At 49.9% G+C, this 142,256-nt stretch overlaps 2 protein-coding genes and 2 long non-coding RNA genes across 11 annotated transcripts in view; 2 read left to right on the forward strand and 2 right to left on the reverse strand.

The window, feature by feature from the left end:
• Positions 1-10,570: 10,570 nt before the first annotated feature.
• ETS1 (ETS proto-oncogene 1, transcription factor) lies at positions 10,571-88,154 on the reverse strand. 2 transcript variants are annotated; one of them, XM_084495891.1, is made up of 10 exons: positions 88,027-88,154; positions 81,299-81,381; positions 78,883-79,027; positions 35,355-35,474; positions 34,501-34,701; positions 30,945-31,022; positions 29,749-29,994; positions 25,880-26,140; positions 15,815-15,933; positions 10,571-15,374 (listed from the first exon to the last, which is right to left on the reverse strand). In XM_084495891.1, exons 2-10 carry the CDS (start codon positions 81,368-81,370, stop codon positions 15,159-15,161), a joined length of 1,458 nt encoding a protein of 485 aa, XP_084352017.1. In that variant the 5' UTR covers positions 81,371-81,381; positions 88,027-88,154; the 3' UTR covers positions 10,571-15,158. The 2 variants fall into 2 exon arrangements, with proteins under 2 accessions (XP_084352017.1, XP_084352018.1); XM_084495892.1 differs by lacking the exons at positions 78,883-79,027; positions 81,299-81,381; positions 88,027-88,154 and adding an exon at positions 58,870-59,104.
• LOC311422587 lies at positions 48,970-50,200 on the forward strand. Its single transcript, XR_014685423.1, has 2 exons — positions 48,970-49,161; positions 49,438-50,200. It is a non-coding gene; the product is annotated as an uncharacterized lncRNA (long non-coding RNA).
• Positions 88,155-126,689: 38,535 nt separating the features above from the next.
• FLI1 (Fli-1 proto-oncogene, ETS transcription factor) overlaps positions 126,690-142,256 on the forward strand; it is an 89,991-nt gene continuing 74,424 nt past the window's right edge. The window contains exons 1-2 of one of the 7 annotated variants that reach the window (XM_084495953.1): positions 126,690-126,706; positions 129,172-129,253. In XM_084495953.1, the coding sequence (XP_084352079.1) occupies positions 129,215-129,253 (39 nt within the window). In that variant the 5' untranslated portion in view covers positions 126,690-126,706; positions 129,172-129,214. Of the gene's footprint in view, positions 126,707-126,921; positions 127,293-129,171; positions 129,281-138,735; positions 139,910-142,256 lie in introns of those variants that run through there. The other 6 variants (XM_084495951.1, XM_084495952.1, XM_084495955.1 and 3 more) reach the window with 6 other exon arrangements.
• Positions 130,480-140,702, reverse strand: LOC311422668. Its single transcript, XR_014685475.1, has 4 exons — positions 140,420-140,702; positions 134,271-134,384; positions 133,525-133,636; positions 130,480-132,190 (listed from the first exon to the last, which is right to left on the reverse strand). It is a non-coding gene; the product is annotated as an uncharacterized lncRNA (long non-coding RNA).

The following is a 142,256-nucleotide window of genomic DNA, read 5'->3' on the forward strand; positions in this document are numbered from 1 at the left end:
CTGAAAGCACTTTCCTTCCTTCGGATCTGGACCATCTTTAGACTCAGAGATTTCTGCTGCCTAGGACATCAGCATTGCTTACAGACACAGGGGAAACACCAGTGACCAAATTATATCTGATTTTCACAGCTAACACTTAACCGACCTGCTTTTCCCACTGCCTACCGGTGATGGACAACTTCTCTCTCACTTCAATCTTATCTGCATTTTTTTATCAGCTCCATCTCAGAAGACACAGCTCTTTGTACCCACTTGCGGCCATCTGTTTCTGAGCTTTCAAAGTCATCTTGTTGCAGGTTTGCTATTCTCAATGCAAGGCCCAAGCTTACTTTTTGCAAGCAGAAAGGACTACAAGATGTGGGAAGGGTGGACAAGAGAGCTCCTCTGCCATGCTGGGAGAGCTGCTGGGGGTACGGCCTCTGATACTGGGAAGTCCTTTGGAGACAAAGATGCTGGGATTTTTTGGAGAGCTGGTCAAAACATGTTCTGATTTTTATTTGGTTCCTCTCCACCCCCAGAAAATAGATATTTTTCAGCTAAAAGTCAAACTCTACCCAGTTTACTCCCACACAATATTTCTGTGTAAGTCTGTGTTGATTCCTTCCACTCTTTTGTAATGTCAATCCTATAATTTCTATGGAAAGCAGACATCTTAAAAACAAACAAACAAACAAACAAACAAACAAAAAACCTACTAATTTATCACAAATCCTATACTTCACCTAGAAATTTGTCTTGAGGGATTGTTGCCTTTTTCGGGAATGCTGATACTGCCCCTTTCAGGTTTTTCTTTCATTCAGCAGTCGCAATGACCAAGGAGTTGGCAGAGCAGTGGGCTGCAGGGTGTCCCGTGCCTCCAAGCATGCTGTGTTGGAGAAAAGAGCACACACATACTGAACTACTTCCCTCTGCCCGAGGTCATGGTCCTTATCACCCTCCATCCCTGGAAAGCAGTTGGATATTGTCTTCTCCATCCAGATTTTCACACCAGGCTTCTCGCTTTCTGGCCCACCCCACGCACTCCTGCAGGTCCGAGCAACCAACTCGACCCTGCTTGTTTTGGGGATGAAGTGCCAGCACTGCCTCCTGCCAGCCGTGCTCCTAAATAGTAACACACACACACACAAGCGAGCACTTCCCGCTGACTTCGGCGAGACCTCTTGTCTGCTCCCCCCCGTGTCCTTCATGGGGAGAGAGAAAGTGGTGGGAAAGTTGTTTCCCAGGGCACCCAGCTGGCTGCAGCAGCGTCTTCAGGCTTGGAACAATGCTTGGAAGGGAAGATGAGGAAAAAATAGACTGGGATGACGGTGTACAGACTTATCCAAGCAGCAGCAGTGCATAGTTTGCGGTGGAAATGTCCTGGAGTTATTTCCTACAGAAATCTGGTTTGGGTTAGTCAGCCCTGCTAACAGGCTGAGATCTTCACAGCTCCAAGTTCCTCTACTGGACTTTCATGTATTTACCACCAGCTTTTCTGCTACAGGCTTTGCTTTTCCCAAAGGAAATCTGTTGGCCTTCTTCTTGGATGGTTTTCCAAGGAATGCTCCCAAAACCACAGCTGCTGGTGGATCTCATCCACTGGAGAACATCACCCTCCACCTGGAGATACAGGGCTACAGAACCCAAGCCTCCAACCTCACTCATAGCATCCATCTAGGCCCTGTGTTGGGGCTTCAAGGATGAGTCAGGGACCATGCCAGCCACTATGATGGCTGCAGTTGGGTGAGATGAACCTCACAATATGGGTTTGTCCAGCAGAGTTAGGGACATGTGTGGTTTGGACCTCTTTGTGTCATCTGAGCATGACAAGAAAAGAAAATGGAAATCTGAGTCTGGGTACTGCAATGAGTCTCAGAATTCAGGGTGAAAACAGGGAAGGCAAGACCTAAAGACCTGTCAGCACTTCTAATACCAACCAGGATGCAAAACACATCTACTAGGTGTTTTCTGAACAAATCAACACTTGAAGACCAACTTCATGATTCATAAGAATTGCACATGGAAAGTCACCAGCATGTTCTTGCGTTGCATCTTCATGCATATCACTAAGCTGAGAGCCCTCTGCGTAGCTTCAGCAGCACCTCCTCAGTTTTAGGATCCCACTTTGAATGGCTTAAACAGCCTTGCCTTTCCCAGAACACATCGGCAGTGCTCTCCCAAAAGCCATCCTCTTCTGGAAGTTGGTTGGCCAAAAAAACACAAGTTATTTATCCACTACCAGAAACTCCTGTGTTTATTTCTGTAGTTACAGCAACCTAAAATGAAGATGTCTCAAAATGACTGTTTGAGAAAATCATTAACAAGTTTGAAAGACCAGCCAGGTACAAGAGGGCTGAGCTCAGCAAAAGGGATCTGAGCCCTCACACAGCACAGGGCTGGAGGACCATCACCCACCCTCTGCTGCTTCTCCTCCTGCACCATCTCCTTTTGGTCATTGTCAAGGCAATATTTGGGCCTAAATCCTTCAAATCCTGCTTGTACCCACTTTCCCAATCTCATCCAGCCCTTATCTGCTGGCGGGCTGTGTCCATGCATGCACAGAAGGAGCACGCACCGGCTTGCAGATTCGTGCAAACCCATCCGGCGCGCGCATACCAGCTTACGACTGATTTGTATCAGTTTTGCTTGTGTGGTTAAGCGAGCTTGAATCATAAACCAAATTGTTTATTAAACTAATTTAGCTAAAATGTGCAACTTCTGGAAGCAGCCTGCACTCGATTTTTTTCTCCTCTCCTACAAGTCAAATACTCATGGTGGGGGAATCGAATGCTCCAGCTGCTGAGATTTCTAAATCCAGCCATAAAATTTTATTTGTTCTGTTTCTGTTTATCATTTCCATAAGCAATCCCGGTAGGGATTGCACATTCCTCGTTGCTAATTTTAATGGAGAAGGACTGCACAGATCCCCAGGCTGCAGCCAGGAATGCTCCTATGGAAATCACATCGCTGTCCCTGCCAGCATGCTGTGTCCACCAAGTGACTCTTCCCACCTGGCCCCTGGAGAAGGCTTGCAAATGCCTTTTTGATAACTTTTTGGGCTCACCTTGTTTGTTTGTTTCTTTTGTTACTTTGCTGGTGGGTGAGCAAGCAATTGGCACAGACTCACCAGTCTTGTTGCTGATGATTCACCACCAACAGGCAACAGCAGCCTCGTCACTCTGGCTTTTCCCTGCATGTGTGGCTGCCACCACCATTTTGGGTTTGGGCTGAGAGGTTTTGGGGACTGGGACCAGCTTGATGCTGGGTTTGTGCAACCCAGGGCAGTCAGGAAAGAAAACGTGCAAAATCACCTCTTGTTACTACTGCAACACTGTAATATTGGTGTTTGCAAGGAATGGGCTTCCCATTGGCACTGAGATAAGTTTCCAGCCCAGAATAAGATTCAGCTGAAAAAAAAGAAAAAAGAAAAAAAAAAAAAAAAAGCTCACAAAATTCATGAGAAAAGCCCTGTTGGTTTCTTCTATTTATTTTATTTTATTATTATTATTATTATTTTTTATTGTCAGCACCTCTGCCTTCACAGCCTGGTGGTGCCACCACAAGAACTGTTACACATGCTGCTATGCCCACTGCTATGACGCATGACCTCATTTGGTTGAACTAGAAGGCTAGAAAAGCAAACTAAAAGCCACACAGGGTCTGTTCGAGCCATGAAAACCCCCAACAAGTCCCTCCAGTGGCTGATGGACCTCACTGGTGCACACGTGCTCCTTGCTTCCACTTGTAAAGCCCTCACCATGCAGCTTTGCTGCTGCATCCCTCATCTCTCCTCTGCCAAATGTCTCATCCCCATGGAGGAAGGGAGCCTGGGGTATGGATGAGACCCTCTCTGCCCATGAGGAGTAGGATGGAGCTCCCACCACCTCATTCCAAGCCTTTCCAAATTTCCTGTCTCCCTGACTCCAGCTGTAAATAGCGGTGCTGTAGGAGCCCAAAAGCTGTTGTGCCACGGCCAGGCAGCGCGGGGATGTGCCTGACTGCTCCTCACTAATATTCCCAATTTCTCACCCCAACTCCAGGCTCATGCATGCCAGAGCAGTAAGCCTGGATGGCCATCAGACACATGGACGCCAGAACTGAGGACAGATCTCACCTGCCCACCAAAACACAGCAAACCCCACGGCAGCACAGAGCAAAACACCATAGGGCAAAACTACAAGCAAAATCTTGCAGAACCGGAGAACTCATCTGCAGAACTCCAAAATGAATTCAGTTCTTTGAATTTCTAGAGAGTCTGAGACCTATCTGCTGGGCTTTAACCCATTTGCTCAATTTTCAGGTTTAGGATTATCCTGAAATAGGGACCAATCCCTTGACCAGCCATATTGCCTTGTCTGGGGGTTTAATTCAGTCTCCAGACAAGTTCATGCCATGACATGGGTATTTTTCCCTGGAGTTTACCAATATAATAAATTTTTACCATTTAAGACAAATTCTGTCTGCTACTGACATGTTTACAGGGCAACATTTACATAAAAGCAACTTCTAAATGAAGCTGGAGTTTCAGATCAAATTTTTCTTAAATTTGCAGCACATTTTGAAAACCACCCTTTAGCTGCAATGCCAATATATTTGGGGAAAATGTTTACATAGGTCAAAATATGCCACTTCTATTGAAAAGCCAGAATTAGGAAGAAATAACATGTGGTTATCAGTGTCGGAAGTGCTTGTGGACATCACAAGCTGCCTTAAAACTTGCAAATTGCTTTCATACCCTTGCGTGACAGTGGTAACAGAAACCCATGCTGACCCAGAAACACACCCATGTATAGGTAGGTATTAAGAAAAAAAAAAAAAAAAAAAAAGTACTTCTTGATGTCAGTGTTGTCATGATCTGCACTCAAAATGAGAGCATTGTCTCTCCCTTACATCTGCACCATGTAAAGCCAAAGGGGGCGTTTACACTTGTAATGGTGGACAGATGTGCTTGTTTTGGAGCCTGGCACCGTGATACACACAGCAGTGACCAGCAAACCTGTGTGTGCTGGCCCAGGATCACAATAAATTGTCTGAAAACCTGGAAAGGGTCTCTGTTTGGTGGCAGATTGCTGATAAGCAACTCGAGAGCTCTTTAGAAAGAAAAAAGGGAAAGCAAAAATCACTGCTGATCTGCTATCCCCTCCCAGTGCTTCAGTGTTTTATCCAGCCATTTCTGGGGTAAATATTTCTGTTATAAAAAGATCGGTTCTCTCCTGGCAGGGCTATTGCTGGAAAGCCCCAGAGGCTCTGACAGCTTCGCCGTGGGACCCTGGCACGGGGCAGGCACCTTCAGTGGGGCTGGTGGGGAGCAGCCGGGACAGAGTTGTGCCAGCATGTGTCCCTGCTGTGAGCTGCAGGGTAATGGCTTCAAACTAAAAGGGGGCAGATTTGGGTTGGACGTCAGGGAAAATTCTTCACTCAGAGGGCAGCAAGGCCCTGACCAAGGCACCCAGAGGAGCTGTGGTGGCCCCATCCCCGGCCATGGCCAAGGCCTTGGATGGGATTTGGGCAGCCTGGGCTGGTGGGAGGGGTCCCTGCCCATGGCAGGGGGTGGCACCAGGTGGGCTTTGAGGTCCTTCCCACCTAACCCCTTCCATGGTTTTATTGGAACAAGTTGAAGGGACCAAGGGCTGTGCCCCAGCCAAAAGCTCGGCGCTGCCTCTGGCCAGGCCAGCAGTGGCAAAGGTTTCCAGACTGCAGTGGGCTTTAGGGTTTACATTTAGCAGAAGAAAAAAAAAAAAATCACTTTTTGCCCCAAACAGCCCAACTAATCTTCACCAGCAAAGGGTTCTTTCACCCCCTCCACCCAAGGACAGTAACAAAATCCCACAATTTGAGACCTTCCCCTGAATTAATAGCCATGGCAGTGCAGTGAGTGTGAGGCCACTTGCTTCCCTTTCTGGGTTTATGTTGCATCCCCCCTGCCCTTCTCCTCTCTTCTTAGCTGGCACAAAGAGCTCAGTGATGATTTTTGTTGGTGGGGATTGGATCTGACATGAAAGAGGCCGCATCGGATCTCAGACAAGCAACACCATGACCCCAAAAGGGAGAAAAGCAACAACTAGCTAACTAAATAAATAAGTAAAAAACGCACATATTGCCCACCCCAGCCTCCTGGACCAGGGTTTCAGAAGGAAAGGGGAAAGGTGACATGGAACTGGGGCTGTGCTTTGCCATTTCGTTCCCTTTCCATGCTGCCCTCCACTCGCTTTTTTCTTTTGCATTCGCGATGAAAAACGAGCTTGCGGTGATAGAGAGCCCGGCAGCTCTGCCGGTGATTTACGGGGAGCTCTGCTCCGACAAGGGCCTTCCGCTGGCCCAGACGGGGGGCGCGGGGGAGAGGGGCTCTGGGGGGGCCGGGGGCGGCGCGCAGGCTGGCAGGCGGATTGGAAACAGATGCTCATGGTGCTTGCTCCAAGGGATGCAAAACGCCTGGGAGAGGAAGGGCCACCTTGGCAGGGGGACATAGTGCCTCCATCTGCCTTTGCTCCTGGCGAGGTGCAGCCACTGATAATATTTCGAGTGTGCCCGAGCCCCCCATAGCAGATGGGTCAAAGCAGGATGGAGCGATGCTCTTTGGGGATGGGTTTGCTTTTTGCACATCATTGAGGTGCCAGAGGCTGTGAGCACTGGCGCCTTGGCAGCACCTACTTTGTTCTTGTGGGATGCAATGAGTAATTGAGGAAAGGATTTGGTGAAAAGATGTGGGAGTCTCAGGGCTGGCAGGAGCAGCAGCACCCAGCTGGCTCCCAAACAGGGAGAAGTGTTTGTGTTTGTATGGTGCTTTTAAGCCGAGCGGAGGAAGTGGGGTTGCAGCTGGGGAAACTGAGGCACAGAAGTGGAAGAAGCTAAACTTGGTGACAACCCTGCAAGACACAGCTGCTGCCTCCAAATCCATGCTAAATCCATGATACGACCCCTGTGCTGATGCCTCTGGAGAGCAGCCAGCCCCTTGTGCCCTTTCAGACCAGCAGCAACCCCCTTGCTGCTGCCAAATCCCCCGCCTGGCTCCTGGAGCTCACTTAGCAAAAGCTCCCCTGGCTTGAGCAGGGCACGTACTGCCATCACCAGCACAAAGGTTTCTGCAGGAGCAGCTGGGATGGGGAAAAACATAGAAACGTTGAAGAAAAGAAGAAGAAGGAAAAAAAAAAAAAAAAAATTGCTCATTGTGGGGGCTTTTATATTTTCTTGGCATGCTTACCCCCATAATGATGGTGTGTCCACCCAGAGAAACCCGCTCCTCTGCACCTCTGTGTCTGCGGGGAACCGATGGGGTTTGCAGAGCACTTCTCTCTGCTGTTCCCCCTGCACCCAGCTCCCCGCCCCCCCGGGGCTGTTTGGTTTTGGGCTCGTGGCCGCGGGCTCGCCGGTGGTCTGCGGTGGGCACGCTGGTGGTCTGCGCTGAGCCGGCGGCTTGCATGGCGCTGGCTTCGCCTCGCGGTTTCCAGCTGGTAAATGTCATTAATAGAAGCTGAAAATACATGGCACCATTCCTGAGACGACGCCTTTTCCATGGTGCCGGTGCTGCAGCGGCAGGGGATGGGAGGGAGGGGGCGGGGGGGGCTGCCCCAGGCTGTGCCCCGAGCAGGCAGCGCGGTGGGGACAGAGGGTTTGGGGAATCTGGGGGGACAAGAGAGGGAAGGGGAAGGGGACGGGAAGAAGGGAGGGCAGGGAGGCAGTTAAGGAGCAGCACAGGGCTGGGGGGGTTGGGGGGAGGCGGTGGGTCACGGTGCCCACCGAGGGTAATTCAGGGGTGGATCAGGGCATCGCAGCATCACCCGTGCGAGGACAGCGCTGCCTCGAGGAAGAAATAAGCTCACAGCAGCTTAATCCACCCACCCCGGTCCCCCAAAAGGATGCTGCAGGAAAGAGGGCGATGCAGCATCTCAGGGAGCATCCCCACCCCGGGATGCAGCATTTTGGGGACCATCCACGAGCCCCAGGACCCCAGCAAGGCGGCTGGGTGCTGGTGGGCGTGTGCCCTGCCTCCCCCCTCTCCCCCCCCACCGGCAGCCGCGTTTTGGCCCCGGCCGCTGCCTCCCCCCCGAGCAGCCTGGCACAATAGCGCATTGTGGGGCCGGCTTTCAAGCGGGGCCAGGGAATGGCAGCGCGGGGGAAAGGCCGCTGGAGGAGCCGGAAAGTTGCTGTTGGACGGCGTTCAGAGGCCTCGGCGCGGCGGGAGGGAGCCGGCCGCGGAAAGCAAACAGCGCGAGGGGAGGAAAGTGCTGATGCCGAGAGGTGGCCCTGGCACCCCCGGCACCACCTGAGGCAGCGCCCAGGCACGGCGAGCCCCGGCGGTGTAAGTGAGGCCCCAGTGCCTTGCACCAGCCCTACAGCCCCAGATATTCTGGTGGAAGGCTCTTGCTGTCCCCAGCAAGCACTTGGCCATCCATGCACTGCATGTGCAGAGGGATGTGCAGGCGTGTGCGTTCACATGCAAGTGTGTGCATATGTGTGCACGCATGTGCAAGGCCCAAGGCATGGAGCAAAGCTCATTGCCACAGGGCTCAGCTGAGCAAACAGTGCAGCAAAGGGGTGCCTGTCCTAGCAGGCTCCCCTAGGACACCCAGCCCAGTCTTTGCACCCTTCCCTCTCCATCCCTCTCCACGTCATTCCCTATATTCCCATTTCTCCCCTTTAAGAGCCTCCTTAGTCCTCTCTTTTTCTCTCTCAGAGATTTCTAGAGAGCCCTTCCCTTAGTTTAGTCTTCAGTAATTTCGGTTCCTGTTTCAATCTCTCTTATTTCCCTCAAGCGCCAGTTCAGATGTCTCATTTCAAGACACCAACCTGAAAAAGGCCGGTTTGCCCCTGGCCTCTATTTAAAGCAGGCATTCTTGGTGCTTTGTGTGTCCATCTTTTAGAGTGCAAAACCAGCTCCCCAGGGTCATGCTGCTGGCTGTGCACGTCCCCGTGCTGTCACCTGGAAAAGAAAACCTGTGTGCTGCTCCAGCCACGTATGTCTGAGCACCGGGGGCCAATAAGCCATGCAAAATCCTCGTAAAAGTGCCATTCTCCATGCAGGCTTGTTTCTCCTCCTGAGGAAACAAAGCTGAACGCGGGTGCATTTTTATTAACTCCTGGCTTGCAGCCAGCTGGGTGCATCACTGCCACGAGCAATGAGCCCAGACGGCTTTTGGCAGTGGTGGTGATGCTTCGCCTGCAGCGTGAGCCCCTTCCCAAACCCTGCTTCCTCCTCCCAAAACTCCTAAGCAGGTCTTGCAGCACCCCATGCTGATGCAGAGCACCAGAAGAGGGGAGAGCATTTGCTTCATTCACCACCCCCCAATGCTTCCTCTGGGGGAGCCGTGGACGTTAACTGCTCGTCGTGATTTCCATAGCAAGCGTCGCAGGTGCACGGGGGCTTCCCCCAGCAGGCCACCCGCGTGTATTTTTAGTGCAAGCATTAAAGCAGTTGTCTCCAGGCTGTGCGTGCTGTCGGGGGGTGGGGGGGGGAACAAGGTGGCCCTGAGGGGGTGGCTGAGTGTCCGCAGGCTCAGCTTCCCATTCTTTTTGAATTTCTATAATCCCATCCTTCCCTCTTCATCGCAGCCTAGCACCACCCTCACGTCCTGCAGTGGTCTACAGAGCTTTGCAGGCACTCCCCTTGCACACCCGTCTGCAAAGGGGGCAAAACGCCCTCAAAGAGCTGGGGCACCCTCTCCCCTTTTGCTTTTCACTGCCTCCACCATAGATGGAGCAATCTGGGGGTCACCTGCCATGGGTGCGTCCCTGTTCTGGGGTCTCACCTGTCAGAGAAGCCTCTCTGCCAGGCTCTCCTGTAATTAAACCCAGGGGTTATCCAAGTTTTGGAGCAGCCTGGGGCCACACTGCTGCTGCAAGTGGTATGGTGGTTCTTGCCCATCCACATCTCAGCCTTCAGTCCCTCCCTGGGACTTCTTGCTTCCCGCACGCCTGCAAGCTGGGCGTTGCTGTAAATGTTGTTATAAATATTCCTTATCCTGGATTCATCTGTTGCATCCTGATGCAACGCACACCGATGACTCGTCCGCTCTTCTCAGTATTCACCAAGTCTGATTCGTGCATTAGTGACCGCATTCAGTGATGATTCAGGCGAACGAGCGTCAGTGACATTGTTCATGAGGAACATGGACATTCCCTATCACAAGCTCACCAGCCCTATGAATAAGTATCGTGTCCTGGGCTGCAAGAACCTCTGCAAGACCCTGACCCTGTTAATGAGGCCTCCACGCCAATGGGCTCTGCTCAGCCCTGTGCCACAGCACAGATTTCCTCCTGGCTCGAGGACAAGGTGATACCTGAGCTGCCATAAATCTCAATGGGAAAATACATAAGGCATTAAAAAATGCATTTTTTACAGATTGTGCGGTGGTTCAAGATGCAAGGATGTACTGAAATGCTGGATTTGCCCCTGGGCCAACAGTGCTGAACGGTGACAGTCTCTGAGGAGCTGGAGAGGACAACCTGCACATCCTCCTGCTGCAGCAGGAGAGGCTGGAAAAGCTCCTGCCACGTCTAGGTCCGCCTTGTCTCCACTGTCACCTGAACAGGAAAAACAGAGGCAGCACCCAGAGCAAGAACAAAGGCTCAATAAGCACACGGAGACCGAGCGTTATGAATTATTCTTCTTTTAATTTCACATGGTTTAAAATACGATATGAAATAAGGCTACAGTATATAAAAAACTCTCCAGCAAAATGATGTGCCAGCATCAGCAATTAAAACAAAACCAATCCCCTCCTTCTTTAAGTATTCAATGTAGGAGGGACTTTTTTTGTATCCTTTAAAAACAAAACAAAACAAAACAAAACAAAACAAAAAACACAACACACGGACACACACACACATCGCTACATCTCTAAGCTACCTCAGCTCAGTTTTTTTAAAAAGCACCTGCTTTTTCCTTTTTTTTTTTTTAATCTTGCTTTTAAAATTTTTTTCCACTTTTAAAAAATATAAATTATATGAAAATACAAGTTGGAAAATAGTCAAACAGCACAATATAACAATCTCTTTTTTTCTTCTTCTATGTTTATCAGCTTAAAAAAAATTCCATGTGTAAAAACAAAACAGAACAAAAAAAACTTTTTTTTTTTTTTTTAACTGAGGCAGTTAATTCCTGGAGATATTCCATTATAACATATACGTATACATAGATTTATCATTTATTTAAACCTCTTTGGAATGTAGACAACAGCTCACGGATGTTATATAGACCCTACCAGAGAGCAGAGCACGCCAAGGAATCTGAAATTTGCGACATTTATGACAAAGAAGCAACTAAGCCCCAAAGCCTCGCAGAAAACCCCTCCAGAAGAGAAATAGGCAGGAGGTGGAGACGCTTTCTGCAGCATCTGAATTTTTTGGTGCTTACTGGGACCGTTTTTTGGAGTAGGTGGTGCTTTGGGAATAGGTGTGGAGGGTAAATCTTAAAATATCTTTATTCTTGCCCTGTTGGGCATTTCTCCAGAGCGACCTCACGCTGAATGATCGCCCCTGGAGCTGGGTGGTCGTAGTGTGTAAATAATCTACACGTGCACACTCACCGGGTTCTGCTCATTGTACATGGGGATGGAATGGAGAGGCACAGGCAGCAGCAGATAGATCTGCTTGCTTTTTTTCATCTTTTTTTTGTTGTTGTTGTTTGTTTTCCACCTTTTACTGAGGTCCTTTTCCCCTCATGTTCGAAATGACCCGTTCTCTGGGAAATGCACCTTAAAAAGCCAATGGGGAAAGGAAGGTCCCAGCAGGGCCGGGTGCTGCCTGCCAAACCCCAGGGACGCTGCTCGTAAGCGCTGCGCCCCCACGGCTGGGCTCAGGCTCTGCCAGGGGACGAAGTGGACAGAGGGGGACAGAGGGAGACGTGCCCTGCGGGGGTCAGACACCAAGAACAGCAGGTCACGAGCAGGACACAGGAAATACCCAAAGCCACCAAATGCACTGGAGAGGTTCCACACCAGGACACAATTACCGGCTGCCAAGTGCCACAGGTATCTGCTGAGGGTGAAGCTCAGCTCTGCACAGAGAAACCAGCACAGGAGTGAGCCCCGTCCCTGGCAGATCTCTTGTCCCTCTCAAACCCATCCTTCTGGTTCAGCATGTGCATGGGTTAACCAAATTTTCGTGGCCTCGAAGAAGAGGAGGTCAGAGGGTTTGGGTTCCAGCACATCTGGTTCACACATCCCTCTCCACCAGTCAACATGCAATTAAAAAGCGGGAGAAAATAAAAAGAAACAAAAACAAAAACAAACAAATCTGCGAATTTCCAGTGTATAAAAACAGCACACAGCCCTCTCTGGGATGGTCTCTACAACGGGAACAAAAAGTAGAGGAAAATAGTGAATTATGAACCTGGCTAAAGAATGTCCCTAGGACTGCACTGCCCCTTTGCTGCTGTATTCACACACAGGCTGTGATCCAGGGTGGCAAACAGCCATAAGAAATGGTGAGGAAGCTCTGGCTAGGGGCTACTTCCAGAAAACAGAGCCACTCTCCATGACCTGCCCTTTCTAACCTTTAACCAGTCTTCCCGAGATCCTTGGGCATGAACTCTTGTGGTCGGTGAAACAGGTTCATTTTGGAAACCTTCAAAAAATCAGCAGAGCAGAGCAGATGAGGGATTTTGCCTGGCAGAATGATGGGAAACTCTGTTTCCTTCCATTCGAGTGAAATGTCATCCCTGTTTTCTGCTCAAAGAAGGCACTTCAGCTACAGCTGAGCACCTGATGGGCCAGGCATGGCAGGAGGCACTGTCCAGGGCACAGCACAGTGCCACAAACAGGACTTCCAAGGGCAGAAGGAGCAACTTTCAAAGCCATGCTGGAAGCAGCCCTTGAAGGAAAAGCTAAGGACACTTGGCAGCTGCATGCAAGACAGCAACCAAAAGCCTACAGAAACTGCTGGCTGCTGAAAACCCCACCCAGATGGTGTGTCCCATTGGGGTGCCCTTGTGCTCCTCGCCCGCTGCACATTTCCGTGCTGTTGCACCGTGCCTGTTCCTTGGCAAGCTGGTCCCTGCCAGGTAAAGCCGTGGCGCCTTGCTGCGGTTCCCCCCCAGTCTACATTTTCCTCTCTCCAGCTCCAAGCTGCTCCCTTCCAGCTAAGGAGACCACCTAAGTTTTACCTCCCAGCAGGCAGCGTCTCATTCCTCCTTTGGTGCTCCTTTCACCTTCCTCCCATCCCCTTTTCCTTCCTTTCCATCCACCCCACTACTTTTCCGTACGCTCAGTGGGACAGTGTGCAGCCCCAGCCCCATGAGCATACCCCACAGCCTCCCTCACCTAAGCCCCTGGCTGCTTTCCCCCTGCACCATCCTGCCTGCCCTCGCCTGCCAAGCATCTCTGGAAGGCCTCTCCCTGCCTTGCCCCCGCGCCGCTGTCTCACAGTGCCTCTGTGTTAACGCAGCTACCTAAAACACACAGATGGACAGACAAACAACACACAAACAAGGTACTTTTGGTTCAAATGCATAATACTGTCTTTAAAAATAAAATGCCCAACAGCTCTCCAGGGCAAAAGCCCTGATTCTGCAGCTGGATCCGCATGGGTCCGGCTTTGGGGTCCTATCTAGGAATTTTAACTTGCTCTTTTTTTTTTCCCTGTCCTCTTTGTCGCATTGAGCCCAGCCCTGGCATCAGCCTCGGTTTGCTCAGAGCATCCCAGGGACTGCTCGATGAAGGCAAACCAGCTGCAGAAGGCTCAGAGGACAGGAGGAGCAGCTCCCCCCAGGACTGATACTGCATCGGTCTTGTGCATGGGCAGGCACACAAGGCCTCTCATTTACCCCAGAGACAACAGTCATATGCTTCATGTTAATCACACCCTGACACGGTTTGCAGGATCAGCCTTACAAAGGGCAGTAAAGAGCCCATTTGCAAGGCCAATTTCCTTTCTGCATGTGCCCGGCTGGTTAAGACATACAGCAATAAAGGTAAAGCTGGTCAAAACAGGAAGGAAGAAACACTTCCTTTTGGTTTTTCAATGTTTTCTGGATTTTTTCCCCTCATCAATTTGTATGTTTTTCAGTTACCACATTCAAAATATGGGAATTTCACCCCTACGACCCCCCAAAAAAGAAAAAGATCTTGAAAGCACCAGAGTGTTCCTTGAGCGAAAACGCGCTCTGGAAAACGAGAAAGCCATTTTCACTGCAAGTCTCAGTACATTTTGGAAAGCCACTTTGTGCACAAAATGCAGCTGTAAGAAAAAAAGGCCTATTTTTAACAGCAACAACAACAAAAAAGCGCTGTTTCAACCAGCTTTATCAGCAAATGGCGGAGCAAAGCGTGTGGGACTCGAAGCAAGAGCGGCACACCCAGCCAGCATCACCAGGAGCCAGTTTGGAGTTAATTTTCCTTCACATACGATTCAGAGATCACGAGTCGTAGCGCTACACTTCTCCAGTGGGGTCTACATAAACTTTGTGTTTTGTTTTTTTTCCTCACTGTGATAAAACTCTCTGCTGGCATAACAGAAACAAACACACACAATATTGCAATACTGAGACCATCTTAGAGCTTAAGACTATTTAAAAAAAATACTGGCACAAAATTTAATAAAATAAAACTTTAACAAATTTAAAAAAAAAAGTCTTGATCCCTCCTAGCAAAAATTCTGCCTTTTGTATAAAAGAAGACAACCGACAGAAAGGCGATGTTACAAGAACAACAAACAGTTCTTGTTTTTTTCCTATATTGCCCCTCCCCAAAGCAGGAAGTTTCACCCACTTTTGTTTTCCCTCCCCCCCGAAAAAGTTTAAAATCTTCAAATCCTTAGGAATACTGTCATTTCCTGAACTGTCAGTTTGTTGTGCCAACAGCACAATAACCGAAGGGATCCGTTTGTTAATAGTTTTCTAAACAGCAAGGGATGGGGAGGATTTTTTTTTCTTTTTTCTTTTTTTTAAAGTGAGCTACATTTTTCTGGCTTTCTTAAAACTCAGAATTTCACCCCAAAAAAGCCTGTCTTGGAGCTTTCAGAAAAAAAAAGGCCCATCCTTCTCCAAAACAAACTTTTTAGGTTTCGACGAAAAGTTTGACTCTTCCACCACCCTCTCTCCCAACATCCTCAAAGCATTAGATCTGAGTTGCTCTTAACAACAAAAAAAATAACAAAAAAAAAAAAAAGGAAAAAAAAAAAGATAAAGTCCCATCAACTCTCCAGAATGACACGAGGCCATCGGCCACCCCAGCCGGCTGCCTTCACTCATCGGCATCCGGCTTGACGTCCAGCATGGCATGGAGCTCCTCCGGCGTGTAGCCCAGCAGGCTCTGCAGGTCGCAGACGAAGCGGTAGACGTAGCGCTTCCCAGCCGTCTTGTGGATGATGTTCTTGTCATAGTAGTAGCGCAGGCCACGGCTCAGCTTCTCGTAGTTCATCTTGGGCTTGTTTTTCCTCTTGCCCCATCGCCTGGCCACCTGGGAGAGGGGTGGGGAGAGTTAGAGAGGGGAAGGACCGCATGGGGATGGACAGGGAGGGGCTTTCTGGCTTGCTTGGGCATCCTTTGGGTACAGAAGCCAAGGAAGGGAATGAACAGCCCACCCGTTTCCCAAAATCAATGGGAAGACCCAAGTCCCACCTGCACATCTTATTTGAAAAGTTCTGTCACCATGCCTTTCTTTACTGTTTCAGCTACTTCCCACCAAATGTGGGTGTGTATTACTGCTTCCTACATATATATTACTGCAGCCCAATTTTTAACAAGTTTCCAGCTGGGCTCTAATTCATTGTTTTTCCCTACATAAGACCAGAACAACATGACTGCCCCAAACTCAGCCATGAAGGGTGGAGAGAAGAATTATCCTAGCAAATATTTTAGTGGTGTTTGGGCTGAGCACTGAATTCCTGGGTACTCTACCTCATCTGGATCGGAAAGTTTGAACTCCCAGCCATCACCCGTCCAGCTGATGAAGGACTGACAGGACTTGTCAGTGAGCAGTTCCAGCAGGAATTGCCACAGTTGGATGGGTCCGCTGCCTAGAAAGACAAAGGAAACATGAGACATCAATGCCAGGAAAGCACAGCCCCTTCTATCCTAGCCCAAGGGGGAAAAAAATCACATGCAATTGGTGCTCACTGGAAAAGAAAATAAAACCTACCAATGAGAAAAGAAAAGTCAGTGGCTGCAGGGCAAGATATGGGCTGGGATGACAACTTGAGAGTTAAATCCTGCAGGTAAAAGAGCTTCCTATTTGCAGTAAGAGCTGAATATTCATGCACTGGAATGCTTCACTTCGAGTTACATAAATAGGATTATTTTTCTGGCACCCAAACAGCGAGCAGTCGTTGTCTTGGCACAAGAGCACCACCGCTTCCTACGTGCCAAAAACCTCCTGGCCATTGAATGAACTCCGGCAGACTCCTGCTTCCCGACCTTGACTCTTTGCTCCGTGGCTGTTTACTGAGATAAAGGGGACCCAGGTATGAAAATTATTTGGCCCCTTTCCAGGGCATGTTGCTGCAGGCACAGACTGCGCTGGCTCACTGAGATGGGCAGGGGCTGGCGGCTCTGGCAGGCAGGGCTCAGCCCCACGCTCCCCAGGGCTGCTGGTTCTCCTTACCCAGCAAGGCAAGAGCATCCCTCGCCACGGTTGTTCAGCCTCTCTTTACAGCTCCATGGTCTCCCTGTTTCACATGGATGCTGATTTTGGCCAAGAGCAATTTGTCTCGGGGTCCTGGGCCCAACACACCTAATGTGCAGTAGCTGGTGCACCGCATTGAGAGACTAAGGCTTCACAGCCTGGTTTTGTCTGGATTAATGGTGTATGTGGAGTGATTTAAACAAAAAACAAAAACACTTATCTTTTCTGTGCACTTGCATCCCAATCAAAGGTAGAGGAGAAGCCCTCAAGCCAAAAGCTCTTTGATGAGCAACTTTCAAATGTGGCCACAGCCGAAATATTGTGCTTAGCTCTAGGAAATGTGTTCTGGGAAAAATTCTGCAATGTTTTAAATGGAGCTTAGACAATCTCAGTAATAATAATGACAATAATAATAATAAACAGAGCCAGAGGTTAGAGGAAATGATTTATCACCAAAAAAATTGTGCTGGATTAGGATGGCAGGCAGGATGGGGTAAAGCCGCCTGCTGACACCAATGAGAACAAGCTTCAAGCAAGGAAAGAAGTCATTTAGTCAGAAAAAGGGATGGAGAACAGCCTATTTCCATGGATGACAATGGAGATGTCAGTGCTGTGGCTGCGGGATAACCCGCTGAGGGAGGAGAGGGGTGTTCCCCCTTTTCCACAATGTTTCAAATGACTCAAAAAGCAGACAGGCTGGTAGCGAGCAGGAAATGACAGCTCCAGGACAGGCGCATGGGGACTGGGGAATCACTGCGCCCCGTCCAGCCCACCCCGAAGGGCATAGCTCTGGTTTCCCCTACGAAATCCCTCCAGGTTTTGTGGCCTCTGGGTCCTCCACCAAGCCACGGGGAACAAATGAGCCCTGGCCGGCCAGCAGCATCTCATCCCTGGTACCCTGGCCCAGGCTGTGGGCAGGACAAAGCAGAGGGCTCAGCATCTCTGGCTGTAAATGAGGAGACACTTGGCAGGGAGAAGCTCCTGCCTGCTGTCCTCAGCTGCAGCTTGCCGAGAGGCTGACTCCGAGACCTCCGGCAGGGTGGAGGCAGAGCCACCTCGCACCACCCGCAGCAGAGCAAGGGAGGAAATGCAGCTCACTCCTTCGCCTTGTGTCCCAAATGGAAGAGGCGAAAGCCCGGCCCAAAATGTCATCACATCTCAAAGACTTGGCCTATGTACAGCACCAAGCTCTACGTACAGGGAAGCTATTGGGCAACAGGGTATTTCAGCCTCCTGAGGCCCTCCACGGGGAATTGCAGGTGAATTCATGCAGGGACAATTTCTCATCCCATCTCACTTTACACCAATCCCCTACACACGTAAGGAGAGCAGCCAGTGCCAAAACCAGGTCAACAGAAACACTCCTAGGGCACAGGACTGAAGCACAACCAGGTTTGTCACCCTGATTTCTCTCTTGCCTAGAAAAAACAAATACTCCTCCTCTAATATATAACAGATGGAAACCCACCGCTTGGGCACCAGCTTCCTGGAGAGCGAATCCCTTCGAAATCCCCCTGGGCCACCCTGGAGGCTTTCGAGGTGTCGGGGACTCGATGCGAGAGGTGCCGCTATGCCCCAGCCAAGCGGCCGGTGTGGTTTATGCGCAGTGCTGGCGGCTCGGCTGCCAGCTGGCGTGGGGAGGTGTTGGGAAACCCAGTAATTCCTCGCCCTCTCTCCAGCGAGCAAGGTAGGCTCCTGCCGCTGTGCCGGGTGCTGCTCTGGTGGGTATTTTGGGATTTTGAAGGAAGCGGTGTAATGCAGCGGCTTGTGCCTTGGAAGAGGGATTCCCAAGGTCTATTCCTAGCCGCCTGTGGGACTAGTGTAAAACCCCAAATTCCTCCGTGTTGGACAGGCAATTATGTCAAGAATGTGTTTACTGCACAGCTCGCAGGCATGTCTCAGCTCCTATAAACACACACCCTGCCAGAGGGGAAGGCAGCGGAGGCCCCGCAGATGTGTTGCCGCTGGGGTACGATGCTGAGATGTCAGCAGGGCTGACACGAGGTGGCAGGAACCAAGCCCCAGCACATGCCCAAGCCTGCGTGCCCGAGAACAGTGCTGGGGAGACCACGGGAGCGGTGGTGTCAGTGGAGGAAGGAAAAATGATCAGGGCAGGGGTGCTGGGCGGTCCGTGCATGGGCTGGTTGGGCAGAATAGCTGCAATTAGTGCTGAGAAGGCTCTCTTCAGAGCTTAGTTTCTTTTGCCTGCTCTGCAGCAAAGCAAGGCACAGGGAAGTGTTTCTCCCACCACCTAGGAGAGGATTTCCCCGTGGCACTTAGCTCGCACAGAGACATCCACCCACCCACAGCGCGTCCCCAGCGTGATGCTGCCGGGCTCATCTCCGCTCCCTGAACCTCCCCCCCAGCAGCTGGGAGCAGCGCCCATTTTCCATCCCTTCTGCTTACACTCATCCTCCCACCCCTGGCTGAGGCTTCAACTCCCCACCCAGATGCCCGGTCCAGCTCCCTGTGCTGCAGAGATGTGCCAACACCACCGCTGACATAGCTCAGTGACTTCACCCCACCAGGAGACCCTGTTGCATTGCTCACCCCCCCAAACACCAATTTTACACCAATCCCCACTGGAGCACTCCTGCAGCCTTTTCTTGGATGCAGCCCCAAGCGTGGGGTGCAGGGACACAAGCCACCCTTTATGGTGCCAGTTTCTCCGTGCACACCCAGGGACTTCCCAGACCAAGCCGCCCGCCCCGCCGCGACCCCTGGCACCCGCGGAGGCTGCTAAGAATAGTGCCCGCCCGGGGGGCTCACCGCCCAGCAGGGCCACAATGGGGACCCTGTCTCGCCTCGGTGGCACTGAAGAGGGTCCTTCAGCAGGGCCTGCTGGGGAGTGTCACACCGCAGGAATTCTCCCACGTCAGGGGGAAAATATGCCTCTCATGCTGGATGACAACCGGCCTCTGCTCAGGCCTCCTTGGCTGGTGCTGCACCAGTCCTCCAAAGTCCTCACAGCATCCTCGGACAGGGCTGGAGGTCCCCTTCTGCCTTCTTACCCCTGGCTCTGGAGGTTAAAACTAAAGTGCACCATCTCCAAAATCCTTCCAGCCCTTCTGCAAGAAGTGCTTTGCTAGCTCCAGCCTTTAACCCAAACTGCAGGCTGGGCACACCAACCAGCTCTGCCACCCTAAGAGTCCCCCACGGCATCAAATAAATGTGGTTGTGACTCTGAATCCTAAAATTCAGACCTGGAGAAGCCTGCCCATGTCAGAAGTGACTCCTAAACCTTCCGAGAGCTGGAAGTGTTGGCCCCATTGGACAGCCATTTGTGGCAGCGCCTGGTTTTTATACGGATTTTAGGAGCCTCTGCAGTGTAATGCAACTGCTTGCATCTCAAAGGCCCTCTCCCAGAGAGGGAGGGGACAACCAAGACAAAAATTTGGGCAGGTCTGAGCTGGTTTTGTATTTGTGCCTGCAGCAAGTGAGTCTGGGGCAGGCGATGCCCCAGGCCCTCGTCCCAGCCCAGCACACCCCTGCCAGCCACTTTCCCCGTCGCCGGCACAGACAGGCGTGTGCACCATGCACGGGAGGGCCCAGCCCAAAACGCACCATCCTCACCGTCTCTCGAGCCGGTTTCACACCCCCACCCCTCTCAACGGCCTCTGTTTGAAAGAAGGAAAACAAAACAAAACAAAAAAAAAACTTAAAAAAAAAAAAACACAGCACACCTATGCTTTTTGCTCTGTGGTTTGTGGTTCCAACCAAACAGAGCGACTGGGCACAGCAACATCTCCAAAACAGCCTTCGCCTCCATCTTGTGCCCACCTTGCCCAAGCCCCCTGTGGTGCCGATGCAGTGCCGGGGTCCCGAGCCCCCCCTTGCCGTGCCAGGATTGCAGAGCTCGGCCCCATCGCTGCCGTGTCAGCCCCAGCCCTTGCCCAGCCGGGTCACACCACTGCACAGGGCAGGTTTTGTGCAGGTCAGAGGACACCGGGGTGCAAATCAAAGCATCTCCGAGGAGCAGGTGTGAATGAGGTGGGGAAGGACCCAAAAAGCTCCTTCCCTCCACGTGCTTACGGAGCATCCAGATGGGCCACTCCGTGCTCTTTTGGCTTTCCTGACCCATCTCCTCCATCTCAAGGAGAACCATGAGTATCAGGGCAAAGCATGAGGGGCTCAGTAAGCTTCATATCTCCCTCCTGACGGTGGTCCTGCCGCCACAAGCTGCCATGTGATGCCCCGAAGGGGGCACTGAGCAGCAGCTGCTGCTTTGGTCTCACCTCCGGGCTGCTGCGAAGCTGCTGAGGGGGCTGCAGCAGCGCTGGGGAGAGCTGAGCTGCTGTCACGGTCGGGCAGCAGTGCGTGGGGCTGATTTCACTGTCATTTGCACATGTCTGGCAGGTGGAGCAGGAGCCACTGAACCAGCCCCGCGTCCCACCCTGCAGCTCGGGAAGGGCTGCGGGGCCCAGACAGGCGCTGTGGGGGAGGCAGAAAAGCAGCAGGAGCTGCTGCTGGCCACACTTCAAGTCCACCTACAAGGGCAGGTAAAGCACAGGACACAAAACGAGTGAGCTAGCACCATCACACCTGCATCTCCAGGGCTGGAGGGGCTGTTGTGTTTCTTCTGCCTGCCAGGGCCAGCTGGCTGCACCTCTGGGTTGCCCTAAGCAGAGCTACAAGCACCTGGGATGCTCATGGAGGCACGCTTCTCCAGCAGTGCGGGGCGCAGGAAGGAAGGATGCTGATGTTTCTAGGAAAGCAACTGCACAGGCTCTGGATGCCAAGGACACCCGGATCTCCGGAGCACAGCAGGAGAGGGGCCAGGAAAGCAGCTGCTAGTGGATTTTTGGATGCCCACAAGCGCAGCACATCTGGGGAGCTCGCTGGCTGGAAGCTGCAGGCCAGCAGCGTAAGCAACAAGAAGGGAAGAAGCAGCACACAAGCTCTCTTGAAAGAGACCCACTTTCTTTGGCATCAGCTCGACTTTCTTGCAAAACAGCAGCTGCGTGCTTTCACTTCTGTGTCACAGATAAGCATCGCTCAGAAACGGAGGCTTGTCGAAGGCACAGCTTCGGGCTCTACACCACAGACACTTGGGACAGGGCAGACGGGTTTACCCAGCACATTTGGGCCATATCGACACGGTGCCATGAGTGCTGATAGCAAGGCTTGGGGCTGGACCCAGCCCAGGCAAAACCGTTAGCTGTGCAGACACGCTCCTGGGTGCTCGGGCCAGATAGCATCTCAGAGGGGTCGGCTATTCCCAGCACTACTTTCTGTCTTCTCTAAGGGCAGCACGATAACGAAGATAGCATCAATCTGTCGCTAAGAGAGACGGGTCAGGTCCTGCGTGATATTAGCTGGGAAGGAGGCATTAACTCTCTAGGTGCTGAGATTGTCTGTAAAGGCTTCAGCAACTCCCTAGCCAGGCCTGTAGTAAAGGGCTGCAGTACACATGCAACACTGGCCTTGCTGACAAGGGATCGAGCTCTGCTTTGCAGTCACCTCACCCGGCTCATCCCTCTTTCCTCCCTTCCCCTCCCAAATCCAAGGGGAATTGCTGTGCTCCGCTGGTTTGGCTATTTGGAGCAGCACATCGCAGCTCAGCAGCAGGGCTCGGGCGTTGCAGCAACACAGGCAGCGCTGCGAGATGGAAAGCCCCAGCCTGCACAGCCCTGCATGCCACAAAGCCAACACGCACATCTCAGCTCCAAACCCACGCAGGTGCTCAAGAAAAGCCGAAAGCAACTCAGCCCAGGGCGGCGATAGCCAACCACCACAGGAGCACAGGGTCTGAACCTCCGCTGGACCTGCACCACCGAGGACAGCAGCACAAGTAGGTCAGAGGAGTGGAAAAATAAACACAGGGCAGAAAGGCTGAAGACCAGTGCGGTCAGACCCACACCACAGGCAGCACTGTTCTCTGCTATGGCCTATTGGTGTTCATCCACCAGGTCTCACAAGGGATCAGGGTGGCTTGTTGGAGCCAGCAGCTTGCAGGATCCGGCTACAGCGCAGCCCCAGGCAGGGTGCAGGTGGCAGGGAGGCGAAGCTGAGCTCGCTTTAACCCAGCTGAGCTCGGGTATGGAGGGATCTGTGTGCCAGCGTGCACCTAGCACGAGCCACCCGCCCACGCTAAACGCTGTGCGGCTGCACAGACCCGCTCAGATAAGTCAACGTGAGACCTAGCACATCTGCCTGCAGAGCAGATGCGTCCTGATGCACCCCGGATGCATTCTCTCTCCGTTTCCTAGGTCATTTCACAAAAAAAAAAAAAAAAACTGGCTCATTGTAAGTCTCAAGTTGGCCAAGCCCAAGAGAGGCTGCCCCAAAACCCAAGGTGTCCAGAGTTGGCCCTCCCTGCAGCTATGGAAACTGAAGTTCACCAACTCCGGAGCAGTTACATCTCTCCTTCAAAAAAAGATAAGAAAATTGCATCAACCTCTATCTGAGCAACCATGGCAACTTGTTAAATTAGGTCAAGATGTGGGGGCAGATAACACAGCTTTGAAAAGCTGCTTGCGAGCAGGGTGAAGAACACATCAAACGCAAATGGCGCTTCCGCCAAAATGCACCTTCTCACCAAAGCATGCGCCTCCTAGGGCAGATACCATCAGCGATCTGCCGCGGCTGCGATAAAGCACTGTGCCACCTCCCAGGGCCACGGGCAAAACAGGCACGGTGACAAAACCCAAACGATATTGTCAGGTTCCTAAAGTGAACCCAGAGACCCTGGAGATGAAGGACGCTGTCTGCCAGGCTTTGCCCTCCCGTTTTCACTCTGCGAGTCCTAAAAGGCTCACGCTGAGCCACCGTGGTGTGTCTGCTGGGTGCTCCAAAAGGCTGGCGACGGGATGCCCAGCACTGGACACATGCTCAAGGCATCACCCGAGTCAGAAATGGGAAGCAGGGGTCTCAGGCACTTTGGGGTGACACTGGGCTGGTAACCCCCTGCTCTGCTCGTTTGGAGGCTCCACTGCCTCACCAAGCTGCATAGAGCCCAGAATTCAAGTTCCTCTGCTCTAGCCACTAGACAGCACTTCCTCCCCTGAGTAAACGGCAAGTAAAGCAAATCAAAAAAAAAATAGTAATAAATAAAAAGAAGAAGAAGCCAGGAGTTCTGCCTGAGAGTCCCCACTGTCCTTGCTCAGCTGGCCCAGGAGAGGTCCAGCACTTCTCCACGGCCAGCCTCAATTTTTTTTTTAATTTTTTTTGCAGAAATATGCTACTGCAAAGCAGTTTCAAGAGGGCCCAGTCCTCCTATGGTCTGTAAGGCAACATGTTCTCACTTGCTCTCGCTGTGACCTGCTTTCACAGCAGCCTGGCTTTGCCTTGCACCCATGCTGGGCTCCCTCTGCACAGAAAATATAAGGTGCTGACAGGTCAGTAGGCTTTAAAAAGGGACAGAGGACTTCCCTGGAGTCACACATCTGCAAAACTCATCTGTCCAAAGGTATTTCCCAATGGTGAATGCAGGCTGTAGTGGTTTCAGCACTGAATCACTGCTTAGCAGCCTCCAGGGCAAGTGCTGCAACCAAGAATTTGGAAGTGGCCGATGTTTCTGGAAACCTCCAAATTTCCTTTCCCCCATTTAAAGTTTCTCAAGTGAAGCAATGAAAAAAACTTATTGATCATGTCAAAATGCTTGGGCTGAGGGATTATCGTCCCAGCTCAAAACGGGGATTGAAATGAGGCAAGGGAAAAAGTTACGTGGCGCAAAGCCTTTGGAAGTGTGCTCTGGCACTGCGTTAACTGAGGTCTCGCTTTCCTGGCGGCAAGAGTCCAAGGACACTCTTTGGGGTGCTAATACCCCCTGGCAAAACAGCGGCTCCAGCTTCAGCTCTTTGCTGGCAGATCGGGGTGGGAATGCCGCCTCTCCACAGGGGCAGCGCTTCTCTTCCAGGAGCCAGAGCAAACAGGGAGGGAAGCAGCTTGGAGCAGCTAGGAGCTTGGGCAGCACAGCTCCTAGCTTTGCCAGTGCTCCTGTGCCTCAGTTTCCCCAGCTGTTAAAAAGCAACCAGTGCTGCTGGCCAGGCACTGAGCACCCAAAACACTTCCACAGCCCTGGTGAAAGGCGTTATCAGGAGAGAAGAGGAATAAAGAAGTGCATGGAGTGCTCACCAGTCTCTTTTCTTATGAACATCAACTTCTGTGGCAGGGCAGAGGATGGTGTCTGGGGGCATAGCCCCTCCTACTGCTCGTGCTTCTCCCTTCCACATCCCCCAGCCAAAAACCATTCAGGAATGGCAGAGCACACTTTTATTTTGCATAGACCTGGTTGAAACTGGCTCATTCAGCAGGCCAGGCTAAGCGTTCTTTCTAACTAAAGCTATAGCAACAAACCACTTCCTTTTTTACACATAGCTCCTAAAATTATCTCTCCACCTCTCCTCCCCTCTGCATTTACCCCCAACAAAAACTAGATATCAGCCCTAAGACGAGCTGTGCGTGGGAGGAGATTTCAGGGACAGTCGCACCTCAGGATCTGCTCTAAACCTTTTGATGATCTTTATCTGCACAAACTATTTCCACTGCTTGGCTCCTCTGGGCCACAGCTGCTACCAGCTGGGGCAGGAGGGCTCAGTATGAACAAGGGAGAGGAACAGGCAGGAGTCTGTCCTACAAATTCTACCTGCAATTCAGGGAAGAGATACGGCACGGAAGGACTGGAAAGGATTATCCCAACATTAGCATGAAGCCCTATCCCACTAGGTTTCTCTCTTCTGGGGAGAAGAGATGGCCAGATTGCTGGAGGGCTGTCACATAAAAAGCCAGAGTTTCTGTGGTCTATCACCTTCTCATCTCTCCCAGAGCAGGGAATGGAAAATATTTGGGTCTGCTTTGGCACTGTCCCATTCCTGCCTCTCACCAACACAAAGAGCAGAGCACAGTCCGTCCTCGCTGCTGAAAGGGGATAAGATCATTCTGCATCACGCACAGCAGTGCTGAAACACAGTCACTCCTGCCTGAGGTGGGAAACCACAAGCACGTGGCCAGCACGTTGCATAAAAGTGGCGGATGGGGAAACAAAGGCTCTCTAGTACTTTGTGTTCTCAACAATACACACCAGACACCAGCTCCTACGCCAAACTCAACCAGGAGGCATCCAGGTGTAAACGAAAACACAAAGCATCAATTGCCCCGTGCTCAGCTGTGTCCTCGATCCTCCGTGAGGGCTGGAGTACCCACACTCAAAGGACCTGCAGCTTTGGGGGGTGCTCTCAGGTGTGCACACATGCATGTGGTTGGGACATCTCAAAAACCCTCACTCACAATGATGCAAAATTGGGCAAACCAAGACCCTGGAAGCTCTGACCTCTGCCAAAGTAGAGGTTCTACCTGAGGTGCCCAGCAGAGAGGTGTTTTCCCGAGGACCGTGACCCTACCTGTGTAGCCAGCGAGGGCAGCAGCAGGAATGACAGGCTTGTCCTTGTTCATATCGGCCCGATCTCGAACATAGTCCTTGAAGGTGCCCTTGGGCTTGTGGTTGGGCAGGGCGGCGGGGTAGTCCTCCGAGTCAAAGCTGTCGTAGGAGGGGACGCGCTGCAGGCTCTGGAAGGAGGACTGGCTGCTCCAGGACTGCGTCAGGCGGTCGCAGCTGTCGTAGCTCTCTATGCTCTCAAAGGAGTCCTGGCCACCCAGTTTACCTGGGTAGAAGGAAGGGCATGTGAGAGGTGCTTGGCCAGCACAGGGATGCTCCACCTGGCTGTGGCTATGAGCGGGATGCTTCATTTGCCCACAGCACAGGCAGAAGGCGGCCAGGCAAACACTGCTGTCACACCGCACCTCACATCCAACCAAACTCAAAAGTAAGCCCTGTAACTGGGATACCTTTGGTATCTTCACAACTCAAAAGCAGGGCCATCTGAGCCCTGGAAAAGTTCAGGCAGCAGAGCAAGGCAGGCGGAATTTGGGGAAAAGCTCAGTCCCGACTCTATCAGAGAGAGATGTTGGGGGCTAACTGGAAATTGCACTCCCTTTCAAAAGGCAATGGCAGAGAAACAAACTGCTTTAGACAGATATTTGGGGCTTGGTTCAGGTGCCTAAACATGGGAACTGCACGGCCTCTTGCTCTTATTGCAGACCTGTATCTTTCTGCAGCAAGTCCTATACTGGAACTGCCAGCCCTGTGCAAGTGCTCCTCAGGCATGTTCAAGGGCACCGGACACCTGGCTTCTTGACTTTTCACATTTCCTGCAAAACTCTACAGCAGCCTTTTATTGCCATATGTTACAACCGACTTCCACCTTCAAATCCCCAAACAGCAGCAGATTTGATGGAGGAGGAGAGCAAAAGGCTGAGAGCTCAAACAGCTATTTTTCCAGTTCTGGTAAGGTGAGCACAGCTGGCTTGTATCAAGGCTACTCTCCAGGGTATTTTTAGTAAAGAGCAGAACATGAGAGGCCAGATCCTCAGCAATGCTATGCTGATTTACACCCTCTAGAAAACAGCACAAGTATACCCTCTGTACTTAAAACAGAGAGCTAAAAAAGGATCTGAAGAACAAACTGAAATTGCTCTCTCTGATCTCCCTTACACTGACGATTGCTCAACATCTTTACTGACAAACTAAGTGCAACAGGATCATTCAAGTTCACTAATTTCCCAAACTGGGCTAAAAACAGCTGCTGGGATTGTGCAAGAGCTCCTGGAGAAATTTCCATTGGCAGAACTACCCACAGCTTGGGCCCAGATATTAAATCACAGGGGAACAGGAACGTGGAAGGACACTGGCACGTTCCCCCAAATATTTGTTGTGCTGTAGTTTGAAGAGCACTTGCTGCAAAAAGGCTTAACTACTGTGGGTGCAGAGCTGTGCCAAAAAGTCAGCTCTGCCCTGATTGCTGGCCTCAGCTACAGGCATCTTCCCCTTCATCCTAAAAAGATGCTCTCTCTTCAACCAAATCAAGTAGTGTTGTAAGCCTGGGATTCCAGCTTACGTTCACCTTCCCCTTAGCATGATTTCACTAGACTCAACATAGTCTTACATCCAACATTTCCCCTTAAAGGCCTTCCTGGTAGTTACTTCTAGCGAGTCCACGCTTCAAAATGATTCTCCTGATAATATCCACGCTAAATTCATTTATTTATTTATTTGTTTCTTTGTTTAAGGACTTCACAAAATATACTTGAATTCTGTAAGGGGAAAATAACACCGTTTTGTGCACGTTCATTGGCATAACCACTTCCCTGAGAAGTCCTGGGGTACGATCCCTTTTAGAAAAGGAAATAAAAGTCTGCCAGATGAACAGCTTCAGTGCTGGGGACGTGACTTTTGCTGTTTCACTGAAAATTCACCCAAATTTGACCTAGCTGTGAGCTTTTGCAAATCACGCCTTGCACCTACTCAGGAGAAGTTTGTTAAGAGTTTGGCAGCTACACTTTCTAACCAGACGCCTTCACTGATAAGGCAGAGTGAAAAAACTCCCAGGGAATCACAAAATTAGCTCTTGCTGCCCACACAAAGAAAGGCGAAAGGCGACTGTCTGGAAAACCTTCACCCTGACTCTTGCTTAAGTGTTTGACTTTGCGACTGATTAACCTTATAAAAGAGTGGAAGGTAAATGTGAATGTAAACATAAATAAGCTGGACTCTGGTTTATATTAAGGCTTCTTTATACCACTCTGGGAGTATTTATGCCACCCAAAGGCCCTTCTGGGTGGCTAAAATTCAGTGTTAGTGTAAGCATGGCCAGGGCCTGTTGCATTTCTTCGACCACAATCAGTAAGTTAAAGTGTCTGCTAAAACCAGGGGCACTTGGTCCCCAATGCCAGGTTAAGGTCTCTTTCTTCCTTCCCTTAGAACCATGTTAGGCTTTCCAGTAGGAACATAACTGCAAAAGCATTCCTGAATCATTGCATTTCAATGAGTATTATTAAAAAATCACAAATGTTAAAGAATACAAGAAAAGGGAAAGACAGAGATGAAAGATAGCCAGAAAAGTAATCCCAGAAAGAGAAGCTTACCTAGAATTATAACACCACTACCCTTTTGATTCACTATATCATCCAAGTCACCTCTCTCATATTAACACTCAACCAGCAGAAGCAGAGGTAATAATACAAATAATAACTTTCCTGTCATTAGCTCTCCCAGACTTGAAAAAGAATGAGCAACAAAAAATGAGCGCCACTGTGCAAGGCATATGCGATGCAGGCCTGCAAAGGGGCTCCAGCTTTCACAGGGAACCAGCACATCTTCAGCTCTCGGTGCTGGATGAATGAATGGGTTTAAATATTCAACATCAAACCCGGCTCACAGCAACACGTTAGTATAATGAATTTTAGGCATAGAGACATCTGGATTCTATTCAGGGCGCAATCGCAGGCAGGTCAGATCTCTTCCCCATGCCTCAGGTTCCCTACCTGGAATCTGGAGATAATGATACCCCTTTGTAAGTGACTTTGAGCTCTATGGATTAAACTCTTTCTTTGAATATATACTGTGAGCCAGATCCTCAGCCTCGTTTTAAGCAATGTAATTACAAAATAGTTGGGCATCTGGGCCCCATGTGTTCAGAATTTAATATTAATTGAAAAGGCACTTGGCCTCAGATCCTCAAACGTGTTTAGGTGTTTAAAGCCCATCGACTCAAACAGGAATCATGTACTTATAATTATAACTCTTTGGAGATGTGGGGTTGTAGCACAAGGATTCAGGGGGTTCTTCAGCTCTGTCATTGACCCAACTCATGACATCCGAGTCTCCTAACAAAGCATAAGGCTTGGGTTCACTGGAACAGATTATCGGTTCAAGCAAACAGCCATCAAACTCAACGGAGATAATGCATAAAGACTGGATCATCAAGTGTAAAACCTTTCATAGCCTCAGACAGTAATTCCTGATGAGAACTTGTGAAGGATTTGTGGGTTTTTGCCTGGTCTCCTAGGAAAATGAGATTTATACAACCACGCAGCAGTCTGTCCTCCCTAATAACCTTAAAGCCTATTTCAGCGTCACTCAAGTTTGACATCAAAGTACAGAGCCAGAAATGCTACATTTTCACAGATGTAAAAACAGGCAGCAGAGTAGAGACAAGGAACACCTTGTCTCCCCCGGAGGGAATTATCTGGGAGTTCAACCCCATACGAGATATATGTAGGGAAACAGCTTCGCTACTGGCATCGCACGGCTGCCTGTTGGCTTTGGGCCCCGTCAAGGACTATCTCTACAGAGGGGAAGGCAGCACTTGTAGGTTCATATAAGTAGAGAAAGCAAGAACCCAGGCAAGCCCTGGGAGACGCCCAACTGTACCTCGACTGGCACGCCCCATGCACATGTTATCTGGCGTTACTACTTCTTGCTTGATCGTGAAGTAGTCTGTCTGCAGGGAGTCCGTCTGGACGGGGTCACGCAGGATGACTGAGTAGTCGTTCTCGTACTTGAGGGACAGAAGCTCTTCCGAGCTGATGGGATGGAGGGTCTGGTAGGACTCTGTGATGAAGCTGGGCTCGGAGAACTCGGAGGGAGGCACGCACTGTGCATGCTCTATGCCATAACCTGTTGGCAGGATAGGAGTGTCAGAAAGCAACGCAAACACGATCAGCTTGAAGAAACCAGAGCACTGCTCACTGCCTCTTCAATCTTCCACAGCACAGTAAGACTCAGGGTCTGTGACGCAGGAGAAGACTGTCTTTGGATATAAAACACCTGGCACAATTGGGGAATACTTTTGACTGAGGTTTCTAAAAGCTACTTACAGATGGTGCCTTATAATTGCAGTGATTTAAAAGAATAAGACATCATTAATTACACTGAAGTCCTCTCAAGCAAGCTGGTAGTGGGAGAAGCTGAAAAACCATGAAGAGCATACTCTCAGCAAAGAGCTATAGGTAAGAGAAATTTCACGGATGACTGCAATACATGAGTAACTTCCAAAGTCACCTTCCAGAACCTGGAATCCCAATTCAAGTGATTTTTTTGTTGTTGTTGTTGTTTAGTTGGTTGGGGTTCTTTTGCTGGTTCATGAAATACATTACAAATCTCAAATACTTTTCTCTTAAAGAACATCTCCAAATCAATGGCAATGGGCAGTGCAGGAGTTTGGACTGACGACTCAACTCTTTCTTTGCCAGGTTTGTACCTAGAAATCCAGAATTAAGCCTTCTTGCCCCATTCCTCCCCTAACCCCGCACCTTTCTTGTTAAGTTTTAAAAAATTCTCCACGTTCTGGAGGACCTGGCTTTCCAGGTCTGCTGAAATATGCTGTCAAACTAACAGTGCTTGCAAAGTCACATTACAGCATATCAAGGCAGCTACCAATAAATAAAGATGGCTTCTACATAAGTCAACCCAAAGCAGCAAGGAAGACTGAGTTACACATTTTGCACACTCTGCCATGAAGGGGAAGTAACTGCACGGTGCAGTCCTCATGTGATGCAGACAAACCTCTAATAGGGGGCACTTTTACACCTGGAAGCACCACAATGATAACAGTAAGTGAGACTTACTAATGAAGTAGTCTGAAGTATAGCGGGATTCTGGATATGCTGCATTCACTCCGTTTGCGGGATACGGTTTTATCTCTTCTGCAAAGAAGAAAAGGAAGCAAATGTCACATGTCCATAGACATACCGTGCCTTGCAAAACTTGTAGGTCGAAACTTCCTAAAATGCCCCTGCCAGGGTTAAACTGGGACGTTCAAAGAACAGAAGTGCACAGTTAGGTGCTGAAATCCCACTGAAACATGTACTCGATGCATTTGGGCTCCTTCAGGAATTCTTGTTGCAGGCATGCACAAATTTAAACAAAACAGTAGAAACAACAACCGTCTCAATCAGTGGCTCCAGGTGGTTCTGAAAAGCTAGTTAAAAATTAAAGAAAGCACGGAAATTATTTATTGTTTCTTTTTGTTTTCTTTTAAGGATTGTTGATTACAGTTACATGTATGAGCTCATAAAAAACAAAAACAACAACAAAAAAACCACCATACAAGGACACCCGCTTTCCTGACAAAGCCCCTATTTTAGACCAGCAGTAGGTGTGAGCAATTGAGCGGGTTAACGCATACCAAACCAGCTCCTACAACCCTAAATTAATGCTAATTCCCAGCCTACATGGCACCTTTACCTTACACCTGATGAAAGCGGAGGATCCCATGCTCAGAGCAGTTTTGCCACCCTGCCCATTAACCAGCTCCTGATGCACACTCCATAGGGAATACACAGGCAGCACCGCAAATTTTAACCTTTCTATAGGCGTGATTCACTGAGAATGAGCAAATATCACATCAAAGCACAGATTCTCTGCTTTCCACTGCTTTTTCCAAGAACTTTGGTACTCCTGGGCTTGGCGCTGAATTTGCTTTCCCATGTAAAAGCCGCACTGTTCCTCCCCTCACCAGTTTTTCCATTAACACCTTACTCATTCCAGCACGGCATGCGGGCAGAGATACCAGCATGGGAGATTTTATTTTCTTTGCAGAGGGTAACAAAAATAAAAATAAAATAAAAAATAAATAAAAAACCACAGACAACTCTGGGTTATGTTTATTTCTGCTGAAGCTAAAGAGAAGTGAACCGAAGATAACGCACGTTTGCTTGCAAGGAGCCTAATTTTGGCCCTCTCCTGGGGATTGCAGGGTGGAAAATATTCTCTAACAAAAGGAGGTTTTGTGCAAACAGAGAGACCTAATGAGAAATTCTCTTTTCCTCTCCCCACGGAGTCTGCCAAGGGGCAGGGTGGGTGACCACAGAGAAAGAGAGCAACCTTCAGCTATGCTTACAGTCAAGTGGAGGGCACTGCTGACTGCTGGTAACTGAGGAGCTTATTTTAGGAAGAAATTTGGAAAAATAGGCCTGAAAATACCCAAATCCATGCAGGGAAAAGTCGCCCATCTGCTGCCGTTTTTAAACCCTGAGCCGGCTGTGGTACATGAGTCACTCTCTCGGAAAGAGCTCACAAGGGAGGCATGTTAGCAGGAGGGACAACAAGGTCACAGCCTGTCCCAGCATGACCCCACTCCAGCAGTCATACCACCACAGGTAATGCCAGCCATCGAGGGGTTAACCACCACTCTCAGCATCAACACCCCTGAGCAAGGATGGTGGGCAACTGGGGAAGGCAGGAGAGATGGGAACTGGCCAGTTGGCTGCTGTGGGCTCACCAGCACTGTGACGCTATAGGTGAGCCTGGGGAAACGTTGATCTCTTCATGTTTCACATCCCCAGCTGCAAAACGGAGAGGCACATCTTGTCTCACATGGAGAGCGATGTGGCAGAGGCCATTTTGCAGTCTGTTTGTGGAACACCAGCACAACAGACCTTGTCTGGCATTTGGAGATGTAACACAAGTAAGACAGTCCCATGACTTACAGGCAACAGGAATTAGTCCTTGGGGTGAAGTTGGTTATTTCCTGGAAGCCCTTCTCAGTTACTCTCCAAATACTTCATAGATATTGCCCCTCTGGGAAATGTGTTAAGAACCCACCATAGAAGCTAAGGCTCAGATAACTTACGCAAGAAGTGACAAAGTCACCAGTAAAACAACATTGAACGGAGGTTTCTCGGTTCCCAGGGCTACACCAACAGTGTTGACACAAACAAATTGTCTTACTCTTTTTCATCCTTCTGGAGGAAAAGCTGCAATAGGTGGAAAGATTTCCAGCATCTTTGTAAAAGCCCTTATCTACCTCACACCTTTTGCACCCTCATAACTGCAGCATCTGAGCACCCGCATGTGTCAGTGCGATCAGGAAACATGATTCCTACTTTACAGTTAGCAAATCTGCATCGCCAAGTTCATCTGCGTGCCTTGGGGGATCTGCAGGAAGAGCAGGGCTGGGAGCAAACCCAGCCCTGATGCCTCAGTTGGTACCTGCAGCACATCGCGCTGCTGTGGGTTACAGCACAGACAAATGAAGGAGGGTTGCAGGAAGGCAGAGCTGTGTTACAAGCACTGGCTTACAGCAAGTAGAAACTGGACTGACCACAACGCTTTGCTTTGTTTGGTTATTCTGATTGCTGTTGATATAAGCACTCATTAAAAATCATGCAAAACGAGAAGAACTGAACAGATATGGAGTCAAACAAAGAGCAGAAAAACAGCCTGTCATACACAGAGCCTGGGAATAGCCATGTTTACCTTTTGCAAACCACAGGTAGCAGTAAAATTAGTAATCAGCAATTAACATCCATCTGTCAATGGTTTCCTGGAAGGCATAACTTTGTTTCCCCTCCCCTTCCTGTCACCAATACAAGCCCACTGACAAGCACGCAGGGTCAGCAAGGCAGCACAAGGGATATTCCAGGAAGGCAATTAGCTCTGCACAGGAACACACTAGAGAAGGACCCAGATCTGCTGCTGCTGCTCCTGCTCCTGACTTGGTTAAAGGTCTTAAAATCTTCACCTACTCTGTAGGAACCATCCTAGATGGGAAAAGCGTTGCTTCTGCATCCTTCAGCCACACGCCATCCAAATCAACACCTAAAATCAATGCATATCTCCCCTACCCAACTAAAATAAATAATTTAATGCCTTCAAATGCTTGCAGGTGGCTTCTGCCATTCCTTCCTGTGTGGGACACAGCCACTCAAACTCATTGCCATTACACTCATGAGACATAAAACAAAGAAAAGCCGCTTCCAATTGCAACTGGGAAATTAGGGTGGGATTTCGGTGATATTGTTGTACTTAGTTGCACTGGAGGAAATAGTAAAATTCACAGCAGGAGCTGAACGATCTGATGAAGAATGCTTTGGAAAATCCCAACGTCGTTTCCAGGCAGGCAGAGTGTCCCTGCCTGCTGTGGATCCCGGCCAAGCGGCTGGCGTAAACACCCTTCCTCTTTCAACGAGTGCCAGGATTTGCACTGCCCATAGCTGGTTGGGATGCCCATTTGAAACCCTACTGGAAAGCTAGGCTTTCAAAGACGCTTTTATTGGGATTGCAGCCCAAGCTGAACACCTCATTGCACAGCCAGATTGTAAACCAAGCTCTTTGGAAAGGCCCAAAGTCAGAGTAGCCAGGACCGCATGAGCTATTCACCTTGGAGACCCCAGGACTCACCTTTCTGCAAGATCTCCAGATGTTCCCAAAGGATATCTCCCACAAAGTCAGGCGCTAGCTCCAGGAAGCACTCCTTGCCTAGGGCGCAGAGGGCAGCACCATTCATGCAAAACTTCTGGAAATCCACTCCCTTCAGGCTGAACTCATTCACTGCCCACATCACCCAGTCCCGCACGTGCGTCTCCGTCCACTGCTGGGGATCTGCACCAAAGGGTTGTAGAAAAGATCCATTAACGAGCAAGCACAAGCCATTTCTCCAGGAAAACAGGACACTAATGGTGCTACAAGTGGATAAGCACCTGCACAGCCTCATCCTGTAGAGACCGAAAATCAATTGGAAAAGGGCAATATGCAGTGGGGGAACACTACATCTACAGCCAGTTTGGATCAGCCCTATTTGAAGACTTATTTCATACAAGGAATGAGCTTTGGATTTGTTTGGGACTTCTAATAATCCTAACGCTTCTCTGACTCCTTTTTCCACCCACATCTTACTTTGTTTCCCTGTTATCAGCCTCTTGTAAAGGGTCCCAGCTGCTTTTCCATAGTGGACATGACTTGTAAATAGAAATCTCAGTCTCAACAAAGTGGCAGGAGCAGTCTCGCAGCAGAGGTTATCTCACTCTGTTAGCAGGACAGACAGGCACAGTCTGTCAGAGGGGTACTGCTTGCAAGCAGTACTGAAAGGTTTTGCCTCTATGTCTGGATTTTTCCAGCTGATGCTGCCTATAAACGAGGCAATGCTGCATGGAGGGAACCAGTCAAAGGGATGGCAGATGTGGGGCAGGGCATCCTGGCAGGCGGACACGATCTCTGTGCCTACCACAGCTGCTCATCAGGAAGCTGTGTCTTACCTTTGGGGATTCCCAGCCGCTGCTGCTCTTTTGCAAAGCCGCTGAAGGTGGCTTTCAATGCCTGAGACATCATTTCTTTGCTGCTGGGAGTTAACAAAGGCACATCTGCACATTCCATATCTGAAAAAAGCAGGAGAGAAAAACGTTCATAAGGATTGGGAAAGACAACAGAAGTCCTCTCATTACACTGTCCTTTGGATTGTTAAAAAATGAGCAATCCATTCATTTTTTGCTTTTGAAGTTTTTCACACCCTCCAGCACAAAATCTAAGCCCTGAGAGTCCATAACCAGACTTCTTACACACAGAAGAAAAAAGAATCGTGTGCTTAAAGGGCACAGACGAGCCCTGTCTGGTAAGCTGGGTTACACGGTGCATGTGGTCTCCCTGCAAGCCAACCACAAATGCGCTACTGGAAATTTGACGGTGGTATCAAAGACCAGCACAGACAACAGCTTACCCAGCATCATCACCCAGGTGGCTTCTGAAGCCTGGGAGATAGCTGAGAGGTGCCAGACACCAACGAGGGTAAAGGGTCCCACACCAGAGTGAACAAAACAGCATGGATAAAAACATCCCCCAATTACCGCACCACTTCTGGGCATCCCGGCCCATAGAAAAGCAAAAGGAAAAAAGTAATTTTGAAGAATCAACAGGCAATCCTGGAAGAAGTAAGTTCACAGCAGGATGAGGCATGATGAAGAACCGGCAGAAAACCCATTCAAGGAGGGAGGGAAAACAAAAGAGCTGGAAAATCCCACATTAGCACAGAGTTACATCATGCAAGGCCGTAGCACGGCGGATTCGGAGTGAGTCACCGAGCAGCGCGCAGCCGCCCCCATAGGAGACGCGGGGCCAAGCCAAGAGCCGGGCCTTGGAGTCAGTCCTGATGAGAAGCAAAGGTCTTCCTCTCTTTCTTTCCTTTCTCTAATTTACTTGGAAGGAGGTGGATATTCGTAGCCAAAGAGTTTCACAAACAAAAGCAACTGTTTTTTTTCTTTAAAAAAAAAAAACAACTCCTCATTCTGAATAAAAGGTTTGGCTCTTTTTCATATATTTTAGGCATTCCTGAAAACCATCATTTGCGGAGAAGGAAAGCCTCTTACATTCACCATCTCAAACAACTGGACTTTATCAGCCCCATTGTAATCCTTCCGCCTGAGGCTGGTTTAACTCTGTAGCCTACTGGAAATTTTTCAATGAAAACTGTTCTCAGTGGAAAAATGACAATACGCACAAGCTTTTTTGGTGTTTTCATCAACATCTGGACATGAACATCAAAACTCATAGTACTCTCTGGTTTGTGGAAACCGTAGCCACTGTCGCCCCGCGTCAACTGAAGCTCTGGTTTAGCAACCCCGTACACCCGCACAGCAGTGCTGGCTGCAAGTGGTGGCCCTGATGCGGGGAGAATTGGGGTGCAGCCGCCCAGCAGAGGGGTCCTGCTGTGCTCACAGGCAGCCAAACCTGCAGGTATCACCGAAACTCCACACAGCTGGGTTTTTTCCCCAAATGATGACCTGGGGCTGTGTCAATAAGCGCCCGTGTTTGGCCCCACAGCCCAGGGCTGACCACACTGAAGAGCCACCCTAAATCTACCCAGCCCTACAGAGCTGCTTCCCTGCCTCCATCTCCGCACCTTCCACCTACTGTCCCCAAGTAAAAGATTTGCAAAATCAGCTCCCCTGTTTCCAGCTGCCCCTAACCTTACTCATCCCCTCACCTAATGATTCTTTGTTCAGGTAGCGCCAGTGAAATGCCCGACACTGAGCCTCTGGGGGCCTGAATCCTCCCCCCAACCCCACCACATAAATCAAGGATCGCCTGCCATGGTGGAAGTATGAGGACCTTCAAAAGCAAATAATACATTCAAAGGCTATTTGGCAAATTACACTTCATTATTTACTGGATTTGGCTGGAGAGGGCACGGAAAAATGAGCAGGCACCCTCCCTATCTCTGTTCTCCATCTGCTGCTTTGAGATAACACTGGGAGAAAGTGGTTCAGTGCCCCTTTCCCTTCATCCTCATGTTACATTTTAATGCTTTGCTTTCTGTGCTCTGTGGTTACAGGGACCACCCAGGAATCCGCTCCCCTCCGCGGCTGGTTAAACGGCAGTTCGCTGCTCCCAGTCGCTATGGGAAGATGAGTCAGAGTTAGGCTACGAAAACGTTTCTAACCCCATTTTACACTGAATCACCCACGAAGACCTGTGCAAAGATGACCTCCTTAGGCACACCATGAAGGCAAGGGGGGTGACAAGGCTTTCGGCCATGCAAAAGTATTGCTCCATCTCTGCAACACGAGCACCGACCGCTCATCGCTCCTGCCTTCTCCTGCAGGATCCACGCGCTGGGGTTTGCACAGAGCCAGCGGACTCAGTTTTTCAGTAGCGGGGGATAGGGTTTCGGTTTAGTTAGGTGAACGCTGAGCTCTGCACAAACAAAATGTCAAAACAGGGAACACTTAAAAGCGATTCCCAGAGAGAGGTCACCAGAGAAGCAAACGCCCTATTTTCAAATTCAAAAAAAAGGCCAAGTGCCAAAGGAGGTTTTCTATTTAAACACCAAAACAAACCAAAATGTGCATTTCGAGGCTTCTCCTTCAAAACAAGTTGCGTTGGGAAAATTCAGAATTGAAACATCATCTGCATTTTTTCCTGTTAGACCGCTAGTTGAAATTTCTTCAGAACACAAAACAGCCAAAAAGCCCCAAGCCTGCAAACGCTTGCAGAAGCCTAATTTTAGTCAGCAGTGTCCCACATCTATAGAAGAGCTCACATGTGTAAAATTAAATGGGTTTGTAAAGCTCTGCATACGTGTTTGTGGACAAGTCCTGGCTGCGTGATCGCGGCTGGGGGGGGAGGAGGGACTGGGGGGATGGACAGTTTTTATCTCAGTTCTGCCTTCACTGGTTTTGAGATAATGAATTTACCTCGGTGGCATTTTCTTTGCTGATTCCTGTGTGTGCCAAGATTACAAAGGGCTTTATCCTGCTCTGCCCGGTGTGACTTTGCTGGGCACAGGGACCTGGCAGCAGGATCGAGCCCTGGTGCTGTCCTCCAGCGCCCACAGAGGAGCCGCTCGCCTGCAGCCTGGGCTGTGCAAAGGTCAGAGCCAAGCAGAACTTCGGTAACAAAAGCAAGGCCAGGCTTAGCTCCCCTGGTTTCAGCTTTCACTGTCATCTGAAACCCGTTTCCAAGATTTTAATCAAATCTTACATAAATAAAATGTCCCCTTTCGTGTACCTCCCACTGCCCACAAAGCACACGCACGCACACACGCGTGCATGCACACGGGCTGCTCACAAGGAACGCACGGGCACAGAGCATCGGCCAGCGCTGAGCACAGCTGCTGCACCCAAGCCTGGCTGGGAAATGTCGAGTTTCAATCCGAAAAGCAAGCACAGCAGCGGGGGCCAGCTTTGCATCCCGGGCTGGGGTTGCTGCCTCGTTTTTACGACGCCCATTAAAGCCTCATCTACACGGCTCGCGCGTGCAGCATGCTGCCTCGATGCCACGTCTCCTGCTGCTGCCGTTGTACCAACAGGGAACTGCATTTGATTTTCCTCCTGGGAGACCAGGCAGGGTATTATGGTTTGAGTTTTAAATACTAACAGGAGTTGCAGGCACTCTGGAAAATTATGTCACATCATCTCCAGCATGTGTAGAGCAGAGATAAGTAATTTGCCTTACACGGTGGGAAAGCAGGGAGGGACATCTATGCAAGTGGCTGCAGCTTTGCAAAGCAAGGAGGGGTCTGGGGGCTCAATTTAAGACCATGGAAGCTTCTCAAAACCAGATCCCTGCTCTTCCTCCAGCTCCCTGACATCCTTGGGGACCAAACTTCAGAAGGGCAAAAGGATGCTAACAATCCTGCCATGGCCAAGAGCACTGCATCCCTACATGGCTTTTAAGCTAAAGGGGAGCTACCCCAAACCTACCACCCCGCTGTGCTGTCTGTTGGGCAGATGGACGTGGAGCCTGTGAGAAAACCAGACGGCAAACGGACCAAGAGGCCAAGATCACCGAGTTCATCTCCCAGCCAAATTCCTATCCTGCTCTCACCAGGCTCCGCATGTATAAACTATTTCTACACTTCTGATCTTTTTAAAGGGCTACGATTTACAAACTTTAGGGATTTTGACCTTAAAACACAAGCGACTCCGCTGCACGTCAAAACATTAGCATCTGATTGCATAAGCAAAATAAATGGCAGTAAAGAAAAAAAGTGGGAGGATGGGAGCAAAGTCATTTTTCTCCCAAATTTCCACTCGGAGTCAATGCCCCCTTTAAGCTCCCTTCAGCCACTCACTTTGTTTCCCATCAAAAGCCCCAGTGTGGCCTTGTCCAGTCCCCGCAATTTTACACAGTAGCCTGCGTGTAAATGGATGCCCAGCGGGTCAGAGCGGGGGCAGCTGACCCGGCAGCCCCCTCCTGCCCTTGCTCTGATGGATGGACACCCGGGTCAGGAACCCAGCACGCTGCTGTCGCAGGTAAAAGCCCACTCCCTGCCCAGCCTCCTCTCCTGGGGTGGAGGCAAATCCCACAGCCTGCTGGCATTGCCAGGATTTGGGGCACCTTGAAGGCCTGAAGGAGGCATGGGGTAAGTTTTGGGGAAGGTGTGTGATGGCGTCGAACCAGGTCAAGTCAAGAAAATCAGCTCTCCAGGACCATGCATCCAACGGCTGCTGATTTACTCCTGAATTCCTCGTAAGAGCTCAGTCCTCGAGCCCCAGCGTGTGTCCTGAGCTAGCCAAGATGCTCCTGTGAGCACCCAGAGCTCTGGGATGCTCCTACAAGCACCATTTGGCTCTGCTGGAGGGCAACCAAAGGCCTCGGGGCAGCAAAGAGGCCGTGTCCCCCAGAAGCCTCACTCACAGCATCGTCCTCCTCAGCTAAAGGCTTCTGCCACCCCTGGGTTGTCCCAGTGCTGCCCACCTCGAGGTGCCCACGGTCCTGCACAAGTCTCCACTTCTGGATGCCTGTGATGGAGTGAAATGAGTTTCTCAGAGGCCCAGCAAGGGATTTTCTCTCCTACCTTAGCCTGTGAGCACCCAGCTCCAGCCCTCTCCATCTCCATCTCCAGCTCACCCAAACCCACCACCCTGGGGCTCCTCTACCACAGGCACCAGGAGCAAAACTAGGGTAGAGCTAGTAATGGGGGAGGCTGAAACAAGGACAATTCCCAAAGTCTCCCAGCTGGCAGGGTTCAGCAGCTGAGAAACCTTTCTCAGGAAGAGAGGAGGCTGGAGAGAGGGGGGCCGGGAGCTGAGACCCTTCCCACGCCCCCCGATGGAGCAGAGGCAGCCGGGGCACGGCAGCACCATCTCCCATCACCTCCCACCACCTCCCACCACCTCCCATCTCAGGTTTTCCCCCCCAGGGCAAGGTTTGCCTTTCCCAGGTACCCGGCTCAGCAGCAGGGCAGGAGCGCCTTGGCGCATAACCCCAGCTGAGCCCCAGTTATTTAGGCAGGATTAGGCAAAAATTTGTCTGCACTTTTGAACTGTTTTCACAAGCGTAGCCTCTCACTCCCACGCAGGAAGCAGGAGCGGAGCCGGCCTGTTCCAATTAGGGCTCCTTGGACCGAAAGGGCAGTGAAACTCAGGGGGAAGAAAGGAAAAATCGGGACAGAAAGCTGGAAAAAGGAATAGAGGGAAAATTGGGGAACAAGGAGGACTGAGGAGGAAGGACAAGCACAGGGAGATGTCAGGGACATAGGGCAGGGAGAGGAGAGAGACTTGGTACCCCTTCCTGCAGCACCCTGCCAGAGACCGGCCCTCGTTCTCTCTCCAAGGCATGGCACAAAAGGGACTGAGAGTTGCTATTTTAATTTAAAATAAATATATTTTTTTAAAAAAAAGAAAAATAAAGTTTTTTTTTCCCCTTCAAGCAGTGAAAAATAAATACTCTGAGATGAAAGCTGGGCTTGAAGAGAAAAACAAGAGAGGAAACCGAAAGCCCGCACTGCTTAGCGCTGCAAAAAGAACAACAAAGCCAGCTTTCTTCCGGCATTCAGCAGCTTTCTTATGGAGATGCCGTGTGTCATGGGGGCCAGTTCTCCCACTAAATAAAGGGCCTGGAAACTTGTCTTTCCTAAAGGCAGATGAAAGCATTTCTTCCAAGTTTGCACTTGGAGCATCACAGCGAGTGGGGAATGGGAAAGGTTAAGAGGCGGGTGGGACTGGCTGTCGGGGTGGGATGCTCTGGGATGGGATGCTCTCGCTGTTCAGCCTCAGGCTTTGGGATAAATTGTGTCACCCCTCTGCGACAGGCAGCCGGGCTCACAGGGCTTAGAGCATCTTCTGAGAGGGTACTCGATGCAGCCGTGTGCCCACTGCAGCACGGTGGGGCAGGAGGGCTTTAGCAGCTGCTGCCACGTCCTGCACTCAGAGAAAAGCTGCCCGGCACTGGATTTCCAAACCTGCTGGATTTCCACCTCCCTGCCCTGCTCACCAAAGCCCCCAGGAAACACAAGAACAGCCCTGCCATCCCAGGCTCTGCCCCGCAGGCAGAAGGGCTTGGGGAAGAAGTCCCTCTCACCCGCAGGGTGATGGCCCCCCAGACCATCTCACCACCAGGGTGTTTCAGCTCAAAAATGCTCATTCTGAAGAGGACTAGCTTTAAAGCAAGGATAGAGAGGAAAATGGGACACGGAGCAACCTAAAAGGGAAGGAGGGGGTGTCAGGATTTTTCTGGCTCTGGTTTTGTGCGGCTGCCAAGGAAGCAGGCAGCAGCACCGGCTGGTGAAAGGATGCTTCACCCGCCATTCAAGTGCCATCACGCTCACCGGCAGACCCTGCTTCGCCCTCCAAGCCTGCCTGCTGCCCTTGTTAATGTTTTTTTTTTTTTTTTTTTTTCCATTCCCTCAATCACAGCTTTATAATGTGGGTGTTGGACAGAGATCCTGGGAAAGTGGCATCCCCTGCAGTCACAGGGGCTCGCTCCTCCCCGGCTTTCATGGGGGAGAAGCACAAGAGAAACCCCTGGATTGAAGCAAAGCAAAACCACAGGGTTTGAGTCAACGTTCACTGCAATTATGGGAAAGTTTCCCCCGCCTCAGCAGGCAGCACAGGACCTATGGATTGTCCTCCTGCAGCAACTGGGAGCTGGGCTTCCCTTGGTGCAGGGTGTCGCTCCATCCTCCCTGTCCCGGCTGCTGGAAGGAGTGCAGATGGCTAAGAGCAAGCACTGAGAAGATGCAGCCAACTCTGGGGTTAGCAAACGCGGCCAAGGTTTAACGACACCCGTCAAAACTATGCAAAGCAGTCAGCGAAGGCAAGCAGAAAGATTTTTCCACCAAGATGAAGCAATGGCAGAGGTTAGGCCACGCTATGAGGCAGGCTGGTCGCAGCGGTTTAGCTGCAGCAGCATCACTGTCAACCCAGCGAGAGCCCCCCACAAACAAACACTCGTGAAGCAGCTTCGAAACAACTCCTCTGGCTTTACGTCTCAGAGCATCATGATTCAAAACTTGTGCAAGCCTTTCCCGAACACGCTGGCTGGCCTGACCGCAAAGCCCGGGTTTCATTCAACCCGTGCAAAGCCCACGCGTGTGCAGGCTGAACCCGCGGGTCAGCACCTCGCAGGTGGCCACGGCGGGAGGCTAAGAAGAGGTGCAGCCAAGAGAGCCAGCAAAAATCCTCTCCATGTGCCCCAGCCACTCCTGCCCAGGTGTGCGAGCCTCTTCATTTGGTGGTCAGGCCCTTATCACCCTACACACTCCTAATTTTCCTTGCAAACATCGCATGAGCCAGGGCATCCCTCTGATTATGGGATTAGCATCTCACTTGTGGGCTGCTTTGCCTTCAAGCCCCCCATAGCAGGGCCGGGAGGACGTTCCTTGCCTCTCCCAAAGCTAAGGCTCTCCTGCGAGACGTGCTTCCCCTGTGCTAATTCACTCTAATCCCCACTAACCGCTTTGCTAAATAGCTCTAATCCTCATGCACAGGCACACACACACTAATGGGAGCGCGGGGTGGGCTCAGCAAAGCCTGTAATGGACACCCAGCCCCGGCTGGAAGGAGGTCAAGTGTGAATAGCGAGCCCAGGTCACGCCTGTGTCAGCCGCCCCGCATCAGCGCCCCGGCTCGGGGAGATGCTCCCCCACAAACCAGCAGCGAAAACCCAGCTTCTCACACCCCGTGTCCCTGCAGCAAAGCTCAAATTGCTCAACAGCAATGAGGGGGGGGGAAGGGAAAAAAAAAAAAAAAACACTCCCCAAAGCCAGTGATTCTGACTGAGCAAACAACCAGATATGCGTTCGCTGCTTGGATTGGTGCCCGAGGTATTCAAATGGCTCACCCCTGGGCCCAGAAGCCTCTTGAAATTCCCTGCTCACTGCTGGTTCGGCTGGAAGCCCTGCGAGGTTTAATGGCCCTTGAGGTTTGCGCACCCACAGGAGCATGGCCTGAGCCCATCCCAAGACAAACCCACGTCTGGGCTCTGGCGCTGCAAGGAGGAGACAGCGGTCCAGGTCTGTGCTCAGCACTTCCCACCGTCCACCAGAGCCTCCTTTCTTCCCAACCAGGTGAAAAACAGGCCTCGTGCTGTTCTCACCTTGGGCCTCAGGCTGGCAATGCCACCTTGGGCACCCCTGATGAAGTGACATGACCGGAGGGTTCATCCCTGGTGCACGAGGCACCCCAGCACCGTGGCACAGATTTGTTGGGGACTGCACGAGCACGCACAGGTGCTATCAAGGCACTGCTGTAATTGCACCCAAGCAGTTCAGAACGCACATCTCCGTCCAAACGAGCCTTGCGTCTCTCCTCCAGATACCAATCTCTCTCCTCCGCCTCCTGGACACGCAGGCAGGTCAGACGTGCAGTGGGCATTCGGCTACATCGCCTCCAGCTTCTCGCTCCGATCTGCCCCGAGGAGGCATCATGCTGCCAAACCGCACGTGACAGCCTCCCGAAAAGGGAGAGCAGCGATGTCGCAAGCCAGGGCTGAGGTTAATCGGCACTACGTTGTGTGAGGAAGATGCTGTCAGGATAGGAAGTGTGAAAAGGGAAGGCTGAGATCTCTTGGCAGGGCTGTCCTCTCGCAGCAGGGATACGGGCCAAGGGACTTTCGGTCATGTTTAGGCCTTCCACCACCCCACAAACAGATCCCAACCCCCAAGTCTGCTCCGACACACCTGAACAACGTGTGTGCCAACACGTTTTGTTAGCAGCTACACACAATCTCACAACCCGAGATGGTTTCACTGCATATCCGTGGTCACAAGCAATGACTCTGTGCCCAGAATGAAAAATGGAGCGGCCGTTTGTGCCATCCAGCACCAGGACACGACACCCCCACAGTGCAGACGGACTCCAAGACGGACTCTGCTACTGGGAGTCCACTGCCAGACTGGTCCTGTAAGGGATCGCGAATTCTCCTGGCCTCAGAACGGGATTAGACATGAAAGGAGGGGCTTGGCTGCGTGTCTGCTTTTCCTTCCCCTCCAATCTGTCCCAAGGAATTCCCCAACCTTCACTTGATTTCCAGCCCAAGTCCTGCGTAAACGGATCTCTGTGTCTCAGCATCAGCCCTTGCCCCGGGCTGCGTCGGTGCCACGTCACACCCGACACGTGGGTCCCACATGGCATGGCACAGGCTGAAGTGCCCTCGGGCCAGGATAAGGTTTGAGCCCTGGAATATCTCCCTCCACATCAAAGCTGCTCTCCTCCACTCGCCAGCTCTCCTCCACACACCACGGCGTGTCCGAGCTGAAGGGCAGGACCTGCCGCAGACAGCTCGGTGCTGGTGTCCGCGCAAGCAAAACACAGACAGACCTCGAGGGGAAGGTGCCTACGGATACTCCTACGGCATTCCTCGCGCCCAGGACACGTCCACGTGATGCAGGAAGCATGAAGCCAGCCAGCCAGAAGCGACCAAGCCTCTGGCGAGGAAGGAAGGCTCGGCAGCTCTGGGTCACCTCCCGAGCACGCACGCTGCCCCGGGGCAGCAGGGTACGGGGGCGAAGCTTGCCACATCGCTCTGCAGCTGCAGATTCCTGCCGCCCAGCCCACCCCACCTCCGCAACCTCCCCGGCCAACCCTTTGCTCCGGGGCAGCGCCAGGCAGACGCAGAGCCAAGCCTGTGATAAACCGCTGCCGATTGCTCAACGGGACAGCGCAAGTCGCAGCGTATCACATCCCCGTGGATTGCACAGGGACCGCCGCTGCCTTACCCGGAGAAAGCCCTTCGTCCATTATTAAGCATGTGATAGCATCTTTTTCTCCCCATGTAGCAGGGTTTTGGCTCAGCCCAGGAAGCACGGGCAGCACCCACGGAGGAGGACAAGGAGCCCGGTCACACCGCGACCACCAGGTCCCCGTCCAGCTGCGTCACCTCGACCCTCTCTGCCCAGGGACCTGTCACGGGGCACGAGGACTCCAGGTCTGCCCTCCCGTATCAGGCCGAGCCGTCCGGCTATGCAGTTACAAAAGGAGAAGAGGAGAGATTAGAGTATTTAGCTTTGAAATCAAATAATTGCACAGGCTTTGGCAAACAGATTGGGGTTGGGAGGTCAGAGCGCGGCTGGTAAATCTCAGCACTGTTTGCTCTGACTAAATAATATTAGACCAAGGATAATCAATCATTTTAATCTACAAAATTATTTATAACTCTTTAGAACAAACAGTCAACTCTGCTGGCTGCTGCCAAGAGATCGCAGGTAGCGTAACGATCTGTATACCTCCAACTCCCCTGCTCTGTACGTGAACTTACTTCTTTGCATCACTGGATTTACTGCCAATGAAGGCTTGCATTGGCTAGTACCCTGAGCTCTCCACTCTGGAGGTATCCTCCCTCCCTTTCAGTGACTCACAAATACACACAACAGCCCCCTGCAACTGAAATCAAAACCAAAGTAGCTTGCAATGTTCATTGCACGGCCCACGCATCTCCCCTGAGCTAGCTGCATCCCTCGGAGCAGCATCATTTAACAGGAGGGGAGAAAACACAACCCAACAGAAGGGGCTGGAGATCCTCAAAGCAAAGGAGCTCTTCTCTTGCTTGGTGCCTGGACAAAAAAAAAAAAAATCATCTCCTGGGCTCCCCCAGCACCACAAGCATCAGGAATCAGGAACCCCTCAGGGCCGTGACTCCACTACTGCCACCCCACAGCTGCGAGAGGTCCTGAGCCCCAAAGGACACCTCCATGAGCACTACGAGCACCACAGCAGCAGCCAGCTCCATGCTGTCCCGTCCCATCCCACAAACAAGAATCACATGTGCCCTACACCCGCTGCAGCTAAAACATTTCCATGTAGCAGCCGGGAGACAGGCAGGCTCCAACAGACCATCTCAGCAGCCAAAAAAACGGGGAGGATTTTTCTGGCTGGGCTAAAAGCCGGACAAGTGAAAGTATTGCTGCGGAAAGGTGCACGGGGATCGGCTGCAGTTGGCCTTGGGGCAGCGAGGGGACAAGGGACAAGGCCACGCTGGGACACTGCCTGCCAGCCGGGCACTGTTTCACCTCCCTGTCCCCGCTGCTGGGGTACATGGCGCCTCTGCGGGGCCAAGGGCAGCACCAGGCCGGCTGGCACACAGCCCGCTCCCATCCCCAGCTGTGCAGAGCTCCCTGAAGTCCACAGAAAGAGCCTGACTTCTCTTCTCCATCCACCTCAGAGAGCTGATGCATCCGCTGGAGGGGACCCTGCGCTGGTGTCAGGCACGGAGGAGACCAAGTGTGCAGGAAATCACCTTGGTTTAAGACGGGAAGCATGAATCCGGCCCCACTTTCTTTTCTCCACACTACAGGTTTTCCATCTGGGGTAAGAGGAGAGTGAACCAAGCTCAGCTCCTGCAGTGGTGGAGGCCAGAAACAGCCCTGGGAGAAACCTAGGCTGCAGAGCTCTCCAGCCCGCGCTGGACAGTCCTCGGGAACACTGGTGCCAGACAGAGCTCATTTCACAATGTCCCAGAACAGTTCTAGTTCTCCTTCTGGTTTTATTGTTTTGAAGCAGACAAGGAAACAAAGACAAAGAACAAGGGGATTTTCCCAAGCACAAAGGCGGCTGAAGAGCCCTGGAAATAAACCTCCTCCATCGCTCCCCCCAGCTGTGTTTCAGACACCAGGTAGGCAGGAGCACAGCCCTCCCAAAACACAGAGCTTTGCCCCATTCAGGCTGCCCCATGCAGACTCTCAAGCAGCCCCACGAAGGAGAGCAGGGGTTTTCCCAAATGACCCCAGGAAGGTCTCCTCTTCCAGCTCCGACTTCTAGGAAACTTCCCACCGGGACAGGGACCAGAGCAGCGACTGGGCCAGACGAGGGAGGTGGGAGTGAGCGGGGGAAGGCAGCCAAAGGCAGGCTGGGCTGCCCCATCGGCTTCAGTCATCCCCATCCCGGCGCCAAGGGCTGTCCAGGACGGGGATTATGTCACCTACTGGCCTCAGCCTGGACAGCTGAAGGCTGGCAGGGGCAAGCTGGGGGGCTGGAGGTGCTCTGACCTGCCCAGAGGAAGCCCCAAGTTTGGAAACCTCAGCACGGGCTGCGGAGAAGAGGGGGGAGAGGCTGAGATGCTCGCAGCCTCACATCCACCCTGCGCGCAGCATCCGGAAGCTATTAAGGAATTACAGCCTCGCTGGCCCCGAGCCTTCCCCGGCAGAAGTGCCTGGGAGCAGATGGTGAAAGGGCTGATTGAATTCGGCTGCTCGGGCCAAGAGGCTATTAGGAGGAGCCGCAAATGGAGAAGGGGGTGGGGGTGTCATTCGGCTACTCAGGAGCCGGGAGCTGGTGTCAGGAACTCCGGGAATCCTCCGAAACAAGCCCTGGGGTGCTGCAGCAGGGACCGGGCTGGGTGGCTCGGGGCAGCGAACATCCCCGCTGCCCTCAGCCCCAGGATGCTCAGGGGCTGGGGTGAAACCAGTAAGGGTACAGGGAGCAGGAGCCACGGGCTGGTTCCTGCCTGCAGGCATCTCCAAAGGCAGCAGGGACGCCGGCACAGTCCCTGAGGTTGCAGCCTCCCGAGCCTCGAGGCAGGGAGAGGAGGACGAGGCACCCAGAGCTGTCAGCTCAGCAGCCCTGCCCTCCCACGGGGCCAGCAAAATGCAGGTTTGCAAAGGTCTTTGCTTACCGACCTGGTCTCATCCTAGCCCGTCCCCAGAGGCAGTGGGAAAGCACTGGGCAGACCTCCCAAAGTGCCTTTCAGAAGAGGATGGGACTCAAGGGACACTCGATGGGGAGGAGGTGGGGGGAAATGGCCAGGGTGAGAGAGACATGCAGTATCAAAAGAAAAAAAGAAAAAAAAAAAAAAAAAAGGCTAAAAAGCATAAATATGGTTCATAAGTTGCCCACGGTGCCTAAGGCTGGTGCCCGACAGGCAGCTAGCAAACACTGATGGAAGAAACAAAATTGCCTGGAGGCAAAGGAAGGGTTTTAAAAACCCTGGGAAGTGGGGGAAGTAAAAGTTTGAATGACCCAAAAAGCAACACAAAGCCCAGCTCTGGGCTCCCTGCCCTGGCAAGCCAGCTCTACATCCCCACACCCCCATGCCCCGGGGGTGGGGGGGGGACAGGCACCGGCTGCAGGGCCCCGTTGTCTCCAAGCCCCCCTCTCCTTTCCGAGGAGCAACTCCCACCAAGTGCCCCAGGCTGCCTTGGCTCGCTCCCCAAGGTTGGGAAATCACAATCCTCGTCAGGGCTCTGACGAAGGCGCGGGCATGGAGCACTCCGTGACCGTAAGGGGATCTTTTCGGAGCAATCTTTTCCGAGACAAGTCATGAGATTGTTTCTTGCCTGGAATTCGCTCCCGCGGCTCCCATCGGCCCCGGACTGCTGAGTCAAGAGACCGCCGGGCTGTGCCCTCCAGATGAGTAAATAAATTGCCACGGGGAGTGGCGGGGCGGCAGCGGGATGAAAGGAGGGAGGGGTCGGCTGCGATGACTCCTCGGGCCCCGCGCACGCATTCGGCGGGACACGGCCGGGCTTGGCCGCGGGCTGTGCGGGGAATTAGTCACCGGGTTAGCGAGCGCAGCTACACGCGCTGGCGCGCAGCTGTTTAAAGGCACACTATCCCTCCCCTTCACTTTTCTTCTTTTTCTGGATTTTTTTTATTTCCAACTTCCCTTTCTAATTTATTTTTTTTTTAGGCTTTCAACGAACGCTTGGGACTGGCAGCCCAAGCACACCCAAAGCACGCCTGCAGATGCCAAGGGGAGTGGGCTTGGTGCTGGTGCAGCCCTGGCACCAGCAGCCCCTGCCAGCCCTGTCCCTCCGAGCCCTGTTGATGTAACCCACTCCTCTGCTGGTTACGCCGGGTCACTCTATAGGATCCATATGGCAGTGGCTGCTCGGGGTTCAGCCGTTTGAACGCAGGAACATGCAAGAGTCATCCAGCTTGAAGGCAAAACACACGCACGGCCGGGGCCTTTCAAGTCTCGAGCTTTAGAGCCAGCTCCAAATCTGGAGCCGCTTAAAGGGATGGAAAACAGCGCCAGTGACTAAGTACCCTGCTGGGCTACGGCTACCGTGACAGCCCCGAAACCCCACTGCTGACGTTGGAAATCGAAACTTTCCCAGCACCGCGGCACCAGGCGCGCGCGGCTTCGTGGTGGCACCGCGCTTCCCAGAACCGGGGACGGGACCGCGACAGCGAGCCCGGATCTCACCGCTTCCCTTCACGGGCAGGGCTCTGAGAAATGCCACCGCATCTGCCCGACGAGGATGGAGCAGGTGACTTTTTCTCCTGCTCCAGCTCCAAAGCTGGGGTAATTGCATTTACGGACCCCACTGAGCTGTTTGGAGGGACGCAGGGATGGGTAATGAGCCTTGAGCGGTTTAAAAGAGAAAGCACTTGGCACTGCGCTGGAAAACTGCTTCTAACAATGATGTGTAAAAAAAGCCTGAACTTCACGTGTTCCACTACAGCTTTTTTTAATTTTTTTCAGTGGAAAAAGCCAGGAGTGCTCAGCTTTTGCAAGTTGTTTCTTATGACGGTTCAGGTTTCGGTAAACAATTTCTCAAAGCTAAAAGGTAAAAAAAAGAAAAAAAAGAGAAAAAAAAAAAAAGCCTTGCTGTTCGACAGCTTCCAGAACATTGACCAAAACAGAGTGGTTTTGCACAAACACATGCAGACACCTATGAAAAAAAAAAAAAAAGAGAGAGAAAAAACTTTCATGTGGGTCAAAAAGCCACATTTTGATTACTGTGATAGATGGTGCTAACAGGAAAGAAAAGAAAGCAACACAAAACAAACCCCAAAGCACTTCCCAGTGTCCGGCTCCAGTTTCTGGGGCAGCTTTCCCTTAGTCAGCACTTTTCATCCACAGACCTCCCTCCAGAGGCAGCATCCTCACCTCTGGGAGTGCAAATCCCAGCCCGGTGCCACCAAGAGGACACACAGCCCTCATCCTGCTGCGCAGGACTCTTGCTTCCCAGGGGGAACCAGAAAACCTACACATGGAAAGCAGGGGGAGACCGGGAGCAAGCAGCAGGGGATGTCCCCATGCCCTTGCTGCAGCATAATGGTGAAACCGTGCCTCAGTTTCCCCTAGAAAATAGGTCTCTGAGCCCTTCTCCTTGACATCTTCTGGTGTCAGACGACAGAATCAGTTCCCCTGAGGTTTTGGGGCTGAGCACCCCATGCATGGTACACATGAACACACGGCAAAGCCCCACTGGCTTGTTCCTCTTGCAGCCATCTGAAGAATGCCCTGGAACCACGTCAAATATTTTAAATGAGATGGGGGGAGAGGGGGCACTGGCAGGGGAGGGAGCGGGGAGCCGCTCGGCTTTTGACTCAGTGTCTGGCTTCTTTCATCAAACCCACATTCCTAATCATGCCATCACCCTCCGGGAAAGTGCGACAACATACATAATCCATGTGGAGCCAATTTAAAATCCCCTCCATGTAAGAAAACGCGTTTCATTCATTAACAAGCTCTGAATGCTTAGCTGGGGCGAGGAGCTGGCCTGCAGCTCCGCAGCCATCCCAGCAAGAGGGAGGTGTTCCTACACTGCTCTGGGGCAGGGCCACATCCTCCAGGGGACCAGTCCCATGCTACAAACCCACCCAGGGTGCAGGGCTCGGTGCACCGCAGGCACTTGTCGCAGCCCAAGTTGTGCCGTGAGTGCGTGCACCGACCACCTGAGATGAATGGAGGGCTCTGCTTTTCCCGTAAGGCCAGGAGAAGTCGAACACCTGGAGCAGGGGACGGCTGCTCCATCTCGTTTGCAGCTGACTTGTTCCTGCAGAGAAGCTGCTGCCCTGCTACATCAAGCATCTCAAGCAAAAAGTGCAGCCTCTCGATCTATAATTAAGCTGAAGAGGTGTTTCAGAAGGGATTGTGGAAGCTCCCAACATCCAGTGAGGACAGTTTCCTAACGTAGCACACAGCGATCATGGGTCAAAACTAGAGACTCCAACAACCTGCGATGCAGCTTCCCCGTGCACAGGAGGTCTCCAAAATCCTCTAAAGACCCACAACAGTGGTATCCCAGAGAGAACCACAGAAACAAGGGGGTTTCCTTTCTAGGAAGGAAAGCTGCTATCTATTCCTTGTGTTTGCACGCGACTGAGATCTAGGAGGGTATTTTTCAGGCCAATGTTTTGCTCCACAGGACCCAGATGCAAGACTGCACAGCACAGCAGCCCGGCTTCTTGCAGATATACAGCAAAGCTGGCACGCAGTGCTTGGAGCAGGGTGCTGAACGGAGGGTGCCAGGCATCACCCACAATTCAAGACGTGCCCCAAAGCTGTGCAAGATCAGCGAGATCGGGGAGGTGATGGGGAAAAACGTATCGTGCAAACATGGCCCTGCACAGGCAGACGTCGTCAGTGACTTGATGCCATTCATGTCACCAAGACCAAACCAAACCTTATATATTTGTCGGTTGAGTGGCAAAAAAATAAACTAAAAAAAAAAAAATACACCAAAGATGTGCAGTTTCACCTCACAGTTCAGAAAGAGGCGAGCAACGGTGAGCAGCCCTGGGTTTGCTCCCCAGCTAAATAAGCCAGAAGTTACTGAGCCACCCACCACAAGAGAACAGAATAACTCTGAGCACTTCTGAACGCAAGCACCGCGAGTTTTGCTGCCTTCTGAACACTCGCAGCCCTGCAGAAGCTCAGGTTTTGCATGCAAACTTTTGCAGTCTCTTAATGTTACAGGCACATGCTTTCAGACCCAGCAGTTCTCTACAGTCTAGATATGAAGGCTGAGCCCTTTAACCAAATTACTAACTGAAACCACCCTGATTTGTGTTTTTTTTTTTCGTTTTTATTTTTTGCCATCTCTCTGGTCCAGACATTGAACTACGGATCGCCTCTGGACAGGAGTCACTCCCTTATTCAAGGAGATATTCAGGCAGATAAAGCGACTTGTAGATTTGCACATTTTCACATAATTACCACCAGAGCCTGCAGCAGTCACGGGCACAAATCCTGCAACCTGGGGCAGTCCAGACAGGCAGCTGAATGGAGCAGAAGTACAGGCTGAATGCCTGGAGACACAGAGCGGTACCAAAACCAGCCTGCGAGGCTCCCCTTCGCATCCCAGCCCGCAGGAGAGCTGCTATCTCCAGAGCCATCTCACGGTTTTGTCATCAGGAGGAGCAAAAGTAAATTCCACAGAAACCCGGCACAGCCGCTGCAGCCCAAAAGAAGCCGCTTTGGGACTCAAGTGCTCTCCACCCCCCCAAATTCCACCGCACCTGGGAAAAATGTAGAAGCTTGTAGGAGAATCAATAAATATTTATTGTTTAACCAGCAGTATTTTGACTGGGGATGTAAGCATGGCCCGATGCCAGTGAAACCAGAGCCTTCTTGGCCAGCATTGCAAACAAATTTTTTTTTTCTGTATCTAGTTGGGAGATTATAAACTACACAACGAAGGAAAAAAAAAAAAAAAGAAGAAGAAGAAACAAGGCAGTGAGCAGCTTAGTCACGGAAGAGGAACAAAAGAGCTGCGATGCATAACTATGTCGCGGGTTAAAAAAAAAAGGGACACAGGCCCAATTTTTGGCTGCCAGACAGCTGTACAGTTTGTATCAGCTACAGCGCTGAGGCTTTACGCTGGATCAGAGCATATATCCCTGGCTTCAGCAGAGCAAAGCTGATTTGGACAAGCTGCAAACTGGCCCGTAACTCACAGCCGACAAGTGAATCTGGGGAAGACAGATTTCAGTCGGTCCCCACCGTTCCTGTCGGGATCCCCAGCTTCACAGTGCCATGAATGGTCAGCCCCTGCTCCCAGAGGAATCTTCACCTTCAAGCAAAGCTGATCACCCCTCCCGTCTTCACTTCAGCTGGTGCCCTGGCACCACCCTACCAAGCTCAGGTCTTCCCCTGAGCAAAATGCATAAGCCTGTAGGATGCCAGCAGCTCGATCCTTTCAGTTCATCCCAGGGATAGCAGTGACACTTGCTCTCCTAAATCTATCCTAGATAAGGTTTGCTCACCTTAATATAGCTCACGTGCCCATGCAAGTACCAGCTAATGGTGTAGAGAGGAAAAGACTCTCTTTAATTGCCTGAGACAAATCCACATGGATTTGTTCCTTTCTTCCCCCAAATCCCGACTGAAGTACTACAACTGAAAGCAGTCACTCGGCCTGACAGCCCTGCCTGCTTACACCCCTACACCAGATTCAGACAAGTCTGCTCTGACTCACACCTACCTCTTCCCTGAGAGGTAGCACCTGAGATGCATCTGAGTGCCTGAGACATGTCTGCTCTCACCACAAGAGCACAGGAGGACACCAAGCCGCCTTCCATCTCACCTCCAGCATCAAGCTGGCATCTCCAGGTCTAACTGCAGCAATCTCTTCGGGATTTGGGGTAGCGGAATGGCAGCTAGCTTGCTCCTCAGCTCCCTTTGGAGAGCTTGCTCCTGCACAGGACTGTGTTATCCCTTCATTTTATAAGGCTTATCAAAGCATAGCACGCCATAATTACATGGCAAATTAGAGGCCAGTTCGTGTAACTACACTGCAATTGCACAGTTGTTACATGCTTTGGGGAGTACACGATGAAAAAGAGGAAGAAATGGGGCTTTGCTCCTCTTTCTTGCAAATATCACTGCCCTCTGTACCGAAGCTAAGAACGCCGCAGTCCGGGGCGTACTTCATGCCGTGGATCCCTGAAGGATGAAGGGTGAGAGAAGGCTGCACAGGGCATCATCAGCTGCCCCCTTCCCAGCTCTTTTCACAGCTTTGTTCCTTAAGTAGACACAAGTTGACACTAAAAAAGCTGGTGAAAGACAGATGCAGTCTCCTCCCTCCTGGGAAACTGTTCCCCCATCCTAGCTGGATACCACAGTGATGGGCATTTTGTAAGTGCATAGGAAGATAATTGCTCTTTTTCAGCTCAAATTCTCACCTCCTCCACCGGCAATCAGCATCGAAAATACCTCAGGAGCCAGAGGCCCTCAATTTATTAGAGTCTCCCTCTTGCCGGCTGAGGATTCATGCCCACACTGAACAATCCACAGCCGAAGAGGAGCTCTCACCTTTGCTGTCAATGCAGATGCAAAAACATTCAGAAAGATGCCGGATAAAATTCTGTGCTGCCCTGAAATCTCTTCACCCTTCAGCGTTTCCTTTCTCCGGGCTTTCCTGGGTTTCCAGGAAAACCCTCTCTCAGTTTGCATGCACACAGCCTGTCCCAATGGGTGCAGGCAAGCAAATGCTCCTCCAGCACCAGTACGCAGAGGAGAGAGGGGTTAGAGGATAACTTGAAGCAGAGAGAGGCAACTGCTGTTTTTTTTTGGTGCTGGGTTTCACCTGGTATGCAAGAACGTGGCCATGCAAGCCACCAGGACCAGTCTCCAGACAGCAACAGGGAAACTGAGTCAGGCAGAAATAGGAGTAGTCCCTCGGATGGGTCGCTGCTGCTGTGACCCTGTTCTGTGCACACACAGACTGCAGAGCAGAGGCGTGTTTGGGAAGCTGGGCTCTCCAGGACGCCATCCTAAGATGTGTAATGAAGACACATTCTGGCTTGTAAAGCACTTGGCTATTTCCCTGCAGCAAGGCACAGCGCAGGTGGGCAGATGCTTGACAGAACATTTGCATTAAATACGAACTCCCTCATTTGTGTATGTTAAAAGTGAAAGCAAAGGACAAGAAGAAGAGATTGACCTGTCTAGGAGAGGCTGTGTGATGCAGCAGGTCCTCCACCCAAATACACACTGCTCAGAGCCTGTCCACTTCCCTGCACCCTGCAGCAGGAGTTACCTTGCTTCAGCCCTGTACTGACCATGTCCCAAACCCCAAAGAGAGGGAAGGGCTCCTGCCAGATAAAAACACACCCCTGGGATCCCACCCACACACAGGCGAATGGAAACAACGCGCCCATCTCCTGGATGTCCTTGGGGTCCACATGGGAAGCACCAAAAGGGATGGACGGGGTCCTGCCGCCTCCTGGAGCTGGGATTTCGAGGCAGACTGAGTCCTGGTTTCATGCCAGGCAGGAGCAGGCCCAGCACCAAGCTGCACCTACAGGGGAAGGAAGCGAGAGGGGAGTGGATGCAGGAGAAGGGAGCCCAGCATCTCTGCCTGCCATTGCAGCCCTCCTGCAGTACCTTGTGGGAAGCCCTGGGGCAGCAAGTCAGCAGCCTCATTAGCAAGAAATGCAGTTATCTCTCAGCACTTGGGAGTCCCAATTACACACTGCCAGCTTCCAGCGAGGGTTGCGGAGCTGCTTTTAACTCTGACCGCAGAGAACAAACAGAGCTCTGCAGAACTGGAGGAAACAAATTGATTTGCAGCAGGCAGCATTTACCAGTTGCAATGTTAAGTTCCCATTAGGGTTGATTTTCACCTGGTTTGGGTTCTGACTTCAGAGGATGAACTTTCAACTGTCTGTGATTAAAAAACAAAAAAAAGGCTGTAAACTAAATCCCACCAACCCACTGGTGGATCAGCCACATATTTGCAATCAAAACTGTGTTAGCATACGGTCCATCATACCATTACGAGGAAAACCCACACACACAGCCTGCACATTAAAGCAGGAGCCCACCACTGTGGTATTTGGGTTCCTGACCTACTCATCTTCCTCACACATTCTTGCTGGCAACAGCAGGGGAACTTGGCTTTGGAGCTTTGTAAAACTTCACATCCCCTTTAGGTTATTTTTAAGCCCTTTGGACACGCTGCAAACCTCGCTCCTACACACAGGGGCTGCCTGCACGTGCAGGCTTTTATTTCAAGGCATGGAAGGGACGTTGCAGTGCAGCCAACGCATCTCTACAGTTTTATAGGGCATCAAGCACCTGGCACATGAAACATCTCGCACAATTGAAAACCTCTGCCTGGAACAATTCTCCCTGCCTAGGATTAACCCTATGGATGCTGTGGAGCAGATTCACTGCCTTGCTGGCATGTAAGGAATGAGAGGCCAGACTCATTTTGAGGCCAATGCCCATTTCAAAAGAAGGACAATGGGCACACTTAGTGGCAGATTCCTCAAGGAGACCAAGGGCTGGGTGAGCAAGAGCTCAGCAGCACTCCCAAACAGACAGGAGTAGAGAAAACTTGACATCTATCTCCTATGGATGCTTGAAACAGAAGCTGCCAGCATCCATGCTCCCTCTCTCAGCATCAGTCCGACCGTGCAAGAAAGCTGCAGCATTCTCTAAAAAGTTACAGGGGAAATGAGGTTAAGCCAGCTAATTGACAACACTGACCTTTCTGGCTCAGTGTTAGCACAGCCACCAAAACAGAAGCAACTGCAGCTGAAGTCGATAGGGAGTCAGCTCTTTTTTACCTTTTTGGTTTTTGTTTTTCAGCGCTCTTCCTGCCAAAGTTTAAACTTTGGGTCAACGCTAAAAACTGCTTGCTGACATAAGCTGCAAAAGAGCTTTCTCAGAAGAAAATGAACTTAAGGCAGCACGAAATGCTGCGTCCTCACTTGAGGGAAAAGGCAATTACATTGATCCCATGCTCCAACACCTAAACAACAAAGACGCCTCAGTAACACGCTGTCACCCACGCCAGGAGATGTTTAAATTTCAGCAGATATTTGGTCTGAATTGAAAGACAAACAAACCCCACATCCTCCCGGCCCTGCCCCGATGAACCAGGTGTTCTTCCTATCCCATTTTCTTCCTCTGCGAGCAAGAAACCTGCAGTCACGGCCTGAAGCACGGCAGTGAGTCTCCAGTAAACCTTCTTTTAACCCAAGCTTTAGGAAATAGACACAGTCAGACCCTCAGCTGCACCAGAGCCTCTCGCTTAACCTGCAAAGGTGCTTTGGAAAATTATTCCTCAGCATCTCCACTGCGTTTTGAAGCCTGACCCTTCGGAGCCCACACCTGAAAGTAAGGCTCAGCCTGGTCAGGGGCAACAGCCATAACCAGCGGCCAGGTCCTCTACGTGCTGCTGTTGTGAGATGGGTCACGCACAAGATGCTGTCCCCACATCAGACCCCGTGCAGCCCATCGGTGTGGATCCCACAGACGTGTGCAGACTTACTGGGGCTCTCTGCAGACAAGCTGATCCCACACAAGGCTCTATTTTAAGCCTGAGCGCTAACCGCTGCGCGGCCGCGGCCCCCCGTGCTCCAGCAGCCAGCTGTCACTCCATGTCCCCTCGGCAGCCTGAAATCATCGCCTGGTGGGACGTGATCCCCTTGCTGGATTTCCTAGAAGTTCACTAACTGCCAAAGACACGCACAGCTCTGTTTTCATTTCCTTCAGCACACCAGCGCTGTGCAAAACCCAGCAGCCTCCCCTCGAGCATTGCGGGAGCTGTGGCAGGGAGAGGGAAGCAGTGGGACCGCGTCTTGTCCCCAAGGCCAAGTTCTGTCCCTGCAGGCTCCCAGCACCATCCCCTGCCCCGAGAGCGAGGCAAAAGCCACCGCTGAGAGCCTGAGGTCAGCCAGCACCAGGACGTGCCCAACAGCCCTTATTATGGTAAAAACTCAGCTACCAGCATTAACCACAGCCAGCAGCAGCTAAACTTATCGCTAGGACGACAACAACAACAAAAAAACACGCCTCGCTGCAGTAACCCGCTGCTATCATCCCCGAGAGCTCCAGCACCCTTCCTCCACCCATTTCTTCAGAAAGGGGTGGAAAATAAAAAGTAAAAAAAAAATCAGAGCCTCGGGCTCTCCGGATTTAAACGCGGTGCATCCTCAGCACCGCCCGAGCCGTGCTCGGACCGCTCGGGGCGTTTGCAGCGGGGACCGGGGTTCCCCGCGCCCCCCTCCTTGGGGACGCTTCGTGGGGGCTCCTAAAAGCCCGGCGGGGGTCGTCGTCGCCTCCCTCCCTCCCCCGGGGGGCTTGTCCCGTCCCCGCTCGGGGTCCAAAAGCGTGAGACAAGGCGGCTGGGGTGCGGCGGTTCTTCTTTTGGAGGAGGGAGGGAAGTCTTGAAAGTGCTCCGAAAGCAACTTCGCCTTCCCCCAGCGGTGCTGCCGGGCAGCGCCGCTCCCCTGCAGCTCGCGGGTCCCCTTCGGAAGGATCCCCCCCCCCAAAAAAAAAAAAAACACAGATCTCCATCCCCCCGGCCTCCCCGGGCGCTGAAGCGGGGAGGCGAGAAGGGATTCCCGCAGCCCCCGGGGGCAGTAGGGCGCTTACCGGCGGACGGGAAGAGATCGATGTCCACCTTCTCCGTCTTGATGATGGTCAGGGTGGGCTTCAGGTCCACCGCCGCCTTCATGGCTGGGGCTGGGGCTGGGACCGGGACCAGGACCGGGAGCGGGGGGCGGCTGCTGCGCCCCGCCGTGCGCGGAGCGGGGCGCCCGGGCGCCTGCTTCCTCCTCCTCCCTCCTCTTCCTCGCCTTCCTCCTCCTCCTCTTCCTCCTCCTTCCCCTGCGCCTTCGCTCCCCTCTCTCCCCTCTCCTCCGCTCCGCTCCTCGCCGCTCGGCTCCGCTCCGCCTCGCCCCCCCGCCGCCGCCGCCGCCGCCGCCCCGGCCCGGGCTGAGCCGCCGAGGGGAGGGCGCTGGGGGCCGGCCCCGAGCGGTGACAGCGGCGGGGAGGGACCCGCCTGGCCCTCCCCTCCCCTGCCCTGCCCTGCCTCTGCCCCTGTCCTGCCCCGGCCCCCGCCCCGGAGGCGGCCCCGGCTCGGTGGGGAGCGGAGCGGGGCCGGGGGGCGAGAAGCGGGGCTGAGGCCACCCCCCGGTCCCAGCAGGAACGAGGGCTCGGGTGGCGATCCCCGCTCCTGTCCCCTCCGTGGGTGCTGCCCCGCTTTTGGGTGCCCCCCTCCCACCCACGGGTGCGCCCCGGGCCGGGGTGGTCCGGGGGGGATTCAGGGCACACACGGTGCCGGGGGAGCCAAAGCGAAGTTTGGGAAGCAAGCGGGGCAAAAACGCTCCTAGAGATGCGCGATGAGTATCGTGCTGGCGGGCCGGGAGCTTAACAGAAGAATATCGGTTTTCACACAAAATATGTTTTATTATATTTAGGTAGCAAAAACTTCAGACCACAAACGGCAAAGCAGAAAGGAGATTATGACTCACAGATGGCAATTTACCGGTACAAGTGTAAAAAAAAAAAAAAAAAAAAAAAAAGACATTAGCAACCAGCGTTTGTGGTTCTCTCACTCAGAAAGTCTCAACAGCCTCCGAGACGCTGGCAGGGACCAGCTCTGATCAAAGCTGGGCTAAGGGGAACGTCCCGGCTGTAACGGGGTGATCGGGGCCCAGTGCGTCAGCAGCCGGGCTTTGGGGCCGCCTGCAGCCCCCAGCAGGAGCCAGGGTCCCACTTGCAAGCACAATAGAAACCTTCAAACATAGAGATTGGCTGCGGATGCAAATGTTACAGCTCAGAATTATTTCTAGCTGCTTCAGAGCAGCCTTTCTCATTCGCCTGAGGCGTATTTATAGAAGAAAAGTCAGTGTAACTAAAGGAAGCTGTGAGGTGCGGGGCCAGAAAGTGAGAGCCTGATGCTAGCCGCCGCTTTTACCTAAGCAGATCACTCAGGATGCTCCAATGCTGGCAAGGCCAGGGGAGCAGCTAGCTCCAGGTGCCTCACCTGCTGACAAGCACTTGTATTTCCAATTTTACAGGCAGCTCTGTTTCCCAGTCACCATCCACTTGCAAGTTCAGTTCCTCATTCTTACAGAAAACCAGTGGCGGCAGGGTAGGACCAGTGATTCACCGTGTGACCAGTACACAACCGCTCCCCACGGATCCCTGCATGCTTTGGAGAACCTCTGAGCTGTGCTCGGTGCAGCAGGCAGGGCACAAGGCTGAGCATCCCTGTTTGGAACCCATCACAGGAATCTGAGAGTGCAAAGACAATGGCTGCAAGAGTAAAGAGTGGTCCCCACTGCCTCTCCCCATGTAGGATAATGGGCTTGCATCTGTCCTGTGTTTGTTTTTTTCCCCTCTTCCCCATACACGATGGACAGCAGTGACTGAAGGAAGAGACTGCAGAGAGGAGGCTGAGCAGAACGTTTCTAGTTCAAAACCAAAAGGGGATTCAGAAGCAGCAGCTGCCTCTCTGTAGGCGCCCTTCCAGAGCAGCTTGGGAAGAGAAACCTGAGGCAGCGATCGCAGCCTGAGAGCCCTTCCTTTCCTTTCCCTTCCTTTCCCTTCCCACACCTCTCTCGGAGCGCTGTGAGCACCAGGTCCCCGCTCAGGCAGGCTGCGGTGCACGGCGGGGAGCGGGGCCGGGCTGGGAGGGCGCGGGGGGCCCAGCTACGCAGCTGGCTGCGGCGGCGAAGCCATCAGAAAGCACCTGCGGTCCCAACCGTATTGAAATGACCCGACTGCTCCCCCGGCTCGGTGGTGCTCAGTAATCCTCGCTGCTCAGAGCGAGCGCAGCCTCCTGCAGCAAACCACAGTCCCCAGACACACACACAAGACGAGGCACGCAGTGAGGCCGCAGTGTCGCGCCCAAGCTGATAGGGACAAGCTGCTGACACGGTGCAGGAGAAGGTTCCCACCAGCAGAGATGGTCCCACATGGAGCAGAGTAGCCGCTGATTATAAAAATTAAAAATTAAGATTAAAAAAAAAGATTAAAAATCTGCACCAGAGGCTTCAGCTGCCTCTCCAGTGCCTGCACTTCAGCCCTGCTCCCGTGGGCTGATGTGTTTGGCTCGGCCTCGCCTCTGAGTGTTACAGTCCTAAGGACTGGCTCGAGTCCAATGCACCTGTAATGAGGCTCCTTCTCTTCTGGACCAGTACAAAGGCTCTAATAAAGACCTTTCTTGCAGCTTGTGTGTTTTTTATTAGAGAAGATACACACACTCTTGGCATGCCGGCTCAGCACTGATCCCGCAAAGCTGATGACATGAAGCCACAGCTTGGTGCAGCATGGCTGCGGCGAGGCTTTGAGCTCTTCCACTCCCCCACCTCGCCCCCACCCCTGCTCCCCAAATTTCTGTTTCGTCTTACTCCTGCGATGCACAGCCCCCCCTCCCTGCAGGACCAGGAGAACATTTCCAGAAGCACCTCTGGGGCAAAAGAAGTCAAAGTGGAGGAAAGGAGAGGGAAAAGAATGGAGAGGCTGTGGACAGAAATTTCCTCCCAGGGCAGCTGAATCTCTCCTTCGAACTCAACTCCGTCCTAGCGGCTGCCTTAATTTGTGTTCACTTCAGAGCCTGCAACATGAAAGCCCTGGCTCTGAACTCCAGCTGAGCCGCTCAATGGCTCAGTGTTCGCAGAAGGCATGGAAGGAATCCATTGATTAGTTTCTTCAGCTGGGATGTGACCATTTGGAGTCCAAGACCTGCCAAACATGACTTTGCCTCAGCAACTGGTTCCTATTTGCTGCTTACAGCCTTCAGAAAAATCTTTCCTCTTCAACATCCAAGTCTCACCCTCCTTTTCCACTCTGTCGTTATTCACCATTAATATCTATTCGCGCTCTCTCCTGTTGAGGGAGGGTGCTGGGTTGTGGACAACAGCCCTCCTGCCATTAATATAGTCAAAAGATCTTGCCGTTGATCAGAGATAACCATCTGCCCTCTCTCCACAATGCAGTCTGATTGTTTTTCAACAGTTTGGAACAAAGAAAGGACAGGCAATAATGCCACATTGTTCCCAGGGACGCTGACTAACCTTGGTCTAAAAGAATAATAATTATTATTCATTTAGCACCGAGAAAAGGTATTGCAGAGCCTTTGCTGTGATGTCCGAGGGCTCAGGGAGGGCAGGACTGTCTTTCTACCACCTTTTTCCAACCTGGGGCTGGCTCTTTCCATTTAGCAGGGCCAAATTCACTCCTGCCACGGCCCTTCTGCAAACTGGCAGCTGCTGGCCCTCCTCCAGACGTGGCGTGGCTGTGACGGCTTCTGGGATTCACCCGCTCGGCTGCTGGCTGAGTGAAGAAGGCGCTCTCCTAGCACTGAAGCGCAGCCACCTTTGGGGTGAAACACAAGGGCTACGTACCAACGCGGAGCAACACCGCCCAGCTGTTATGGACAGGAAATGAAGAACACCATAGCCAATTAAAACTGCAGGGGGATATTTATGGCAGAACGTAATTAGCCAAATTGGAGCCTTCCCCAAAACTGCCATGGGATTTTTAATGACTGCAAGCGGTCAGGGCCTCAGTTTGATGTTTTGTCAAGTAAACAATATCCAGAGGGCAGGAGGCAAAAATCAGGAGCAAAGGGGAAGGAAAAAAATAACACAAGAGTGTCCTGCAATCCCAGGGAGAAGCAGAGACATGAAAGGACTTATCGCAAGGGGGTCATTGTTGGAAAGAGCAGCAGCCACCACTCCAAGAAAGGAAGGAGCAGGGAGGTGGCTCTGGGTGTGGAGGTGGCCCGCTGCAATGAGAGGAAAGAGCAAGCAGCTGCCATGACCATTCCCCGGGGAGATACCTTTCCTGGAATTTAAAATTATATGAGAAATTCTTTCAAGCACCGCAAGAGCTGGGAAGCATCCGAGGGAGTTGTTTTACACTGGTAAAGGGAGGCTGGGTTAGTAGCTGGGGGCTGCAGCCTCCCCTTGTTGGCTCAGTGGCTGGCATGGAAGTAGAGCCTGTCAGCCAGCACGCACTGCTGGTGCCCCCGCACTCCCCATGGGGAGGGCAGGCAGCTCTCGCATCCAGCGTTCGTGGCCAGGAGATGGTGGCCACCACGAGAGCACTGGCTGCTGCGTGACCCAGATGGCTACAGCCTCTGGGGTCCCCTGGCCGCTCTGTGCCCGGAGTCACGGAGGGTCCCCGTCCTCTGCAGCGCCTGCACTAAAAGCCAGTTTGTGTTCACGCTGCGGAGACGCAGACTTCAGCCCCGAGCAGCCCAGACAGCGCTGCCACAATAACGTCCTCTGATTGCCCTCCAGGCGCGAGCAGAGGAAGCCGCCTCCGAGCCTCCACGACTCCTGCTCTCATTAGCTTCCCAGAGGAGATGGCTCACAAAAGCATCTTTGTGGCCAGCTTGGCGTCAGGAGCCCAGCTCACAGAGCCCCGCGCGGCTGCCACGGAGCCCCAGCCCGGCCAGCACACCGTGGGTACCTCAATCAGTGCTCCCGCAGGCTGCCTAAGCATCTTCGAGTGTCTCCTGCTATTGGTTTCCCAGCGATCCCACGCTGCTTCTTAACCTGATTAGCTAATCTGGGCTCAAGCGATGTAATTCTGCCTTGAATTTCGTTGGCGGGGGGTGCTGTCACTCACTTGTTACCCCGCTGGAAGAGCTGGCTGCATGGAAAATCCTTGTAAGCTGTTCTCCAGCGCTGTTTGTTCCCCTCTCCTCCTCAAGTAACAGCACCAAGTTTTTGGTAAACATAACCTGAGGACTTTTGCTGTTTAACTCATGATGCTCACGATTACCCTGAGCACGCACAGCCCGTACACATCAAACCTCATTTGTAGGGCCTCTCATCTTTGGTCAGATCTCCCAGGCAGCCTCCTCCGCAACAGAAACAGATGCAGTCAGATCAGACTCAGGCAGCACATCTCTGTTCACAGCTTCACCCATGGCATTCACAGATCTCTGGCAACAGAGGCTGCTGAACTGACTTCTGCTGGTCTCTGAACCCCCTTCCCTTGGAAAGAGGTGAGGGATCACAAAGGAGAGGCAGTGGGATCATTGCTAATACTCCCATAAAGCAAATCTCCTGCACAGCTAAATACCAGTCACTAACATTTCTCTGCTCCTTTCATCTTTTGCAAGCAATAGCAAGCAGAAAAGCCACTGTTTCAGAACATGAAGCTGCAGAAAGTATTAAGCAACATTTTATTTTTACAGAGGTGCCAGAAGCCACACAAGCACCTTCCTGGGAAGGTCAGCCCGGTGCCAACCTCTAGGATACGAACCGAGAGCCTGAGGAACAGCAGGCACAAGAACAAGGCGCCTGCACGCAGCCAGTTGGCGGTGGGAGGATCAAACCCTGGAGTGCGATGACCCTCAGGTTAACTCTGTGGCCAGGACAGAGAGGCTCAAGACATGGAAGTTTAATTCCTGGTCAATATTTCCACATGACCTCTTACAAACCTTTGTGCCTCCATCCCCCTGCTTTAATGGAAGGCTGCTTTCTTGCTTCACAAAGGGTCAGGAGCATCGGCTCAGCGGTCCCGAAGGAAAAGCTCAGGGGATGGGGACCATGACGGGGTCAAGCCACAGGGAGATTTGAGGGGGCAGCTCAGGACGGAGACGGTCCCTCCACACCAACCGTCCCACCGTGATCACGGCAGTGCCTACAGCAAACCCACGGAGATGGGCCCGGTCGGCCCAGCACACCAGGGTCACATCCTGAGCGGCGGCTGGTCAGGAGGGGGTGGCAGGATGGGGCCCCTCGGCACCCAAAGCCGCCTGCCCAGGGCACGCTGTGCCGGCAGGGCCTTCCTCCTGCATGCTGTCGTGCTCCTTGGAGGAAGGATTCGCCCGCGTGTGTGTTTCAAAGAGCAAAACCCGCACCCCGCGTCGGAAACCTCCTCACTTCCAATTGTCTTCATTTGGCAGCCAGGCCCGCTAGTGAATAAACGACAGAAACTATTCCGCTCTACACGTGTTTGGGTTTTTCGGGGTGGTTTTCTTGGACAGCGGTCCTGGCTCTCCAACAATACCCGTCTTGTTCAGCCCCGCGCTGCAGAGCAGGCTTGAATAGATCTGTCTAAAATTATAAGCGGGCAGCCCCTAGGCTCTGCGAGATCACAGGCCACATGCTGGGGCTGAACAAAGCCTCTGCTATTTCCTAACAATTAGCCCAGCTAAAAGGACATCTATCTCCTTCTATTAGAGCCACCACGTGCCTCCCAGTCAGTCCATTGTGCAGCTAATTAAATAACACGCCTCTCTCCCCATGAGGGTCTCCTGATTAGCTCGCCTCAGCCCTAAATCCTCGGTGGTGTAAATGGGCAAGAGACAGCTGGTCGGTAGGGGCCTGCGACTCCAAGCATCGTCACCCATTATACAGCTATCATCATCACCCGTTATTTCAGTTTTTTAATTATCTTCTGAAAGCTGTTGAATGGAGATCTAGAGATACAAGGGGTTCTTCACACAAACTGGTTTGCTTCATGTCCGCTTGCCCACCGCCTGCAGCCAAAGTTGTGCAAATAGCTGATTTTTTATTTTTTTTTTTATTTTTTGCTTTGCTGGTAGTCAGAGAGAAAAAAAAAGTAGACACAAATGTTTTTTCTAAATATGTTCTGGGTTAACGCAAACCATTTTTTTTTTTTCACACGCTTTTCATTGGGCTAAAGTAGCTAAAAGAAAATAACGAAAATCACGTGTCATTCATCTGAGCTCAAAGTATTCATTTTTGCACTTTTCAAATGGGAAGAAATTTCAAAATGAAGAAAAAGGTCAATTAAAAATAATCCATTAACAAGCCCCCTTTGCACTCTGTTAGTTACTTCACCAAAGTTTCCAAGGAAGGGACAGGTCTCAGATGCATTTTCAGCAGGGAAGCCCAATTCATGTTTTAGCATCAAGAGTGAGATGAAACAAAACACGTGGCTCTGCGTTGTAACACGGTGCTTGAGGTTTCCTCCCGGTCTGCAAATCAGTTCTGGCCAGGCAAGCCAAGTCGTTCAGAGATCATCAAACATCACGGGAGCTGCCTGAAGCATCCTGAGCGGTGCTGCTGGATGCTGGGGCCACCCCCACCCATCCCCTGTCCCTGGAGGGGATCACCACGGCTCTTCTGCCGAGCCCGACCTGCACCTGCTCCAGCCGAACTTGCCGAGCACCTTTTCTCTCCATTCATCCTCCCCAATTCTTTAGGATGAGTTACTCCTGCACCCCGCAGCCTTGCACGACAGCTCAAAACTGCTAAATCACTCCAGATGTTCAACACCTCAACCCACCGCTTCCCACACGCTCCCCAGACCCGGAAGAAATACAGCTTCTCTCTGCCAAGTCTACAGTCAGCAATAGCTGCAAATATTCCCTTTACCTCCTTTAAATCATTATTTTCCACCCTTGGCTATTTAAATCATTATTTTCACACCAAGAGAGCATGGCTGGAGAACTGGAATGTGGGTCAGCAGACAAATGAGCTGATTTCCTGTGGACCTGCGGCTCCAGGACTGGAACAGCTGGACCCGCGCAACAGCCAGGGCTCTTTCCACCCAAGGAAAACAGAAAGACCCCAGCCCTCGGCTCTGCTGGTGGGGAGGCAGTGGGAGGAAGGGCCCGGAGGAGGAGGCAGAGCTTGGTTTCCTTCTGATGGGAACGGGGAGAGCTGACATGAAGCTTGCTCCTGGTTTCCCAACCCACGAGCTGCCCTCGCTGCTCGCAGCCATGCTGGGCAGCAGCTGCTGCTGCAGCCTGGGTGGGAAAGTGCTGGGAAGCTCTGGAAACACATCAGAGCTTGCCAGGAAATGTATTAATTAGTGTTTGTGTGCGTGTGCACGTCCATAGGGTGTTATTGTAGAAAGCACAAGGATCAGCTCATTGTTATCTAAACCGTATTTCCCCTATGCTCAGGCAATGCTAACATTTTACACCAGATAATCAAATTTTAAAAGGATTTATCAACAGGGCCGGGTAAATTGTCATTGAAAGGTGCTATACGACTTGGTTCAAGGCCTACGAGGGGCTAGTACAGGAGTGAAGCCCAAAACACAGCCTCAGCATGCCACTCAGCTCTCTGTCCACTTTCAAACCCAAGCAGCCAGGTCTGACTGCTCCACTCATCGGAAACGTACAAAAAAAGGGGAAGAAAAAAAAAAGATGCCTTGTGTTAACTGCCTGCCTCCCCTCACCCAGCTAGTGCCCTTTATCCCAAAGCTATGGGAATGGCTCCACAGGCCACTTGATTAATAAGAGCCCAGGGGGGAAAAATCGTTTATATAACCTCGTCTTCTCTAAACTTCCTAAGTGCTTCAGAAAGTGGCTGCCCTGGAAACCCAAACTGGAAACGAAAAATATTATCTCTTCCATTTATAAACATCTCCAGTGCTAATGAAGTGAGGAGCAGCAGCGGCGGGGAGGGGAGTGGCAGGATGCACTTGGCAGGCGTGGGAGAGCCCCGATGAACCCATTTCGCTTCAGGTGGGTGCGGAGCACAAAGTGCCCCCGCTGCAGCCTGGTGCCACCGCTCGCTGCTCACTGCTCCCCGGCGAGGCCCCAGAGGCATGTTGGAAGACGGACGGTAAAAAAAGCATCTGCTACACCAAACACAGAGCTGGACCGACAGTCTCACGGGGTGCGAGTGTGGGGGAAAGGAAGATGGGGCGACACACAGAAACGCGGGAACAGATTGATGAGACCCAAAAACAACGGATCTCATAGCTTGAAGCTGTGGCTCGGATGAGGCGTCACATCCCGGTGGCTGGGAAGGAGGGAATGAGCATTGCTGCTCACTGTGCACACCTCGTGGCACAGACTGGGCTCTTCCCGTGTGCCTGCGGGGCTGCTTGAACCACTCTGGTCTGAATGAGCACTCCGAGCGATCCAGATTAACTTCCTGGGTTCAACCACCTCAGCCTCACCGCCCCTCGGACACACATTTAAACGTGAGAGCCAGGGGAAGCATTCTGCAGAGCACTCCAATGTATTTCCCCATTTTTGTTCCATGTTGGCATTTCCCACGGAGATTTGCTTTTGCATCAACTCAGCCAGCACCAGAAAACGCTGAGTTTTGCCTGGAAATGTTTGGATTTCGTTTTGACAAAACATTGATGATTTCTGCAGAACAATCCGTCACTTTTGGCAGTAACAACAGAGAAAAAAAAAAAAAAAAAAAGACAAAAAGCAGTATTTCATCTAGATAGGGACAGAGCTGACACCCAGCCTGGAACTCAGCACAAGTGGAAGGCGAAGCAGGCTACACACTTGCCTTGTTATCCTGTCACTTCGATTACTGTAAAGCGAGGGAAACTGCTCCTACTTTCATCTAGTAGCTGTTTGCCTGGATAGGAACACAACAAAAGCTGCCAGACAAAGGGAGCCTCTGGTCTCATAGGGTGAGGCAGTAACTGGATGCAGAGCAGGGGAAGAGAAGGTTTGAGCACCCCTGGAGCCATCTCACAGCACACACGGGTACCCCAGGCTTGCAGCGCGGTGAAGAGCTGGTCCAGGGCAGGACTAAGATGCCAGCTTAATTTCCATCCCAGCCTTCCATAATTATTCATGCCTCTCCAGCCTGCAAAACTGGGTTGAAATCTCCCAAGCGCAGGCTCCTCAGTGAGATGCCTGTAGCTGACCAAATTAGAAATTTTCCATGAGCAGGCTCCCTTGGGGCACCTCCTCCTTTTTTCCTATTCTACCTCAATGCTGACATCGCTCCAGCTAAACCAAGTGCCCTCTGCCCCCTTAAACTTTGCATGTGGAGAGTGAATCATGCAAACCAGGGAAGAAAGGCATTTCTGACTCCTGAAAAGTCATCGCTGATAAGTTAGGGAGAAGCAGCTTGGGCCATTGCTTTTTTAAAATCTCAACCAACTTTGGCGGAGCAATTTATTTTGCTCCGTCCCACTCCCTCAACGGGAAGCACAAATATCTACAAGTGTTTTTGCCATGTAGTGCTGCTCACACAGCATATGCCATGTCAGCGGCCTTGTTTCCCTTTCCAGGAAGGGAAGTCCTGCCATGAACTGTTGATCTTCACTGTATTGCTTTGCAGTGCACGCACCCACTCCCCTTCACCGAAATCAATGGCAGCGTTCCCACTGAGCGGGGAGAAGCCGGCCTGCTTTTCAGACACGCTACAGCTGGCTTTGAGGTTTCAAGACTGGATCCTGGCCTTGAACCTTCAGCTGCCCTTGCAGCATGGCAGGGGAAGGAAAACCACCAAGAGAGAACCCTGCCTCCAAGAGGGGAGGGGACCAGAGGTCTCCAAATGCAGCTCTCGAAGGATGGCCCAGCACTGACTCATGTCAGCTAAGAATCTCCTCATGCCACAAAGAAGCCTACATGCAAATCCCACCCCAGGCTTCATCCCAAGCCTTTCCCACACCTAACACGAGCCACTTGGAAGCCGGTGAGCCTCCCACTGCAGCTCCCCAAGGCAACTCCGCTTGCTGGCAGAGAAACCATCCTCCCGACGCGCTCAGCCTCAACAGCCCTGCCTGCCACAGGCAGCCTCCCCTCCCTGAGCCAGCTGCAGGAGAGAAGCGGTATTTACTCCATTGTGAACCAGCCAACAATTGACCCGCTGCAACTTTTTTCAAAGCCTATTGATACAAATCCCCACCGGGGAAGGCCCATCCGGTGGGCTGCGTAAACTTCAGCACGTGTTCCAGCAGCTATACATAGCTTCAAGGGGACAGCCCCGCCAGTGCCTCTTCACTTCAGATGTCTGTTCTGTTTTTTTCCCAGTATTGAGCACTTCTACAACACCATTCTCTGGAGACTTCCAGCCACTTGCCTGACCTCAATGAATTAAGCATCGCAATAAAATGTGCAATGAATTAATCATCTGTATCTCCGACGTGAGAAACTGCTCACAGGCAGGCTTCTGAATGACTGAGGCATCTAACTCCAATAGAAATCAGCATGGTTTAAATGCCTAAAGACTTTCTGTTAAGTCGTGTAGCTAAGGTCTTCCAAACTCCAGCTTTTAGACTCGGTCAGATCTCCTAAATCCACTTTCCTTTTCCCCCAGAACCCTTCCTCCAGAAGATCACTGTTGTGGAAGAGCCACCAGGACTGGGAGCTCAGGTGAATGAAACCACCCAACAGGCTGGGAAGGGAAGAGGATGGTGCTTTATACAGTCCGGGGGCCCTGGGGTGCTTTCAGTCAAACAGATCATGGCTGCAAAGCAGGAACGAAGAAAGGAGATTCTACAAGAGTAACAAGAGAGCACCAACCCCAAACAGCCCCCAGGAACTCCGGGCAAGGTAAGGAACTTCACTTGCACAAAGCAGGGTCTAGGAAACAAGGCACAGAAAGCAAACCACATTTGAGAAATCTCAGACCTGGCTCTGCTCTGAAAAGGAGGAATCACATCCATTCACAGTTGACCACACAGGCAGCTCAACCTTATTTCTATTCAATTTTAGCAAGGGAGCAGAGAGATGCCATCCCTCATAGAGCTTTCAGGGAACATCAGTCCTAACCCTGCCCTTACAACCGCATGGATCTGAGCAGGGCATTTCTCCTTCCTGCTCTCCATCTATCCAGCCTACACACAAGCTCTTTGAGCCGCACATGGCACACCACAGCCCCGTCCTGGAGGTGTCTGTGTGTTAGAAATAATAAAAAAAAGACAGACAGACCATCCTAAGGCAACTCACCCCCGCCCCAAACGTCTGACAGCATGGTTTCTCAGACTGAAGTGATGCAAATAGCTCAGATAAGGCTCAGATAAAGTATCTGAGCTCTCCAGGGCTTATCTGAGCTGAACACCAACTAGAAAAATTCTGAAATTTGCCCTGTGGGACTATCTCCATACGGCCTGATTTCCATCTGAAGCTTCGACCTCCAGAGGCTGCAGTAACAGCTCCTGTTCAAATGCATTCTTGAGATAGCGGGGTGGGACACGCAGGTCTGCAGCGCTGCCCTATTGCACGCTATCGGGGGCTTTGCCTTCTGGTGGGAACGCTGCAAGGGCCTGGCTGACGGCTCAAGGAACCGGTGACGGCACCTTTCACCGCCAGCGCTTACGCTGTAACAGATGAGGTAAAGCCTCCTGCAGTGGTGTCATTGGGAAGATCACTTTCCCTTGGCTACAAAGTGCTCTGTGCTGGGTTTTCCTCTCGGCTGTGCTCCCTCCCGGTGATTGCCAGCAGAGGCTTGCAGGGAGAGCACAGTCCCAGGGTGCCGAAGCGCAGCACCACGAACCCCACCAAGGACTGTGTCAGCATGGGCATCGTGCTGAGCACACGGGGCTCCTCTGAAATCTCAGCCTGGCAGGATGGAAAGGATATTAGCAATCACAGCAAGGAGCGCTGATGAAACAGACCCGGGCTTGTGGTAACAGACGATCTCTAATACCCATTTACAGTGATAAACATTCATGCTCAGAGATCCAGCCCTTCTGAAACCCAGATAGCTGCAGCAGTCGTAAGATGCGTGAGACCTGGTAGCGGGTATCCATTTATAGCACGCAACTCAGAGTGTGAAAGGAGCCAGGGGAAGCCCAACACCTGGCTTAGAGAGAGAAAATCGAGCTCTCTTTGTGAAGTAGCTACAAAAGGCCAATTAGCTCACTTACACCTGGACTACAGCTATTCAGCCTGAGGAGCATCAAGGGTCCCCCATCTCACAGGCAGATCCCACATGCTGTGTGCTCTGCAAACACAGGTGTAAAAGAAAGCAGGAAGGATTCCTTCCCAAAGGGTTTGCAACCAAGTAATCAGTAATCTCATAATTTATACACCTAATGCAATCCTAATAAGGGTGGAAAGCTTTCTGAGAACTGTTCGAGGGTCTGCAGACTTTACCCCCAAATTCTGCTGACCCAAGCAGAGACAGCTTTCCTTTCTGTAGATGTCTGCAGCAGTCAGGCAGAGTTCTCAGGCAAGAATAGCTATGAAATTCTATAGGACGGCTCATAAACCATAGAAAAAAAAGGTTTAATTTCCTACTAAAAATTCCCAACGACTCATTCCCAAAGGGCTGGCATGCCAAAGGGCCGCTGCAGAGTGCTGGCTCCCCTTCCGCAGCAGCTCTTCGCTCTGGCTTCAAAACCAGGGAGCAGGGAAGGAACGCGTGGGCAGGCTGCGAGCTCTCCGCAGCTCCCCAGCGCTCAGCTGTGTTGGCAGCACCAGGGTTAACCGCGGCGGCGCCCTGTAATGCAATGATTTCTGGTTTATTTCAGCAGGGGAAGTGTGTCCCGGCCTGATTAGCCCAATGGTTTCCTCTTTTCCCATAACCTCCAGACCCCCATGGCCTAAGTGTTTACTTTCTGAAATAAAAAATCTGCCAGTGTTTTTCTTTTTTCGGGGCATGTGTATTTTGGGAGGATTCGGGGGGAGGGAAGTGGAGGGGGGAGCTGAATGGGATGGGAGGCTCGCATACACCTCCCTTCTCTCTCCCACCCCTCACCCCCAGCTCCTTTCCAGCTGCAACCTCTGAGCTGAGACTTCTGGCTTCAATGTGAGAGAGGGAGAGAGAAATGTATTAATGAGAGAGTTCAGCCTCTTGCTTCAGCAGCTATAAACACAGTGAACATCTGGAGGGAGAGAGAGGTGCTTCACGCTGCCAGGAGCTGAAAGAAACAGGCTGTTTTCAGGGTCCCAGCCCCCCATGCTCTCCACGTCCCCCTCTGCGTGCCCTGCGCATACCCAACATCACCCAGCCAGCCCTGTCCATCCAGAGAGAAAACAGGAGCTGGTCTCGCTCCTGCTGCCCTCCCTGCTCCAGGCAGCACAGCAAAGCCCACCGAGGGCACTGCTGCAAGAAGGGCTGGCCATGTGCATCCCAAACTCCCTGGAGAAGGTGTTCTGCTGCCCAGTATCCCCTGAAGCAAACGCTCCTGGGTCTCAGCACATTTGTGCAGTCAAAGGGGGTTGGGAAAGCTCAAAGAAGCATCTGTGCTTTGCATAGCCTTCCTGAAGCAAGTGTTCGGTGGCACAGGATGGAAACAAGTATATCCAGAGGGAGATTCACTCCATCCCTACAGAGGGATCCATGCTACTCCAAGAGCAATGCCAAACGAGGCATCTGCAGCCACCCTCAAGGCACTAAGGACCAGCCTGTGGCTTAGTCCCTTCTGCATCGAGTTACTCCTTCCCCACAGCATACCAAAGCTGCCAGTGCTGCTGCTCATTTTCATGATGTTCCTGGTGCGGTACACTACCAGAGCCTCACACCTTGCCTCGTGCTGAGCTCCAGCCCCCCTGTTATGCTGGAGACCCTTAGCAAATCTGCAGGTAGCACCCCCAAAAACATGCAACAGCCTTCCCATTTTCTCCCAGCCTCATCCAGCACCGACTCCCTGTTCAGAGCACAATTCCTCCCTGCGCGGCAGCCAATCCCCAGCTGACACGAGTCTGCAGCTCAAGTGGGAAAAGTACTCAGTGCTCATTCTCTGGTGATGACCCAACATGCAGGGATCTCCCTGGGGTTTTGTCTCCGAGGCAAGACAGGGATTTTTCCAGAGTCAGGCAGGAAACAAATAGAAAAGTGAAAGCCTGGATTTTTGTCATTCTGTTGCTTCAGTGCAAATAAACCTCTCCACGTTCCGACTTGCAGCAGGTTACAGCAGGGGTGCAGAGGGAGTGTAAGTAGGTATCAAAGGGTCGCCTGCATGTGTTTTCCTCACCTGCAAAATGAAGATCCACACTACTCTGGCACTCAGTTCAGTTCCCACTAACGTGAAGAGCAAACCAGTAACTGCTCAGCTCCCACTAATATGAAGAGCTAACCAGGAATTGCTCAGCATCCTTCAGAGGGCCCTTGTAAAAGGGCCAGGAGAGATGCAGACACCCCTGGCAGCCAGTGGCACAATTCATTCACAAGGCGTAGAAGGATCTTTTCTCTTCACTGCTAGATCCAAGTAAGTGCTCTTAATGGAGAAAATTGTGTATGCCCTTCAACAAACCCAGAGCACTCATTTGTAGTAGATGTGACATGACTTGAACTAGAGCCAATGAAAAACCCAAAGGCTGCCAGGAAGAAAAAGGGTCAAAAAAACACCATTCCAGCCAGCTATAAACAGCTCCAGACCCTAAGGCTTGCAAGAAGCTGCGCTGCCTCACTGGCCAGAGGATGACAGCGGTGCCCAGCAGAAAGGCCTCGTTCATGCCCCGTGGCAATAGGACCCCAAGGACCAGGCAGGGTGAACTGCAAGTGCGGGGGAATCAAGCAGCCATGGGCTGGGCAGAGGCAGCTACACAGAGGATTTTGTTCATGGCTTTTGTTGAGCCTTGAAATGAATTAGCATCCACCGCCTCGGCACTCTCTGGTCCCTCCCCATGGTGGCTCACTCCTTTTTCCCCCACCTGCTGTTTCGCTTCACCTTCCTCCACGTCCTCCCTTGCCCGCTCCTCATTTATTTAGGAGGGAGAGGACAGGCGGGCCGGTCCAGCAGAGCCGTCACGAGCTGCCTGAGAAGTCCTGCTAGGTCTCGCAGCCGCAAGCAGATGTGCGTGCCCTGTGAAAAGACGCCCATTCATCTCTGCGGAGAGCGTGCGGGGGAGGCAGCGGCGCAGGGGAGGGGGGAAGTGTTGGAGGAGGCTGAGAAAAGGAAGGAGGCCGCAGTTAAAAATAGGATAAAAGGACATGAAAAAAATGCAGATTTTTTTTTTTTTAAGCTTCACTTGGAAAATGTGCTGCAGCTGGAGAAGCCATCGGGCTGAGCCTGGTCGGCTTTCACCTTCCCCCTCTCTCCCCCTCCCCAGGCTCCCTTCCTCCGTGCGTGGGCCTGGAAGACAGCCCAGAAAATGCTCACAGAAAGAGCTTTCCTCCGGGGATATCCAACGGGACCCAGAAGGGGAGAGAGCAGGTCTTGCTGCAAAGGAGGGCAACGTGGGGAAAAGCAGGGACAGCCTGCGATGGTTGCAGGCAGCACCTGGGGGATTTCTGCCTGCAGCCCGGTCTGAGCTGAGAGCGGGGCTTCGAGAAAGATCACAGCCAGAGCAGGGTGGGTGCAAAGGGAAGGGCATCTCTACTTTGTCTGCATGGGGCAAGGCATCAAGCTGCAATGCTTTGTTTCAGCTCCAAGGGCTTTATTTTCCTACCAAGCCCATTGTGACACCACGGTGGCCCAGGCTGCAGGCCCCCAACCTAAGATGTCCACTTGGATGCAGGCTTGCAGCCTTAGGGACACACTGCCCCCAAGCTAACAACCCCAAAACATTCTGGGTTGAGAGGTGACACCAAGGCAATGTGGCCAGACAGCACGGCCACAGACTGGGTCAGTCTGTCCTCTCTGCACCGTGCCCTCCCACAGCACTGGTCTGAACTGCTCTGGGTGCTGGGGATCAGCCCAACATGGTGCCTTTTATTTCTGACAGCGTCTCAGTGCCTGGAGCCTGATCAAAATCAGCAGCATTGCTTTCACAGCAGCATAAACTAGAGAAGCAGGGTCAGACCCACAGCTCTAATTTCTCCTCTAGAAGCTTTAATTCCATTCCTCGTCTTGCAAACCTCAAACTCAAGCCCATTTGCTTGAGTGAAAACAGAATCACTCACCCAAAGGCTCCTGTAGTGTCCAAAATGCTGGAAACACCTTCAGTCCAAGAATGCTAACTCAGCACAACAACAATCATAGAAACTTCTTCCGCTATAGTCATTTCATCTTTCTCTTGCCATTAACAACAGTTTTATCTCCCCTAACACTAAGAAAAATAAACCAGTTCATAGTGGAAGGGGTTGTCAAAATGACCTTGGCTCAAAAAGGCAGTGCAGCCAGGACTATGTCAGTGCTGAAGTTACGATACTGCTATCAAATCTTTTCCTCCACTCCAGTTTTGTGCCTAACATTGTATCAGCCAAAAAATATTACCAAAGGGTAATATTAGGATACTATTGCTCCAGGCACTAAACATCTGAGTGCTAAGTGTGACAGCATCCTTTCAGTGGCCCTGGTGCATCAGGTAGATGCACAGCACCCTTAATTTTAGCTCACCAGATAATGCAACTAAGAACCAATGGCTTCTACTCTCCTGTTCCCATAGGAGCTAGTTTTCATAACCAAGCAGCTCTTGCTAGTTATTTCCTAACACCTTGGGGATGTGCCTTTTTACTTGCTATGGACCCAATCATAGTTTGTTCTCCGGGCAGTAATAGCCCCCACCTATGCATTGCAGGTTGTGATAGCAAAGTAGCAGATAAAACTGACTACATACATTTCCGATTTCTTGCCTAAATTAAAAATATAATAGTAATAATAATAATAATAAACACTCTCTCCTTGTCTCTATTGACAAACTAAATTCACATCAAGCTTTCCTTTATACTTATTACCAAATAATCTTAGCAGACTAAGTGCAACATAAATAAACACCAAGGCAAAATACCTTCTCTAAAGGCAAGCAGCTCTAGAACTTTTAGAAGTATTGCGGGTTTCTATTACAAGAGGATATATTCACACTTGCATTTTCCTTGTTGACTTGTTTCTTTCACCAACACCAGGACCATGAAAACCAAAATAGCCTCCAGTACACCAGAAGAATAGATGACAAATGGTTTTAATGTGCACCCGAAACACAAAGGAGAAATGAAAGACCGTTCCTAGCAGTGTATACAAATGAGAGTTTCCTCTCATTTAAAATTAGAAACTGCTCTAGACTGTGAAGAAACGATAGTATATTAAAAAAATATCAGAGAAAGAGTACCTTGCACTGCAACACGAAGAACTGAAAGATAATTCTTAGGTATTGCAAGAGATTGAGAGGTCTGTCCTACCAGTCCCGGTGTAATGAAAGTTGGATCAAAAACCTGTTGAAGACAGTGACTTTTTTTTTTTTTCTGTCTTCACTGAGCTTTGAACCAGGCTCCAGACTTTGCAGCAAGAAATTTCACAGACCCAGCATGGGGTAATGAAGATCTGGGTTGCAGATACGTTGGTCCCTGGGGAGAGCACTTTCACAGAAAAGGGGAGAGGGTAGGAAAAAAAAAAAAAAAAAAAAAAAAAACTTTCCAGGCACAGATTTGCAAAATGTTTGAGTAAATCCAAATGCTGCAAGGGCAGATTTCATCAGAGCAGAGTTGACATCACGCTGAGAGAGGTCACCCACAGGAGTTGAGCAAATAGCTGAAATAAGAACGGCTGGGAATAGACAGCAGAGTTTTTCTCCAGCCACAGCTCTCTGTGTCCATCTCCAGCTAACACACAAGTGCTCACCAAAGGAAAAAAAAAAAAATCAAAATGCCTGAATATTTGCCAAGGAGAGATTTCAAACTGTACATTTGACCGCAACAGTTACTGGTTCTGCTGAACTCTTTAGCTGCAAAAAGTCTCTAAACATCAGGGCTTTTCCCCTCCCAAGGGACCAATGTGCATAACTAACGAGCCGGGAACAAGTCACAGAAGACCAGCACATGCCATGCAAAAGCTTACATGGGATTTATGTGCTTCATGATAGGCTTATGTGGGACTTAAGTGAAACATAAACTTCATATTGGCCCTTGGCAAAGGTCACATTCGTGCAACTTGAGCTCTTTCACTCAGTTTTGTGGTCGGCTTGTGCCACGGTGTACCCAAGCCCTCTCCTTTGCCACGGCACAAATGGGGAAGTGATATCTGGTGGAAGCTCTTCCCAAAACCAATCACACTGCTGTGGACAGGCAAAGCCTCCAAGAAAAGCAGCACACAGGGTCAGGGAACACACCACACTGCAGTGGAAACAGGCCTTGCGCCAAGGTCCAAAGCTCTTTGCCCATGCCTTGTCTCTGGGAAATCCTTCACCACCCATTTGATATCCCCACTACCAGCTGAGTATATAAGCAGCAGCCCAAACTGCAAAGCTCTGCTTCGAGATTCACAGGTTGAATGATGTGCATGGCAAGAATTAGTCACAGGCGATTTTGTAATGACTTTGAAAGTATGAATGCATTAGAGACTAGTATCATCTAGTCAAAGCCAGTGAATTGGCTTAACTGTACCGCACACCACAACCATCCAACCCTGACAGCACAGCACGGCCACACAGCTCCAGTTGTGGTTATTTTGCACCACCTGAATACTGTACACCACCATCCCCGGAGCAAGGGAACAGATCTGAACTACAAGGGCAAGAAAGCCAAAATTATTGTAATAGCAGAATTAAAACTCAGGAGACCCAGGCTCCACTCCATGCTCCACAGAGGCTCCATCATCATTCAAAGGAAACCAGCTGAAGACTGTGCTAATGCCATTAGACACGTTAGAAGCACTGATGACGCAACCAGAAGCTGGGCAGTTCTGCCTTGCTACAGCACACAGTATCCTCTTGTAAACCCTGCGTCTATCAAGACCCCAGGGCAGCAAAAAACAGGGCAGCAATCCCTGGATGTAAGGGTCTGTGCGTGCACATCCCTGCACACCTCACAGAAGTCCCCACCTGAAAGCAGGGAGGACTAACATCACTTCCAGCACGAGAATTTTTAGTGAAGCAAAGCAGCTTTAAGACTTTTATCCACTTTCTAGTCTCATCTCCTCTGAGGGAGACCCTTGATGGCCAGCAAGGGAGATAGAGATCTGCTTTCCAGAAGTGATGCTGTTAGCTCTTCTATGGACTCATGAGATATACACTCCTCAAGCACATTAAACCAGGACTTTAAACCTCAACTTCCCACTTGAGCACGCTGCCAAGCCCCAGCAACAAAGGAGGAACACGCCACCCCTCCTCACACACCCCCAGACGAGGGGTCCTACCCGTGCTGTAGTGCTCCAGGCCGGTGGGCACCTCCTGTATGGCAGACTCATCCCAGAGCGGGTAGCAAGCCCTGGGCTGGTAGCAGGCAGACTGGAACCCGCAGGTCATCCAGGGATCCTCACAGGAGCCGACAGCACCTTGCTTCTGGCCATGGGAGAAGGGAAAATGTCACCTCAGCAAGCAAAGCAAACCCCAAACCATCCACCCCCTTTATCTGAAAGTCACAAAGCATTTCCCTACCCATTCAGGTGCAAAATAACAGCAAATGGGAGGAAGAGTTTGCATTTTTAATGGTGGACTTGGCAGCAATTTTGATCTTAGAGGTCTTTTCACACTTAAATGGTTCTACAATTTTTGTTGCCAACAAGCAAGGCAAAGCCGCAGCAGTTAATGGAGCAGCAAGACCCATCCCCGGGATATCAGACATGCCAATTGTAGCCACCACACCACCCATAGAACCTGTTTATTCCACCTATCTGCACCTCCAGAGAAAATATTATTTTCCATAGTTGTGCTCCCTGTTATTAAACCTGGTTGTTTCCCAGGTAAAGCACTGACTGGGCCGAACAGGCTCAAGGAGTAGCCAGGAGTCAAGCAGCTGAAGAAACAGTGTCATCTGGTGTAATTCACCTCAAAACTCACCCAGCTGAGGAGCAAGCAGGTCATGACAAGGTCAAAAAGCTCCTTTTAAAAATAAAATGGAGGAAAAGAGGAGGAAGGGGGGGCTGTGGTGACCAAAATGGCAGCAGGCAGGGGCCTGGCCTGCTGCCCTCCTCAGAGAGGGTCCCAGGGCAAGCTGAGGTGCCATTGAAGGACACCCCAAAAAAAGGACTGTTATTTCATCCCTGCCAACTAGACACTTTTGGTTTTTTGGACAATTTGAGGCAAAAGATCCAATAGTCTCCCCAAAATTGTGGGGGGACCCACAGTGAGGGAAGTGCTGGCCCTCAGCACTGTACATTCATGGTTGCTTGCATTGATATTCATTGATGCGTGCATTGTTCGTTAGTTGTTGTGATAATTATTTATCTTATTGATAGGTACGCATATAAATGCATATATGTGCATAAAAATGTATTATTGCATATACTTCACATAATAGACTGTTACATGCTTATGCCCTATATACATTACTTATGCCACACAGATACATGTGTGGATCATGTGTTATATAGGCATGCATATAGTCCTAGGTTGTGATCGTCGCTATATGTAATCCACATCCTTGTTTATATGGATGTGTAAAAATTTATATATATACACACACACACACAAACATATATATATATGGAAATAATAACAGGATATAATTTTATATATACAGCTGTAATATATATATACACACACATATACCCTATAAAAACACATGGCATATATACATACATAGATGTATGTGCATGTATACCACATGTATGTAAAATCCACATAGGATTTTACATATATATGAATACATTGATAAGAGAATAACATATACATATGTGTAGTGAAACCTCTAAATAAATTCAGGATGCTTTCAGTCATTTAATTTATTATTTCCCACAGAAATAGTTTTGCTTCATTTCCAATCAATATTTAAATGCCTAATAAATTCTTGGAAACATTTAAAAAGAAGATATCGAGCTGTATTAGACATTTTTCATGTGTCATAGTGGCATTTTCTTCCTAATTTGGTGAAAATTTTGCTTTCTAGCAAGTTGTCTGTATCCCCTGCTGTGTCAGCTCAGCTATGGCTTACATCCAACCTCATCTAGGATCTTTAACACTAGCCATAATTTCTTTGGACAAATGTCCACTACTGTGATTTCTCTAAATAAAAGTCATGTATAAACATAAGATGACGGGCAGCACAAAGAAAGCACAGTCCCAGCTCAGGAGCAACGCAAGGCACTGTCAAACCCATCCCACAGCTGCTGGCAGTTGGCACAGGCATGCCCAGCATCACCCTGTAACGTATATTACACACAACCACCCGTCAACTGCACAAACAGAAAGGAACTGCCTGGGGAGAGAAAGCCCCGTATTTGTCCAAAAGAACTCTAGCCAAACCAACTGAACCTTTTCCAAAGCTTGGTCTGCTTTGTGCTGATGCCGCTACATTCATCCACAGCAGGTGAAGGTCAGTGCGGAGAGCGGAGGCTGCGGGACAATGGTTACCCTAACAATCCTCCTCTGACGACAAGCACAGGAAATCCGATGCAGCGATCCTATTTCCAGCTTGGGCTTGCAAGCTCGAGAGGTTGAGATAAGCTCTGGGTAAACACTCAGCATTTGGACACTGCTCTGAACTACATGAAACCTTGGAACGATTTAGCGGTCAACACTGAGCTGTGTCAATGAATGGTCTCGCAATGTCACAACAGCCAAAGAGAAAACCTACTTCTAGGGATAGAAAAATAACCCAATCTCTCTTCTTACCATCACTCCAGGGCGAGCCAAAGGATAAGGGCCTGCACTGCCAATGGCTGTGTCCATATAGTAACTCATCATCTCTGAGGTGCCTGCAGAAATGGAGACAGACATTAGATGCTCTGCTGCAGGAGTCTGGCATGGCATAAAAATTGACAGCAGCAGCTAGACCCACTGCATAACCTGTGTTTTCTCACAACCATATTAAGGTGGGACCAGGCTATCATCTTAATGACTTTAAGCTGCAAACGTAAAAGGGGAAAAAAATCTGTATTAATAATAGGTGTTGTGATTGGATGTGTACATATCAACAAAGCAAATACAAATCCATTAGTGTAAACTGATGGGAGCCGGACAATGCTGAATGAATTATCACCTGGAAGCTGATGGAGCTGCTCTGGGGGTGGATGAGATCACATTTCCTTTGCTGGAGAACTAGTGGGAAATTGTTGCCAATTTTTTTCCCCCCTCCAATTTGTTGAGATCAACACCTTTCCTGTAAAAATTTCATCAAAAGCAATCCGTCTCACCAAAAAAACTTCTATTTTCCAGAAACATCTTCTGTTTACCTGACTTAGCTTCAGTCCCCCTTGCTAAAGCTCTGTATTGCTGAGACCTAGGTTCATATTCCTGACTAATGTCATTCCTGCCATGGGATGTACTCCTCTGAGCAAGTCCTCCCTCCAGTGCTATTTGCTGGATACAATTTTTAATCACTGGTTAGCCGATTTTCAGAGCTGAGTATCTGAAATCTAGTTCTGTTTTCCAATAAGTAGTCATTTTACCTCCTCTCCTTTAAACGCGCAGCAGAGGACAAAGGGCCAGTGAACCTTCTGTGTTTTGAAGGATATAACATAAAGGCACTGGGAGGAAAGAGTAAAAGGGGAGTTGCCTGAGCTCAGAAGGGCTCACTCAAGCAGGATATGACTTGGAGCCAAAGGGAATGGCTATTTTCATCAGACTAATGCAGGGCATAGCCCAAGAGACAGAGGAGCTGCTGCTGCTTTAACCGCTCTGAGGACACAGCAACTCCAGCTCCTCCAGAATACCTGCCCTGGGATTTCTGGAGACCTCCTGTAACTGCTGCAGGTGCAAACCCTCATCCGAGTTGTCATCCAGCCAGAGCCACACTACCATCAGCCTCCACCTCTAAGCAGCACCCACAAATAGCCCCCAGAGGCATTGGCAGCCTCCCCCTGCATCTTCCCTGCTCACAAGGCTGGGGGCTTTGCTGCTGCCCGGGCCAGCAAACATCGAGGCCAAGGGCAGAGCCTGCCTCTGCCGTGCCTCACTCACTGCTTCAGCAACCAGGGACTGCAGATAGAGTCTCCCACCACACAGTGTGACTAATTGCCAAATGTGAAACACCTGCATGTGTATGCGTATTAAATTATTATCATCATTTCCTGCTTATTATTACTAACTTTTGCTCTAACACCATTTTTTTTTTTTTTTTTTTTACTTCTCTTTTTAATTCTCAAAGCTGAGAACTACCAATGTGGTGAAAGAACAGCAACCCCATTTCTCTTTGCACTTAGAGCAAACCCAAAAGCACACATTGCAAGTTACTGTGGCTGAGAAGCCTTAACTAATCTTAGCATCTGAGCACACCCTCCCAGCCTGCTCTAACTAGGCGTTAAAACATGTTTGCTTAATCTCATTGCAGCTGGAGAAAACAAAGAAGGTACATGGAGCCTGTTTCTGTGACTCAGCTAACAAAGGGAAAGTCACCTCATCCCGTTCAGTCACATGCCTGTCCCCTGCTTGTAGCCTTAAACAAGCATAACCATCTCATCTAGACACGACTGATCTCCCTTATGCTAGTCGAAGCCTCAGCGCTACCAAACTCTTTGCATCAAAACATGATAGACATTGGCAAATGAAGGGAAACAGAGAAATCGTCAGCCCAATCCACCTACTTCAATAGCACACACGCCTGAGAGCAAGGAGTTACGGCACTGAACCAGCAGTACCCACGAGCAGCTCTTTTTCCTGCTTTGCAGCTTGTGCAGTAGGCAGTTGGGGCTTGGCTTTGTTTTTCTCCTTTAATCAAGTCACCTAAGTCACACCAGTTCTCATAAACTGTTTTCATGCCTCACTGATTTTTTTTTTTTTTTTTTCAAGATACTGTTGCCAGTTGAACCTTCCAGCAAAGTACCACATGTCTACACTCAGAGCAATACACACTCAGTCATGGGAGAAGCACTAACCCCTCCTGACACCAGGGACAAGGCTTCATGCAATAAAGAATATCAATAAGATCGCTACACAGCTGCAATACGGTACCAGCAGCTCCCTCCTGAGCCCTGCACTGCAAAAGAGGAGTTATCATCTCTAGACAGAGTCCGGTGCCTCCAATAAATTTCCAAGGACAGCTTACTCTTCTGTTTTTCTTCCCCTGCACACTGTGCTCAAGGCAAGTTTACTGCTAGAAAGAACAATTTGGGGTGCAGAAGGACAGTGCAAATTCAGTAGTCGGTCGCACTTCCACCCCTGGCAGTTTAAGGCGGCTCCAGTCCAAACGCAAGTTAAATTCAGACACACACACACACACACCAGCCTGATGCAGATTTTTAGACAGTGAAATAGAGCTGGAAGACAAGCCCTGCTAGGAAAAGGCAGGTGAGCAGAGTCCACGCAGACAGAAGACAAATTATGCTCTGGAAAATTAGGTGTGCAAAGCCAGCAACAGGAGGCAAGACAAAAGCAGAAAGGGAGCTCAGGAGTGCTTTGTCTGGGCTAATTTTAACAGAACTTCCACCACTTCCCATAGGAAACTACTTCACAGCCCAATACATCTCTCACTGTCAGCAAGTTTCCCTGATGTTCAAGCCATATTTTTCTTCTCTTGAGCCTTCTCTAATAAGAGCCTAAATAGTTCCTCTCCTCCCCTTGGATGCCATTAGATAGCTTTAATGACCACTCAGGAGCTTGCAGCTGAACTGAATTAAATGATAGCATTCTTTGTGTCAGGTAAGTTGGCCAAAATTAAGGAAATCACTGCAGATTTACACTGAGATAATCAAGGTCCACAGCTCGCTGCAGACTGTTAATAAATAGAGAGGAATCAGAGCCATTTGGTAAAATCCTTAATGACTTAACAGCTTGACTTCAGTCTTATTGTTTGCTCTTATTATTCCTGTCTTATTGTGAAAACGTGTGGGAAAAGCAGTATTTATTCTGGGGCTTGATCAACTACCAGCCGAAGCTATTAGACTCTTGGGTCATTTCTAAACCAAATTAAAGTTTTAATTTCATTTCAACATCCTTCCCTGAGAACTGTCCCTCCTTACATGAGAGGTTTTTAAAACAAATTACCAAGCTTAGTTTAAAAGGGGAAAAATGATTTGTCCTCTTGGTTAAATGCACACCTTTGTGACATTAGGGAAAAGTTTAAAAGCAAAGGTGAACTGTATCTGTTGGGTATCTGAAGACCCTTTACAAGATTCCCTTGTAGTGTCTAAGTATTACATTGTTTGGATGGGGAAAGGGAAGTCGAGTGAGACCACGGTGACTTTCCTGTGGCAGAGACGAGACTCCCATCTCTGTTTCCCAGTTTAGCACCCTGTGCACTGGTCTCCCTGTGTTCTGTAAGACCCCGTGGCTCAGAGTTCTCCCCAGTTTCTGAGCTCTTGGCCCATGCTAGGCTTCTGCCCACGCCATATCCTTCATCCCCAGGCTGGCAGCCCAGCAGAGGTCTCACTGAAGGGCAGCATGACTGGGACAGCTGCAAATCAGTATTTGGGTGTTTTTTTCCATCCCAGTAAACCAACAAGGTTCCCTTTCCTTGTGGTTAGATGGGGATTCAGGAGGAAAGGGCAGCATTAGTAACCCCATCAAAATATTTCTAGTTTTCAAGAACAGGAGTGAAGACTTTAAAAATGCAAAGGAGTACCTCTGATGTGCCCATCCTCCACGGGCTGCTGTGCTGGCAGCTCACTGCCCCAAAGTTGCTTAGTGATAGCCATTTTATTTTTTCATCAAGTAATAATTTATCATCTTTGAGGGGGTGGGGAAAATAGCTCATAGAAATGACATTCTTCCGCAAGGTTTTAACCCTTGAAACCCTAACACTTTCCAGGCTGCCTGCCAATTCAGTTTTCCGGGGGAATAGTGTTTGTTGATCTGCTGGCATGTTAAAAAGCTCATTCAATTCATCAAACCCTGGCACCAGCTTAAAATAAAAGGAGCATCCCTGGTGCAGGGATACAAGCAATAGAAATGAGCATGTTTCTCTTGCTGCCAGCTATTTACAAAACATGCTTTTTAACAGATCGACCACCTCCTGTCTCTGCTTCATATCAGGGGCTCCTACATTTATTCTGATTTAGAAACTTTGCAGTGTTCTCAAAGATAATACTTCATTTACTGAAGGGAAGCCAGGCAGGGTGGGAAATAATGGTGCTATAGTAAATAGAGCAATATATTAATTGCTTTTCTGCACCTTCAGTAAATTAAAGGACTTGCCCAAGCTCATGTAGAGAAAGTGAGGGTGAGAGACTGAGTATCTGTGCCCCTAAGCCTCTACCTTAACTTTGTAGTAGTGACTGCAGCGGGGTTGGCGCTGCCCTAAGAAGTTTTTCGGTGCTGGGTCTGGGTCTGGTGCAGTTCATGGGGTGGGGGGTTGCTTGTCTGCACATAACTCGCTGTGCTAACGCCATGCCTTTGCTTTTTTCGGTAGGTGCCAGACCTGAAGGAGATTTGGTGGTGGCTCGGCAGCCTACCTACGTGGCCAGACAAACCCTAGCTGGGCAGGATGGCTGCTGACAAGGCAGCACCAGCACGGTTGTGGTTCAGATCAGTCTCATAGGCACACGCACACACCCTTGTTCTCTGCGCTTGGGTGTGGGCTGCTTTCTGCTTTAGACTTCTCCTTTACCCTGGTCATTCATCTATTACTAAGCCTCTATATTAAAATCTAGCTAAAGTAATGCCACCGTCGACGGCATCACCAAATCTATAGCGAAGTGACACCTGCAGGTGGTGCTCAGGAGGGGGTTTGGGTGGGATGCTAAAGCAGGGAGGCGGTTGCCAATAATCACACTGCTGCTCCTGGATCAGAGCAGCTATCTGCAGCAGCAGGAAGATGTGAATGGGTGGGGGGGTTAATTAGGTCATCTGTTATTTCACTCATGTATTTCCCTCTGTGAAATAACAGACTTACAGCACAGCGTCATGGGCCAGATCCCCAGGTGGGGCAAAGCAAATGGGGAAAGAACAGGACATGTTTCTGACTGTTCTGCAAGGGGTCCCCTACCCTGGGAAAGGATCTGGTGCCACAAGGATTATGCACTGCCCATGTCACAGAGCCCAAACTGCCCTGTGGGATCAAAGACCCAGCTGTGCTTTGGTGTTTTGCTCCAGACTCTCTGTTTGACCTGTGGAAGGATGCTTGGGACCAGACTGCCCAAATCTGCTGGTGCTTTGAAAATGCTAAGCATTAAATATTCAAACAGCTGTAGAAAGTTAGCAAAGAGAAACCAGTTTGTCTGCACATTGCCAGATGTAGAAAGGTGACAATAGCGCAGGGGCGTTTTCTGGTTTGGAGATATGCATGGTACCCCAAAAGCCCAGTGGTAAAGCTGAGGGCTGGGGACATGCACAGGTCCTAATGCCAGGTGCACAAAACGCTCTGCAATCTTCCAAAAACCTCACAACCACTGGATGAGAGCAGTCATTCCCTGCTGCCCAAGGTGCAAATATCTGGGTAGCCCCAAATATCTGGCTTGCCAGAAAATTGTTTACAAGACAGGCAGGGGCCAGCTCCAAAATGCAGCCGGATTAGAGGCAGCATGAATGAGGCTGCAACCAGGAAACAGCTCCGGACCCAGCCCACAGCCCCCAAAGGTGTCAGTTGACAGCATAGGATGGGAAGTTGATGGTAACTGCAATACCGAGCGAGTGGCCACATGCAAAGCGAGGATTTGGAGGCTAAAGGGAAGGGGGAAGGCCTTGGGTGCATGTCTCAGGGACTCACGGCTCCTGCTGGCTCCTTGTGGCTGGGCGAGGGGTGCAGGATTGTGCCCTTCCCAAGGAACCACAACGGCACAGCCGCAAATCCCCACAGCTGCCACGCTAAGGGCTCCTTACTCCAGCCCCTACCAAACGCAAACACTGGCACCTGTGGCACTTTCTGCCCTTTGGGAGATGCCATTGCTATTGCAAATGCACAGAACTGCAGCAGCGAACCCCCTATAGCATCTCCCTAGACAGAAACGAGCCCCATCTGAGGGGTGAACATCAGCCTGTCTGCACCCCATCCGTGTGTCTGTGCCCCCGGCTGCACTGGCTGCAGTGAGCCGAGCGAGCATCTGAGCCCGGGCACCTCGCTTCTCCCCCTCCTCACAGCGATAACCAAGAAACCACCACCCAGAAAACAAAAAACTAACTCAAAAAATAGGAGGAACTGCAAATGCAATCCACTGTAATAATGCCAAGGCGCAGCCTTCTGCCTAGATGAGGAACACAATAGCATTCTCCAAAACATGCATATAAACTTTATGTACTCTCTATATAAAAATAAAAAGGATTTTTTAAGGGAAGCATCAGCTCAGACATTTATAAGACCCTGCGGTACCATTAGCAAACACATCAATCAGTTACTGGGTGAAACTGGGAATGGGGAGAGAAAAAGTAAATCACCGGCAAAACAAATCTTAGACGTATCCTGAAAATGAACACAGGTACCTACAGCCCACAGAAGAGTTTAAAGCGACTCTCTCCCCACCGCCACTTACTACTTATCTGGAAGACCAGGGAAAAAGCTTATGTCCTCCACGGCTTCCCACACTTGTCTCCGATCTCTCTCCAGCTACCTGGTACTATCCTCTGCGCTGGAGCTGGAGAGGATGGAAATACCATAGTGTTTGCGGCAGGGCCGCCTATTCAAAGGGAGGGGGAGTGGTCAGCCCCGCATCCAGGGCGGTGGGAAAGGCGAGCTCCACGCCGCTCACGCTCTGGCCGCCACCGCCAGCCAGGAAGGGCCAGCACCTCTGGCAGATGTCACGCCGCGACCCCACCGCGGGGTGCCCGGCCTCGGCGGTGGCTGCTGGGTCCACATGGCTGCTGCTGTGCTGGGGGCTTCTGCAAAGCTGTCCTGGGGTTTCGATGTGCTATGCAGGGGTCAGCCGGCCCCACCGAGTCCCCATGAGGTGGGAGTTATTCTTGCAGGGAGGCTAAGAAAAAAGGCATTCAGGGCACAACCTGGGCAAGGTTTATCCAGCAACAGCCCGAGCGCTGAGCCCCAAAACCTCAGCTCAGCTTGGCAGTGCCTGACGCCAGAAACTGCTGTTTCCTCCAAGGTCCCCTGGGCACCTCTGGGTTTCCGCGCACACCCCATGGCACCGCTGTGCTTTTGGGTGCCCACCTCACTCCCAAGCATGGGCAGTTTCCAGCCAGCAGGCTCCCCTGCTGCCACAGGCAGAGCCTGCTGTGCCCCAAAACCCTCACCGTGTGCTCCTGGTACCAGGCATGCCAAAAAAAGCCAGGGTAGCTGCTGCTTCCTTTTAAAATCATAAAGACTGGAGCAATCTCCACTTACACACAGACCCATAGCGGGGAGAGCACTCAAGCAGCTCTGGGAGCCCCTGGGTCAGCTTCTTCCTCTGCTGGAGGTGGATGGTTCCATCCTGCATCACCCCCCAGGTGGCTTTAACCCAGGCAGTACCAGAGGGCAGGGGCTCTCCGGGGATGCTGTGCATAGACAGGAGGCTGCCAGGGCTTGGAGAGCAGGCGAGCGCTCTCCCAGCTGGGCAGAGAAAGGGACGATGCATAAACACAGGTTGCAGCGGTCTCACTCCTAAAACCTGGGGTTAAATTACCCGCTCTACTCCAAACAGCTCTGCCTCCTTTCTCCTGGCCTGCCCAAGCCTCTCAGCCCGGCCGGGATGCCCATGCTCCCAGTGCCACCCCCAGCCCCTGAATGCAGGAGGATGCACCCGTCCTGCGGAGCTACCTTTTCCTCCAGGAGAGGGCTCCAGGCTGGAAATGCGCTCTGCTCCAGCACACGTCCCTGCCACACCGCCTTCCTGAGCTCCTGCTCGGCTGAGCCCCAGCCAGCAGCACCAGCAGCGGGGTAAAGCATGGGGTCCCAGCCCCTCTTGCATCCCTCAGTCCAGCCAGCACAGGGCAGCTGGCTGAGCCTCTGGGATCTGGGCACAAGATTCAGCTCTGCAGCCCAGAATCACCCCCAAGGACCTGATTTCCCCTTTGGTATGTTCCCATCTCCACTCTGCACAGCTCCTGCTTTGCCCCGGTTGCTCTTGTCCTACAGCAGCCCCAGGCTCTCGCTGTCCCCTCAGTGTTGGCAGCCCAAACACCAAAATGTGCCATTCTGGGACATTTTGCTTATGGATAAAATGGGAGGCCAGGAACAGCTGCTCTGATTTCTCCCTGAAATCCTGGTAGTAAAGTTTAATATAACAGTGCGAGGACACAGCCATGGGATTCAGCCTTTATTGCCTCAATGCACTGACGCCAGAAAACTTGCAGAAGAGGTCAGTTTACAAGGAAGTTTGCAGCATCCTCACAATAAAATAATAATAATAATAATAATAATAATAATAATAATAATAATAATAATAATAATAATAATAGCAGTATTTGTATCTAAGTGCCATCACTGGGTATCCAGGCTGAAACACTGAAACACTGCGGAGAGAAGTAACTCTCAGGGACCTCCTTTCCTAGTCCAAAACCTAGTATTTTGGCTACTCCCAACTAAGTGGACATTTACAAAGCACAGTTTGAAACAATATTTGCAGAACCTGTCACGTGGATAATTTCTTAATTTCTGCCTGTACAAGGCTTCTGTGGCATCTACCACTGCCAAATGCTTCCCAGAGAAACCAAATGTGCAAAACTGCCATGTTTGCAGGCATGAAGGACCCTCCTGTTCTTCACCTCCCAGCCCAGGAGAACCAGGTCGCTCAAATGCAGGAAGCAACAAACTGCCCACCCGCAGTATTTATGCACATAAACCCATTAATGGATCATTCAAGGATTTTCACAAGCTCCTAAGTGAAGAATGGATCTGTGTGTTAGCCTTTGCTGGGACTTGGAAGTGCCCAGCAACAGGTGGCACGAGCACACGTTACCTGCTGAACTTGCAGCCGTACGTCACAGATCGCTCCTGTAGCTATTTTAACTCAGGAAATTATTTACAGGGCTCCATCTTCTCAGGAAGGTTTCCAGCCTCCTGGGCTTTGGTACAAAGGCTCGGTCACGTCTGAGCGCCAAAGGAGTGGAATGCATCCAGCAATCAATTTTTATCTGGGCAACTCTTCCCGAGGCTGCAGGATAACCCCGCTGGCAGCTGCGAGCAAGATGTCTTTCCCTGGGGTGGAGGCTTTGCTCTGCAGCAGACGGTCTTTCCAATACAGCAATCTATATATTAATAGCCTCTGTATTATGGCTGGCCAATCGACTTTGTGTCTGCAAAATGGAGAGGCTTCTGGCTGGAGGTGTCTCTTCCGAGGCAGCACACGGCTGCTGCGTGCAGGTCACCTCGCTCGGCTGAGGCGCTGCTTGCACGTGGCCGCCTGATTTTGGGGTCACTGCTGCCACTTCAGCCAGGTGCTACAGTTGGCACCAAAAAGTCGGGTTAAATTTAGGGTAGTTCATGGAACTTATAAAACCGTAGTGCACGCAGAGTACTTTCCATTCCAGATGGTTTGGATTTTCTTCATACTCATAAAAAAAATAAAATGATTCATTAGTGTCTAATTAAAGCATTTATTAATGTTTTTACTGAATCTGAGATGTCTCGGGGATGTTTTACAGGTTGTGCACAGGTAGGCTGATTAACTTCAGGGGCACACAAATGACCCCTGGGCTCCTCCTGGAAACTCCAACCCAGTATGCTGAGAAATCCTTATCTGCACTTTTCAGGTAGAGGAATGGATGGAAAGTGAGGTTAGAATCACCCTGAGGATGGCTGCGACTGGGGGAGTTCACAGCTTGTGTCCCAGAGCTGGACAACGAACACTGATCCCCTGGGCAAAATTCATCCCAGCCAGAGTGCTGGGGCTACCCTGGCTGATGTCTGCCCCGATTCACCCCCTGCAGCCCCCACACTCCTTGCCAGGGAGAGATCCCTCAGACTCGTGGTCCACCAGAGGGCTGTAAACAACCAAGGGTGAGAAGCTGCGTGTTATAAACCTCCACATCACTTTATGGATCTGTAAGTATTGTCATTTCCATGTCATGCTGCAAAAACAGAGCAGGAACTGATAAAAGGGCCCTGAGTGCTTGAGTGTCTGCTCTCAGCTGGCATTATAGGGTGACCCCCAGTACAGGAAAGCAACAAGTGAGGATCTGTTTTGGAGGGTTACCTGCCTGGCCACTGTTTGCCTTGGGAAAAGGTGATATGGTCAGATCAGGGTGGTGTCTGTGCTTGTGAATGTCCTGGCAGGTTAGTCCAGGCTGCTGCAGCATTCCCTCCTGACCCTCCTCAAAATCAAGATGATGACACACAGCCTGTGCCACAGATGGTTCAGCTGCAGTCCCCCAAGAGCTGTGCACATCTGGCCTCCAGGTGCTGAGGCTTTCCATTGCTGCCTGGCCCCAAAAGCAAAGCAGAGGCTCCACCAGGGCTCAGCCCTTTTGGCCCCACTGGCATGGGACGAGGACCCGATTCATTGCTTCCTTGGATGGAGCCCAAGTGTATGGTATGCCTTACCCACGTCGAGAGGAAATGTTTGTCCCCAACTCAAGAGAACTTTTTTTTTTCCATCCTTGGGTCAAGCAGGAGCTCAGATCCATCATCTCGGACATAATGTGATGGATTTAGGATATACACTAAAAAGAGAGGCAGTTTGGGGGCACAGGAACATCCTGAACGCTTAAAACTGGTCCACACGTGACTTTAGTGGGTCTACATTAGGTTAGAAGCTGCTACAGCTAATTCTCCTTCATATGGATTGAGTTAATTGCTATAAACCTGCTCATACATGGTTTATCTTACTTCTGTAAGGGGCATGAGAACCGTGCAGAAACCAGCTTTAAATAATGCTGGTGTCTGAAGATGTGAGACTGGCTTGTGTGTGATACAATGTGCAGAAAAATTCCTTCGTTCTACTCTGAGTTTTCATTTTTAGTACAATCTCCCTCTCTACGTATGACTATAAATATGCATACATATATACACATGATAAAACCAGAAATAACACCAAGTGCCATCCATCTTTTCATTCTGGAAGAGGAAGTGAGAAATTTCCACTCAGCTCTAAGTCTGAAGTGAAGCAACATCTCTAGGGAAGTTCTAGCCATAACATTGCCAGTCTGTGCCCTTAATATGTAAATTTGCAAATTTTGCCTTGTAGGCACAAAGAATAATCACTTTTCTAAAAGCCAACATAAATATTATCAGTGTAATCTCCTTTGTGCAGGTGTCTGCCCCACTCATGCCATTAAATAACACAGGGGAAAGGTTCTCAGGAGATCTTGAAGGCTGTAATAAAAAGGTAAATTCATTATCATTTATGAATATGTTAACTGGAAAATCAGTTATCGCTTGCCAGTTCTGATTTCAAGAAATATTAGGCCTGTTGGCTGGGAGGGGAATCTTTTATTAGACTATCTGATGTACTGGGAGAAAAGCAGATATGATTGTGTCACGCATAACCTCTTCAAATCTGTAAATTAAAATCCTCATCCAAAATCTTTTAAACTAGGACTATAAAGCCAGATTTCAGAAGTACTCGTTTCCCAGGCAAGCATATAAATAAAAATCAGATTTACAAAATGCTGTCAACTAATAATTCCTGCTAGAACACATCTGGACAGATTTCCAAATGAATTCAGCAGCCAGATAATTACTTGCTCTTTATTAAAAAAAAAAAAAAAAAAAAGAGAGAGAGAGATTTTTATTTTCTTTTATCAGATAAAATGTTCCCTGCATCTTGCTGTAGTAAAATTCAAAACATTGGTGAAAATGTTGACATTTTTAAAAAGTCAACCGTTTCTCAGGCTGGTGTAGCTATGCAGAAAATGAGTTGCTATCACTTAACTGCTTCCCTTTGCCTCTTCTTTTAAAAAATAAGATTATCATTGGGTTAAAATGCTGTAAAAAAAAAATGTTTTTTACATGGTTAGCTGATAAACCTGAGGAACGCTCATTTTCTTTCCAATATCAAGCAGATCTTTTTGTTATCCATCAGACAACGCACACTGGTGCGTAACAACGGTGCTGTGGTTTTTACGATGCTCTCTGGAGGCACAGCCAAAATCTGCACCCTCCTGGGTACCACCACACCGCCAGAAACAGGCTGTGCCTGGACTGCACCAAGAAAATGTTATCATTCTGCGCTGACATGCAAGGAGCCAGAGGGCCAGGGAGCTGTGCAGGGAACCCAGGCACTGAGCACAGTCGGGAGACATTTCGGTGCAGTGCTCTCGCTGCGCGTCCAAGCCAACGCCAAAAGGTGGATGTCGTACAAAATGCTTCTTGTTGTTACAGCACGCAGAGGAGGGGGAAACAGTAGCAGAAATGTGAGGCTTGGTTTTGTGGAAATGAGTTATTAACATGTCCTTTACCTCTCTGTTTATTTTCCACATGGTTCCAGGTCAAGGAAAGTTTGTCTGTGACACTGGGAAAGGAGCCGGCTTTGTGAGCAGCTGTGTCTTCTCATATTTAAGCCCATATTTAGGTCGTCCACCAAGCACGTTCAGATGGATTCTCTTCTGTATCCTCCATCCATTGCCAGGGGAGCGGCAGATAATGGAACACAGGTGGCACCCCCAGAGCAGTGTGCCCATCCCGGCCATGCAGGACACCGAGCGCCCCAGGAGGACAAAAAGCAGCGCCCGCAGGGGCAGGATAACACGCGCTGTCACTGTGGCTGGTTGCTAATGGCAGGGTTATTTACGGCCCGGCTCCGGATCGCAGTGCTGGGTCCCACATGTGAAGTGAAAGTGGAAGTGTGTGGGTGGGAGGGGAAGCAGCAGCATCTCATTTATCAGCAGCCCGAGCAGGTTTCCACCCAGACACAGGCTCCGCATCTCCCAAGGCGTCCTCGCCCAGCTGCCGCTGGAGCTCATCTGTGCTCCAGAGCCTGCCGAGAGATGTGGTGAGCGGGTGCTGGGGCACACACAGGACCCTACCACACCACAGTGCAAGGAGAAGCGTCTCTGGGGGCAATTCAGATGTCCCCCACACTCAGATGTCCTCAGGCACTCATCCATGCACCACCTGGGGAAAACAACCCAGCAGCCATCCTGTGAGGCTGGGCAAGGCAGGCACACAGGGGACCTGTACCATTTGGGGGTGCAGTGACCTCCCCATCTTTACCACAGCTCCAAAAAGTCTCCTTGGGCTGCCCCAGCTCCCCCCTGCCCAGTGCTTGCAGAAGTCCCCAGCAGCCAGCAAGGGCCCACTGGTTTTAGGCAGAGCGACGGGGGATGGCTGGGAGGGGGTCACGGCAGGGTTAGCTGATGAACAGCAAGCGATCCTAATTTATGCAAAAAGCAGTCTGGAAAAACTGACATTCCTGCTTGTCTGCATATATAATATACAGAAACCCTAAATAAAGGAGCCAAAGATGTTTCTATGAATTAGATCTTTATCCTTCCACCATCCCAGAGCACAGCCCATGAATTTGGGTGAGTTTGCCTTTTTAATTGCTCTGTCTTTCTAATGCAGGCTATTTAGAAACTGCTCAAACAATGCCCTATTGGAAATCAAACAGGTCATTTGGGCTACGACTTTATCTGGTTTTCCACCATCTTAGACTACAAACAAGCCATTAATGTCTGGAAACATAGCTTTGATTTTGATTTGGAGACTGCCGTACAGATCTCTGCCCAGTGCCCCATTTGGGGCCAGCCCACGTCCCGGCACCGAGCAATCCCCCCTGCCCTTACACCTGGGGGCACTCTGCTCCCCCTGCTTTGGGTCTGCAGCCCTGGAGATAACACCTCAGCAGGGCCTTTTCTCATTGAAAGCTTCCATCAAGAAGTGAGTGTGGGGTTTGGTTTTGGTCGCAGATTTGGCTCTACACTGGGTTAAGGAAGTTTTCCAAGGATCTCTGAGCTAAGTCACTGCATCAGCTGCAGAAGAAATCTCCATTAACATGCATTTTATGTGCCCTCAAACAACATTAAATTCCCAGGTTTCTTATGATGATGATTCTCCATTTTCTACTGCACAGTTCCTGCATAGTTTTGTCCCACTGCAGATCAGTCTTAGGAGACCCAGCACTAAGTCCTACTCTTCCCTCTATTCATAGACTCTGAACCCATGGGTTTTCAGCATAAAAATGGGAAAAAAACTGCATCCTGAGGGCACTTCTGAGCCTCTTTCTCCTGCTTCCATATCCAGGGACCTGAATGCACGTCTGGGGCACGCTGCACCTCTGCAAGCCAGCTTGCTGCCTTGTCCGCCTACGCACACATCCCTTAGGTTTTTCCTAAGGGCAGGATTTAAAAATGCCAGCTCAGCCGTGACTAAGGGCGGTGGCAGACGGGACGAGGCCAGCAGCTCAGAGCGGATGCCCTGCAGCAGGAGACGGAAATTTTGGCTTGGGAAAGCAAGGAGCTGGGCTTGCAGGAAGGGCTGATTCAGAGCACGGCGGCGTGGCGTCACTGTGCTGTCACTGCACTGTCACAGCTCTGTCACCGTGCGTCAGGCACGTCGCAGGGTGGTAGGTGCCATCGCTGCCCACGGGCACAGGTAGCGGGTGGCTGCTCTGTTTCCCACATGCAATAGTTTTCTACAAGCTCACGGTGAGAGGTTTCCCCCATCACTTCTGGTTGACGAACACACGCGGCCGCTGTCACTGACACCAGCCCCATCCGCCCAGCCGGTACCAGCTCCCCGGGTTTCTGAAGTCAGCGGGAGTCTGGCCTGAGGAAGGCTGATTTGCCTTGCAGGATGATTTTTGGCTGGCCTGCTTGAAGCCGTTTCCAAAAATCAGAGCATGAAACTTTCAGCACATCACAGGGAACCAGAGCTCACAACATCCATTCACTTCAGTGCCTGTAAGCCTCCCTCCCCCAGAGACTTTATAAAACTCAGCTGGCAGTTCTTATTGTGCCCCCACTGTGCTGCCACCCTGGGCAGAAACACCAGGCACCGCAGTGATGATGGACACAACCTCACTTATCCTAATACAAATGGGATGAGAAATTCTCTTTTTCAGTCCCAGCCTCAGCATCTGTGGGCTGCAGGGACCTTGGTGAAACCCAGAGCAGCCTGACTTTACCTCCTCACTGACTGAGCTGCTTTTGCTCCTGCTCCAGGTTTTAATGGATGCAGCAAATGGGAGGAATAAAATAAATACTACAATCAAAGTGCTTAAACCTACGCCTCGTCTATGCCAACACAAACCCTGAATCGGAGGAAGCATTAGGCTAAATATAGATCCTCAAGCAAAATCAGAGAGCTTTTTTATTATTTTTTATTTTTTTTTCTAGGTTCATACTGTAAAACATCTGCTGAACAGTTTCCTATAACTGTTTTGGCTTTTGAATCAAAGAAAGAAGAAACAATGTCCCATTTTGGTAGAGAGAAAAGGAGGGGGGGAAGAATAGACCTTCCTCTCAAAGCAGGATGACAATGAGGATAGAAATAGAAGTGGGGAAGCTTTGAAACATCTTGAGCCCAGACAAGAAGTGTGTGGGGAGCAGGTTCAGGTACCTCTGCCTGCCGTGGCCATGCCCCATTTTGGGGTAGAGCTGGCAAAACCGCTGACAGCCAAAAGGGAACACAGGCACTGGAGGCTGGTGGGGCAGAGGGGAAGAAAAAAAAGGGGGCAGAGGGCACTGGGGGCGCGGGGCTGGTAGCTGGCTGGGAGGAAAAAGGCATTATTTTGAAGCAGAAGGAAGGGGAGGAGTTCTGTTGAGATTGCAATGGCTCTCCCACATGGATGTGCAGCCCAGGGGCAAACCCCCTGCTCCTTGCAGCATCCCACGGCCATGTCCTGGCTTCCCCAGGCACCCCAGAGCTGTGTCCAGCTGGAGCCACCTGCAGTGGTCCCCACATCAGCCTCATGGCCCTTGAGCTGCCACCTCCACGCGGGGTCCCCTCAGCGGAGCCAATTCCAAGGTGCTTTCCCCACTGCCTCCACAGAGGTCACCCAGCCCTTCCTGAGGCTGGTGGAGGGAATAGTGGGGGGGCCGTGCTGTCCCACCTCGGGGGCTGCTTGGCACAGCAGTGCCTGCGCAAAGCCCTTCCTGCCAAGCCACAGGATGCGATGACGGTGTGGCTGGGAAAACTTCAAACCAGGGCAAACAATTGGAGATTGTCTGCGGCATGCGCTCTAAAATTGGCTCCTTGGATTAGCACCAGGCTCGGCCCCCAGCCTTTGTCAGGAGAGCCGGGCACAGGAGCGGTGACGGAGGAGGGCTTAATCTCACTTCCCATCTGCAGCACGGGTTGAATTTAGCCCTGCTCGTCCCTCCTGACCCTCTGGCATCCCGGTACACTGAGCTGTGCGGCCAGACAGCAGCCGGCCATCACTGGGAGCAACTTCCCACTGTTAGAGGTGTGCGGTGCCAGTATGACCTGTGGGACTTGGAAGTCTGCACTCCTTTTTTACCCATTTCTTCCCCACCCTCCTACCCCCACCCCCCCCCCCAAAAAAAAAAAGTTACTTAGGAAACCAACAGCATGGGGGAACCCATTTCTGGGTAGCTCTGGAGAAGGGGTGTGCAAGAATTGCTCTTTTACATGGCTTGAGAATATTTGGGGCTAGATTTGCTCTTATTAGAAAAATCTCAGATAGACAGTGGCAGAAACCCTCTTGTTCATGCTGGTGTTCATGCAGCAATAGGACACGAGGCCAAGAGAGGCTTGGGGCTCTCTGGGTGAGCTGGATGAGCTGGGTATGCCAAGCACCTTTCAGACCCAGCATGAGGATGCCCATGCCATTAGCTCCCGGGGCCAGGGCCAGGATAACAGCATGTCCCCCCGTTTCTTTCCCCCATCTTTCAGCTTGGCCCCTGACTCCTACTGATCCCAGCACCCTTGCAACGTCTGCACGCTCCAAGGGATGTGTTAAACATGGTCAGCACACACCTAATGGCACTCAGGGACCAGATCCCATGGGCAAACCCAGGGCTATGCAGGGGCTGCGCTCTCCCCCTCCCGGCCCAACCCCGTGGAGGAAATCTGGGACAAAAGAAACTCAGAACAAAAACCAGGAGCGAGGAAGTGGCAGGCGAGGGCCTGTGGCAGAGCGGCCGGATCCCCAGGAGGAAATAATTGAAACAAGGCTCCAGCCCGTGCTGGAGACAGGAGGTGTCGGGGACCCCGTTCACTGCCAGCCCTCTTTGGGTGTCGCAGGCAGGGACCTGCCGCTGGCCACCCCAGCCCACGTGGTTGGTGCTGCCGAGGCAGTGGAAGCACCAGAAAATGGCATTTTGGTGGAAAACCTCTCCATAACTGAACTTACACAACAGAGACTTTGCTTTCTGCTGAACTTTACCCCAGCCAGTCTTGCCAAAGCCCTTCATGGAGAGGAAGAGACGGTGGTAGGTGTTTGCAAAGCCCCCAGAACCACTTCTTATACACTGCTCAGGTATATATAATAAATTTATATACATATCAGGTGAGTATCTGTATATATATATATATGTATATATATATATATATATACATATATATATATATATACCTACTCTGGGCAAAAAGGGTGTCATGACATAAAGACATGCTTCAAGGGTCAGGTATGCACAGCAGCTTTGCAGGAAGGGAGCTGGAGAGCTCGGAGGACCAGGAGCATCCTTTCCTCTGCGTTTGGACCAAGTACCAAGGGGCTGAGGCTGCAGCCCTGCAATAGATGTGTGAAATGCACTGCAGCCCCCAGGGGCCGTTTGTAACATGTTGGGGGGGGGGGGGGGGAGAGGAGGGGCATTGTAAGGCAACACTCAGTGGCGAAATCATTTTTTGGGGGGGAGAATGAGAGCTTGTGTGCACGTGGGTGCATGGGAGAGTGGGGCAGGAATTCACAGCAATTATCTCACCCCAAAAGCACTGGGAAATGCTGGAGAAACGGGACCTGGGGGAGAATGGGGGCTGCCCAGCTGCACCCCAGCCTGGTGCAGCACAAGGGCTCAGCCCCTGGGGCAGGATGGCTGCAGGCTGCCTCGCAGAGCTGAATTCACGGCACGGGCTTGTGCTCCCGAAGTGCACCTCTGCCAGAGCGTTGATTGCAGGCGAAGGTTTGCAGCTTGGAAACTTGGAAGGGCCCGGCTGTTTTCACTCTCTCTCTCCCAGCCTCTTTCATTCATGCTTCCTCTCTCTTTTCCCCAGTGCATTTCTCACTCACGCTCTCATTCATGCTCGCTCGCTCATTCTTGTTTTCCTGGCTGTATTTTTAGCTCCCTCGCCGTTCAGAGGATGTGAAAATTATCCCTGAGTCATGACTTTGTGAGGAAACAGGCAGCCAGGGCTCCCATTACAGCCCGTCAGGGCTCTTATCAGCTGCAGCGCAGGCTTGCTGGGCAGGGGGCTTTATCTCCCCCCCCTCCCCACTCTTCCTTTCACGCCAGCTGCTGCGGCCCCAGACCCTCTGCCGAGGCCACGAGCGAGGCTCATCCCTCGGCTGCGGCGTGACGCAGAGCCCAGTGAGTTAAATGAAGATTGGCAGCCAGGAAATGGGAGTAAACCGTAAGGGCCAAAGAGCATCCTCGGTGCTGGGGTGGCTGCTGCAAGAATTACATCAAGCAAAAAGGTGTCTGGCAGGGCTCTGACACCAACTGCTGCTGGTGTTATTCCCAGCCCAAGCAAACAAACATGAGGTAATGGCACCTGGGGGCTTAGTCGTGAGCTTGCTCTGGATTTGGAAAACACAAAGCCCTGGAGTATTTGAATCTGGCTCACAGTAATGTCCAGTTTTTGTTGAAGCAGCAGCAAAGCATTACACAGGCTCCGTTCCCACACGTGGATGAGCCATTGAAACAAAAACCAGCCCACATGAGAAATGCTTGGAGCCAATCATTTATTTGTGCTTCGTTCCCAAATGCCAATGCTGTTTTGCACACAAATTAACACCAGACTTTCTTCCGGGGAGAATAAACAAGAAATCCCAGGCAGGCCAGACAGTGTCGCTACCTGCACAGCCCCAGGAGCCCAAGAGGGACCTGCACAGCCGGGACATTGCAGACAGTTTCCAAATGACCCCGGGAGGTGCCAGAAGGGGGGTGACGGTGGGGGCAGCTTTTTGTGCACCACAACCCATCTTTGTGCATCTCGGTACCGCTAATCTCGCTGCTCGGCACTGCTCGTGAGGCTCAGCTTCACCTTTTCATGACATTCAGCTGTTTTCAGCTCACTTCCTCTGACTTTCCTCTCTAACCTTTGTGTTATCTCCCTAATACTCTCTCCTCCCTTTTCCACCCATCTGCTTATTTTAGCTGCCTCTTCCTGCCTGCACGTGTGGCTGCTCCCTGCCCGTCTCCTCCCGTGCCCCCTCCACAACATCTCCAGCCAGAAGGGGGTCAGCCTCCTGCCCTCCACTCCCGGGCACCATTTTGCCCCATTTTCCTGCTTTCCAAATGATTGAGGCCAGTCAACTGAAGCAGGAGCACAAACTCCTGCCCCCTTCCTATGCACACTGCAGGGCACAGCAAATCCCTGCAGCCTTCTCCTCTATAAGGGCTGAAAACCTTGTGGGTTTTTAATTTCCCCAAAAAACTGTGATCTGCAATGAGCTGCATGTGCACCCCAGACCCCTATACCCACTCGTGCCAGCTATGCTGCTGCTCAGCATCCGAAATGACGTGGTTAAAGCCGATGCTTGCCGTCCTCTGTCCCTGCATGTCCCCACGGTGACTGTCCCACTCCCACACCCCGTGTCTGTGGAGATGCTCTGCCAGGGCCGGGTCTGGCCGTACCCCACCTTGCAGCCTGCCCACATGCCCTGGGAGCACGGGGAACACGCGGTGCCCAGCACTGAGCTGGGGGAGATGAAAGGCTGCCATGGGGTCAAGAAGCAGCTAAAGACAGTCAAGGAAGAAAAATCCATTGAGGGCCTCTAAAGAAACCACTTTGGGGTCAGGAAATCCCAGTGTTGTGGTTATCAGTGCTCAGAGAGGATAACAGGGAAAGATCGGGCCCTTTTCTTGTATTTCCCCTCTGGCTCCCAGTATGAGCCATCAGTGGGGCCACTGGTTTGGCCCAATGTGACTGCTTCATCGCAAACCTCTGAGCTGGTGGCTTCCTTCCTTGAACAGATACAGCACCAGGGGGGACATGAGGCAAAAAGGGACCTGGGGAGGGAAGCAGGGAAATCTTTCCATCTTGGCCCATGCAGAAACACGGTGTGGTAGAGGGGATGCTGATGGCACAGGGGGTCATGCCCACACCAGGCTCACTACAAGCACAGGGTCCTTGGGTGTACATGGTTGGCAGAAGGGGCTGGCGAGGGTCTGGGGACATTTGTGGCTGTGTTTGTGCAAGAAATGAGGCTGCTCACAGTCCTGGAGTCAAAACACTCCGACAGTGGAAGCCAGGACTTCCTGGGCTGAGCCCCGCTGCTAAATAAAAGACAAAGGAAAGAGTAATTAGATGCCATTAATTGTTAAGAGGATTTTTGCTGGCGGCCAGGACTCGTCTCAGGAGAACGCAGCCCTGGCCTTACCCAGCCTGGCTGCAATAACACCGCAGCACACACCAGGTTTATTTTAAGCATTCCTGCTCTGGGGCCAGACATGGTGGGGATGGGGCTGGCGGGGAAGGGTGAGGACCACGGGGGATACAGCCAGGAAGGGAAGCCATGGATGCATCCCATGCCTCAGCCCTGGAAATCTCAGCTCTTGTCTGGTTTTAGCATGGCAAAGGCAATTCTCAGATGGAAAGACAAGGCTGTAAGCAAAGAATGCATGAACGATAGGAAAATGCGTGAAGTGCGTTTGTCTGTGGGATGTCGGCGAGGGAAGTGCGCAGCGTTAGTCCTGCAGTCATTAAAAGGATGCTCTGCCCCTGTCACTTACCTGCGCTCTGGCTTCTGTGTTTCCCCATTAGAGTTTATTCATTATGATGGCTATTATTTTGTTGTATGATGAATACAGCCCTTTTGGCAAGCCTTGGGACATTGCCTAGAATTACGAGCAATTTAATAACAAGGAGCCGAACGCTGCGGCCCTGCTTTCACTCCTCTCTCAGTGGTGAAACGCCCCACGGGCTTTCATCAAGAGGAGTCATAGCAAAAATAATGTGACCCCCCTGGCTTCGCCTGGACACCTCCCTGGCCGTCTCCCTGGGGTCGTGGTGGAGCCCTGGCCCCATGGGATCAAGCACTGCCGGGGCTGGTCTGTAAGCACCGAGGGGATGCAGCAGCCAGCCTTGCCCAAGCATGGGGGCAGCAACAAGGGGAGCTGGGGCTGGGGCTTTCTCCAGTTTAATTTTATTTTTCCTCCAGTCATGCTCAGGAGCTGCCAATTCCCTCTCCCATTTCCATTCCCACTCCCTGCGCTCTGCATGTCTCGCCCTATGGAGGTGACGGTGCAAGTTAGGTCAGCGCAGCCACCTTGGGGCACAGCACAATGAACACCTCTGGCCAACTGCCCTGCCTGGGAAGTGGAGATGAGCATGGCCTCCACCCGAGCAAGAAGTGGGCACCCGTTTTGGGGCACCTTCCCCACGCAAGCTGGAGCAGCATCTCCACCTCTTACAGGCAATGAGCTCTGCTCTCCCTCAGCGCAGTTACTTGTTGTGTTGAAGCCCAAAGCTTGCTCCCACCCTTGGGCTACCTAGAAGTATTTTTCCTTTTTCAAAAACCTCAAAACTTTGCAGTTTGCCATTATGAGCACACTTCTTTTTTTTTTTTTTTTTTTTTTTCTTTTGAATTCACACTGGTGGCAGGCAGCACCTTCCCAGAAAGCCACATCTCCTGCAGTGAAGGCACTGTGTTTTTGAGACACGTTTTGCTGTAAGCAGGCGGGATTGCCTCGCTGCTTCACCTCTCTCGTAGGGTGGCTGCACTGCAGAAAGCACAAGCACGCCTCCTGAAGGCAACCCACAGCTCCCTGTGGGGGCAAAGCAAGGGCTTCAGGGTCCTCTGATAAAGAAGGGGTATTGTGCACAAGCAAGTCCTTGCTTCAGCAAAAAATAAATAAATAAACAAATAAAATCACTGTTCTGCAATGAGGCAAGCCTAAAGGAAAAATGATGTTTGGGGAAGTCTGGAGCACCCAGCTGGGGTAGGATCCTGCTTCTCTGGGTTATCTCTGCCTCCACTCGCCCCCATCACGGCATCTGGAGAAGCTCACAGCCTGCAGGCTGTTTATCTTCGCTACACATCTGTAGGGCAGGGAAGTGCCCTCGGTCCTGCTGCAGGGAAGGAGTGGATTTACTTTCCAAATAGTCAGGAGCTGAGCTGCAGTGAGGGGTCAAGGGACTTGCTCCAAAAATAGCAGAGCCAGCATGGGCACCTCCATGGAGCAGTGCCAGATCATCGTGGTACCTGGAGGGACCCTACCTCCCAGCAGGTCCATGCAGGGCATTCTGAGTGTGTGTCCACATGTCCATGGGCACAATGTCCTGCAGGACAAATCCTCAGTTTTGCTGCAGTGCTCATCCTCAGCACAATTCAGTGCACAATGAGGATTTTGTTTTCCCCTTCATGCTGCTGGAAACTGAAGCAAGAAGAAAAGGAAGGATTTGCCCTCCATTGCTGAGCAGGGCAGAAACCCATTCCTTGGCACCTCTGAAACCTGCCCAGGCTCAGTGCAGCATGCTGCCAGTGCACCCCCTGCAGCAAGCATGCTTTTCTGATACTTAATTTGGGTACATTCATAGCACACTGTCCAACTAAAAGTAAATACAATTCTCACTGGCATTACAGTGAAGCCCTTCCCTTCCTACAAATAAAAAATCATAATGCATTCCTCTTTCTTTCTTTCTTTCTTTCTTTCTTTCTTTCTTTCTTTCTTTCTTTCTTTCTGCTTGGGCAATGAAAGAAAACATTTTAACCAGTTTCACTTCCTTTTACTATCAGCAGCGAGTCAATGCCACTTTTAAGTTCTCATCTGCTAGCACAAGGCTGCAGTGTTTGGGTTGCAACATTATAATGTTATCATTTAAATTAAAGAGAGGAGGGGAAAATGCAGAGGCATTTATTTGGTAATGAAGAAGCTTGTTTGTAAGGCTAGGGTGGATCTGGGTGCTTTAAGACAGTTTCTAAACTGTCATCTGGAGACTTCACTTAAAAGACACGTGCTACATGAAACAGCAGCCGAGCTGCAGCAAGAGCCGGGTGCACCCCGGGTGCTTCTCACCACTGAAAACACGCACACGTTTCCATTTCAGCATGCTTTCTTTTTCTGCAGAACTAAATATATGCCTATTCTTTCATTTCTGCTTTGACACCCTCAGCTTCCCTGCGTTTCTGGATTTGTGTGAAACCTGCAGCAAGCTGTGGCCTGAAAAGCATCCCTGGGAGCCGCCTGCCGCCACCCGCCCGGCACTGCAAGCGCTGGGCTGCAGCCAGCAAAGGCGCCGGGAGGTTCGGGATGAGCGAGCCCCAGCCAAGGGGAGCGCAAAGCCGCCTTCCTCGCCGGCTGAGATCACAAGATCTGGCAGGTGCAGACAGACTCATAGCTGAAGAAACAGTCCCTCGCTGTCCCCTGCTCTCCTTCAGGAGGCAAAAGTCACAGGGCAACACGCTCCCTTCTTATTAGATCAGCAGTTAAATGTGCACAACGGGTGCAAACTCGTAAACTCCTCTTTGGCTTCCGTTTGTTTCAGTTCACCTTTGCAAGATCTGAAGCACAACGTCACTGTTAACAGATCTGGATCATGCTTTTCATCTTGATTTTTCACCCACCACTGGCTTTGCTGGCCTGCCTTCCACATTCATCTCCTGAGTGCTGAAAAGAGGTGATGGAGCCAAAAATATATTCTCTGAGCTCCTCTTGTTTTGGCTGCTCAGCTTGCAAGACCAGGACTTCTGCACCAGCTTCCACTGCTGTCATTGCTGTGAGATGGGACCACCTGGAAGAAGGGGGTGAAGGAGAGGGGCTCCCAAATGCCAAAGGCCTGGAAAAAGGATGGATGGCTGAGAAGCCACAGTTGCAATCATGGCTTGAGAGACAACCCTGGGAGCCCATAGCCACGATTGTTTGGAGTTTTTTTGGTGGGTAGCAGAAGGGAGCTTGGTGGAGGCTCGGTCTGGCTTCAGCTCCAACCACCGCAGCCACCACCTGGGCTGGAGGCAGGTGTGGGGCAACGACAGCCGGGGACAGGGGGCCCAGCACGTGGCCCCGCACGGTGACATACCCGGCTGCATGCACCGAGCTCACCCTGACTCATTCCTGAACCCCAGCCCTGCCTGTCTGCCCTCCTGTTTCTGAGCAGTGAAGCCTTGCTTTCTTTACCATTTGGCTGTGGCAGACTGAGCAGCCATCTCACTCCTTTTCCTTCTGGGGTCCCCCTGCAGCAGGTGTTTGCTTTGTGGCAAGCCAAGGAGCAGAGCCAGACACTTGCCAGCACCTGGGGCGATGCCCCAGATCTCCCCGTGGTTACCCCATAGCAGCAGAGCCGTTACCTCCCCAGCAGGGAGTGTGACCCACTGAGGGCAAATCCTGCGGTGCCCTGACAGCCTCCCAGCCTCCCGCTGGCCCTCTGGACTCTTCTCCCCATCCAAATCTGAGGGAAGAGGGAATTTCCAGGGAAATGACATAGCTTCAGGTACCAGTCAAAATAAAGCCATGGGTGCTTTCCAAGCACTTCTGAGGCTCTCCCACACCCTGGGGCGCTTTTGTTTTAAAGGCACATGAAGAGTCCCATACTTTGGCTACAGATCTGAACTTTCATAGATCTTAAAGCCAGAAAGGACCATAGATTATCCAGGCTGACTTCCTGTCTAACGCAGGCCATATGAGTCCATCCCCTTATTCCTACAGTGAGCCCAATAATTTCTGTTTGGCTACACATCTCTTCCAAAAAGGCATCCGGTCTTGATTTAAAGACTTCAAGAGATGGAGAATCCATCACTTCCCGTGGCAGCTTGTGCCAATGGTTATTTCTAATAAAGAAGGAAGCTATTTAGAGCTGGGTTTATATGTCAGAAGCCTCTCTGGGTAAAGAAGTGCTCACCGACTGTCTCTCCAGTAAAATAAAAGCACAAAGCAGTCCCTGAAGAAGGATCTCATCCCAAAAGTGCCTCTACTCTTTGACTTATCTGAAGTTGGTCTTTCCTCTACAAGCATCACCTTTCGTAGCCCATCAGTGCTGTTGCTTCAGCAAGCCCGCACGTTCATTATAAGTTGCTTATCTTTTTCAGAAGTAACCCAGCCCATTTTGCAAACACACACATTTCACAAGCAGCCTTCCCTGGGAGTGTGTAGCCACCCTAGTCCTTCCAGCCTCCACCAGCTATGAGACAAGGTGATGCTCTGCCAAAAACACCTCCATGCCTCCCCATCCGTGTGACACCTTCCTGTCCTCCTACCTCGAAGCTAAGGCATGAAGCACGGGCAGCAGGGAGGAGATGGCTGCTCGCAGCACCACCAGGTAATTGGGGCAGCCACATGGACACCTGGGGCCGTGTCATTCTCCAGGTTGCTCAAGTTCGCATCTCACAGTGTCCAAGCGAGGCAGCCCTGGGCCACAGGCCAGCTGGCTGAGCCCCAGCCCAGGCAGGACAGTCAGCACTGGTGAGCAGGAGGAAGCATTTGGGAGAGCTGATGACAAGCACGACTGTGCCTTGGAGGGAGGACATGTGTCCGCTTCTGCCACTGGCTGGGTTTCATCCTTAATCCCAGGCTCCCCTCATAGCTGACAGGGGATGTGCTTGGACTTCATCTTGGACTTCAAGACCAAGGTTTGGCCCCACTGACACCCAGAGGTCTCTTCCTGTGGACAAAAGCTGCACATTATCTCCCTGCTTTGCTCCCAGTGCCATCAGACTGTATGGGAGTGTGCAAAACCAGATGTTCTTGTAAACCACTTTTACTGAGTTATTTATATCCATATAATATTTGACGTTTCCTGTTCTATTAAGGGGCTCCTGGTCCCCAAGACCTTTTTGAAGCAGCACAGTTATGAGGGCCATAGGAGCTCCTGGAGCATCTCAGGCAGCATTGCCATGCCACGAAGAGCGGCACTGGGAGAGCAGCGTAGGAGCGGCAGGGAGGGACGGGAGTTGTCCTGCGGTATCTTGACACTTTAATGCACAGAGATAAACACTCGTGCTTCCATAGGAGGGCTGTCCAGCCTCTTAGAGGAGAGATTTGGCACCCCCAGAGCACCTATATGAATCAGCCTTAAACTGCCTCGGTGGGAACTCACTTGCTCACATGGTTGAAATAACCCTTCCTTTGCTGGAAAAGGATTCCCAGCATTGAAGCTAAGCTCAGCTGGCACTCCATCTGGCAAAAAGTGTTCAGCCAGATCTGAGCCAAACCCACGGACATTTTTTAGCCCCACAATATATCTAGCACTGCTGGACAGTGAGAACAGAGCTGCCACGAAATTCCAGGTCTTAGATCTTCCAAAATCAAATGATAGAGATCTTGGGGCTGAGGGAAATGCCTCTTATGGTCTCAATTCCTTACCTGATTGACACGGAACCCCCACCCAAGAGGATAAAAGTATGGCATGAGGGAAGAATCAGGATCAAAATGCATTTGGGGAGCTTGTTTGAAAGACCACATCCTACAAAAGGCTTGTGCGGACAGGGCTGCTGCAGAAAGAGTGTGGCAGGTGGAGCAGGACTTCCACATCCCTTCATGGCAACCTCATGCCTTCTCCCCACACAAATCTGCCCAATTTCTCTCTCTGCTCATCAGATTTCTGCCCATCCAGCCGGATCTGAAAGAGCAGGGGATTGCGAAGTGCAGCCTCAGCCTCGGTACTCTGGATGCTATTTTTCCAAGCTGCCACAAGGTGCCAGCATTTCAGAGGGTTACCGAGCGGGGAGCCGGGCGGTGGCCGAGCCCAGCCGGGCAGGACGTGGGGCAGGAGCGCACCGCACCCCCTGTGCCCCACCGGCCCCTCTCCAGCCCTGCCGAGCTGTCACGGAGCCCCTCTCCCTCCCCATGGGTCATAGTCTGTAGTGGGTAAAGATGGGGAAGGTGGAGAAAGCATCTCCGTGGGCTGCTGATGGTGGCTGGTTCGCCAGTTTTGGTGTGCGTGGTGATGACCAACCCATTGCTGCACATCCGAGGAGCATGCTGGTGTTCACCGGTGCAAGAAGGGGCACCGTGCTGGCTTCCTCCAACACAGCTCCTCCGGCTGGGCTCAGGGCTGCCTCTTTTTGCCCCCAGAGGGAAACATCGCCCGTTCCTGGGGCCGTGCAGACCCCGCTGCTGGAGCTCTTCATCAGCATCTGCAGGCACGTTGCAGTGAGGAGAGTTCCCTCTCACTTCCCCAAAAAGAGAGAGAGAAAGACGAGGCAGTTCTCCATTTTCGTGTATCAGTTACCACTGCTGCCAGGGGACGTTCCCCAGAGCAGCCCTGGGTAGCTCGCAGCTCTTTCAGTTCTGTCTGTGCCTCGGCTGACCAAGTGCCCTCCATCAGTTTCCTGCACCAGGAAAATGGCTTTGGGGGCCAAACCCTCCCTCAGGGCTTTCTGCCCAGTGGTAAGGAGGTCCCCTAAACCCCAGGTGACAAAGAAGGAGCAGTTGCTGGAGCTTTTCCAACTCAGCTGAGTTTTTTCTTCTCCTGGAAAGACACACAAGAAATACAGCTTCTCCATCACACCGATAACCTTTTGACCCCCTGCTAGCTTGCCAGCAGTCCCCAGCAAGCCTTTGGTAATTCCTCTAATCCCCGACACATCCCGGGCCCCAGAGAGGCACTCGCAGAGGCCATCCCCACCACACGGAGCTGAGACACCTGGGGCACAGGAGGCAACAACCTGCCACTGCAGCCCACAAGCTGCAAGGCATCCCCTCAGCACCACCCTGATGAGCTCCAAAATAAGATCCCACAGTCCTGGATCTCTTCCCCCCCCTACTCTAACCACTCCCCCCGGAGATGGGGAGATGGGAAAATTAACGCATTTGTTCCTACTAAAATGTATTTCTTTCCTTCCTGGCTCTTTTCATGGATCTCCTTTCCCAGAAGGAAGGAAAAAAATAATTGATGTTGATGGGTAATATGGTAAAAACACAAAACCCCTTCTGGTTTCAGGTAAGACAAGGCAGCCAGCTGGTTTGGAGCCTTATTATTAAGACCACAACACGGGAGGATGATTTTGTTTGGGAATATGCCTTTGCAATCATGAAATTCCTCACCTCGCTGCAGCAAATCTGTATTGATGTCAGCACAGCAACCTCAATTTTCACAAACCAAAGCCCAGGCCAAGGACTTCTGTACCTTGAAATATTTTTTTACACTTTCGGGTCTTCCAGCACTCTGCTTTCTGTGGCTCCGCAGAGGTGTTGGACAAATTTCCTGTCTCACTTCTGGAGCAGTGAGCCGCAGCTTTATCAGTGAGTTCTCAGCAAGACAGCCCCTGCTCCCAGACAATGCTGTCTCCATAAAAAGAGAGCTGTGAAAACGGCACTGTAGAGTAATTACTTTCCTGCTCACCGCAGGCCGGCAGTTCAAAACCACAGCTGGAGAGCTGACAGTGTGTGCTCTCTTGCGACAGACAGGGGATGCTCATAAATGCAGCTTGTCCAGAACGTGTGCACAGCTTTTTTTCCCCACACACATATCAAATGGACTTCTCAGTTAAAAAGTGGAAAAACAAATGTTCCACCTTATGCCTGCAATGTTTTGTTTGTTTATTTCATTATTGTAAAAGAACTGGTTATCTCCTTTCTTGAAATGACTAAAAAGTATTGATTTTTAGTTTCCTACTAATATTTCTGTTCTACAGTTGAGGCGAGACTTGTGAAATCTTTCCACTTAGAGAATAAAACAGTATTTTATCATTACCTTTCTTCAGGGAAAACCTGTGGCCAGAGCATTGCCCATGACTTATTACCTGGCACTGGAAGCATGTTAGAGAGGCACTTTCCCTAGGTATTGAAGCGGAGCACTTCCAAACCCAAATCTCAGACCCAGCCACACTGAATATTCATCCCCTTCTGGACCACACCTTGAAATCAGGCTTCCTGGCACTGGAAAGTACTGGAGGTTGCCCAGTTTAACCGGGACCACAGGAAGAGAGCCAGGGGATGGCATGCTGCCAGCTGCCTGCCAGCCGCAGGGTGCCACTGGGCACCAGCGGACCAGACTGAAGATGTTGAAACATCTGAGACACAGGGCAAAAGATGTGACAGAGACATTCCTGCTCCCTCCGCCGCTGCTGTGTCACTAACATATTGCAGAAGAGCCTAAAAAATAAGCATGCTGCCACCAGATGTTTAGAACATCTGGTCAGACCAATAAAGCAAAAACAACAACAAAAAATAACTGTGAAAAAAAAAAAAAAAAAAAAAAAAAAAAAGGAAAGGAGTCGTATTCATAAAGCCTGCAGGTTGCAGCTTTCTTTGTGACATGACACGATGGAACTTTCCACGAAAGCCCCACAGCACGTTGGGAACACAGGTGTGAGCAGCATCCCCAGGAAGAGCACTCACATTCCCAGTCACCAAGCCATGGAAGCCTGGGGGATCTGGATAGCCACCTCCCAGGGACAGCCCTGCGCAGATCTGTAGCCCTCCTGCTGTATGGGTGTCTCTGATGGACATTTATGGCCTGTTTCATCTGCACATGACATAATCTTCATTGTATTTATGGCATCCCTGGGTGGTAAGGAAGTGTTCTCATCCCCGTTCTGCAAACTCATCCCGAAGTGCAAACAGGCACTGCGGCGAGCTGTGGTCAGGATCCAGGGGGAGGAAATTTGGGAAGTCAACAGGAGCAAAGTGCCACAGCACGTTCATGGCTGCTGGTGCAGCACCTTGCCCGGGATCACCCATGAAGATCACCCAGGGACAGAAACCCAAGTCTCAAGCCAAAACTGGGGTCCTTGCTCAGGTATCTTCACGTGGCAGTCTGAGCACAGCCAATGTCACGGGATGTCCTTGCATCTGCAGACAGATGCATCTCCTCGCCAAGCTGCTCAGACACTTTGCAGGGTTCAGAGAAAGACCAGGAGCATTCCCTCCCGCTGCCGGCTGAAGCTTACCCAAAAAGGCCAAGTGCGGCAGTGTGCCCATTGCGGAGGGCTGGCAGCCGCAGCCCCGTAGAAGCGGAAGCGCTTTGGGTTACACCAGTGCCCCTGGCTGGTGCAATCCCACATGGGGACATCCTGAGCTCAGCTCTGAGCAGTTCATGCTGCTTGGTTTCTGCTCTCATTAACCTCAGCTCTACCAAAGTGGGGCCAGTCCTCAGCCCACACCCAGTGGCAGTGCCCCTGCCTACCTTCGGCACTGCTCTCATGTCACTGATTTAAACTCAGGCATGGAGTCCTCCAGGTCCAAGCCCATGCAAACACATCCAGCCTTTCCCCAGCCTGACTTGGCAAGTCAATACAAGGCCACCAGACACCAACCTGGCCCATGCCACAAGTGCTCAGAGCAGCACTGGCCACCTAATGGGCCTGGCTGTGCATACAGTTCTCATGCCAGGGGATGTGGCTGCTTAAATAAAGCCCTGTAATCACAGCTCAAAGGTCACGACTGGGTCTGGATTGCCTTGCATGACATTCATACCTTGGCCAAGCTTTTGGATCTGCTTGTCTGCACACTGTGCTGCAATGCTGGAGGCAGATAGGGGATAGTTTGTCTCCCTTGGTGCGAGCTTTGCCGCAGCTGGGATTTGAACCCAGTCCCACAACCTTGCTCAGAACAGCTGCCCCTGCTGCGTCCCACCAAGAGCACAACTCCAGCCATCCCACCCCCGCTCGGGGATAGGGATCCCCAGGTGCAGAGCCAGGGGACAGCAAGCCACAAGAGGGCACTTTCATCTCCCAGACACCGCTGCGGTAGGTTCCACATATATAAATATATAAGTGTGTGTGTGTGTGTATATATATATATATATATATATATATATAAAGTCTGAAGCCAGGAAGAATGAATCACTCGGCAAAGGGGGAGCTCTGGTTTGGTGACAGGCACTGGCTTGTGAGCAGGTCTCCTGGTGAGACCGGGAACTGGCGGTGCAAAGAAAAACACCTCTGACGGTGGCCGGCTGTCGGATGGAGGACCCAGGGAGCCTGGGGCGGCACAGAGCAGCCGCCGGGAGCCAGCAAGCACGACTTGCTGCAGCAGTGACCTCAGTAGGCTATAGAAAGGCAATAGCAGCACTGCTTCCAAGTTAAATAAAGACAGATATTCCACTCAGTGCCTTCAACCACCCTCTCTGGAGCCTGTTCATGCTCGTTCCTCTGCAGCCATTTAAAAAAAGGCCCAGAAATGCAAGGAGATTTCTCTACAGCAGCAAACCTGCTTTACTCACCAATCAACCCAGGTTTGAGCATTACTCCACTGCCCTGGAGCAAGGGGTTGAGTAAAACACATAATGAAAGTGAGAGCTCGAAAGCTTGGGAGCAAAAACTGGCTTCTCTGCACAAATAACATTTCTTTCTCTGGGTGGTGCTGTCCTGTCTCTGGCCAGAACAGTAAACTTCAGCATCCTTTTCCTTGTCTGCCAAGGTTGCTCGCCTCCAACTGGGTCCATCCCATGTTGCCCAGTCAAGTGGAAAATACCATGATGTATATCTTTCCTTGGCAATTTTGAGATGCATTGGGGCAGCGCATAATCTAGAGCCTTGAAAAGTGGAAATCTTTCTGTGTTTTGTGAAAACACCATGAGGGAAAGAAGGATTCTGACTAAAGCAGAGAACAGCAAGGTCCTGCTTTGGTCAACATATTTGCTGGTATTTCTACATGCCACTGAGTGAAGCAGCTGCCTCTGGGTGACATTGTAATTTCTTCAACACAAAGAAAAATACAGCTAATTACAGAGGAGCTGGCTATGCCCATGCAGGCAGGACCATCTCTGGAGCTGGGACAACCATCATGACCTCAGCAGGTAATCTGAACTTAAGAGAGAAAAACTGTATGCATGGGGTAGGGAGATTTAAAAACAAAAGTACTGTAATCACAGTTACACTTGCACATTGGGAAATCTGGGACTTTTAAGTATTTCTGGCAGCTCCACATTTGGAGCAGGGGAATGCTTTTTTGCCTAAGTTCTGCCGTTTCAAATGTTGCAAACATTCGAGCCAGCTCAGCTGGAAGCTACGGCCATTTTTCTGACGCGGAAGAGGAACGAGAACATCCAGCCTCCACAGGCTTGTGGGGCAGATGAAATTATCACTTTCCAAATCAGCCAGCAGTCACAACACCCAGCACATGGGACTGTGTCGAGCCAGGAGCTGCTTCACAGGCACACACACCACTCGTGGTATGCAATCACCTCGCAGAGGTCTACCCATGCAGGGTTGTGGCACCAACTCACAACTTAACTTGTGCCTGGGCTCTCCCAGGAGCCCCAAAATAAGTGGTCTGTCTGTTACTTTAGTAGTATGTTAAGTAATAGGAATAATTCACCCTGCTCTAGCTACTCAGCTTGTGACGTGGCTGTCTGCCCAGAGACAACGTTCCTGCTGGGTGAGGAGGTGTTTTGGATGGCGAGCTTTCTAGGGCAAGGCTCGTCTTTCTCAGGTGTTTAGGAGACACACAGAGCACACTGGAAACTTTAATAAGCACTGCAGTAAATCCTCAGAGGATTTGATTTTATTCCAGGACAAAATCTGGGACATGGCTTTGGAGAGGCTTTGGAGAGGAATGGAAAGAATTCCCCCCTCAGAGGCAAAACCGCAGCGTTTCGCGGTGTCACCCTTTCCTGAGGAGAAACAGCAGCTTTCCACTTGCTGAAGAGGTGCGGGGCGGAAGGCATGAGGGCAATGGTTTCCTTCGCAGACCCATTAATCTGTGTGTGTGCTGGAGAGGGACGATCACAGCATTTCTTTGCAGCCTGCTTTTGCAAAATTTCATGCTGGTGAACGTAAATCTCCACCCTGGGTGACATCACAGCTGTCTCTGTAATTCCTGGGCAGATATAGCCCAGGCAGCAAGCCTATATGCTCCACTCTGCCCCTCTGGGTGCTCAGCCACAGCCCGTGCATCTCAGCCTTGGGGTGACAGCAAACCCCATCCCTCACCCCAATGCCAAGTGCGCAGATACCAAAAATGCATTAGGAACAAGCACACATTTGGCAAATCATTTTATTTATGGTAACAATGTAAGAACCTTTTAGCTTTCAGATATAAGAATAGAGCAAGTTTCCTATTGCTGGTGTCAGCTGGTTGCATCTTGGTCCTGTTGAAGCCAACAGCAAGAGCAGGATGGGGAACAGCCAGTGATGAGCCTGGTCCCCCAAGACAGGCAACTCCTCCGTGCAGGGCAAAATGCACTTTCTGATTCATCCATGATTTTAAGCTTTGACTATTCCAGCTCAAAAATATTTAAGAAAAAGAAGAGGGGAAGGGAACCATGAAAACAGAAATATTTGTTTTAGAAAAAACTGAAATGCCTAAATATTGAGTTTTCGTGCTATTTGAAATAAAATCAGAGGGTTCTTTCTAATCAAATGTTTCTCAGGATGGTGAAAAAAAAAAAAAAAAAAAAAAAGTGCGTTTATTTGACAACTACCAAATAAGGCACTTCAAACTTGAAAACACTTGGAAGAAAGTCTGCATTTGAGACACATTTGTGAAGCATTTCGGCGCTTCTGAACCCGCGCAGCAGGGAGGGTTAGCTGTGTTAGCCTCTAACGAAAGGAAGCTTGAGCAATCTCCCCACCCGCCCTTCTGTTTTAACTCTCCTCTCCTTGCTACCTCCTTGACCAACTCCAACTCAACAGCCTCTACAAGGACAGATGGTCCAGTCATTACTAATTTTCTATAGATTTTGTGAAGATCAGGAGCTGGGTAGAGGGGAGAGACCCAGATTAGTCCACCACCAAGGAGGAAGCAGGCAGAGCTCAGACGTTACGCCTCCTGCTCAGTGGCTAGCACTAATCAGCACCAGCCCAGCTCTGGCCTGTCGGAGAGGACACAGTGGGAGGAATGTGATGAGTTTGGGGACAAGGAATACGAGCCCACAGGAAACCAGGCCTTATTAATTTTGCTGTCCGCAGAACATCTTGTAATGGAGAAAGGAAAAAAATAAAACAACAAGCAATCACCAAGCAATGTTGTTGCATCCTTCTCTGGGAGGCTCCTTACACCCTCTGCTGAAGGGTTTGACACTACAGACGACAACCAGGACAAGGCAGCAGCCACCAGCCCAGCCATCCCGCTGGGGCAGGTGCCCCTTTGATCGCCTCTCCGGGGCTGGCCCCCTCCTGCTCCCACGTCCGGGTGCTCCGTGCTCGCTCGTGTTCTGCTCTTCTGTTTCTGTTTATTTGTCCTCGATTGTGTCATTGTCTTAACCAGAAACTTGGAAAGCCTGCTGGCTTGTGTTGCCTTGCCATCTGGCGGCTAGCTAATGATTACAGTAGCAAACAAAACCCAAACATTTTAAAATAGGCCTGATGAAAGTTCTTTTTTTTTTTTTTTTTTTTTTTTTTTTTTAAGAGGACAATGAGATGGGAAAGGGGAGAGAGAAATGGAGAAATGTGTCTGAGTCCCTGCCTCCTCCCAGGCTGATGAGGAACTGTCACCAGAGCTCTTTGGACAAGTGGAGATGCCCGAAGATTTTGTATCTCAAAATTCCTGATGGATAGAGATGGGGAGACTGAGGCACAATTGGTGTGCCTGTGGAAGAGCTAAATGTCATGATTGTCAAGAAGTGTCTGCATTGTGCAGAGGGGAACCAGCCAAGGAAAGGTGGCTCTGAGTATAAAGAATCTTTTTCCAGATATTTTTCCCCTGAAGTCTGGGTCTCAGCTCTACTAAGACAGTGGCAGCCGTGCCATCCATCCTGGTAGGATCACACTTGCAAGAATCGACCAGTGAAAAATGGATTCTGGCTTAAATGAAGCGATCTTATCTTTGGCCTCTTTTCCTCCCCCTGAGGGGAAAATGAATGACTGTGGCTGCCTGGTTTAGCTTCTATTTCCCTGGGTGGTTACGGGTGGTTGGGCCCTATGAATCAAAGTGTCGCAGCAGAAGCCAGGAAATGGGCAAGGATGGAGAACAGGAGCTGAAACCACTCTACCACAAAGGGTACAGGCAAGGGAAAGACCAAAAAGGTCTTACCTGACTTCAGCTAAGGACTCAAGGTGGTGTTTCGGCAGCTCCCCAAGCTTTCCATCTTTTTCATCTTTTTTTTTTTTTTTTAGGCCAGTTTTTGGAGGGCTTAATCATAAAAACTGGAGTTTTGCAGCTGCCATCTGCCCTTCTACTCCAGTGACAATGTGTAAACATGAATGAGGTTAAGGACACGGCTGGGGGAGGTCAGGGACAGCAGCATGGAGAGGTGAAAGGAGTGATGGAGAGGAGAATCTGCGTGGATTGAAACTACTCAACAAATAGGAGATAAATGTCCACTTTCTTCCTTCCTAAAATAAACTCATCTGATACTTCAGCCACTCCCTGTGTGTCAGACCTGTGCATGTTCCGTCTAAGATTGCTTCATTTAAGTCAGAATCCATTTTTCTCTGGGAAAGGACCGATGGAGGTTGGCTCTGCTGGTTTGCTCCAGCCTTTTCCAGCAAAAGGCCATTCTTGACACAAGCCAGCTCTCTGCCCTTAGCATCCCTTGCTATCTTCAATATTACACAGTCCTTGTTGCCATAGCATCTGAGCATAGTTATCTCTGCAATGACTTTGTGTAATGGAGCCCTGCTATTATCTCTATTTTGCAGATGGGGAACCAAAACACAGAAAAAATGAAGGACAGGTCTGCATAGTACTGAGACTCATGCTGCACGTGACAAAGCACTTTGGTACTTAATTCCTGCTGCCTTTCCTGGGGCCAGAAAGTTTTGTAAATCCCACTAGACCCATTTACCTCCATAGGTACAGATTTTTTTTTGCATTTGACTTGCTGCAAGTCAAGGAGCTGCCTCCATGGAGCACTTGGTCACCAGCCGAAGCAGCAGCTCATCCTCTTTGGTGCTTTGTCAGAACCTCTGGTCCCAGGAAATGAATTGAGTTTTCCAAACGAGGCATGCCTGGTCCACTGATAAAGTAGGTTCCAATGGGCAGCCCAATTTCTTTCCCCTACGTGCCTCCTAATTTCTCTCAGTTTCTGGTTGTTCCCAATACATTTGCTTCCAAAGACAATTTTTGAGAGGCAGCTGGTCTGCAAGGTGCTGTAAAAATGTGGGTGCTTCCTGCACATGCACCTTAAAGCTGGATCTTAGGCATGCACAGAAAGGAGGATCAGCCCCTTGCATTTTCCTGCATTGGCTGTATTCCTGCTGTATCCTAGCTTCTTGGGGAATGTGTGCCAAAGGCTCCAACTTTATCACAAAAAAGGCTGTGAATTTTGCACCCAGTGGAGTCAGCAGTGAGTTTTATTGACTTCAGCACCATCATAAATTTACATAGTGTTTTTCATGCAGAGATCACAACTCTTTTTATCATTCCCTTCAGGCTTTGGCTGCCTCAGGCCCAGAGCCATTATCTGATCCATGGAAGTCAGGATATCTTGGTACCTCAAAGATCAAAAGGAAATTTTGCACGGTTCAGAGAGAAACGTTCTGGGGCTGCTGGATGTGCTGACTTGGAGCAGATTTTTCTTCCTGTAGAAGCCAATGGAACCTTTGTTGCTGGGATCAAAATCTATGCTAGAAAGCTTTGCTGCATTAACTCTAGTGATCCAGCTAAAGGGACCATCCCTACCTTCTGCTGAAACAGTTCTACAAAAGTGTTTATAGCCACATAGTTCCAGAATATTCTGTTAAACTGAGCATTACACCAGCACAAGAGTCCTTGCATACCCCACAACACCCCTAGCATAGACAGAGCTGCTTCAGCTCTGCAGCATAGCTGTGAAATGAAACCACGACATGAGCAAAGTCAGCTGCACCTGTAAAAGCATTTGTCCTTATAACCACCACAGCAGCATCATGCTGCCAGCTGAGCTCTGTCAGGCAGGAATCATGGCCAGAGCCGTGCTTACCAAAGCCTGCAGCTAGACCTGACCTCCTCTTGATCTGGGAAGTGAAATAAGTCAGTTCTGCTGATGTGAGCAGTGGCTGGCATGGACAAGTGACAATATGACAGCACTGCTGGGACATTAAATATACGACACTTTTCTTGCTACAAAGAGGTGAAATAGAGATTTTCTACCTTTCTACCATTCCATTTTGAGCACTGGGTATGAGTGGGATTTTTTACCAGTTTGATGATTAAGTCACACCATTAGCAGGGTAGCTCAGCAGAGCTTCTGTCATGTGGAGAAAGCCTGCAGCCCTTCCCCATGGCTTCAGCAACTTCCCACTGGGTGTCACTCCAGCAAAACTTGGCCTCGGAGTGCCTGGATAGAGATGGTCATCCAAGGGCTCTGCTGCGGAAACACCACCTTCCCTTTGGGAATGCTCCGATGTTTAGGAACAGGCAGGATAACAGGAGCACACGGTTTACAAGTGCCTGTTGCACTGGGACCTCTACTGAACTTCCTTCATCAATCTCCATCAATCCTCCCTTTGGTACAACCCAATTTGGTCTCTGAAACAGCTCCCTTCCTCCTTTTCCCTCCCCTCTCTCGCTGCCCCCCAACACACACATGCACATTTCCTTTTCCTTAAGCAAACAATTTTCAGATTTAAAAGTGAATTCTTACTGCAGGCTGGAAAAAGACAATGTGGCCTTGCTCCTTATCTCCTGCTATCTGCTGCTGCTTGTACTCACAACAAGCTGTGAGCCTAGATTGGGTTTACAGTAGATTTCAAGTGTTTATGAGCCACAGGAGGGAGAGAGAGGAGGGGAAATCTGGTCGGTGAGATAAGTCCAGGAAATAGGGCTAGAGACTGGAGCAGAGTCAACAAGTTGAGTGAGCAACCGGACACCTCTAAAGACCCAAGGATGTGTGACTCAGTGTCACGACTTCAGTTCCCGCAGCAAACAGGAGTGCTTAAAGGGGATTCACTTGTAATTGTTGAGGGGGATTCATGCCCGGAATGGAGAAGGGAAACATCTTGATCTCTTTACAGACTCTGAATATTTTCCAATTAGGAGCCCAAATTTAAGCTCCTCTATCCATAGGCAGGCTCTTAAAATAAACTGCTTCATTTTCAAGGATTGCAAAGCACATGCTGGTTTCAACAGCAGCTCACGGGTCACTCTATCACACTACAGGGTTTTATAATGTGTTGGGTAAATCTAGAAGCTCTCTGGGGCCTGAAGCATCATCTGGTCTTTGTTCATATGCCACCTAGAGCAATGTGGCTTAGTACCAACAGGACGAGGTAGTAGCTGCTCACATGGTCACTAGGATATTTTTATAATCACCTTTTATCCCCATGTGGACAAGGTTTGTGATAGTAACTGGAAAAGTGTGTAGACTTCATCTGTAATATATTTCAAAGACAAAAATATCTGATTTGGTTTTATCAGAGAACAGTAATTCACATTGTTCTAGACAGCTCAAAAAACTGTCTCTAAGCATGGCTGTTAAAAGAAAAAAAAAAAATTAAAAAAATGAAGTTGTATACTCGTCCCCTGAAAGCCCAACTTGAACATGTCTTCATGCTTTGAGGGTTATTTCTAACCTAGAAAAAAGAATTGCAAACCATGTCCTTCAGGATAGATGCCTGGTTTTACCTTAAAATCTGTAATTTATGACATACCTTTCATATCTAAGCTACTGAATGGGAAACACAAGCTGCTGTTTCTATAAAGCAGAAGAAGGCTCTCAGGAAATGTTTCTCCCTGTTGTCACAGTGCACATCTAACTAACTCACACCAACTGCCTGACACAGGAAACCATCACTGCCCTCTGAAATTGTCGTGGCCAGGTCTGAGTGTCACAGTTTCTACTCTTTGATGAGTTGCATAAACAAGAGGTTTGTGCCAGGTCACCAGCACAGGATGTGGCACAAAGAAAAACCTTGTCAGGGTAGTGCAGAGGTCCATTTCTATAATTATTTACTCTGTGTTTCCTATAAAATAGGCCCAATTCTGACCAGGGGACACCCGCATGCTCTCAAAGCCATTCCAGTGAACTGGCTTTGGATTCTCAAGACTGTAGATGAGATAAATCTCATCTGTGTAAGAGCTGCAAGCTCTTTTGCAAGAATTTATCTCCTTTGCCTTTTCGGAGGCCACAATGACATTGATTTCTGACAGCTATCAGCTGCAGAAGCCTGGACCACCACAGATTTCGTAATGATTTAGCTAACTGAGTTTTTATTTTTTTTTTATTTTTTTTATCAGGTACCAGTTAAGCCTCCCATTTGGGTGCATTATTCTGTAGTTAACCTACTCAGTCAGCACCTTCAGTTTTCCTCCCCTTGTTGTCGCAGTCCTATCACACATCTGACTTCAGCAGTGAGCCACAGCATCCCAAGGTTCGTGTGCTTGAGTCTGGTGAGACATTAACCATTGCTCAAGGCAGTGCCCCTGGTCCAGGCACTCCTAAGCATACTGTTCAACTGCTCTCAGTCATTCACAAAAAAGGAGACAGCCTTTCTTTTTCCTTCACACGGTGTCCTTCTTCACCTACACACCTTCCCCTGTGAATCTCCTTTAAATCCCTGCTTCATCCTTTCCATGTTTTTGTCACCTGGGGCAAATTTGCTTTCCTCCCATCTCCTTTTCTTGAATAGGGAGCAACATTACTTTCTTCTTGTCCCAGACAATCTCTTTGTCCCAGAAACCTCTGATGACAATAAAGCATGTTGATCTCAGCACTTCCCATTGTCTCTGTTCTGTTAGGGATGTCCTGGATGCCCTGTCAGAAAAGAGGGACACGCACTGACACTGAGCTATTTCACGATACAGCAAACGCTCACAGCAAGCACTTCATAATATTAACCAAAGAGATTTCCCAAGTCATCGCTCCTTTCCATATGGGAATAGTTATTCTTGCATAAAGCACCTTCGTACCGAAAGAGCTGCAGCCTTGCTTAGGAGGAGTGGGCACTGAAATGCTTTAATTTGAGTGGTGTACTCCAAGCTGTCTGATGATAGTGCGTAGACAAGGCCCGAGGTATAAGAACTCTTCAAGGGAGAGCTTTTTGTGGAAAGCACTGTAAAACAACATTTTACAGTGTTGTTCTAAATTTCCTTTTTATTTTATGGTTCATCTAATTCAAAGAGAAACCTTCTTTGCAGAGAAGTGGAATGGGAAACATGCCTCCATGTCAAAACATTTGGAATCACATCAAGCTCCTGTTTTAGCCATTTATTTTACTTTCATTCACCTATTTTTATTCTTTTGTTTGTTTGTTTGTTTGTTTTTCATGTGTTCAGCTGTTTACATTGTTTTGGTGGAGCTGACTTCCTCCTTCCTCTCTTCCCTCCTGCTCCCCTCTTTTACCATCCCCATTGGCTCAAATACAAGGTGAGTCGTTTTAGGAAACTAAGCTCTGGAAAGAAAGAATTGACATTTTTTTTGTTGTTTTGTTTGTTTGTTTTTCTGCAGACACCAGAGCAGATGGAGGCCCTTTAGAGCTCCAGATGTGTCTTCACAGCTGCCTGGTCTCTTGAGCAGCAGCTACTCCAGGAGCTCAAGCCGAAAATGACTGTGGAGGCTACCAGGGAGCTGCAGGTTCCCATTACCTCTGTTCAAGCCTTTAGGGCTTGATCTGTCGGCCTTGCAGAAACCTCAGGTTGAGCAGACACAAAGGGATCAAGCTGTAGAAATGGACTTTGTAGGACACCAGAGCTATGCCTCATTGAGTTTTGTGTTTCAAAAAAGGTTTCAACCTTCTCTCCTAGGAGAGGTGCCTCACACGACATTGGTGATGAAAAAACAGAGTAGCAGTGAAGCTTGCAGTGAATGCGGGGTCATTGCTACTTCTCTTTTCTTCAGAGGCAAAACTGTTGGAGGAAGAGGCTTGCTTTTAATTTCTTCCACTTTTTTCTTCAACTTTTTTAGTTAGTGTCAGCGAGGCGGGTGTCCACAGCAGCACTTGGAAGTGAAAGACAGGGGTAGAGGTGTATGTGTGACAACAAATATTGGAATTATTTGCCTAAAGGGGCATAGGAGACTTATGGGGCAAAAAAAGGAGCAAGTCAGAGGTATGGAAATAGGCACTCCCCTCAGATGTCCTTGCCTCGAAAGCGACATCAGCATGACCAGTCTTCTTCTGAGGGCCTTGGACTCTCAGGTCCAGAGTGTGTGGCAGCTGTGTTGCTGGCAGCCATGGCTGTTCAGGTAGGCCTTCTGCAGGTGCTGCTGCGAAGGGTGCAGCATTGGTCAATTGGGGTTTTGTGCCCAGATGAACTTAAAAATCCCAGTAAAAAAAGCATCACAAATCTCACATATACAGTCATGAGGTCTCAGGAGAGCTAAGGCTCCGTGCAGAGACTGCTGGGGACCACTCAGAAGCATCAGTTTCCATGGCATAAAAGGTTTGCAATAATTTCTGTTTCTCTTCTGCCACCAGGATGCTTTTCTGTGGCCTTAGGTCTTACCACCCTGTCCTTAAACTTTCCTTCCTGTCCTTTTGACTGTTGAAATGTATTCAGGTCAGGAAATGTCTTTCATTATAACATGTATATACTGCCTAAACCTACCTGCAGGAGGATATCTCTAAGGTCTAATAAAAAAAATAAAGAAAAATAAAACACATGAACTAAGAAACACATAAGTTCAGTCACAAACTAGCCTGCTTTAACAGAAGAGTTACATAGCATCCTACGGACTGTAAATAATTTTCCAAAAATGTTCATAAATAATGGAGGAGAACTTGAACAGTTTTGTTAAAAAAAAAAAAAAAAAAGGCAAAACCACACTTCTTCTAACTTCATAATAAACATTAGTCAAACAGCCCAATCAGTAACACCTCCTCAAACCAAGACAGTAAAAGATTCTTGTTCCCACTAAGCAAAATTTTTAATTCCTGGGAGACACATGAACTTTCACCTAACATTCCTTTTTCAAGAGTAATACATAACCTAACAATTATGGCAATTCCTTTTTTCCTAACCCCTCATTTTAACTCTGTAACTCAAACTTTTCTTTTGTTGTGATAATGATTTTATCAATCATTTATGACTATTTATTTTAATAAACTAATCACATTCAGCATTAATGTTAGACTTGAGTGAAACACGTTTTATTTCAAAAGTGTTTTTTGTGGTAGAAATTGATTTAGAAAACCTAAAATGTCCTTCCCAAAAACATTGATAACAACTTTGCTGATATTCACTGGAATTTTTCAAAGTGCTTTTAGTTACATTGACTAGTTAAAATCAAACAGCCTGCCTTCACTGAAATGGGTCTTTCTGATTTTTCTGAATGAAACTTTCTTAGATGATTGCTTTAATTTTCCTTAAAGTAAACATTAGATAAATGTATTTTCATGCTAAAATTCTAAATTTGACCTTCTTGTTGATTCTAGATGAAAATAAATGTTATCAGGTAGGAATTTCCTATAGAATTAATATTTTAATTTCAGCAACACAGTACTATTATGACTAATGATTATTAGATTCAGCTGTTTCTTAGAGTTCCATCCATGCATGAGTACCTATTGTATTAGACATTGCTTAAAGATAGCAAACACACACACACAATTTGCAGTCACAGAGGGGTTCTTATCTCGTTCAAAAACTTCCCAGCAGTACACCAGATGAAAAATCAGATGAACATCTCTCCCTGGTAGTTCTGTGTTTCACCCTTTCTTTCTTGAGGGGAAAATTTATGAGTCTATTTTTATTCAGTCTGTTGGACTTCTCTGTGAGATGTGCTTGTACCAGCAAAAGCAAGTTCAAAGACACACTCACTGCTTTGGGAACAGAAAGTGGGAAGGTGTCTTGAAGTTCTTCATGCATGTGTGATTTTGCCTCTTGGTCTCAGATGGGTCTTCAAGCTCTCTCCCTCCCAACCACACAAATTTTTGTGGTGACTGATCTCACTGGACTACTTGGACAGAATCATCACCCCAAGCTTTGGCTGATCTTGTTGATAACTTGGGCCCAGGCTGCTAATAGTCTTCAATTTTAGGACCAAGACTGTGAGAGGAACAAGGGGAAAAAAGTTGTTGCCATTATTTTCCCATAGCATGTGGAAATGATGATGGCCAGTTAAAAATCACCACATTTTCCTCTTAGGAAAGAGAAACTGAAGCACAGAAGTGTGTGTGGTTATATGTCAAGCACTGGAACTCCTTTTGACTTCACATACTTTCCCCTTATTTCTAATTAACATGTTGAGGAATTTTAAAATGTAATAAACATTATTTCTAAACAACCAGAAAGTAAAGCTTGCTTATTTCTGGTTTGATGTAAACATTTATAGCACAGCTCCATCCTTAAACAGTTAATCTTATAGTGACCTATTAAAATAAAATGAATTGTGTTATAATTCATCCTAAAGCAACCTCAGGGTTAGTGTATCAGGTAACTCCTGCTTTTGCAGTCCTCATGACGTTTTTAATCAAATTCAGCTGTAATTGCTGGAGCATACACATGCCTCTTTTAATACTCTGCCTACATTTGGGACTCATATGAGTCTGTTTTCTCTTAACGTATCTAATAAATAGAAAACATGAAAAGAGCACATTTTGCAGGACTCTGAGCTTTTCCACCGTTTCATTTGTTCTAGCAATTGTCCAACAGGCTTATGAGAATCGAGCACTTGTCAGCTTTCCCCCACTTGGATAAAATTCTTTGTGGGTTTTAAGTCACTGTTTGTGTTGCTAGCACCCTGTTAAAGGGGGCATAGGCACAGGCAAGAGCAGCTGCCACAGAAGTGAGGTGGAAGTGCGGATGTGCGAGAGGGAGAGCTTTCATTGGCATCTTTTAAAAATCACTGCCAGTGATGAATGTTGAAATGTTGCTTACACACAAGTCACCTACGGTTTGTTGATGAAAACTTGAGATGTCATGTCTGCGTTGAAGCTATTTGTGTAAACAAAACTTCTGTAACTTTCTCTGCTCAGGAGGGAGGGAGGACTTTTTTTTTTTTTTTTTTTTTTTTGGTCTCCAATGCTGCAGCTGTTTCCAATTTGCCAGCAATTTTCTTTTGGGCTAGTAAAGCTCCCAAGATGACTGCAACTAGCCACATGGGTTTCTCGACTCAACAGTGGGGTTTGATTACAAGGGGTAGCAAACCCAGCTCGGGATTCGGGGGAAGCATTTCCCCTGCACTTTTAAGTTCTTTACGTCCTAACTTTTTGTTAACATCAGCCTTTAAAGTTTATTTCATTGCAGTTTAGTCAGTGCCGTGCTCAGTGGCCCTGTGCGTGTCTCTCTGTGGGAACTAGGCTGCGATTTCGAGCACATCTGCTTAAAAATAAAGGAAATTCGCGGGGGAAGTGCCCGGGAAAGGTGCAAACGCCCGTTAGCTGCCCACCTCTCCCCCAAACAGAAAGAATAGGAAGAGGGGTTTGTTAGCACAATGGTAAGCCCTTGGGGTTCCTCTTCAGCGACGTGTTTTTTGTAATTCACACGTGGAAACGTGAGAAAAGAATGAAAAATGACTTTGAAATGAGATCTGATTCGGTCGCTAGCTAGCTCGGTTGTGAGCGTGTAGAGAGGTGTTCGCATCCTCGCCGAATAATGAGATTAAGGCTTGCAAACGGCATTTTTAACCCTGATGGATGCGACTTTTTAAAACCATTAAAAAATGACAACGCTTATTGTTTTGGTCTCCGAAAGAGCCATGCCTGCTGCACACCTCGTGTGTCCCCCACCGTTTTGGTTTTCCCTTCCCTCGGAATTTATCTTCCCGAGATCTTCCTCTTAAAATCCCGGGATCTTACCTTGCCTAGGAAACTCCCTCGCGTAACAAAAACAACAACAACAATAATAACAAAGAATCCAAAGAATTTCTATATTAAAAAAGTGGCTCTGGCTAGGTCCCTGGTCACTAGGTACAGGTCTGAGTCTGTTTTCCTTGGAAATTGGGAGGAATGCTAAACGCCTCGTCTACCAGCGAGTAAATTGTGTGCGGAGCTCTAGGCACGGCTCCCAAGTTGCCCTTTCACCCCTTCACTTTATATGTTCCTCTTATTAAGGAGAAAAATGTTTCAATATGTTGGAATTTGGGGCAAAGCCGGGAAGGAGAGAAAGAGAATAGAGAGTGGAAGGACATTTTCCAAATAGTTTTGGTAACCCTTCTGAGGGTTACATTTAAAATTGATGTCGTACGAAAATCCCTGGAAGTTTCTCCCCCACGTTAGTGCAAAATATTATCTGCTAACCCTTCCGAGATGGCAATGTGCACCAGAAGCGTGACACCGCTGAGAAAAAGTATTCCTGACTTGAAGATGGTTTTCCTTCTCCTCCCTAAATGTGTTAGTATTTGATAACTATTGTTAAGTAGCTAAAAGGGTCTGCAGCTTTCGGCTTGAAGAGAGAAAGGCTGAATTCTTGATCTTGAGAGAATAGGCTTGAGACAATTTCATTTCACTTATCCAGCCATGTGCATCTGCGAGCTCGGTGGATGTGGTCTGTAGTATTTTCAGTTTTGCTTCAGAGGGAAACGGGTTAACTATTTTCAAGGTAAGAGTCAGAAAAAAATCCCAAAGTAAGGAACGATGATTTTAAAACGGATATTTGAAACTTCCTTATTTTAAAAGGGGATTTAAAGTAGCACTTGAGCTCCACTCAGCGTCTCTTTTCGGCTTGACTCCTCAGCAATATTTTTTTAAGAAAGTTGTGAATTTTTTTTCTTTCTCTTTTTTTTTTTTTTTCCTTCTTTAAAGTTGCGAGTAGCGCCAGACAGGCTCACTGGGCGAAGATGTCACATAGCCGTGATTAATCTGAGGGAGCAGCTGAAATATTGATAAGGGGAAAACGGAAATCAAATGAAAAGTAGAGGGCACAGAAGAGAGGGAAAGGAAAGCACGTCCTGGAGCTGCGAGCACTGCAGAAGCCCCCTGAGGAAATGCCTGGTTGATGCAGCCTGTCTGGATGGGCTGGGAATTTTAACTTCAGCGCTGCTTTGGATCTAACAAGTTTAATCTCTCCTTTGCAAAACTGCAGCGGCAGGGTAGTAATCCACAGCTGGTGGGGAGTTTTATTTTTGGTCTCAACCTGGATCTTTACAAACTGGTCTGCCACTGGTTGAGGGGAAAGGGTAAAAAAGGTGAGTCATTTAAATCCTAGTAATAAGAATAAGCGAGAGGTGAATCTAAAAGTGCTTTGAGGCCCTTTTATATTTCGGCTGATGCTGGCTGGGCAATGTGATTGATAAATAATCCACAGCAGACTTCTTAAGGCTGGTTCCAAATATGCAGATGTATTTATTTATATGAACATGTGTAATTATAAGAGGGAGGTAAGCGGGGGTGGGGGAACGCTAATCAGGGGCAAAGAGGGGAGCAGGGGAACTCGATATGTGAATCCTTGACCCTAGAAAATTTACTGACTAAGGAAAATTACCTTGTCCCTCAACTCTATCTACCCCCACCCCCCATTGCAAGTTCAGAAGCAAAAGAAACTGGAATGTGTTAGGAAGGAGGACGACAAAAAAAAAAAAAAAAAAAAAAAAAAAAAAAAAAAAAAACCTACTTATCAGAAACACATTGTCGATTTTATAATCAGTTGCCCTTCTGTGCCAGCTGGCCGCCTAATAAATGCTTTAAAAAACAATAAAAGGGGCATACGTGCAGATAGAGAACTTTTATTTTCCAGAGTTGTTGGGCTGTTTTTGTGTGTGCGCGTGTTTTTTTTTCTTCCCCCTTCCTTTCTCTGTGCTTGTAACTCACAGATGTTTCATAGCAAGGCACCGGCGGGCACGGGGACGCTTCCCCGGCTGCCGGGCACAGCCGGCGGAGCAGCGGGGCCGCGGCACGGGCAGAGCAGAGCCAGGCCCCCGCAGCGTGTCCCGAGCACTGCGAGGCGTGCTGACCGCTCCTGCGCAGCTTCACGCGTGGTTCTGATCCTGTAGCATAACGCCGGTAGTAAACTGGGGATAAATTCGTGTCTTCTCCCCCACACGCCCCGGGAAAACGGGAGCGTCAGAGCAGCAGCACTAACGAGCTGCATACTAAGGGGGAGGGCGTGCTTTTAAACGATGCACTAATTGCAGTAAGCTAATCGTTTTCGGGCGCTTTCCAAGGGGACTACAGATCCTGAGAGAAGCGGGTAGAAAAAAACAGTTGTCAGACCTGTTAGTGACTACAGATTTATTTTCCCACACACCATTAAGTTTCTCACAATTGTTGTTAATCTCTGCATCTCTGTCGTGGTGACTTGGGGGGCCGGGGGAGAGGCAAAAAACCTGTTCATCGGGAGATCATCAAGTCTTATAAATACAGAAAAACAGATGCACCTCGTTGATGCAAGCCTGAGATAAAGCTCCGCTGCGTTTGAGGAACGGCACTATCCAAAACAGAAAGGCTGAGATTGACAACCCTGGGCTTTTTATTGCTATTTGGAATGATACTTCCGTTTGCTATTTTTTAAATTTATTGTTTAATTATTATTGGTGAGAAAGGTTCTTTAAATCAATAGAGGCCGGCAGGCTAATGGCTCGGAATGGTTTCAATGAGTCACGAAAGGCAACTGCCCTTCATTTAGCCAAGTGAAACCCTTGGATACAAGTCAATAGGGTTAACTAGTCTCGACATGAAAACATGAGTATTTCAGCTGGCTTTTAATTGTTGGCTAAGAAATTCAGTTAATCAAATGTCAAACGTTTCCCTCTGTTCTCGTCAAAAGTGAAGAAGGCTCTTTTCCTGAGGGGGTGAAAAACCCAAATGCAAAAACAAACAAACTGTTGTTAAAACGCAGAAATAAAACCCTTCTTTATGAAGACCTGTATATTACTTAACGTTTAGTTACTGTGGTGGACGTTTTTTCTGTGCCCTTTCTTTAAAGGGTACGCATAAATACCTGATGACTTTTCTTTAAATTTTATTATTTATTATTATTTAATTGTTTATTATTTTTAAAACGTTTTGTTTTTGCTATACTTAATATTTATATATATGTATGTGATTTTATTTTTCTTTTAATTTCAGGTCAAGTTTAAGACCTTTAAAGATATCTGTTAAACAAGTAAGGATGTTTCAGACTGTGCCAGACACTTCGTCTTACGTCAAGGTAAGACATGACAGCATCTTTAAACAGGTAATGTCAAAAATTACAATCCTTAAAAATTTGTAGTAGTTTGTATTAGTTGAAAGTCTCATTCCCGTTCTCACTGAACTTAGCAGGAAAAAAAAAAAATCTTTTACCTTCTGTGGGAGAGGGGTTAGTGTCTGAAGTATCACAGTTATAGTTCTGGAAATATGCAGGGCTGAGTCAAAAGTTGAATCATCAGGAAGTAACAATATGTTAAAGTGGTCTTGCCTTTTATAAATTATTGATGCTTGGTTTGGTGGATTATACTATAACTACTATTATAGTAAGAGTGTCCTGAATTTCATTATAGTAGTGGTTTCTTACTCTGAAGCCAATATGATAGCAGCAGCGTGCTACCAATATCATATCATAGTGGTTTCTTAATTTGGTTTCCAATTTTCTGATTTCCTAGATACCATTTAGTTTTGAACCAAAGCTAAATTTAATTTAATATCTGTCTATTCCTCTGCTGCGCCAGCCACTGAATTCAATATGCAAGATGATATGAAATGTTCTGGTTTTGAAAGGTACATTTCTAAATGGATTTAGAGGGGGAAATATTTAATGATCTGAAGTAAAACATCTCTTTCAGTTACTGAAGAAATGAATTGTCACAACACTTTGTAATTCTGGCATTTCTTCCACAATATTACTTATGTTTTTCCTTGAGCAATTCTTCCATACCATTCAGTAGGCAAATTGACTTCAATTGGTTTTACTGGTGATGGCTAATGTCAGATACTACTAGATGTTGCACTCTGAATAGCTGATCATCTATGTACATTTTCTTAATTAAAAAGTGAATCTTAGAATGTATTTCAGTGTGCCGCTTCTGCCTCTTTCATAAGATTAAAACAAATTCCAAAGAAGAATTGGCACAGCCTTGTCCCTTTATAACTCAATCGAGTACTATATTATATTTGACATCATATAGTTTTTTTTCCACAACAGTTCCCAAGAATGTAAATAAACCAAGCCTGGGACATCTGGGTTACACGTTTAAGGCAAACCCTGCATGCAACAGCACTTAGAGAAAATCTAAAACACAAGCCCCTTCTCTCACAGGCTGAAGAAACACAGAAGGGTGTTAACTAGAGCTGGGTGGATAATTTGTAATGAATAATTTATTACAGGAATTCTCTCTCCCTCTCTCTCTCTCTCTCCCTTTCCCTTAGTCAATGATCCATGCGCCAATTGTGATTTTCATGTACCTACACATTATTGGAAGTGATTCCCTGAATGATTTCTGTATATATTCCCTAGGCCACAGATCATTTTGTGGGCAGTTTGTTAGAGGTATTAGTATTGGAAATGCAGCTTGGTGGGAGGGCTCCCAGGTCAAGTGGAATTACTTGTATTCCCCAATTGGGTGAACTTGTGGAGCTCTCTGGACCAGGTTTCTATAGGGAATTTTACTGGGAATGGTCAAGATTCCAGGTTCAGTTAATATTCCCCCAAATCACACTCATAGCTCAGTGTTTCAAGGAATGTTGATGATTTAATTTTGTTTATTAAATTCATGTAGCTTTGTACAAGATTCCAGAAGAACATAAACTCTGTGGAAAAGAAATGAAATTAAAGTCTCATGAAAGCAAATTCACTAAAAGTTCATGTAAAGAAATAAGTTAAGTAGTCTGTGCCTGGCTTTAGCAATAATTTCTCTTTGGAGTTCCTATGTGTGGGAAATGATCTTAGATGTGCTCTGTTTACAATGAAGACATGAAGGCTCTTTGACATCCTATATTATGGTATCATTGCCTTTTGTTGTGAGGCTAGATCCAGCTGCTGTTACAGTTAGTAGCAAGATTCCTTTTGAATTAAGTGGAACCAAGATGCAGGCCTAAATAATTTAACATTCCAATGGGATTGAGTGAGTCAGTCCGTAACTGTGTCAGGATAGCCTTCTCATTAAGTATAATCCTCCAGGCAAAGTGCTTGGACAAAGTTCTCTTCATGTAAGTATGTGTTTTATCTACCAGTAAGAACTTGTACGGCTGGACATACATGCAGCATTTCAGCAAGTGGAGGGATAAGTGAACAGTGTGATGCTGAGCTCTCTGCCTTTTATTACAACCCTTCGTCATCAGCTGCCATTATTTTGGGCAGGGGCCTTGTCTTTGGCATTTTGCCTGTAAAGCTTCATTCACACCAATGTCAATGGGGAAATTACTTGTTCCTCTGCTTAAAAAACTCAGCAGGATTTTGACAGAAGTCTCTTAGGACTGATCCAAAGTTCTCTGAAGACAAAGGAGATACCTCCCACAGACTTAGAGTTTCAAGTCGGGCAGTTCAATACCAGTGGTGCAAAAAGGTACTTTAAGGTCAGCGAAGTTGTTCTTAAAGGTTAGGAGATGCTTAAATACAGGAGAATTGGAGCCTTAAAAAACACAGGTCAGGTCAATCTTTGGCTCCTCTGAATTTGGTGACAGTTTCCACAGATGCCAGGGCACACAGAGCAATTCTGTGACTGGCTTACTTACTTGCAGAAGAGACAGGACTGCCTAATGATTGAGGCAGACAGTCAGGAAACACGGGTACAGATACAACCCTGCTGGGGTGGGCTTGGTGTTCCTGGGCAAGGCACTCCAACTCTTTGTTCCTCAATTCCTCCATCTTTAAAGTGTGGATGAAAGTGCTGTGCAAGAAGGAGGCACTGTTCAGTTTTTAGACAGCATCTGCCTTCTCTTTCCTGCTTCCCCTCACTCATCTTTGACAACTTGACAAGTCACGGTGAGCAAAAAGTTTAAAAAGTGAGAGATTAAGTTCCAAATCCTTCTCTTTTTCCATTTTTTTTTTTTTTCATGTTATTCCATCTACTGAGGGGGAAAAAAATTTTGCTTGTCTCATGGGAGGTAGGGACTCAGTATTTATTTATGACTTCCATGGAATCCCAGCTCATGACATGGTACCTCCATCCTGCAGAAGAAAATCACAACTGGGAGCAGTGTCTTGTATAAAATGTCTTTAACAAGTGTATAACACATACATATAAGTGTTATGTTTATTCCATGCCTTGTGCAGAAGAAAGCCTCCTCTCTGTGTGTTGCAGATGAGAGGGGGTTGCTAGCAGGGTGTTCTCCAGAAGGCCTAGGAAGAACAGATCTACTGTCGTACCCCTGAGGTACAAAACAGCCTATGACTACCATCAGGTCACAATTTTTCTCACCATGGTTTTTAAAATGCAGAAGTGTGAGGTAGGACAAAGATGCTGGAGGAGGAGGAGGTTCTGGATTTTAAAATGGTTTAACACGGATGGTTTGTGTTGAGTCATACTGGCAATGTTCAGCTTGCCAGTGTTGTAACCTTGATTTACGTCATAGGACATGTGGGTCTGCATCTACAGCACTGCCAAAAGATCCTATATAACTTCATGACAGCACTACTCATTCTCTCTTGTATCCCTTCTTGTATGGGCCTTAACACAATAAGGGAGTAGAAAATCATAAGTATAAAATTATTTATGATCATTTATGATTACTCATTTGTTCTACATCATGGATAAATTGTTTCTGTTCCTAAAAGCCGTTCTGGGACTTACTGATCTGCAACTAGTTAATAATCTACAGTATATCAGAGGGTCCTAATCTCATCTAAACATGAGTATTTGACTTTAGAGAATGAAACATGTAATATAATTGAGAAATTAAATTTTGAAAGACAGCACTGGAATCCTGACTGCAAGGGTATGGAAAGAGTTAGGACTATAAGCAAAGCAACATGACCTCTGCATGCTGCATTTTTAATTACCACTGCCACAAGCTACTCTGGGCCACAGCAGTCTTGACTCTCCTCCTGTGCTGCTGCCTGTGCTTTAATACGTGAGTAAAGACAGTGCAAGAATAATCTGGGGAGTCTTATTCTTTCGCTTTTCTTTTGCTCTTGGGCGACATCCAAACCCTTCTCCCCTCCTGGCATGGATAAGTCACTGCCTCTGCTCCTGGTGCCCCAGCGCTCAGTGCACAGGTTCCTGCCAGGCGCCACCCGTGGGGACAGGGAAAGGCAAAGAAGTCATAGAAGAGGGCATTAGGGGTCCCTCCTCTTCTTGAATGTCTGCAAATTGTTGCTGGGGTGCAGGAATCCCCCTTCTCGCCCTCTTCACCTGAAAGACTCCCCCTTCCCCTGAGCTATCGCATCAGCGCCTCCTGCTTTTGTGCTCTCCTTTCCAGCCTTCCCCTTCCAAGGTGAACCTTGCTAGGGGTGATTTTCCCTGGGGTGTTCCGCATTAAAACACTGGATTCCCTTTGGCTGACCTGTGCAGAAAATGGTCTTCGGGCAGACCTCTGAACGGGAACGAAGACGGTCTTTTGTCCAGCCTCTCAGAGATGGGAAGAAGGAACCATCATGCAAGCGCAGGACTTCTCGCTTTAAAAATGGATTTCATGCAGACATAATGTTTGTGGTACCATACAAAGAAGCATATTCACGAAGGCAAAATGGTCTGGGTGGCTGGAAACAATATTTGGTTTGTTCTTGCTTTCCCTCTGCCTGGAAGTTTACAGAAGCCCCAACGATTTTTATTATTTTTTTTTTTCTTGAAGGATAAAACAGCATGATTTTCTTTGGAGAGGGCAATGCGAAGGCCACTGACAAACCCTGACACGGCCGTGCTTTCCCTCCTACTGAAACAGTAGCAGCCAGAGGGCTGCTCCGGGCACAGGTTGCAAGGAAAGAATCCCCCAGTATTTCGTGGGTGGATTTCTTTTTTTTTTTTTTCTTTTTTTTTTTTTTTTTCCCCCCCCCAGCAGAAATCTTGCTGCAGGGAGGATGCCTAATGCCTAACGGAGGGAAAGGCTCTGCAGAGGGACTCGTGCAGGGAATTAGCTGCGTCCCACAGGCACGCGTGGATGCTGGAGAGGCGGCTGCTGGCAGAAATCCGCAGCACACCTTTAAGAACATCTGGAGAGCTGAGCCTCGCGGAATAGGGGAAAGCAGAGACTTGACGGACTGTTTTTTCTTCCAGTTCAGGTAGATTTGTCCCTGCCGAGGGGATCCTTACCCTGCTTCTTTTCTTTGCAGTTCCAGCTTGACGTCCAGCCTGAGGCTGCGGTCAGCTCTTAAGTCTTGCTCACCCCGAGTGATGATTAATCCGCACATACACCAAATCGTTCTCCTTTTTTGAGGCAGAAACGCCGTTAAGTTGTTAGACTTTAGCAAGTCTTTGATTAATGCGTCCTGACAACTCGCTACTTAAGGATTTAGCTCTAGTTTGCACCCACCTCTCTGCTTTAAAGGGAAAAAAAAACCTTCCATTTCCCGGTGCCTGGCAAATCCTGCCCGACTTTTACCCGTGGTGAAGGCAAGCCCTGCGTGGGCAGGACTGGCATTGTTTCTTCCCCTCTTTGCCCTCAAGACACGATTGGATTGAAGTCGAAACGTCGTTTCTCCTGGAAATGTAGCACGTTGCTCCTTTCTAAAACAAACCAGGCTGTCGGGCTCAGGGGACAAGATTTTACACTCGGTGACTCCCGCCCCGCCAGACACCAGCATTCAAGCAGCCGCCCCCCCTCCAGCTCTGTGACCTCCTAATGGCTCCATTCTTTCACAATTTACAGCAAAACGCTCCCCACCAATATGCTGGGTCCGGTGGATTTTGTATTCTAGCCTTTCGCGTGCTTTCCCAACCTTGTGTTTAGAAATAATGGGGAGGTGTGGAGGGGAAAGGGGAGCAAAACGGGAAGAAAAAGAAAGTGAATGCTAAGGGGGAAAAATGCTTTAAATCTTTCCTGCAAATCTCCAAATATATGAAGTCTGAGGAACAAATTCAAAGCAGGCACGGACGCCTGAAGAGAAGTTAGAGAGAAATATTCTGTTCCATTCAAGCGCATCAAGGGTCTAGCTGAAGTCTTGTTTGGCTAAGGTCAGACGAGACTGGGTTCTCCAATAAAAATAAATCTCAAATTAATTATGGCCTCAAGCGAGGGGCCAGACGTTTGGAGCTAGTGCACTGCCGTCTGTTTTTTTGGCCTTCAGTATTTTTGTTTTTTTGTGCTTAGCTTTTCAATAATTGCGGGATGGGGGAGGAAGGGAGGGCGGGGGCTGTTTTACTGGGACATGGAGCTCAAATAAAACTAGCCAGGACACTGCTTACCCACTCTACGCGTAATTGCGATGCAGCTTCAAAGCTACTGCATCTTCTCCCCGCTACTTTTAAGACATTATGTTTTACTTAACGCTGATTAGCAGTGAATAACTTTCCGGCGTCAAGTTCCCAAATCCCATGGGCTGTTGCTGTGGACCAAGAGGCAGCAGGGACCCGATCCTTCACTTGTAGGGCTGGAAAACTACTGATTCCTCTTTATTGCTGTAGCTGAGAAGCAGAGGTTTGCCCAATTAGTTTAGTTTAAAGTGGGATTCGTTTCTGGGGATCAAATCCCAGGGCTGTAGTTTGGGCTTTTTGCTTGTAAGAATGTGGGTTTAGAAAATAAACAAAACACGTTGCGTTTTTCATTCTGCAATGCAGTCGGTGCCAGAGGAAACTCAGACCAGGAAACTTTAAACATTCGCTGAAGCCGGTGGAGACTTTCCCTCTGGTACAGACTGCAGCGGGACAGATGCTGGCCTCTGCAAGTACAGCTCCGGGCGAAGGAGGAGGGCAACCACCGTGACTACATTTATAGAGGACAGTATATATAAAAAGGTTTATATATTATATATCCGATATACCTAGCGTAAGGAATGTCAGTACACGTAGAGAGAAGTTGGGAAAAAAAAAAAAAAAAAAAAAAAAAGAGGATCCTGACCGGACTTTGCAGTGACCAAGGCCGGGCATGGGAGGCTGGGGGAGCGGGCCCAGCTGATGCTGCTGGGGAAGGAGGGCGAAACAAGCCACCCCCTCCTCCGAAAAGAATATTTCTAACCTGCAGCTGAGGCCCGATAAGGTTTTCTTTATGCCTATTCCTATGGAATAATTAGATGGTTTTAACTAGAAAATGATGAGCACTAATCCCGCGTGAATTATTGGCAGAAAATGCGCATCTCTGGGGTTATGTACTCCCGCGAAAGACTGGCAGTGAACTACACGGAGGGGTTAACCCATTTGATGCTGGATGTGAGATAGCCTTGGCTCCCTCCGGTATGGCCTTATTAATTTCAGTGGGATCTCACCAAACCCGGCTTTTTCACCTTCTCTGTGTGAGGCTGCAGTCGGCGTAACTCAATTATAAGGACGAAGAGAGGAGGCTGGGGGCATGCCAGGCGCTTGAGATCAGTATTGAAACAATTAAAAACTCCGGACGAGAATTTCGTTTCATTCATAAGCACAGTTAAAAAATAATAATCGAGGAGCAACTGATTTCTACCAGCCTGTCCCAATGTAAGCATTTGAAATCTTCCGTGGTTGCCAAGATCAAATGGTTTTCCAGATGTCTGGTGGTAACCACATTAAACGGCTCACAATTCCTTTGCTGTACATACATATGCATCCAAAAGCGGAGCATCAGCTGCGTTTCCCTGCCAGGTCTCACTTGCCCGGCTCTGCCCCTCAGCAGTCGCCGGGTGATCACCTAGCGTGGTTCAGAGCCTGGCGCACGGAGTTTTATTTTAGGAATATTGCAGCCTTTCCCCAAAAGTTTGAGATAACTTCAAGGTTTTTTGTTTTGTTTTGTTTTTAAAGGGGGTGGGAGATGAAGCAAAAGCTCTATTGTTATATTATTTGGGAGGCGAATAGCAGATTGTTCAGCTTGTCTGTTACAGCGTTCAACAACTTCACTCGCCACCTGATCTCTTGGACTTTTCACAAATCTTTTGTGAGACCAAACGCAAGAGGTAAAGCAGGGAACACCCCGATGGGTCCAGTCTAGGTGACCCAACGGGCTTCATTCTGAGGCATCCTCAGACATGCAAAATAAGTCCCTGGGGGTCCTGGTGCCCGTCTGGCAATAAAATGCGAAGTCGGGCTCCTAAAATACCCCTAGGTGGGACGGAGGGGTCTGCCCGACATCCGCCGCTCTCTGGGAGCACCGGGAGCGACGGCGGGCGCTGCGCTGGGTCCCGCAGCGGGCGGTGGGAGGCAGGATGCCGGGCTCCCCGCCGACCCCGCACCTCCAGGTGGTTTCTGGCTGCGGCTCTCAGCTCCCCGCCTCTCCCAGCCCGAGAGAGACCTGCCGGGCACGCAGCCCACGAACAAAACGCCCCGCGAGGTCCGCGGAGGACGGAGGCTCCTTTCCACGGTGTATCCCTTCGCGGTCAGGATGCTCAGCCTGTCCTTTCCCTCACCCCCCAGCCCACTTTTTTTCGGGGCTGGTGGAGAGCGCTGGCTAGAGAGGAAATCATTTGGGTTTTGAAAGGATGCGTTTCACTCTTCCCTTTAACCTCTTGCTTTTCTGGTTGCTGCAGCCATGTGGTGAGGCTGAAGGGGGAGTGGAGAAGAGAGTGGCTGAGGGAGGGAGAGAGCGGGGAGGGAAAGAGAGAAAGAGTAACGGGGACAGCAAAGGGTTAAGCGTGATTTCTTTAATTGAACTCCAGTTCTTGTGGCCCTAGGCAAGGGGGGACCTGACCCCGCTAGCAGCATCCAGATGTGCTGCTCCCCGGGGACCCCGCGCAGCCCCCTGCCTTGTGAACCGGCGGGGGAGGAGCGGGGGGGCCCGGGCTGTCCCCTCTGCCCCCCTCTGCCTTCACCTCCCGGCTGCAGGCGGCCTCAGTCGCTGGCAAGCAGCAAGCAGAAAGCTCCAGGTCTGGTCACGTTCAGCCCCGTGTCTGCATCTGAACTCCCAAATTGTAGCTGAATTGATGAGGCTAATTTCGGAGGAGGGGGGAGGGCGGGGAGGGAGGGGCAAGGGGAATCTACGGCTCTCTCCTGCCAGCTTCGGGCTTGGAGAAATAAAGTATTAATAAGGCATCCCTGCCGCAGCCGAGTAGAAACACTAGTGGCATTATTGAATTTCCCTTTTGGAAGGGGCGGGTGCAGAATAACTTTGGATATAATTTTGATTCCCCCCCCACCCCGCCCCGTGGTTGGACTAAAGACGGGGGGAAACAAAAAGCCTGGACACAACTGGCACTGGACAAGGTAATGCTCTCCACCGAGAGATCTGACGTTCAGGAGTGCCCTCCTGCCTTGACACTTTCTTTCTTGGCTTCACCCTCCCTATTTTACACCCTCTGTGCTTCTCCTCGGGCTGCAGCGGTTTGCAGAAGTGGGGAATAAAGGACGCCCAGAGCGTTGCATTATGTGTTCCGCTGCTCGCTGCTTGTTATTTTTGCAGGGGGGGAAGTGGAGCTGGACAGGCGCGTATTGTCTCCTTTCCTCGGGTCCTTGGGAGGGTTTTAGCCTTGTCCGGAAAAAGGAAAGCGCGTTTCTTTTCTGGCGATCGCTCCCGTTTGAATGAAAGGCAGAATCGCACGTCAGGGCTCGCCAGGTCGAAAAAGATTTAAAGGCTGGTGTGTTGGGTCGGTTTTACTGCAGTGCCCATTCTTACACGAAATTTCAGGTGTTCTGGCAATTATTTTTTTTACTTTTTTTTTTTTATTATTATTTCTTCTTCTTCTTCTTCTTTTGTTTTTCTTCTCTGAGTGGGGTTTTAACAGCTTAGCAAGGAACTGGTGTTAAGAGAGGAGGCTGGAAAAGGTGCTCCCAGCCCCCGAAATAAATGGATGGGGACCCGTTGATCTGAGGTCTGTGTGATTAGGAACCCCTATATCCCAGCCGTGAGATGACTGAGAGTGAAGGGGACAGGGGTGAAAGTGGACAAGAGCTTCCACTTTCCTGCAGCCCCATTTCCAGCGTGGCTTTAATTGCTGGAGTCATTTGTCTGTCCTGCATTACTGCACTCACCGTTCCTTTCTGGCAGGAGCGGACCCCGGCTCACGCTCCTTTCTGCGAGCCCTGCCTTGGGCGGGCGTGAAGAGGGGCCACGTTATGTTTTAAATACCTTTTAATCGTCAGGCTCTTCTTTTTCTTTCTTTCTTTCTTTCTTTCTCTCTTTTTTTTTTTTTTTTTTTTTTTTTTTCTCTCACCCTGCGTGCTCCGACTGAATTGTATTTACTGTTTTCTTCCCTTCATTTTTGCCTGTGACTGGAAAACGCATTAATAAAAAAATCTGTGGGAAGAGACGGAAATTCAGTGAGTCAGGCTAAAGCTGTTCCAGCCAAAAGAAAAAAAAATGGCAAAAAACATGTTAAACTAAACTGTGGGATGACACAGTGCTCACTAATACGGGCTGGGGTGCAAGGCAAGGTCTCCGTCGTGCTGGCTGCGCTAGCGACAAACAAGAGCTGACAGAGGTAGCTATTGTTCTGCCCCTTCTTATCTAAATGGAGCAAATATCCTGTATGTAAAATATATATATTTTGATCAAGAAGGCAGGACCAGCGGAGAGACGAAAGTTTCCTCCTCGAGTGACTTCACTTCCCAAAATTAGCAGAAAAAACGTTTCATCCGGTTAACTGTCTCTTTTTCGCTCTGCTGCAACAACCAAAGTCAAAAAAAAGAGAGGCAGAGAGAGCGAGGGAGGGAGAGGGAGAGAGCCGGAGAGGGGATAAGCGGAGGAAAGTAAAATCACTGGGAGGACAGAGAAAAGTGAAAGAGGGAGAAGAATAACGACTTCAGGAGGCTTCGGTTGCAGGCTAAACCGGGTCAATGTGTGGAATATTGCTGGTACCGGCTGGAAGTTATTCTAGATGGACGGCACTATTAAGGTAAGGGCTGCAGGGGCCGGGGGCCAGCTCCGGCCGGGCCCCCTCCTCCTGCCCTGCCGACCGGGACTCTCCCACCCTCCCGGGGCTCTCCCACCCTCCCCTCCCTCCACTCCCTCCCCTTCTTCCCTCCGTCCCCTCCCCGGGGCTCGGGGGCTCCGCGGCGGGGCTCGGAGGGCCCCCGGGAGCTGCCCGGCTCGGCGAACCCGCAGTGACAGCTCCTGGCTCCGGGCTGCCAGCCCCCGGGGCCGCCGGGCGCCGCCAGGGGGGCGGCTGGGGCCGGCGGGGCTCGGAGCTGCCTGCCCCTGGCGGTTCCATGTCAGCCGGCTCTGATTTCCTCGCCTGGCCCTGCCCGAAGCGCGCTGCTGGGTCTGCTGGTGTGTTGCCTTCAGCAGTTTTGGGGGGAGAGCGAGGGACCGGGCGGTTTGGAGGGGAAACATCACCCTAGCTTGGGGCGAGGCAGCGGGAAGGGGAAGCAAAGAGTGTGGCAAAAAAACCACGAACATAACCAACCTCTGGTGGCCTTGAGCAAGCGAGGACTCTGCTGGCACGCTGCTGAGAATGGTTCCCCCTCCCTTTACCCCCACCAAACCGGCTGGTCCTCCAGCCTTTGCAAAGATGAACCCAGCCTTCGCCAAGTCCCTCGAGGTGCTGTTTCCCAAAGCCCAGGCAGCAGCGGGTTCACTTTCTTGCTTTGGGGGGCCCTTGTGCAATTCGTACGGGCTCTTCTTGAGGGAGCGCTGTAGTGCAGGGCAGCTCAAACAGAGCAGCCTTGGAGCGAGAGACTCTGTGGGTGTGTTTGGGTTGGAGGATTTCGAAAGATGCCTATCGCCTGGGTGGGGTGTTGATCTCTTCTTAAAAGTCTTTTTTTTTTTTTTTTTTTTTTTTTTTTTTTTTTTTTTGCTGACCTGGGGAGAAAGAAGCTGCAAACTGGCAGGAACTGAAACTTTCTCCTTTACATTTCAGCTTGTGACAAGTGCACTGTTTGGAAGGGTCTCAAGAGAAAGGGGGAGGGAAGGAGATGGGTAGGAAGAGAATATGGAAAGAGGAAAGAAAGAGGGAATGAAAGGGGAAACGTCAGAAAGGAGTAAAGAAAGCAGGAACATTGAAAGCACAAAATTTGAGGTATGGCAGGAATAAGGCACATCTCCCTTACCACCTCTTCAGCTTTGTAACAAAAGTAACCCAGTCCTCATTCAGGACATGCTTAGTGCACCGCAACCTTCTTTGATTTGTGGCGTCCTAAATATTGCACAGTGAAAGTACAGAAATTTCCCATCTGCATGTTTGCTGTGGTGCACACATGGACCCGCTTTTCTTCGCATGCCACAAGCCCCCCTGCAGCATCCTCTGAAAGGTGCTGATGTGTTGCCATGGCCCAGGTAGCCCATGGTGCCTACTGGGAGCTCCTCCTCTCCCCTGTCACCCTGCGTGGCAAAGTGGTGTCGCTGTCACCCCCAGCCCCCTGCTCTGGAGATGAGGAACTGCGATGCTTTGCAGCTAGGACCGCAGTCATGCTGGGGAGGCTGTGGTGAAAGGAGGAACTCAGCCGCATCCTGGGTCACTGCCCCAGCTCCTGGATCTGCCCACTGACAGCTGAGCAGCCTTTTGTTATGTATTGCTGCTCCACTTGTAGTCCAGAAAGCATTTGGCTGTTTGAGCTAAGAGAGGTGGGATCCTGGTGCACTGGAGTCTCATCTTGGGTCCACTGAGCAACCCCAGGATCATTGGCAACTTGCTGCAGATCCCCGTCTCCTGTTGAGCTCCTCCTGTAACTTACCACTTCTCTGCACTTTGCACAAGTGGTTGAAAGCTCCGGTAGTGTCCTCAGGATTATAGGAGATTTCTTGCAAATTTTCTTGCTGGGGAGGAATGAGTGGTTTCCAGGGAGTGTCAGACCCATGCACGGGCAGATTTGCTGCAATTTACCACTGAAAGGAAGGGGTTAGGCCACCTTGCCTGAGTTCTCTCAGGTGAAGGGCAATGAGAGAGGATGTGGCTTGAGATGCTTCAATGTTTTTAATGTGCTGAGCTCTCTATATAATCTGTGCCTTGGGGTAGACTTGCTAAATTCTAGGACATAGTAAACAAACCTGTACTGTATTCAGGAGACAGCAATTTAGAAGCAATCGTACCCTTCAGGTACCTCTTCTGAAGGCTGTAAGCACTGCTTTCTCTCAAAGCTGTGCACTCCAGTTGGTAAATAATATGGCAGAAAAGATGCACATAGATGACAAAGATGGCAAGAAAAACAGAGGAAAAGGTTCTTTTGTTATTTAGATCAAGAGCGGGCTGAGGGGGCAGATGAAATTGTGTGCAGATGTGGTTCAGAAGTACTTCACCCATGAAC

The sequence above is a fragment of the Aythya ferina genome, assembly GCF_964211825.1.
Source record: "Aythya ferina genome assembly, chromosome: 22".
Classification (NCBI taxonomy): Eukaryota; Metazoa; Chordata; class Aves; order Anseriformes; family Anatidae; genus Aythya; species Aythya ferina.

Bases quoted from the DNA above. Each gene is read 5' to 3' on its own strand.
- ETS1 (XM_084495891.1), bottom strand. From the start codon at position 81,370: ATGATGAGTTACTATATGGACACAGCCATTGGCAGTGCAGGCCCTTAT. The intron at 34,702-35,354 runs GTAAGACACAGC...CCTTTGGTGCAG, and splicing joins GCGGCTGGGAATCCCCAAAG to ATCCCCAGCAGTGGACGGAG. The intron at 31,023-34,500 runs GTGAGTCCTGGG...TCTTCTTTGCAG, and splicing joins TCTGGAGATCTTGCAGAAAG to AAGAGATAAAACCGTATCCC.